The sequence below is a fragment of the Ptiloglossa arizonensis genome, chromosome 2 (genome assembly GCF_051014685.1).
Source record: "Ptiloglossa arizonensis isolate GNS036 chromosome 2, iyPtiAriz1_principal, whole genome shotgun sequence".
Lineage (NCBI taxonomy): Eukaryota > Metazoa > Arthropoda > Insecta > Hymenoptera > Colletidae > Ptiloglossa > Ptiloglossa arizonensis.
The window spans coordinates 26,210,573-26,343,604 of NC_135049.1; the positions used below are offsets into that span (position 1 = coordinate 26,210,573).

The 133,032-nt window shown below is 51.6% G+C and overlaps 2 protein-coding genes and 1 long non-coding RNA gene across 14 annotated transcripts; 2 read left to right on the forward strand and 1 right to left on the reverse strand.

Moving 5' to 3' along the window:
- The first annotated feature begins 27,314 nt into the window (after positions 1-27,314).
- Eph (Eph receptor tyrosine kinase) lies at positions 27,315-114,906 on the forward strand. 10 transcript variants are annotated; one of them, XM_076327703.1, is made up of 15 exons: positions 27,315-27,511; positions 49,685-49,764; positions 96,187-96,472; positions 96,579-97,121; positions 97,415-97,575; positions 97,653-97,917; positions 98,235-98,423; positions 98,502-98,613; positions 98,734-98,804; positions 99,368-99,385; positions 100,111-100,176; positions 101,395-101,571; positions 101,649-102,118; positions 102,232-102,569; positions 109,822-114,906. In XM_076327703.1, exons 1-15 carry the CDS (start codon positions 27,382-27,384, stop codon positions 110,084-110,086), a joined length of 3,171 nt encoding a protein of 1,056 aa, XP_076183818.1. In that variant the 5' UTR covers positions 27,315-27,381; the 3' UTR covers positions 110,087-114,906. The 10 variants fall into 10 exon arrangements, with proteins under 10 accessions (XP_076183818.1, XP_076183816.1, XP_076183817.1 ...); XM_076327701.1 differs by lacking the exon at positions 109,822-114,906 and adding an exon at positions 104,958-106,611; XM_076327702.1 differs by lacking the exon at positions 109,822-114,906 and adding an exon at positions 104,958-106,611 and having other exon boundaries at positions 98,737-98,804.
- Positions 114,907-115,486: 580 nt separating this feature from the next.
- Positions 115,487-117,470, reverse strand: LOC143155235 (uncharacterized). 3 transcript variants are annotated; one of them, XR_012994356.1, is made up of 3 exons: positions 117,388-117,470; positions 116,867-116,949; positions 115,487-116,301 (listed from the first exon to the last, which is right to left on the reverse strand). It is a non-coding gene; the product is annotated as an uncharacterized LOC143155235 (long non-coding RNA). The 3 variants fall into 3 exon arrangements; XR_012994355.1 differs by lacking the exon at positions 116,867-116,949 and adding an exon at positions 116,991-117,267 and having other exon boundaries at positions 117,388-117,407; XR_012994354.1 differs by lacking the exons at positions 116,867-116,949; positions 117,388-117,470 and adding an exon at positions 116,991-117,335.
- A 909-nt stretch (positions 117,471-118,379) lies between these two features.
- On the forward strand, positions 118,380-119,561 carry LOC143155024 (large ribosomal subunit protein eL34). Its single transcript, XM_076327241.1, has 3 exons — positions 118,380-118,451; positions 119,157-119,354; positions 119,429-119,561. The coding sequence occupies exons 1-3, from the start codon at positions 118,387-118,389 to the stop codon at positions 119,517-119,519; spliced, it is 354 nt and encodes a 117-aa protein (XP_076183356.1). The 5' UTR covers positions 118,380-118,386; the 3' UTR covers positions 119,520-119,561.
- Positions 119,562-133,032: the final 13,471 nt, after the last annotated feature.

Genomic DNA, 133,032 nt, shown 5'->3' on the forward strand with positions numbered 1-133,032 from the left:
CGTTCTTCCACCCATAAGTGAGATCCCCGTATTTCGAATCGCGCGATACTCTTACCGACACGGAGTAGCAACGCGCGAGGATCCGCGAGTCGCTAGTTCCCCGGCCGGTTGATCGTCTTCCGCGATCTCTCTTGCTCGGTCGTCGAAGTCTCCGCGAGCGTAGTAGCGGTTCGCGCGAGACCGCGTCCGTTACGGGAGTTTCGTTCGTTTCGGGCGTCGGTTTGGGCGACGCGTTATCGGCTCGCCACGGAACCGGAGAAAAACCATCGGCCCTGGAACCGGAGAAAAGAGGCCGGGGCGCATTGTAGCGTCCGTGCATTAGCGGGACTCCGGCACGCTGGAGTGTATCATTAAATATGAGAGCCGCTGAGTCGGGAGCAGCTCGATCGTTTCTTTTTTCGTTTCCTCGTCCTCCGACCCTCCCCGGTCCACCTTTCTTCTTTATCCCTCCCCTCCCGGCGTTCGTTCTCCGCCTCGTCCCTTTCTTGCTCCCGCTCGCGTATTCTCGCCGACTCGCTCGATCTCTTCCGTGGCCCGGCGTTCCAGCATCTCTCGGAACACCGCTCGGCCCTCTTCGTTCGTCCTCTCTATCTCTCTCTCTCTTTCTCTCTCTCGAGTCCACCTTTTCTCCGTTCCTTTCGTTCTCCCTCGGACCGACTTAGGTGTACCCGAGTCTCCCTCTTTTTTCCTCGTTCCGTCGGGCTCTCCTTGTTCCTCCATCGGCGTCTCTCGTAATTGGCGTGACATGCTCTCTCGGTCCTTCGTTCTACGGTCGGCTCGCAGGAGAAACGGAGCGTGCAGACGATGACTCTCTCGCCGCGTTACGTCCTTCGTCCTCGAGGCCTCCGCGACGCTCCCGCAGCAAGGTTGCCGCTGCTTCTGTCGATCTCGAATTATGGATTTCCGAGCGCTTTTCGCTGCCGACCGTACGCGCTCGCGTGTCGGAATCGCACCGACGCGTACGTCGATAACTTGCGCGCGAACCTTTGCCTCCTCGATCGCGGAACGGAAGCGTCGAAATTAAACGGCTTGGACATTTTTCCACAACGGGTCGTTGCGCGTCGATTACCCCTACAAAGGGGGCGCTGCTACGCGACTCTGAGAAGCCCTAGAGACGTTGGAGCTAGGTCCGCGATCGCGACGGAATCTTCACGGATAAGACGCGTTGATCGATCGAATATTTCGCGCGATACGTATATCGAACGTATACTCGTTCACGGTTGGTAGTTTGTAGAAAAGAGTGGTCTTGGACGAGAATTGGGATGCCGCGTACGCACGAATCGCGCCTCGCGACGAAACACAAATTACGGATTTTACGAGAGAATCGCGACCGATGGAATACCCGTGTCTCGGCGCCCTTCGACCGCAAAAGGGTCGAAAGGGAGCAACCTCGAGGTCGATCCGAGAATCGTACAGCTGCGAGACACCGCGTCTCGGTTGGATAAAAAATTGGCAAACGTATTCCAACGTCGTCGTCCGGTGCGGAAACGCGCGAAACCGTGGACCTTTCTCTCGTCTCTCCTTTCTCTTCCCTCGTTAGAGAAGCTTATTTTTATGTTAATTTCCTAGTTAACCGGAACCGCGCGGGGACTTTTTCATCGTCGTTGTCCCGTTGGATATCTATTTTTAAGCCGTTCGTTAAAACCGGTGGCTACTTCGCGCGGAACTACGTATTTTGCATAGAAACCGCTTATTGCCGATTGTCTCGGGCCCCCAACGACTTCTTCGGCTCGTTATTTTTATCCCCCGGAAGCTGCATTCATTGAATTTAAGGGTTCTCCGGCAACGAGCGAGCCGTCTTAGGCGCAGCGAGAATCCTGGCCGCGATCCCTACCTAAAATCGTCCGGTTCTCTCCTTCGTCCTCGCCGAAGATCTTCCAATTTTCTCGCCAAGAGCCTCGCCGACTTAATCCTTAATCGCTTTCCCGACGTAATTATTTAAATACCGCGGCAGCCTAGGTTTCGCCGATCCAATCAGCCTCGCGGACGTAAAAGGAGTAAAAGGAGCCCCCTTCCCCCTCCCTCTCCCACACCACCACCCTCCCCGTTCCGTGGAAAAAGTTGCGGGGTCGCCGTGCTTCGATTTAGTTTTCAAAGAATCGCTCGTTATTAATGGGACGTACGGAAAAGGGTTTCGAAGGAAACCATCGATTATCGAATGCGCGTGTATTACCGCGCGAACTAGTCGAACCGGACTCGACTGTTGCGACCTCGTTTCCGACTTGTGAATTATAACTCGTTGGTTTGCATTATTTCCGAGCGCCGCGCCGCCATTCTCGGCCGCGTTACGTGCCGCGCGATTCGTCGATTTTAATGGCCGATTCCCACCGCCGCGAGACCGACGCGACAATATCGGAATATTGTCTACGAACGCGTGCTTTCGCATCAGAAACTACGCTCCGTTGGACGCGAACGATCCTCGACGAGAAATCTCGGAGCGTGTTCGGGAACCAGTCCATCTTCGTTCCCGTGGAGTGGTTTCCGTCGTCTTCTCCGCGGCGCGAGTCACGATGTAATCGTTTCCCTCCCAAATCTTCGGTCGCTCGAACTTCCTCGTTCTCGATGCGTAAATTTCCTAGCAGTTCCTCGATCGTACCGAACTCACCGACCAGTTTCGAAATCCCCTTACGATTTCAATCCTCCTCGAAGCGAATCCGACTATTCCACTTCGGACCACGCTCGTTCGAAGTGCGACGATCGAACGAGCGAAGCGGACGATGATCGATCTACCCGCGTCCTCGGACTTTTGTACGAGCGATGGAGAGAAATCGAATCTAGAGGTAATGGTAAAAACGGAGGGGGTAAAGGTGACGGTAAAAACCGGGGACGACTACGAGCGATAAAAAATAATGTCCGCGCGGAAAAACGTACTCCGGTCCGAGTAAGCGGACAGTTTTTTCGAAGGATGTCTCGTTTCCGCGTGGAACACGATGGACGATCCGCGAGCGCGGTATCGTCGAAATCGAATGAAAAAAAAAATTGCAATCCATCCAGGGGGAACCAATTATTCAATTTCCATCCGGAAGAGACTCTCGATTCGTCGACGATTTCTAGCAACGGTGGTAAACACCGAACGAACTGCTTCGATCGAGGTATCGATCGATTTTCAAGTTTCGTCGTTAATTAATCGTGGCGAAACAGCGAAAGATTCCCGTTAGTTATTTTCTTCGAATCGAGGCGACGTAGTTGCACCGATCCTGGTCCAGCGATAGATTCTAATTACGATAAAAGAAACGAGATTCGATTTTCCGCGGAGACCTTCCTTCCAGCTTTGCACGCGGAAGGTTATCGGTGTAAAATTGAATCACCGTATCAGGTACGAGCGCAAAAGTAGGATACATCGAAACGAGGTGTTCCGATCGAACGGTGAGCGTTCTCCTCGTTAAATGCACATTTGGTCGTGGAGAGCGCCGGTCGGTTGAGCGTCGCTTCCCTCGAAGCGGGAAGTGGAAACGAAGCTTAAGGACGCACGGGATCGTAGAGTCGTGTCCGGATAATCCGCGTCTTGTTCCGAAACGCGACGAAGCTCGTCGGCTCGGTGATGCGTTCCGGCTGGTCGTTGAAGCGCCGGCAACGATAGCTGCATTTCCGATAATTGCGTGATCGATCCCCTACGGATTCTCCCCCCTCTTGTACCCTTTCGTTTCGGGACGGTGGTGGTTCCTCGTCCTTTTTTTCGGCTCCTCGACGAGGGAAATATCGGAACCGATAGCTCATCCGACGTGAATTACGCCTCGTCGGTCGCTCGACATTATTTAAGCGGCTGAGTTGCCCGGTTATAACTGCACACGTTTTTTCCCCTCCGTTCCCTCCACCCTCCACCCTACACCCTCCACCCGCCATCCGCCCCCATCGTCTCCGCTCCCTCTCGTTCCTTCAATTTTTCTCCTCTCTTTTTATCGTTCACCGACACCGTACGACCGATGGCTGCGTATATACGGTCTGGAGGCAAATCGATGCCAATCGAGGGAAAAAAAAAAAGGAATCAGACGCCTCGATAAACTCGGGAAAACCACCCCTGCGCCCTACCCCCCCGCGTTGGAAGCGAGATATACTCGCGTTCCCCATCTATTTCCCTCTCTTTCTCTCTCTCTCTTTCTCTCCCCTTGGAATCCTCTCCCTCTTCCTCCGGTTCTCTTTCGCCCTCGGATCGTTTTACCCCGGAAAAATGCTTTCGAAGCTCGCCTAGACCTCTTAAATTGCACGAGAGACGAATAGAGCGAGCACGCGCTGGCACGATCGTTCGTTCGTTCGTTCGTTCGTTCGTTCGTTCGAAATTCGTCGTGAAAAATTTATTACGATATCTGCTCTCCACCGGTCGAGCAGCCTCTCGATGCGCGTGCATTTTTCATCCGGGCGACGAGAAAAGGATTACGTGGGAATTCCGTCGATCTTCATTATCGTCTTAAGTGGGATCGTTCGGGGCCGAAGAACCGGGATATAGCGGTTGAAGGGTTGGAGATCTCGGGGGCCGGGAAGACGCGCGCAAAGTAGACGGTAATCTCTCTTCCGGTCCCGAGATTATAACGAATGTCCTCCGCTCGAATGACAGCTTTATCCCGATAAAATATCGCCCCATTAGAATTAATACGAAGTTTTTCTGGCTTCGAGTTACGAGCGCTCGGGAAACGGGGGCGGAACGAATCGCTCGTTGATCGTTTTCCTCTATTTTCCGTTCGCGCGTTCCGCCGCGCGGGGAGGAGGACCGTTCCTCCTCGGAGATCGAACGCGAATAAAAAAAAAAAAAAAAGAAAAAAAAAACGCTACTCGAAATTGCCCATTTTCGTATCGATCGAAAAAAGCAAATTTTCCTCCGGCGTGTTTCGTTCCGCGCGGAGAAATAAATCGAAAACGCGACGCACGATTCTTTTTCTTTTTTTTTCTTTTTTTGCTTTTGTTTTCCTACGAGTTTCGTTTTCGAGAAAATCGAGTTTAAGGTGCCTCGGGCCGAGCTCGCGTTGCGTTCGTCGATAAGTCTTCGAGCTGGATGCCTGGTCGGAGCGCGTAAAAATCGACGTTCGAGATTCTTCTTCGACGAAACTATCCGACGTATCGCTTTCGATACCGTGTACGGTCGTGCGTTTGCGTTTTGTTATCAACGAAACCTTTTCAGGTACTTTTTACAGCTTACGTTCGTTGGATTGTACACATTTTCGTACAATGCTTTTTCATCGTTCTCGTACCTGAATTGATCTTCGTCGGGGAAAATTATTCGAAATGTTTCGTTTCCGTTCGAAGAAACGATCCAATCGTCGAATGCGCATACACCGTTGCGTTTATAAAAAAAAAAAAGAAATTTCCTATAAACGAAGCACACTTTGTACTCTCTAATTGCACCAATAACTGAGCGACGACCTGGAACGGTTACGCGGACCACCCTGTATACGACGTTAAATAATATTTCGTTCTCTTCCACATCGTTTTTAAAGGCGCGACGTTTAAACACAAGTAACGTTGTCTATAAATCCAACGAGCGTTCGAAAGTACGATCTTCGCGCAAAGAAAGTTTCTTTATTCGGATCGATCGAAGGTACAAATCAGCGAAAAATTCGTAAGCTCGACAATCTACTCGTCGCGTAATTTTCGAAATAAGCGAAGTAAAAGGCAAACTTGACCCTAAACTCGACGAATCGAGGGTTCGGTGGACACAGACGACCGGGTGATCGCGTACGCGCGATAACGGCCGATAACGACTGGTAGGCGAATTCCTGTTTGCGCGATAACGGCTGGCAAAATGTCGTCGCGCGAACCTTTCGCGATTGGGATACGATCGATCGAAATCGAGCGCGCAATAAGGGCCACGGAAGCAACGATTCGTCGTACTAAGAATCGAGTCGAGGAAACGCAACCGACGTTCGCGGGTCGTTTCATTTTACCCCCACAGATGCAACCATCTGCTGCGATCTTACCGAAAAGAGGGAGCAAGCTCGGCCGTAACGAGAACCGTGCAACTCGCCTACTTCCACGCGATCGTGAACCCAAGTGACGTCGATTCGAAACCGATGCCACTCGTTGGCCGATCCTCGTATCTATAATCGTTCGAAAAACGACGATACTCCGTCTCGGTGCTACTTTCTCCGATGACTCGCTTTCGAGAAACGAATTCGCTTCGAAGCGGGATCGGTAGCGATCTCGATCACCGAACGAGCGAGTGGTATGAGAACCGCTTTCGCCGGCGGGCATCGGCTCGCGCGAGTCGATGCGTCGCTCGCGCGTTCCACGGACGTAAACGGTGGTTTGGGATCCGGTTCTTGAATCCGGGGTAAGAGCGACGCTCCGTCACGAAAGCGGGATTCGCGTTGTGTATCGTTGGGAATTTTGTCTCGGTGATGCTCGGTGAATCGCGGTCTCTCGTTCACGAGGAGCCGGTAATCGGTATCGTCGTCGGTACGCGAACGAGAAAGAAGAAAACGACGGCGTATTGGGTGTTGCACTCCTCTCCGTTACTCCCCGAGCCTCTATGGCGCGTCTGGCTCCTCGTCTTCGGCGAGCATCCATCGCGGACCCTCTCCGGGTCATTAAGAATCCATTAAGAGTTTTCCAAACTCGGGAAACTAAATATAAACTAGCTGCCGCGAGGCTGGCAGGTGGCGTCTCGAGCATACGGTCCACGAGCGAAAGGGGAGCGCGCTCGCAACGCTCCGGCTTCGCGATGGCGTCCCGACGCTGATGGAAGGATCGTAATGCGGGGCACGTATGTTCCGTGGGCCGAGCGGGTCCACGCTGTCGGCGTGTTTTTCGAGAAAATTACGTAACGTGCCGCGACGCTGTACTCAAGTACGGAGGTGTGTACGCGGAAACGGTTCGCGAGGAGATTACGCGGCCCCGAATAGAAAAGAGGGAATTGTATCCGTGGTACGTATCGGTGAATTTGAAGGTTGGCTCTGTCGCGACTGGAAAGAGCAACGCGTGGTTCGCGAGTCGATCGACGCGGACTCGAACGAGGATCGTGCGCTCGGATCTCCTCGGAGCTCGGTAACCGAGGAAGCCGTTACACTCGAGTCTACGAGACGATCGGAGCTCTTCGAATCCTTGGACGTGTCGTTCGCGAAGGAGCGGAATCGATGACGAGTGAAAGTTCGGTTCCATCTGGTCGCGATCGACGCGCAACGTAGTCTTATCTAGCGCGAGGTGAAAGTCTTCCTCCGGTCCCCACGGCTGGTTTAATTGAAAACCAAAAGGCCTTCGAAAGCCACCGGCACGCGAGACCCCTCCACGATCGCTTTACCGAGCTCTGGGTATATTCTCGGCACCGCGTATGTCCCTCTTTCTCATTCCCGGAGGATTAATCATCTATTCACGCGCGCCGCGCGCGGCTTTTGTCCTTCAGCGACAAAGTCTCCTCGCTGTATTCTCACAATTCTCGACCTAGAAACATCCCGAGCGTTGTGTACCGTGTCGTCGCGATGAGCGGCTCTCTCGTCTCCCAAGAATTCCAGCTCGCGGTGTTTTTTCCCCCCGCACCACCCTCTTCGCCGTCGACCTGCGATTTTCCACGGTTCGCGTTGCGTTTCGATCGAGCCCGTGAGCGGGTTCGTTGATCCTTGGAGTCGGTCGCCCAGACACCGGAAGCTCCTCGATAAAGCGATCGGCCCTCGACGACAGAGATGGTTATCCGGAATGTAGCGATTCTAGATGGACGATAAAAAAGATATCAGTTCCGAGCGAACGCCTCTTGGCGAAGGTTAACCAGACTTGGCAACGTCGTTGCTCGCGACGAGGTACAATGTCCGTCAAAGTCGAATAAAACTCACAATGCCGGCGTGCAATTACGTTGTCACCGAAGCTGGTGCGAGTTCTCGGTCTCCCGCGTTAAACTCGTTTCAACGGAGTACCTCGCGAACGCCAGACGCGCGTGTCGTTAGATTCCACGGTTGCTGGAAAAAATTCACCGTGAAATTTCCTCCTTTCTTTTTTTTTCCCTTCTATTTTTTTTCTTTTCTTTTCTTTTCTTCGCGGGGTCGATCCACGCGTTTCGCGATATGAAATCGCGACGAGCTCGCGAGGAGTCGTTCAACGGTGTCGCTCCTGTCTACGAGCGATGCGCTGTTTGCGATAGTCTTCTCGCACCGGGGTGATTGTTCGCAAATGTTTCGTGGCAACTTATCGCGATTAATTTTGGCTTTGCAGCTCTGTAATCGAAACGATACGATTACAGAGGTCGAAAACAGGGGAATTTGTAATTCTTTTTGCGAGAAAGAAGCAGAGTTCGGAATAAAAGTATCGATCTCGTTCTTGAATCGTTGTCGCTACATCGAAGCAGATTTTTAAAAAATCGTCTTCTCACTTTTCGAACCGAAAGAAAAAGTATCGAATTCTTTGCTACGAAATCGACCGTTAACAAATCGTCAAACCCATGGATTTTGAACATTCCTGAAAATACTTACCTTTGTGAGTTATTTGTGCGTCGTACAGAGCCCCGTCTGTAACATCGCGACAAGATTCGCGTATTGTTATCTATTGATTTTTACGTTGGTGCGCGTCGAGCGCTTAATCCTCTCCGATATGCACATAATGGGCATTCGGCATTCGCGGTATTCGTAAGCCTCTGCGTCGATTTTACCGCTCGCGATCGTCATAATTCGCAGCAACGAGGTATCGCCACTCGTTAACGGTACACGTGGCAATGCTCCTAACAGTTTCCACGATTTTCACCACGCTCGAAAGAATTCTCTGTGTTATCTTTCGCAACAGAAAGTTACGATATTCCACGGTCGTCTCGATTACAAATACAAGTGCATCGATCGGATCTTTCTTTCTTCGAACGATCGAAAACACCGTACTCTTTCGAAATTTCACGAAATTTGTGTCATCGAAACGACGCTCCTCAATTTTTCCACACACCCCTCGTTTCGTCGAACGAGTCCCCGGTTGCTCCAAAGTTCTCGTCCGGCCTGCTTGCTACACATCGCAACAATAGACCACTCAGACGTTAGAAAACTCGAACGGGAAAGTTTCTCGCGTCGGTTCGACGATGGATAATATTCTTCGAAAGTTTTCCACGCAAGGGGAAAAGATCGATTTTTTCAATCTCCCGTGGCGGTGTAACCCCCTTAAGGCAAACGCTCGTGTGGCAGGGTCCATAATGGGTTTTTGCGGCAGCGTCGTTGCAGCGGTGGGGCGGCAGCCTTAAACTGGACGGGACGGTTTCGAAGCGGAAATGGCAGCAGATTATCGCGTATCTCGAAATTACTCGATTCGAAGTACGCGTTTCATTTCGAGGAACCGTTGCCCGCGTGTAAAGAAAATCAACGTTTCGTTGCCTCGAATTTTCCAACGCAAGTCCGAAACGAGAACAAAAAGTACTCAACGACGTCCGTTCGCAGATATTCAATTCGCAAGACTTTGCACGTGCCACGAGATTGCACTCGAGTTCGATTCTCGAACGATTTCGCGCAAGAGGGATCGATCTTTCGTGGAACCTCTCGATCGACGAACAGTGACCGATGCGTATTTCCGAAATTCTTCTTCGTCGGTTATCTCTTTCGGCGGAAGCGAGATTTCCACGTCTGGGGCTCTTATCGTTGTTCCAATCGAGTTGGAATTCGAGCTTATCGAATCTCGGTACAGATTAGCGGATAGTTTGCTCCGTTGCGAAATCGACAGCGTGCCGCAAAATGAGTGAATTCTACGGGTACGTCGATTTCGCGTTCCCGAACGACCATGGTAAATTCGGATTGATTTTTCCAGAGTTTTCGCGACCGGTGTCCATACGACAGACACGAAACGAAAACCACGGTTGGACCGTTTACGGGGCACCGCGAATTTTCACCGATTTATTTTCCGATAGTGTTAATTTCAAAGATATTACTCGTCTAAAATAAAAAAAAAAACTGCTTCACGTTCAACGACGTTAATTTTGTAATCTTTCGACCGTACTTTACGATTCGTAAACGTTACTCTTTCTCGAAAATTACAGAGGTGTCTAGGAGAAAACGATTCGAAGAAATCGACCAACTACACCGAGAAAGAATATAAAAATCTACGATCGTATCCTTCTTTCGAAACGGTAGTTACTTTCCGTACGACCTTGACGTGTTCTACGACTCGGAGGAAGGTTGATTCGTCCGCCGTGAGCTCCGTTTGCTCCGGTTCAGGTGTCGTGTAACGAAAATCGCGTAATTTAAAGGAAAGAAAGCGAGGTCGGTATCAGGTGCGCGGCACACTAGGAGCAAACGCACGCCAACTTGACCTCGACGCGACCATCGCCGAGCGAGCGTACGACTAATGAACGGTCGGTCGTTAATAGGAGGATTCCCCCATTGTGGATCGGTGGTCGAGCCGTGCATGGGGCTGCGGGCGGAAACCCCATGCTGCCTTTGCTTCCTCTGGGACGCGTTCGACGCTCGGGGATCGTCCGTGGGACCCCTTTACGATTCACCAATCTCCGCGTTCCCTCGTTCGGTTCGTGGACACTTGGGTGTCGTTTGCGGAAAACGTCCTCCGCGCGATCACCGTTGCACTCGTGTCCGTCTGCTCTCATCGGGGAGATCGGAGCTGGTTTAGGGTGGCCGTGTTCGGTCATCTTCTCGTCTGTTCGAAAACGTAGCGCGTCGCTTCGCGTCGTTTCGTCTCGTCCCCGTGGTTCCCCCCCTCCGTCTTCCGTCCTTTGTTCCTCGCGAGTAAGCGGTTCAATTTCGCGGCGCATATTCCGCCCCGAACTCGGAACCATCGAGCCGCGCGGCGGTGGTCCGTTTGAGAAGTTGGATTCGGCTCGGTGGTATTCGAAATGAATTTTTATCGAAAAACCGGGAATTTGCATCGAGCGGGCGCCACCTTGTTAAAATTCAGCGAGTCGAAGCGGTTTCCTTTGTCAATGGAGCCCGGTGGATGGATTTATCGCGCGGAAAATTCATCCGCGACAAATATTCCGGTTTCGTTCGAATTTTAAAGCGAGACGTCCGCGCTCGGCCCGGGCTGCTCGGCTCACCGGTTAGGGTCCAAGGAAACGAAAAAGATTATCCGAACGATCTCGATTTCCAGGAGAAACTCACCCCGAGTCTTTTCACGATTCTTTCGGTTGCGCGGCTGTGGGTCGTCGATCTTCCGGGAGCGGAGTCGAGGGGCCGAGGGATGAAAATATCCGGCCGAGTCCCGAAGCTCGAGCCCTCGACTCCTCGGGAACCGGAGCAAACTATCCGCCGAGATGGGTCTCGAATCCCGGTGGGATTCCGTGGCAAAACGCGCCCGCTTGGTGAGGGACTCGGCTCCTACGTGTGTCGTGGAACGAGGAGCCACCCTTAACGTCGAAACTTTGTCTCACGATACGCGAAAAAATGCCAGGAGAAGAGACAGGGGCGACGCAACCAACGCGAAACTACGAACGGAGAGACGACACGGAAACGGCGACCACGATCCCGCGACGAATCGTTTCCTCCTCCCTGCGGTTCGTCCGCGACGAAAGAAGCCAAAGGACAGCGGGGGGAAGAGGAGAAGGGCAGCGACGACGAATTCGATCGTTTCCGCGGGAAGAAGAAATAATTCGGAGGACGCGCATTGTGCGCGGTTGTTACGGCAGACGAGCCTGATAATGCTCCGGGGTAGAAAACAGAAACGCGGGGTCCTTTGAGGAATAATTTCGTTTCGAGGAACTCCGTGCTCGACGACGAACCGGCCCGACAAAAGCTTCGAACTTTCCAGTCGAGAACTTTCCTTCGCTTGTATTTATTGGATAAAGTAAGTGTACGCGTCGTACACTTCGTTTCGAGAGACAGACGCGCGCGGGAGGAGTAAGGGGAGGGGGAGGGCCGACCCCTGGAACGCTCTTGCCCGATCCTTCGTTAGACGCAATTTAACTTTAAACATTTAATATTCCCGGTAATTAAAAAGCGCGGGCGCTCGCTTCAGCGACGGAACGGGCCACGGTCGAGGCTTCCTTCCGGAGGCCTCGACTGCGACGAGATTCGTGCTCGTCGAGGGATTCCTTCAACGTTTTCGAGGGTTTTCGAGGGTTTTCGAAGAAATCGCTCGAAGAACGAGCGGAACGGTGACAATCGTTGCGTTCGATCCGTGAATCGAGACGGACGAGTCGATTCTTTCGGAAATGCTTTCGTAAAGGACGAATCGGGTCGTACGAGTCGGTACGTAGATATTTTGTTTCGTATTTTCCGGTAAAACAGACCGTAAAAGGTTTAAGGAGAAATCGTCGATGGACCCTATCGATTCGAAAGAGAAAGAGCGAGAAACGCGTCGGCGTTTAAAGCTCCGATGATCCCCGCGCGTACGAGTCGTTGAAAATATTAAGCATACCGGAACGACGAAAACCTTTCCGACGTAACCGGAAATAGTTGCGATTTCGATCGGAATGTTCCGTTCTAAATCGAGTCGAATCGTTTCGACGCGTGGCGTTCGCGCGTTTAATCGCGAGACGATAGATCGAGAGGTATCATTTTCGCCGTGGGCAGGACGAGTCGACTCGTCTTCGCGGATTACGCGCACACTAGGGGCGTTTCCGGTCGAGGAGGAAGACGGTTAACGGATCGACGATTACGTCGCGTGGAAAGAGACGAGTTACTTTTCCTCCTATACCCGCGAGAGGAACGAGGAAGCCGCGATGGAAAACGCGAACGAACGAACGAAGAGAGAATCGGTCGGCGGATACGTCGGTTCGTTGTAAAAAAATCGATCGGCTCGATTTGCATCGCGACGACGCGCGCGGTAGGAACGACGCGCGGAAATACGCGCGGTAAAAGCTCGGTAAGTTATTACAGTGTTATAAATTCAAATCGCGCGCCGTTTAAGATTCTAAGAGGATTAAAACTCGATCTCCCCGGCACGGTGGTGCAGTATCCCGGCCGGTCGGTCGCGGCCGCGGGCACGGGCGCTCGTTCGTTCGTTCGTTCGCTCGCTCGCTCGCTCGCTCGCGCACGCATTATTAATGTCAGTCGTTAAAAAAACATCCGACCGGCAATAAACACTCGTAACGACGTGCTGCGAACTGCTCGGGGTGGTCCGGCTGGCCGGCGCTCGGCTCGGTATTCGAGGAAGTTATCCGCCGGTTCCAAATATAGAGCAAAAGAAGAAGATCCGCGAGGTGAACGCCGCGAGGGGAGAGAAAAAAAGAGAGAAAAAAGGAAGAAAAAGAAAAGGAACCGTGAAAGATAATTCGACCGGGAGGAAACGAAAGCCATATGGCCCCTCTCGACGCGGTGTCTAGAAAGAAACGTAGCTCGGTGCCGCTGGTAGGGGGAGGGGGAGGGGTAGGGAAGTTTGGGCAGCAACCCTCGGTGAAATATAGGGCTGGTAGGCCTCGCGAGTAAAGTTACGAGGCACGCGAGCGAGACTCTCGACGCGGAGCGTTATTGCCGCGAAAGACACGAGAGTATATCACCCACGCACTCTGGTGCTTTCCCGATGGAAAAACGCGTTCCCGGCGTTTAACGCGGCCCCGAGGCGCGAACGACGAGCAGCTTATCGTCCGGATTAGAACCGTGTATAAATTACGAGCGTCGCGACGACCAGCCACGGTCCCACGCTCTCCCTATTTTCCCTCTTTTTCACGGGAAGAAGGAGGCAAGGAGGAGGAGGCGGGCAACCCGGTCGACGAGGGGGGCGAGAAACCTCGATACCGGGGCGCTCGAGACCGCTAATGGTCGAACTATTTTGACGCATGCGATCGGCGTACAAGACGTTTGTCACCGCGGCCGGATAAGCCGAGGAACGTGGATTACCATTAGCCTATCACCTGCAGCGAGGGCCTCCTCTTCCTTCCACGGCCTCCACCTTCCGTGGCTGTTCTCTTCTTTTTCAGCGTCGTTCGATCACCCGGCGTGGTGGCGAAAACCCGATAACGGCTTGTTCCGTTGCACAAGAGACGGTTCGCTCGGTTCGTACCGAGGGCAGAAAACGAACGACACGAGACAGCCCTCGGCAGCCTTCCGCGCGAGCCACAGACGGATCGCGTGACTGATCGCCGATCGACTCCACGGGGGCGGAGAAGGACGCCATTAGCTTTATCGTCGCGACTCGACCAACGGACAATATCCGATACCGGGCCCGGAATTTCGCTTCTTTGAACCATTTGCATCGAAGCGCGGAACAATCCGCGACGAACGACTTTACGCTATCACCGAGCGCGAAATAGTCCGCGAGCCTGCGACTCCCATTTTACCAGTTGCAACTGGTACGTTTAATCATTTCTGAGAACTTTTCGGTTCCATTGATTCGATATACATCAGTGTATTTTAAATATGTTTTACTCTTTTGTGAAAATCTTTCAAACTGTCACTATGAGTCTCGCAGGGCGCAAAAATCCGCGCGGCACGCAAAAAAGCCTATAACAGAATATTTTGCTACACAATATTGTGTACTGATCGTTTTAAACGGTGTATTGTTAATGAACTTCATAAATCATTTTGATGCTCGTTACTGCGCATACGATGAACCGCTCGCGGTGATACGGGTCAGTCGTCGGTTGAACGTCGCTGATGTTTCAACGCGGCAGCCTAAACAGACCGATGATGCAAATGGGTTAGCTTCCACGGTGGTACTCGCCCGCGGAAGCGAGGGAACGCGACCATCGGACCCCGAAATCCGCTATTTATTTCACGAGTCGTTCGTACCTAGCCGACCACGGGACGAACTACTCGATAGGAGAACTGTGTCGCGAGAATCGTACTTTTGAGCAACGATGTACACTCGCGAAACCGTCGCAAATGCACCGAATATTGAATCGTCCTTTACAAGTATCGTAAACACACGGATCGAGGAAACGGACCCAAGGAGCCTTGGCTGAACTATCGCGCTTCTGTTCGGTCCACAGAACGCGTTCCAGAGAGACACGCATCACGTATTGTGAGAATTTTATGTTCGATACCGGGTTAAACGATGAACCAACCGCGCGTTTTTCGTCGTCTCGCGTTGCACGAGTTACGAATAGAGAACACGCTCTGAGAAGCTCGCCACCTCCGAGCTAAATGGCAACAAGTGCAGCAAACAACGTTTGCGGGAAGGTGTTTCAGCGACTCGAAATTTTAATCCGGTGAACGAAACGAGGAGTTCCTCGCTGCGAGAAATTTCGCGAACGATGAACACGAGAACGTTCGAGGAGAAACCAAAGCTGAACGTACGTCAGCTTCGTAGGTGAGATTGAAATATTACACGATCGAGGAATGAACGATACGAACTCGTAGGACGATATAATTTCTCGAAAAAGTGAATTTGTTCTCGTTGTTGAGAAAATATTGCTCGGAAAGAAAATCTGATCGGAACGATCGAACGATACTCTTTTGGAAAGCTTCCGGCACGTATCGAAGTACACGCATCGATACCGTCGTAGAGACATCATCGAGCAAGGATTTCTGTCGTATACCGGATTATCGTTCGCGCTGGTATCGATTCGACCCCTATCGCCTGCCATGGAGCACGCAGATGTTGCGATTTTTTCTACAATAATTCGCACGATCATCCTCGACGCGACGCTTCGAACGGTTATCGCGAAGTGTGCGTAGATTTATCGCGCAACCTGTCGCGCGACTCGCAGTGCGATAAAATCGCGATAAATAAATTTACGTCCACGATCCTCGTTGAAAGAGGAGACGAAGCTCGGGTGTTTCGAAAAGGGGGGAAAGAAAAATGGATCGATAACGAAGGAAAGAAAATCACTCGTAAGGGAAAAGAACGAACACGGTTTGCCGGTCGCGTTAGCGAATAGGTTAAAGATCTCGGTCGACGAACGAGTAGTATACGACGAGGATAGCGCGCGATTGGAAAAAAAGCTGGCGCGCGACTGTGCGCGATACACGTAGACAAAGAGAGACAGCGTGGAGGTCGATCGCTCGATAAGCGACACCGTGGTAAACGTTTTTCCACCCTAACGCGATCCCTGACACTTTCGTTCGAACCTTCGAACTTGGATTCATCCGCAAATAGACGCTACCTTTGACCACTTTTTGCATTTTAACGAAAGCTCGTCCCTTCGAGCCGAACTCGTTCAAAGATCCGACAATACGTCCACGTGGAACGTCGCCTGACGTTTGTCTATCGAGATCTCACTTTTCGAGGAGCACGATCGACCGCTACTCTTAACACGTGCAGCTCGAGGACGAGTCGCGATGGATATGGTCGAATCCTTGGATCTCTTCCTGCACGTTTTTCCAAGCTTGCGAAGCGATTCCACGGTGTTCTCGTACAAATTTTCCTCGCTCGTCGTGGCCACTTGGGACACACTTTCGAGCATTTTGAACGTTCGACGTGCACCGATAAAAGTCGATGGTTCGACTTGGAGCGCTACTGTTGCACACGCGAGTGTAATTGTCCGGTCCGAAAGCCTGAGACAAAGCGCGCGTAAACCTCCCCGAATTCTACGAACGGGGGAAAGTTTTGCGAGCTTTCCAGGAAGCTGCGCGTCGCTCGGAAATTAAAATACGATTCGTGGATAAGTAAACGACCGGCAGTGCGCGTAAATGGTCGTGGAACGGTGTCGTAAAAGTTGGCGCGTTGCAGATTTGACGAACAACGGTTTCGAAGGAGCAGTGGTCGGGAGGATTCTCCGGGCGACGACCTTGAAACGGAAACGTCCAAGTAAAAGTGTTTCTTGTCTCTTTACGGTCGAGTGTACCACTTTTCGGGGAGATTTGTGGGGAAAAACCGAGTTCGACGAGATCGGTGCAACGTTTTCGTTTTCGATCGTGGAAAATCGTCGAACGAGACGAGTACGCGCGATAAAAAACGGCGAACGATACGATATCGTATCCACGAGTCCGTAGCACGTTTCTCTACGGTTAATTAAACGTTTCGCGGCTCCTGCTCGATCCTCTCCGTAATAACGCTACCGGATGGTTCTCCGCGGAAAACGGGAAACGTTCGAGAACACTCGTGGTCGGTTTACCGAGCATTTGCGTTCACGAGTCCGAAGGAATATCGATGCAATGGAAAAAGAAACGAGTCGGTGATGTTTGTTATTGAAATCGCGGTAAAGGACATCGACGAGTACCACTCGAAACTGAAATCGTCCCGGTTTTAGGCTCCTGCGTTTGAAAATAATTCAAAGTTTTCCTTCGTTCTCGATCTTTAACCCGACGTCGAATGGCAACGAGCCGCCATCGCGATACGTTTCCATATCCAAGTACGAACTACTTCGCACTAAATACCCTGTCTTCGTTCGTAGCACGTAAATACTTCAATTCGTTCTTCTCCGTCCACGTAGCGATCCTTGTAACCGAGGTGCGAGAAAAATAGTCAGATGAGCCCGTTATCGCGGAAGCGAACGGGCGATTATCGAGGAACGTAGATACCCCGTTCTGTTCTTTTTATCCGGTACGCGTTCCCTGAGCGTCCACTTCCCTTGCGCGAACCGGGCGATTTTACAGCTTCGTTCGCGATCCCGGTCGCGGAACCGGCGAACACCGATCGTTTACGCGATCCGTGGTAATTTGCGAGCCGAGCGTCGAAAACGAGGGACACGGAACCGGAAATTCGGACACCGTGCAATTTCCCGTGTAATTCGCCCGTACGGTGAAAAATACTCGGAATTCTCTCCTTCTCTCTGTCCGGTTTCCACGTATCTCTTCCACTCGTTCGTTCGCGAGAGAAACACCGTGGATACCGAGGAGTCGTCGTCTCACCGAATCGGCGAAAGCGAGACAAAAGAGATCTCCGAGCGTACGTAGTTAATTATTCCTTTACGGTTCTCGTGATTCGGCCAGTTCCAAGTTATAATTATCGCGCGGCTTCGATATAACGCTCCGTCCGCTCTAATGACTCCGTACGTTCTTAATTAAGCTCGAAGGCGAATCGATCCTTCGTTCGGACTTCGGACTCGCGAGCGTAGCGTAGCGCGCGCGACTTACTTTCACTCGCTGAAAACGACCGCCTTGGTTGTAGCCGGTTGCGAAATCCCCGCGGTTCTCCGCACGGATAGCACACGCGCTCGTGCTCGTGCTCGTGCTCGTGCTCGTGCTCGTGCTCGTGCTCGTGCTCGCGAGCCTCTATTTCCACCGGTGGCGGTGGCAGTGGCTGTGGCGGTGACGACGGCGGTGGTGGCGGTGCTCGAACGAAGAAAGGCGCACGCCGCGACGACGACTAATGCAGAATTATTGCGCGAATAAAACCCCACGGCCAGGTTTCACGGCGTACTTTGCGTTTTCCTTGATTAGTCCGCGTCGGAGACGAGACCACGTTTCGCACCGAGTACCCGGACTACGCAACGAAAACGTCCCGGTTATTTTGTATTCGCGACCTTCGCTCGAGAAATATTTTTCCTCCTCGGGGTTCGAAATTTCGTTCGACGAGCCACCCCGGGTTTCTCGTGGTACCAGGTTTTCGTTCGGATAAGAATTTTTACGTTTCCGGTACACGGGCGTTACCGAGCGCACCGTTTGCGAACGCGTTGAAAATCTCTGCCGGTTAAACGGCAGGTCGCAGGTGCGGCTCACGATCGAAACGGATAGAGGTTTTTACAAGTTTCGTTCTCGCGGAAGGTTGTCGGACGCCTCGCGATGGAAATGAAAATCCCGCGTAAATACTCGTAACGTTGCCCGGGCAACGCTCGCCGAGCCGAGCGTGTAATTGCCGCGCGAAATCGTACGTATAATTTCCCGATAGCCGAGCATCGTCGAATATCCGTGTGTTCGTAGGGACGACGGTTGTTCGCGACGGGGCGGTGTTCGTCCAGGCGGTGGAAAAATAATATTTTTCCGCGGCGAGATCGTAACTCGGTACACCGTGAGCGATAAACAAGACGGTACCACCGCGGAGACGGATCCGCGAAATCGGATCGAACCGGCCGTGTAAAAAAATATTATTCCAGATTCCGGATTTATTTTCCCGTGAGGCGTCACCCGCCACCGGGTCCCGTCGCGTATTTCAGGGCCAAATGTTTGTTCCCGCCGCGACGCGTAAACAGGAATAAACGCAACGAATTCCGAAAGGCGAGGCGCGAGCGAACGATTTACGTTGTTCGTCGATCGAAACGGTAGACGGGAGGGACGCGGCCGAGAGGCCGTGTTTTCGAGAGTTATCGAGCCGTATCCCCTCGCGGAGTTCCCGATATTTTTGTAACGCGAATCCGTTCGTCTGTCCGCCGCGACGACGTGTTTTCGCGAGAGAAACAAAAATACCCCGACGAGGAGGCAGGAGCGCGCGATCGCAGCATGCACCGGGAAGGGTGTACGTACCCGGCCGACATTATTGTTTTTAATTACGAGCGACGGTGGAATGAGAGAGAGAGAGGAAAAAAAAGAAGAAGGGAGAAAAAAAAAGGGAAGCCACGAGGAGCGTACGCGAATTGCAGCTAGCTAGGGCCGAGACGTCGAAAAAATTCTATTATTCCGTTATCCTCCGTCTCGCTCGTTCTTTATTTGCGAGCGGGACGAGTACGCGTGGAAAAGAGCAAACGAGACGAGAACGGAGAAGAGAGGAAGCCCGCGTACGAAATTCAAAGGACCGTTTTTAACCCTTATCCGGATTACGATGACCGCTCTGCGGCTCGGGCGCAACTTTAAACCGGCGATGGTTAAATTTACGTCTACGCGTTTCTTCCAAGATTCGTGTTCGCGCTCGTCGATTCGGTACGGTTCGAACGTCGCGCGGAACAATCGACTCGTTGAATTTTTTCACTACGACTTCCACGACTCGATCGACATTCGCGCGTTCGGTACTCGTCGAACGTGGACGATGCGTCCGCGATAAATATTCGGTGTCCTTTCAACTTTGAATATTTCTCGTGCACGGAAGCACGCACAGATCCTTCGATTTACGAATTTTCGTACCCTCGAACAACGCGACGCGTCGTCGACGAAAGTTTCAAAGAGTGCCGCGCACTTTTCCGCAAACACGGGCGTCTCATTCTTTTTTAAAAGCTCGTACGCGCGTGTAATTTTCACGAAGGTTCGTCCACGCGTGTAATTTCTTGGAAGGTTTGTCCGCGTGTGTAATTTTTCTCGTAGGTTTATCCACGATCCGAAAGTAGGTGCACAGTTAACGTTAATCTACGAATCTACTAGATTTCGTTCGAACGCTTCGATTCGCGTACGAGTTGCGGCCAATTAAGAGCCGTTGCTCCACACAGAGCTGTGGAAAAGGTATCCAATCGTCGTATCCTCGATCTTAACGCTGTTGTCGAGTGGTGCGTTAACGTCGAAGACTCGTAATGCCATTTGCCGTTCCCAACGACTAAATTCTCGACATCGAGTATCGACGAATGTACAAGGTGGTCAGGGAGATTTCACGGCTCGAAATTCTTTGAAAATAACTCGAGTACGAGCGTGTATTAGAATTACCGATCCGAGTAACGCGTTACCGATTCATTATCGACGATCAAAGTGTCTTCCGCAGACTTCGAGAACGCGTTAACTTTCTTCGATCTTCAAACGTATCGTATCGTGAATTACGAATCACCCCGTATAGACGCACGCTGTTTCTTTTGCAAATTTCGTTCGGTCTCGTTCCCCGGAACGGATCCAGCGCGTAAAAAAATAATTTCTGCGAAACACGAGCTCGATCGAGTAACGAAAAAGCGTGCCCTACGGGCTTCGAAGTTAAACGCGTAAAACTATACGCGCGTGGCTCCGTCACCGCTCCAAATGGTGTACGAAAATTGTCCATCTACCTGGCTGTTCCATCTTTTTCTTTTTCTTTTTTTTTTTTTGTCTACCGTTACGTAGACGAGAGAAGGTTCGATTTCGACAAGTTTTTCAACCGTTTAGTCCGAGGCCGCGGTTCGATCTCGAAGATATTCGACGGGACGAAATGAAATCCCGTGCACGATTAAAAATACGATAGAATTTTTCAGACGAAGCGCCTTCCCCGTTCCATGAACGAAAGAAACTACAAAGCTGTATAAACGAACGATCGTTGCGCAGAATTCGAAGAACGCGCGTAAAACTTGCGACAATTCGACACGCTCGGCGAACGATCGAACGCTTGGGGTCTGGTTTTCGAATTTTCCTCGCGGTATAGTTTTTCCGCGTTATCTCGGGCAGTCGTGAACCGGACTCGAATCGTAGCTACGATAACGTAAACCGAACGCGTGACCCACTGGAGCGAAGACGGTCGATCTTGAACCCTCGTGAACCGGCGAGACGTTTCAGCTGCGTTTTAACCTCCGTGACAATTACCGTTGGTGTCGTTCGCTTCGTTTAAAACGTGACTTTCGTTTCAAACGAAACATCGCGTAGACAATCGAAACGGCGTCCTCTGTGGTGTTCGATACACCGAATTGAAACTGTTTCGAAACGGAGGGGAAATTTATCGACTCTCGCGACCTACGAAAATCGACGTTGAGTTATCGACGCAAAACGAACGATAAATTCGATCCGTTTGGATATTTTACCGCGAACGGAGACGTAGAAATTCTCGAGTCGGTTCTCGAGTGCTATCGTTTCGCAAAGTAGACGCGCGAGACCGATTCGCGTTGTTCGAGGGCGTTTCGTCCGGAAACGAGCGATATTCGGTGTACTCGGTTGCAAATGGAAGTATCCGTGTTTCCTTGCTATCGCGCGCGTACAATGAACGATACAACGTTGCACGACCCGAGAATCTCCGATATTTTCGCAGCGTGGTTCGTACTCGTCGCTTCGAAGAGACAAAGAAGCGCGCAGCGACTTTTAACGCGAACGAGACGGTATTGTACCGCGACGCGCAGCTTCGTAGATTCGAGAAATTCATCCGCGGGACCCAAAAGTACGGACAGGGGTTGAATTCGAAGCATCGTGGTCTCGGCGTGCCGGAACACGAGATGGAGAGGACGGTGGCTGGAATCCTTGGAAAATAAATCTAACCACCGACGCGCGTTCCCCGTTTCTCTCTGTTTGGCTGTCTGTCGCGCGCGGGCTGGTTTCTCGTTCGGGGTCTCCGTAAATTCGTCGGAAATAGAATTTGTCCCGCGGATGTCTTTCGCGGTCCGTCTCTCGCGACATCGATGAAGGAAAGAAAGGAAAAAAAGAAGAGAGAAAGAAAGAAAGAAAGAAAGTTGTTCGGTGCCCGGAGAGTTTCGGTAGTAGGAAAATAGAAGAAGAATCGAGTAGCGTCGTCGAGAGTGGCGATCGTCCAAGGTATAATAATTTCGGGTAACTTTTCCTTTTCCTTTTCCTTTTCTCGTTCCCCCGCGCCGTTTTCGCTCTATATATATTTTTTCTCTTCCTCGTCTCCGGGGTATACGTCTTTCCATTGTTACGTTTACGAGCCTCCTCGGATCCGGAGTAAAAACCTCCACCCTCCGCCGCGCTTCTTCTCCATCCCTGCCCTCCCTTCGCCGGCGAGCGCAGCCGTGAAATAAATCCGTATATTCCGGAGGGTCTTAAATTCAACCGGAAATAGAATTTGTCCCGAGGCGGTCACGGAAGCCAATGGCGCGAGGAGAGAACCGAAGAAACTCTCCGCGCGTTTCGGTGAAATCGAGAGAGATCGGGAGAGAAATCTGAGAGCAGGAAAGAGAGGAGAGGACGATTCGCGATGTCGCGGGAAAACGGTACTCGTAGGGAGGAAGAGGAACGGAAAGGAGAGCAGGAAGGAAGCTTTCGACGCGGCGGGGTGGGTTTCCTTTCGGCGAAACATCATCGGCGTAACGTGGAAATACACGGCGGGTGGGTGGGTCGATCGGTGGATCCGGGGTTGGCCGAGGGGGCGGTAGAATTTAATTTTCTCGTAGGAAAACGAAAACAAACCCGGCTGATTTACGATCGGGATCGAGATGTTAAAATATTCGCGTTGTATTTTACGAGGGAGGTAGCGGGCGGGTAGCGCCGGCGGGCTGCCGGCGAAATGTTTTCGAGCCTCGGAAGAGGAACGAGCGACGAGCGACGAGGTTTCGGGTTGGATTAAAATTTTAAATATCGACGTTACATCTCGTCCGTGTTTCGACCCCGTCGAGGTTCAAAGAACGTTTTATAATGCTCTCGCCGTGGACGGGAGAAAGAAGTGCTCGTTAGAGGCAGCGGCGAACGTTCCCGTAGCCTCGGTTGCACCTGTTCGAGTACTATTAGAGACGGCTTAAAATTTTCACGAGGCTCTCGAGGGCCGGGCCGGGCCGGGGCCGGGGCCGGGGCCGGGCCAGCCGCGCGTCCTACCGACGCTGCCGAAATCTGCAATTTGGCGGGATCCATCGTAAGCAGACACTTGGAAAGAAAGTCTACGCCGGAAGAGAATGGAAAAAGAACGAGGCCTTTGCACGCTGAAGAAGGTGGCCAACCACCTTCCGAGTGCCCGACCCGCTTCCAGACGATCCTCATCGTGTTTACATCTGCTTCGAAGGAAGCAAAAGTAACGGAGCTGCGGACGGGGGTAAAAATGAGGGAAAAAATGGGAAATCGTGGCTTATCAAAGGAAGGCTAGATACTCATCATCCCCTCCCTGGCGAGAACCACCCGCTCTCTTCCGTCGGGTTGCGCTCCTCGAGCCATTTCGTCTTCGTCTCTCGTCGTCGTTTCGCCCCTCTCGTTCTCGCGCTCGCGCTCGTTCTCTCTCCCTCTCCGGTTCTCTTTCTCTCGAGAGACGCGAAGCTGTTTTCGGCAATTGCTACCGGGTCTTGTCAAAAAGTTGAAAGAGAGACGCTGGTGAAAAGAGGCACTACGGATTTCTAGCTCGGTCGAGTCACGGAGGATGAGAAAGTCAAGGAGGAAAGAGCGAAGGACCAGAGGAGGAGGCGGGTGAAAAGAGAGAACGGGACGGAGAGAGGAGAGAGGAGAGGGAGGAGGAGGAGGAGGAGGAGGACATCTTAAATTTTTTACGAGGCCACTCGTGAGCAATGGCAACGGAAGAAGGCAAGCACCGTAGACCTAGGAGGCGCTGCACGAGCTACCAGCACCGTTTCACCGAAGTCTGCAATTTCGCGGATGCATCTTGGCCGGTCTGGCTAGAGCAAGAGAACGCGAGGGAAGGAGAGGGAAGGTCTTTGCCCGCTTTAGAAGAACTCCTAAAGCGCGCCTTCCACCACCCCTTTCTCCCTCGGTCCACCTTCCCATTCTACTATATTTTGGTACTCTAGAATTTCGTGCTTCCTTCGGTCCTCTGCCCGTCCCTCCTCTCTCTCTCCGCTTCCCGTCTTCGAACCCTTCGCCTCTCGTGCACCGAGCCCTGTATCTCTTCTCCTCTCTTCGCTTCTCTTCTCCCTTGTTCGTCTCTTTTCGTCGAAGAATGGCGAGACGCCGGCCAGACCCTGCGGCCTACCGGAGCGAAAGAGATCGACCAAAAGCTCGCTCGAAAGAAGACGGCGCTGGATGCTTCTCCGTCTCCCTTCCAGCCTCGCTCGCTCGCTCGCTCGTTCGCTCGCTCGCTCGCTCGTGCGCTCGTTCGTTCGTTCGTTCGTTCGCGCGTTCCGTCTCGCGGTTCTGTGTGTGCTCGCGACCAAAGGGCGAGAGAGACGGATAAACGCGTGGTATTGATCCTAAAACCCCTTGCTCCTCGTCCCATCCCGACGCCCCTTCCACCGTACCGACGAACCCCAAACTCGCGTTCGCGAGTCTCTCTCTCTCTCTCTCTCCGTTTCTCTTCCACCTTCCTCCTTTCTACTCGCTTTTGCCATTTCCCCCTTTTGGACTCTCCGGCTAGATGACTGCTTCGGCGACTAACGCGATCTCAGCGAGGTTAGACGCGTGCACGCCGCGTGTGTGATGCAAGTCGACCTTGAACTTGGAATTAGTCCGGCCGCGGGTATCCGCGCGCGCTTTCGTCGCTCGGCGTTTCTCTCGACTGTGCGCCTCTCTCTCTATCTCTCTTCTTCCGTGTCATCGGAAATTACCTTTCTCTCGTGCACGAACCGAACGAAAGAAACGCCCGGATCGCGAATCGATCGGCGACGAATCGCGACGAGACACGAACCATGCACTTTTTCGCGATGGATCGATCCTCGTTACGGTTCTCGTTCGTAGCTCTCTTTCGACACGCGATGACGTTGATCGCGTATAGGCGAAAACGTTCCAAGGGACGATCCACTTTCGCCAAGCGAAAAGAGACGAGCGTCTCGAAACGCGCGGCAGAGCCATCGGAAATCCATCTACGCGGCGACGGTTCAGCGACGAAGATTGGAGAATTTTCGGACAAACGGTTTCCCGCGGTCCGTTCGAACGGAACGCGTACGTTCCGCGCGATCGACCCTCCGATTACCGCAATTCCGAGTTCCGTGGTCAATTCCGACTCGCAGCGATCTATCATCGTGCGTGCGTACTCGCGAGCGAGCCTTTCGTTTCTATGCTTTTCGTTGCGCGAACGACGACGCGACACCGCTCCACCGACACCGTGAAACCGGTGACACCGACACGTGCGCGCGGAGGGTGGTTACACACGAAAGTTGGAAATTGCAAAAGTTGGTAGCGATTGCTCCGATCGACGAGGAGAAAGGAGATAACGCTCGTTGGAGGGTTTACGGTGTTGGAACGCGTCCGTTTCGCGGCGCGTCGTTTGGCACGCTCGGAGATACAAACGGAGAAACAACGATCTTCGCGGAGTGGTCCGGCCGAACGGTACAGGTGCCAAACGATCGTCCATCGCGGTCGTTGACGGGGGTTGGTCTCGGGTTGACGTTCGGTAGTCGATTTTCACGAGCCGCGTCGGAAAGGTTCGATCGCTCGACCGAACGATATCGGTCGCGTTCGGGCACAAAGGGAGCTCGTTTCCGCTCGATGAATCTCGGTATACGAGGTCCCGCCTCGCTCGGTTCGAGGGGCAGGAGTTTATTCGACTTTATTCGCCGCGGACCGAGGGTGGAAGACTACTTTCAGCGGGCCGATGAAAGTAAACCGCTCGGCAAAGCCGTGCAAAGACGTCTCCAAAGTTTCCCGCTCGGCTCCGGGATTTAACTCGATCGAAGCTGGCTGTCCTCTTAACCTTCGGGACGCGAGTTTACCCGCCGATGGATTTCGAGAGGGTTCCGCCCGTTGCGAAATTCTCTCGGTCGCGCGTGCTCGATTCGTTGCCACGCGCCGATGCGTTCTTTTCGCGTTTTTATTTTATTTTTTTTTCGCGAGAACGAACCAAAAAGCGACGATGCGACCTCGTCGAAATGTCCGAGTCGTGGAAAAACGGTCGCGTTGGCTCGTGGAATCGAGGAACGAGCACGCGGCCGGCGGCGCCCGGTGCTTTCGACTTCGCGCTCTTATCGGCCCGTAAAAAAGAAGTGGAAAAGTACGGAGGCCATTCGGAAACGCGGTTCGTAAATTCCGGAAGTTTCGGCGAACCGCGGACCATTTAACGCGTCCAAAGTTCGGGACAAAGGGTCGCGAACGGGGAGCCCGGAAAACGTATATAACCGGGGGGTGAGTCGCGAGAGTCTCGATCGAGACGAAAACCGCGAACCGGAGCCAAAGACGAGCACAGCCCCCGCGTTGTTTCCATTTAGGGGTGTCATTAGAGTCGCTCGGTGGCTCGCGCGAAAAGGGATGGAAATAGAGTGTCGCCGGTCTATTCGGCTGGCACGGGGACCCGGTGGAGGGAGAGAACGGGGGAAGGATATTTCGCGGATTTTAATTAATGGGGTTCATCTTTGTTTCTTTCAGACGAGGCAGCCCGTGGAGTCGCGCGTCTGCGAGAAATTCAGGCGTCGACGGGTGGAAGCGCGGCCGGTGGAAGAGCGAGAGGCGAAACGAAGAGCCGGGAGAGGAAATGCGACGAATCTCGGCGCGTCGTTAAGAGAGAGCCACCGACCCTTTGTAGGTGAAACCGACGGGGGAAGGAAAAGAGAAAAAAAAAAAGAATCGAACGCGTTTCTGGCAGCGTACGCGGATCGTCGGTCGACTTGTTCCGGTCGCATCCGACGCGCCGTCGCGCCCCGAAATCGAGCCTCGTCGCCGCGATCGCGAGACCAGATCCTGGAAAAAGGAGCGAACCTTTGCGAGAGAGATTTCGACGCTTCGAATCGGCCTAACGCCTCGATCGGCGCTCGTCCACGCGCAAGGCGTTTACCGCGGCCTAATCGTTTTTAATGGCGTAGCCGGGGAACGCGAAGAGGAAAAGTCGGCGCCGCGTTCGAGCGACGAGGAGAACTCCTGCCACCGGCCAGGAGAGACAATAACGTAGGATTCGGCGAGGGGCGCTCGGTCGAGCTTTATTCGAGGAGCGAGGCCACTATTCGGAGGGGTAAGAAGCGCCGGTGGGCTGCACGGCGCATCCGGAAGGGTTGCACGACCTGGAGCAGGAGCAAGAGGAGGAGGAGGTGGCAGGAGACGCGGGAGCCGCGGGTGACGCGGGTGACGCGGGAGACGCGGGAGACGCGGGAGGTGCTGGAGAAGGAGGAAGAGGAGGAGGAGGAGGTGGTGCTGCTGGTAGCGTCGAAGCTGGAGGAGTCGGGAAGCGACGAGGGTGGTTGCGCGTCGTCGTCGCGTGACGTGCGGAAAGAGCAGACGAAGCGTGGAGGAGGCATGAGGAGGAGAGAGTGACGACGCTGCCGGTGCTGCAGCCTCGCACAGATCGTGAGAGGACCGGCGGCCCCACGGTGGGGCTGCGATAAGAATGGCCCCCTTCAATATGGCGGGCGTAGCAGGCCTTCTAGCCACCTGCGCCGCCGCTGCTGCTTCCGCTGCCCACCTTCTGCCGTTGCTGCTGTTGCTGATCTGCCCGCGAGGGACCCACGCGGAACAAGGTAACTCCCCACCCCACACCCACCCCACACCACACCACACCGCAACCGCGCTCCTCCTTTTCTCTCTTTACACGGCGTCGTCTTTCCTCCTCTTTCCAACGCGGCTCGAATCGAAAACCCACCACCGCGCTCGGCTATAGTCGGAGCGAAACCGAGCGCCCGCTCGAGGCCGTTCCCCCGACTGCTCGCTCTTGCTCTTCCCTCGAGCCGAGCACCGACCCGGTTCGCGGCTTCGACTTTTACAACCGAAGGAAAATATTTTTACCACCGATCGTGTACCCACTTGCGCGGACGAGTACCTTCACCGGTCTTTACGCTCTTTGCTCCGCGTTCTTCTATCCGCGATTCGTTCCATCGCACTTGCGTATCGCGACGAACTTTTCGCTACTAATTTTGCAACGCGACTCGAGAGAGAGAGAGAGAGAGAGAGTCTACGCGCGAAATGCAACGTAACGCGCACCGGTCCGATCGTTCGGAACCGTTTTACCCGGGAAACTCCGAAAAGAAACACCGTTCGGATCGTCGAGGTAGAACACGATCTGGAACGATTTCGGGGCGTCCGAAAGTCGCTAAACGTTCGCGTCGAAGATCGAGTTTCTCCGCGGTCTCGATGCTACGATCTCGTTGCAAGGAACGCGTCTCCGTTGGTCGAATCGTCGACCGAGACGACGGTCTACGTCCGACACCTCGGGACACGATATACCCGCGCGATTGCTACTTCCTTCTGTATACTTAGTCAGATGCATCGATTAAGTCGTACGTCCGAGCGACCGGACGCGCCCTCGGTCCGTATCTCGAGCGATTCCGCTGGAAAGTCTCGACGCGTCGTTTCTTCCGCGTAATTGCTAGCCTCGCCGAGAACTAGTTCCTACGCTTCCGAGATACGTTCCGGTGTTTTCCGCGCGCTCCGTCGAGACTCGGTCGCATCGATGGATCCCTCGATAGGAGCGCGTCGATCCCGCGGCCTCGTAAATACCTCGATCAACGTTACGATCGACCACCATTGCCGGGATTACCGCTCGACTCGCGAGGTTACGCCGATCGCGATCGGTCGAATCGAACGCGTTTCGGAAACGCGATCGCCGTCGTCCGGTGACGCAACGATCCCCAGATATCGGTGCGTATCGTCGAGATTGGCCCGAGTTTCCGCGTGTTTACCGACTCGCGCGAATCGATGCGCATCGATATGCGCGCCCGGTTCCCTCGAAGATGCGGGGAATCGAGCTCCTCCGAGGGAACTCGGTCGATGTTGGCCAAGACTATACAGAACCCTCGGGCGTACGCGACTTAATCGGTATTCTCGTAGCCCAGTGCGGCGATATTTGCCGAGAACTCGATCTGTACTCGGTCGAATATTTACTCGTCCCGAGAAAACTCGCCGCGGAGAGAAATCCTCCGCGGTGGTTGGTTCTCGGTCGTTCGGAGGGACGCGAAGAGCGTACCTCGACGACGGCGACGTAGACGACGACGCGACGCGTATTCCGATTTTTTCTCTTTTCCCCTCTCTCGCTCTTTCCCTCTCCGTTCGTGTCTTATTTTCTTTTTTTTTTTTTTCTCCTCTCCACCGTCGAGGATTCAACGGCTTCCTCGTTCGCGTTGTCTCCGTGATCGCTTTTTAACGATCCGGCCGCGTGGACGATGGATGTGTCACGGGTCTATAACCGCGGGAGTGATTTATTCGAGCGACGAGAACGCGCGGGGCTTTGGGAAGCCCGGTTTCTCGGAGATGCTCCGAGTCTCGAGCTACCCGGAACGTTTTCCATATTTATGCCGAAAAAAAGCCACCGCCCCGGGCTTCTCTCGGCACCCCTGCGCAGCGTTCCTCCCCGTTTCGAGAATGAACAACCGTAATCTTTCGAATCGCGGGATCGTTCCAGGCGACTCTCGAAATCGACCGTGAAACTCCGCGCGATCCGATTTCTAGAGCTCTCGAGATCCTTGGAGATCTTTCGAGGAGCCGGTCGATCCCTCCCGGTGGCGTTCAGCGATCTCGCTTTGGAAATCCCGCGCAGCGTAGTTCCGTTCGTTGGTAACGCGTTTAACGAAAGTTGGGAAGGATAGGCGGTCCCGGTGGACCGTGTCCGCGGAACGGAGACGGCTAACTCGGTTTCCTCGGAGCCGCGCGAAACCCGAGCTTCTCGTTACCCTCGCCTATTGGATATCTCGGCTCGCGGCTCGCTCTCCTCGAGTTCTCCCGTTATATCTCTGAATTTCGTTCTTCGACCGGATCCCCGAGAGGTCGACTACTCGTATTACCGTATCCGCCGGTGGACTCGTAAACACCGATCCTCCGCGGCGATAAACTCGCGCCGCGAGCCGAGCGCGTTCGTCGCGAGCCGACGGTTTTTCCCGGTGTCGTTTGAAAATTTAAACGTCCGCGCTCGAACGAACGGACGAGAGGGTAGAACGGACGGGAGCTTCTCTCGGTCCGAGTGGATCGGTTCGATGCGCAAAATCAATTTCCGTCGGCGGTCTGGACGAACGGGGAACGTCTCTTTGGTTCCTTCGATCGGATCCGGCGAGCTCCTTAGAGGGTTCGACCGAACGCAATAACGCGCTGCCCGAAACTCGATTACTTTCCAGAGCGAGCGAGCGAGCGAGCGAGCGAGCGCGCGCGCGCGCGGACCGCCACGGTTCGTTCGGTACGTGGACTCGCTTAGGGCTCGATTACCCTGCGCGCCGCCTCCTCTTTCGAATCTCCCCTTTCGACGAATTCCCTTTAACCGTGAACCGTAACGATACTCGACGAGACGACCGCCGGATCGTCTAATACGATTTCCACGGAACTCGGCGAAACGGGAGCGGAGAGTACAGAGGTAGCCGTAACCGTGTACGCGTATTCCAACGAATCGAATGCCCGAGCAACGGGGTAAGAACTCTTCGCGTCCGAAATCCTCCGGTTGCGATCTCCGTTAGTTTCGGCTATCCGCGATGGATCGACTTTTCTAATCTCGGTCACGAAACGAGCCACGCGCGTACCGTTCGAAGCGAGAGAGAGAGAGAGAGGGTGGGGATACACACCGAGGTCGAGTCGCGACGAACGCGTCTCGAATTACCCGCGTTTAGCGGCTCGTAACCGAGAGCGAAAACTTCCACCGATGGACAATTAACCGGTACCTAGAATTCCCTCGCGTCTGTCGTCGACGGATACCGATTCGATGTTTTTGATGATTCTTGGCGACGCACTTTACGAATACGCGATAGTGCACCTCGTTTGTTAAAATTCGATCTTTCGATGAACGCGTTACCGCCCTGGTTCCCGTGCGCTCGATAATGGACGCCAGGTGTCGTCTCTCGTTGTTCTCCGTCTGGTCGGTCGCCTACCGCGCGAGTCGCCGGACGAAAACTCGCGCGACGCGGTCTACGGCGTCGGTTAGGTCCACGCGTCGAGTAAGCGGAAGTTCCCTGGAACGGTGGCGAGAACTGGGGGGTGGGGTACGGTTCTAAATTTCGGTGGTCGCGTCGGAGCGGTTCGCGATCAGGAAGGAGCGTTCGCGGCGATCAGGAGGGAATCGAAGGGAACGTGTCGCGGTCAGGGTTCCGTCGAGGCGCGCTAAGGCCGCGAGATCGCGGCGAGCGGGAGCCGAAGCGGGAGCGGGAGCGGGAGCGGGTCGAGCCTGGCCAGGGAGGCAGTCCTCTCTCGAGCAAACTCGATTGCCTCCACGAAAAGGCAGAAAGACTCGTTCGAGCTCCGGTGGGTCGGAGCCTCGCTGCCTTCCTCTTTCGGCTCCCCCCCCGTTGACCGTCGGTCCCCTCGGCCCGGTCGGTTCTTTTCTTCGTTCGTCCCTGCCGGCCGTATCCTCGTTTCTCTCTTATTCTCGCTCGACGGGGCCGCGGTGAGTAAGAGACGCGGCAACGCCGCAGGAATGCCCGGCCAGCCCACCGCGTGCATACCTGTACAGCCTACTACTCCGGGTCCAGGGCCCGGTCGTACGAAGCCTGGCAGCATCCTATCGAGCCGACAAGGACGGACTGAAACTTGCCCCCTGCCGGCCGGAGAGACGGAGACCCGAACGGAACGCCGGAAAGAGAAACCAACACGGACGAGGACGAGCACCACGGGCCCTCTGGTGCGTGCTGCCACCGCCACCGCCACCGCCACCGCCACCGCCACCGCCACCGCCGACGACGCGTTTGCGTGCGCTGTCTCTTCTCACGGCGGAACGACCGTACGTGTGCCCGTTCGTGAGTCCGTATCCTTTTGTACGCGCCTATGGGCGCGCGAACCCGTCCGCGCGCGCGCGCCAGGTGTGTGCGTACGCGCTCTCTCTCTCTCTCGCGGACCCTGCACCGAGGAAAAGATCGCACGGACGAATGTAGGCTACTCTCATTGACCGAGCTCCGAGAGAACCACCGAACGAGACGCGGAATCCTGCCGATCGAGGAGACGATCCACCGCGCGGTGGAAACCGTCGCGAGGCGACCCGATCCTTCTCGATCGGGCTCCAACTCCGGTAGGAATTTTCGAGCGGTACCGCGCCGGGTATCCAGGTACAGTTACCTCGATCTCGCCGCGACCGATTCTATTTTATTCGCGAGCGTTTTCTCGCTTCCTCGCCGTCTCTGACGCGTTCCCTCGTTTCCGGGAGCCTCGTCGGTTTCGAAGCGACTGGATCGGGATCGAAAAATTCTCGATACGGCCGCGCGATATCCGTCCCGCGTCGGTCACTCGTCGGAGCTGCGGTACGATTAAAAATCGATATCTCCCGTTTTGAAATCCGTCCGGCTGGTCCGGACGTAACCGCGTGCTTCGCTTTTAACGTCAATCTCGTTCGGTTTCGGGGCAATAGCCGTCGGTTTCCGCCGCGAATCGCGCTCCGGCGACAAAAGGGCGGGACGAGCGGATTCCTTTGGCCCCGTCGAAAAAAGAACCGATGCCGCGTTCGCGAGCCGTCAACCTCGTCCTCGCGACCACGGGAAATCCGATTCGACCACCGCGGGTCTTCTTCCGCGGTTCCCTCCGCGCGGAACGCGGCGAGGATTCCCGCGGTTCGGAATTCTTACGGTCGATTTCGGCGAGGGGACGCGCGATATGCGTTCGCGGGCCGATTTCGGTCGGTGTCTCGCGGCCGAGAGGGACGAGGCGGACCCCGCGACGCGTAGAAAAAGACGCGCTATGCTGGGCGTGTGCGTAACCCGGCGCAAAACGAGCATCGCGCGACGACGAAACGCGATACGCACGCACCGGGAACACGAGTGAGCATAAATTTTAATCGCCGAGAAAAATCTCGAGCCGGAGGAACGGAGAGGGCGGCCGCCGCTGGATAAGGAAAGGAGGAGACGGGTATAGAGATATATAGAGAGGTTAGGTATGCCGACGAGTAAAACGCCTCTCGAATAGCGGGGCTCCAAGTACGAGCCAGCGACGAGCCTCGAGGAGAGCCCGTATTACGTGTCTCTCGGTTTCTCGAGCTCTCTCGTAACCGACAGAATTCGCGCCGACTTGCCGCGATCGGACCACCGCTCTTGCGCCAGGAGACTCTCCTCTTTAACTCGCGTTTCGTACCACGCGAACGGACTACACCTCTGCGCGACCGGCGTCGCTCTCGGTGGCGTTCGCCAGCCGAATTCTGCGCGAACGTCTCGTCTGCGTACGAGGAGATCGATACCTCGCGGAACGATCGAAACGCGAACCCGAACGTTCCACGGATCTACGGGGTGTCCGGTAATTCGCGCCGAGTGCGAAACGGAGTCGAGAATGTTTACAATTTTCATCGAGCGACAGCAACGTTCCGTCGCGAACGGTGGAGTATGTTCACGGTCCAACTGGTTTCGAAGCGAGACTCGCGCGCTCGGAAAATTGGACTCCTCTTCGCGTAAAATCTGGTGGAAAGAACGCGAGTTGTCCTCGCGTTCGTAAACGTCGACGACGCGTTCCAGCGTCGAGATACAAACTCGCGCGAATACTTTGCGAATGTTTAATATCGGTTTCCTTTCGGTGAGAAGCATCCATCGTTCCCTTTGCGGATCGAAAAATTTCAATTCTCTTGGACGTAGGACGCGCGAAAACGTGGAACGTTCGAATTTCACTCGAACGTTTCGGAAACGAACGAGTTGGTCGATCGGATGGAAAACGGAGGCTCGCGGCGCTTTTCGATTCGCTTTGTTTTTTCTCGCTCTCTCTAGAGAGAGAGAGAGGCGAACCATCGCGCCTCGTATTACGGAACACCGTGTACGGTCGGCGCGCAGATATCGGCGCAACATTTTACGCCGCGTATTCTTTGCCGGTTCGCACCCCGTTTTCCGGTCCCCGTTCCGCCCCTCTTTATCCAGTTTTGTCTCTCGCCCGCTTTTCTTCGATCCCTTCCCCGCCCGTAAAGTCTCTCGAGGCGTCGCGACGAGGGCGTGAGCGTCGGCTGGTTACATTTCCTAGCGGACCATTATTTCTCTCTTACACCCACGCGGTGGCACGGGCACACGGACGCGAACACACGGCCACGGGGACGGGCAGACTGCATTTTCTCCCTTTTTACCCCTGCTACTACATTACCTTTCCCGAGCAAGGGAGTTAGGAGGGTGTCTCGCTGCATATTAATGAAAAAATTTGTGACTTCCCTCCGTCATCCGGCAGCCGCGTCCGCGTCCGCGTCCGCGTGTTCGCGTGTTCGCGTGTTCGCGTCCGCGCGCGCGAGAACGAGAAGGAGAAGGGATTCTTTCTTTCTCTGGCAGGGCCGCGTGTCTCTATCGGTCTCCGCTTCTCCCACGGCTCTTTCGTTCGCGATAAACGAACACAGCGAGCCGAGCGAGTCGAGTCGAGTCGAGTCGAGTCGAGTCGAGTCGAGTCGGGTCGGGTCGGGTCGGGTCGAGTCGAGTCGAGTCGGGCCGAGCCGAGCCGTCTCGCCGTCTCGTGTACTCCAAAAAATAAATTTCAACCGGAGACGCGACTCGGGGTTTTTTGCTTTCTCTTTCCCTTGTACGGCCCGTGTCGGTCCGCGTCGAGTCCGCTCCGTTATCGGAGCACGGAAGATCGTATCGATCCTTTTTCCGCCGACGAGAGTCTCGTTGCTCGCGTCGAAACCGGGGGAATTATCGCGCGGATAACGCCTCTCGAGGACGCCTCGCGTCGCCTCGCGTCGCCTCGCGTCGGTCCCGCGTCGCTCGGTCGTTTCGGGCGCGCGTTATCGAGTCCCGAAGGTCTCCCCGTAAGGTTCGCGCGTATTCCGATCGGGGTACACGTGTCCTTGGATAACGAGAAGCTCCGTGGCGGCGTCCCGGTTCCCTTGTATTTTCGCCGCGAGGCTACCGCGTACGGAGACCGGTTTAAAGGCCACGGGAAATTCGGATACCGGAGGGACACCGAACGCTCGAGGAAACCAGATAAGAAAATACCGCGGAAGAAACCGAGAGAGGGAACCACCGGGGTACCGTGTTTCCCGGTACGCGTCGCGGCCAATAGAATTTTACGAGGCGAGATAACCCAAGGCTGTTTTTCGTCCCATTGTACCCGGAGGCCACCGTTAATAATACAGGTAGTTCGAGGCCGGTGATAATATGGCAGACTGCCGCTCAGGAGGAATACACCGAGAGGAGAGAAGCGGTAAAAGGGACCCCTAAATTTTCCCTTTTCCGAGATAAAGCGTTTCCTTTCTTTCGCTTCTCGCCTCCTCTCCCTCTTTCTCTCTCTCTCTCTTGCGCGCACACTCTCGGCGAGTTTCGTGGCCAGGATAGGTCTATTAGCTCTCTGCCGGTGGCTTTTACGACCAGCCGACTACCGTTACTTTTGCTTTTCGTTCGCGATCGCGTCCACACCGTCCACGCGGAATCCCCGACTTTCTCGTTGCCCCTCGAGTCGACCGTCTCGCCGAATCGCGAGACGAATTCGTTCCTCTTTACACCGTACTCCGTACGCGTCTTAAAAATCGAAAGCTGGAGCACACCGTTCTTCGTCCTCCGTTTTGAAAATCGTCGAACGATCGAGAATCTCGAAAGGAAACGAAGGAGTTGAAAAGCGACGCGCAGAGTTCTTTCCGCTTACCGACGATTCTCCGCGAGCCGCGACCGATCCGTGGAACAAAGGCCGCGCGACGTCGGTGAAAAATCCACGAGTTTCCCAGGAGGAGAGGCGCGGGCACTCGAGCGGAGCGTCCGGATCTGGCGCGTCGAAGGTCTCCTCTCCGCTTCGGAACGAGTTCGATATCCGAGCGCAGGTGCGCGTCGACGCGATTCCAAGGCGACGCGACGGATCCGCGTTAAAATGGAAAGAAACGGCTCCGTTTACGGCCGCGCTAGCCCGTAGAAGCGAAACCGGCGAATTTCCGCGACGAACCTCGAACTTTCCGCTCGTGCGAAACTTTTAACCTTTCCCGCTCGAGGATCCGAACGAGATTCCACGCCCGTGAGTCGCGTGTCGTCTTTCGACCTATCCGCCTCGTTCGACGTATCGAGACACCTTGCTTTTCGTGATTTCGAGCCGTCGAATGTTCCAGGGAACGTAAATCCTCACCGTGGTTGTTTTCGGTCGACGAGATGTCGCGAGCATTGGAACGAACGCGAGGTCGACGTTCATTTCGAGGACTGCCTTTGCATCGGTGCCAAAGTGTCGTCGCACGGTGAAACGTTGGCGAGTTGTACGCGTTTGTACACCTTCGACTTTGTATTCTCGCGTTTACGCTCGATCGTGTCGTTTTCTCGCGAATCGATTCGAAGTTCGCTCAGAGAAAAGCAGGAGGATTCGGTTCGACGTCGATCTTGTTTTCCGAGCGGTTGTAAACGCTCGAAAATCGTAATTCTCGATCCTCGCGAGACGGTAACGTCGTTGGTCTCTCGATTCGCGTTCCGTTCCCGGTAATTATTTTTAATTCGGTCGTCCAGGCCGAAACGGAGGAAAAAGTGAGGGAGCGGGGGACGATCGAGAATATCTGGGGCGCGTCGCGTCACCTCGCGTCGCCTCGCGTCGCCTCGCGTCCCCTCTACCCCGTTGGGATTACGATGGTGAGTTTTCTCCGGGGGTCGCGCAAACGGAATCCCGAACGGTAACTCGAACGTGAAACGAAACGAGATAAGTTATGCGCGCGCGGATGACTCGGGTTTCTCGTTATTTCGGATCGTGTCGTAAAATCTCCGGCTTAACAACGCGCGCGGTGAATATACCCCGCCCCTCGGGCACGGAATTAAAAGATTCCTGCCGGCGGCCGGCGGAGCTCGGCCGAGACAAAGCGGGGAAAAGACTCGAGAAGAATCGGCCGGGGCCGCAAATATTTTCTTCGAACGGTTCGCTAATGAACTCTCGGAGTCACCCTCGTCGCGATGATTAACGACTCCTCCGAGGCATCGAGGAGCCTTCCGCGTTTCGAATCGATACCGCGGCTACGGGAAAATCGTGGCCCCTCGGACGCGAAACTCCCCGACTCTCCACCGCTTCGAAGAAATCGCTTTATCGCCGGGTCCTCGGATACCAGGACTCGGGAACCGTGCGTCGTGGACGTATTTTATCGAGACGAGACGGGCGCAGGGTCGTTCGCGGACAAGACGCGCGCTGTCTCGCGCGAGGAGCACCGAACCCGATCGCGGCGAGCAGAAAAGACGCTTTTGATTCCGCACGGTCGGGACGCATGCAAATGCGAGAGAAAAAGTGAAAAAATTGCTAACCGGGGTCGGGGAGAGGAAAATAATCGTAATCGCTCCGGGCGGTCGTAAAAAGGAGAATAACGAGTGACCCGCTAATAAAATAATTATAATATTGGGAGGCCAGTAATAGATTCTCGGAACGCATTAACCGGTCGAGATAAATCGCGGTCGCGCAGGGTGTACGGCGCGCGTATATCCGAGCCGAGACCGACCGACCGAGCGAGAAAGAGAGAGAGAGAGAGAAAGAAAGAGGTACACGAACGAACGCGTACGAGCTCTTTGGCGCGCGAGAGCGCACGGGTTCTCTTCGAGCGAGCGAACGCTGGTAGCGGAGGAACGCGTCGATGTCTAATATTCTCGGTACGCGAAATTGCCGAGCGGCATAAATTACCGATCGGACAGGTGGCCGAGAAACGGACCCGAGGAAACGGGCGCACGCTCCCGCGGATTCGTCGCGAGCGCGGTGAGCAGCGCGGTGAGCAGCGCGAGCGGGCCTTCTTCGCGGCTACCGGCAATCGGAACGGTATTCTTTTTTTCTTTTTTTTTTCTCTTTTTTCTTTACTTTTTTCCTCTCCTCGCCGCCGTCCTCCCGGTCATTTTATTAATTAACTCGCGCGCTCGCGTCCCGTATAATCCGCGGAACGATATCGACGAAGCGGTAACGATCCTCGAATACCTGACGGTATCGCCGCTGGTAGAATTACTGATCCGCATAAATTTCCAATAAAGGTTTCGTGCGCCGAGCGACGCCGGTCTATCAATTTTCCAGCGATTTCCGCCGCGATCGCTTCGACGAATCGATGTACCGGCCCACGGGGGAGGGGAACGAAAAAAACCCGACCGAGGGTATAACGAGGAATTTATAGCCGGTTGACGAGTTGGGAAGACACGGATCGAATGGAACGGGGAAAAAAAAACCAACGGGGAAAAATAAAAAAACGAGAGAGGACGAGCCGAGGATCATCCCCGGGTGCTCGCGTCTCGTAGACCCGGTTGATAACGACGACGGGGTCGGTCGTTCGTGGACGATTGATTCGATCATCGCGCGGTCGAGGCCCGCTAATTTCCATGCTAATGCCCCCGATCGAAGACGAGGGCCCGCGAAAACGGCCGAGAAAAGACAAAAGGAAAAACGTCCGGTTGTTTTCGGCCGCCGGGTATACGTATATGTTGCAAATTGGCCGAGAAAGGGGGTCGAGACCTCTTTTTGCGGCCGGCGAGTTTCTGGCCTTTGAACGACCCTTTCGGGGTAACGAATTCGATCGGCGTTGTTTCATCGCGGACGATTCTTTCGCAAACTCCTCTCTCGCGCCCGGTGATTTAGATGCTAATGCCGTGGAACGGTGGTGACGCGCGGCTCGCGAACGGCCTGAAAAGACGACCACGACCACGACCACGACCACGACCACGATGACTCCGTAGGCGAAGGGCGCGGGATAAATTAAAAGTCGGCCGTCGCCTGATAGTCGCGTTGAACACCGCCCAGGATATTTACGAGCCGGAGAGAGAGTCGTCACAGGAGAGTTATTTATCCGACCGGCCGAACGTACATCGGCGCCGCGCGCGGAAACAAATAAGTATCTCGATGACTTGGCCGCGAGCCAGACAACGATCGACGCCGCGACGCGTCGCAACGACGCTGTTTTCACCTTCGTCGCGCCTCCGACGCGTTTATCGCCGTTCGAAAGAACATCACCGACGCTCTCGAATCGGTTCGCGATCGGACCGACGCGCTCGTGCGTCGTCGTTCGTGGAATTTGAGGGCGGATACAAGATCGACGACGATACCGACACTTTGTCGAATCGAGCATTGTACGACGAACTCGGATCGCTGGGAAAAGAAGAAGAATTCTTTTCCAGGGGAAAGAAGAGTGAATTTTATTTCCCATTTACCGATTTCGAACGATAACGAACTCCCATCGATGCGAGAGAAACGTCAACGAAAACGGTAGACCCTCGAATAATGCAAATTATTTTTCCCGGTGATTTCTTTTCCGTTTATCTAAACATCGTCTGTAACCCTTCGATACCGATACTCTATTGTACCGAGCATCGACAACGAACTTGGATCGCTGGGAAAGAAGCGCGAACGAATACCGTGGAGAAGAGTGATTTTTTTTCCTATTTACCGATTTCGAACGAAAACGAACTCCGATCGCTACGAGAGAAACACCAACGAAAACCCCTCGAGAAAGACCCTCGGATAAGGCGAATTATTTCCCTCGACGATTTCTTTTCCGTTTACCGAAAGATCGTCTTTCACCCTTCGATACCGATACTCTGTCGTACCGAGTATCGACGACGAAAAAACCGAAACGAATACTGGAGTAATCGAAATTCGACGATTTCTTTTCCGTTTATCGAGAAACATCGTCCTCAACCCCTCGATACCGATTTCGAACGGTAACGAACACCGAAAGAAGCGCGACCGAGTACAATGGACGACCCAGATATTTTCCCGTCCCGTTTATTTCGCACCGATCCTTTCTTATTTACCGTCCACGTCGAGAGTCGATACCGTTCGATACTTTCCAACGAGCACGCGTCGTCGAGTATCGTTAACGAACGGTACTCGTCGCGAGAGCCTCGTTATCGAAAATCGACCTCGAACGCGGTATCGGTAGCTCTCGCGCGGATATCGCAACAGGTCGACGCGAATCGACGCCTCCTCGCGTTACCCGCGGTATCGATACGTCATTAATCGTATCATCGGCGTCGCGAATTCTTCTTCGAAATCCCAGAGCCTCGGAGAGTCCGGTCGACGCGCCGGAAGTAGGTTGAAAAGTCGTGGAAGAAATTCCAAAATCTTTGAAAAAGTTCGCGCGCCGGAAATGAGCTGAAAAGTCGGGAAAGAAATTCCAAAATTTCTGAAAAAGCTTGCGAGCCGGAAATGGGCTGAAATATCGCGAAAGAAAATTCCAAAATCTCTGAAATCGTTCGCGCGCCGGAAGTGGGTTTAAGAGTCGCAAATAAATTTCAAAATCTTTGAAAAAGTTCGCGCCCCGGAAGTGGGCTGATAAGTTGCAAAAGATATTTCAAAATCTCTGAAGTCGTTGGCGCGCCGGAAGTGAGCTGAAAATTCGCGAAAGAAATTCCAAAATCTCTGAAATCGTTTGCGCGCGTAGATCGAGTCCTCGACAACGTTAAACTCCATTTTCCTTTCGTTTGGAAAACAACCCTCGAAGATTCCACGGTCGGTTCGTTGGTCGTAAGTTTGCAACGGTGCGAGTCGGAGCAAAAGAAATTGAAAATTGTTTAGTTTTGTCCGCTGTAACGAGCTTTGGACGCGTTTCGTTTCGTCGGTGTTTCTCGATTCGAGCGATGGCGACCGTCTCTCTTTTTTTCCTCGTGAGTTTTCGGTTGCACGTGACAACGGTGATGTTCCGGCGCGTCGACGATCGAGATCGGTCGAGATCGTCAACGTCCACGGGTCGTTACGCGTACGCGTTTCGTCGTCGGTGTTGGTCGCGCGGGGGTAAAAGAGTTCGAAAGGGAAAGAAGAGACGGGGGAAGAAAGGTTAGGGCGAAGGCAGTTCGGCCGAGATGGACGGGGGAAACAAAAGGGAGACGAGGGAGGGAGGGGTAGAGGCTGCGCTTGAAAAGCACAATTGAAATTCAAGATCCATATGCAAAGAGCCTCGCGAGAACCGGCGAGCGACGGAGCGAGGAGGGGAGAAGGATAGATGGAGGGGAGGGGATGAGCGCGAGAGGGAAAAAGAGGGAACGAGCGAAAGAGGCGAACCGGGTAATCTAACATCTCGCGGACACGCGGTGTCCGGAGTCTCTTTTTCCCCCCTTTCTCCCGTATCTCTCGGTTTCGTTCCGCGCCCCTCGCGGCGTCACCATCGGGGACCCATATTGTTTAAATAATTGATTTAACACGTGTACATACATTATGCGCAAACATAATAACGCTATGTAAATGGTAATTCCGGCGATGGCTGCGCGGCGGCCGTGCGGCTGGCTTCGGCGTGGGCCGTCTTCGAAACTCCCTTCCACCCTTCTCCCTCGGGGTCCCCGCGCCGCCCAGTCGGACCCAAAGATCGTGCACGGTGCCCACGGAGTCCCACGGAGTCCCGCGGAGAACGGGGACCGGGGACCGGGGAACCGGGGTTAAAGTTTCCGAGCACCTCGTATTTTTTCCTTGGGCAGCGTGGCCGCGCGTTTCCACCGGTTACGATCCGAGACGAGGGCGATTCCTCCCACGATCCTTCGGGGATCCTCGGTGATCCACTCCGTGGTCGGACGTCTCTCCGTTGGCTCGCGAGGACGCGATCGAGAAACGATCTCGAGACTCGTCGTCGGGAAAATCTCGAGAGAGAGAAGAAAAGAGGGTACGGAGGGAGGGAACGGAGGGGATGGAGGGCTCTCGAGCCGGATTTTGTCCATCGAGGCGCGAATTCGGCGGACCGAGCGAACGATATCGATGCACCGGCGTGGTGGTACGATGGGTCAACGACACCCTGGCGAACGGTTCGTGGCGCGATAGGAGGACGCGGCGCCGCTGCGGAGGAGAACGAGACCCTCCAGCGGAACGAGGAAGAGAAGCGGAAAGAAGGGTGCCGAGGAAAGGACCGAACGACGGAACGACGGACCAACGGTCCATAGGACCGTAGGACCAACCAACGGACGGACGGAGAAAGCCCGAAGCGGGAAGAGAGATCCTGACAAATTGGAAGGCCGTCGAGCCGAAGGCACGGAGGCGTCGCGTTCGTTCCGAAGAGAAAAGAGGTTCGATGTTCGAGAGAGAAACGAGCCGAGCGACCGTCTCGGGAAAAAGACGAGCGAGCCGCGCGCGATCCTCGTCCCGGGGATTTTTAGGGCCGAAATAAACTCGAGGAACGTACGTACGCACCGTCGGGCATTTCGCCGATCGTAGGTGGTCCTCTCTCCCGGAGGATCGAACGCGCGTGCACGCGTGCACGCGTCCCTCCCTTGGACCGTTCTCTCGCTCCTCGACGAAGACATCGATCGATCCTGGATCTTCCAATCGGGAATATTTTCTTCCCGTTCGTTCTCTGTCTCTCTCTCTGTCTTTCTTCTTCGTTCGGGCGTTCCTGGCTCGAGAGATCGAATCGTTCGAGATTTACGCGGACCGAGGAGCGATCGCGGAAAGACGAGCCTCGGGGGAGCCGATAGTTCGAACGACGGGGAAGCACGCAACGCGAGTATTTCGACGAGTTCGTCTTTACGGACGAGAGATAAGATCCGAATCGGGGACGACGCCGGGTTTGCTCGACTTATACGCGAAACGTAAATTTCGCGGGGAGATAAGATCGGCTATAACCTATTTCCGGCGAGGCCGATCGAACCGTTCCTCCTCCTCCTCTTCCTCCTCTTTCGCTCTTGGCTCGGACCCCGTACGAAAACGGTCCGTGTTCCCCCGAATCGTCGAAACACCGTAAATTCGCGAGGTTTAAAAACGTCGAGAGCGAGCGTCCCGGTGAATGGCAGCCGTGGGGACAACGACGATATCGCGCGCGTTCTCGGAGAGACGGTCTCCTCGGGTCGGTTGCCGCGCAGGTGTGCGTGCGTGCGCGCAGGAGGCGAAATCGTAATCTTAATCGGCTCCGAGTAGCCGCTCGTCCTCTCTCGGATCGGGCAACAGGTTCCCCCCGCGTTCGCGCGAACGCCAGAGCGAGCGAGCGGGAGCGCGCGCGATTCGATCGGCTCGTTCGGGTTGTATACGCGCGAGAGAGCCGACCTCTCTTACGAGCGTACGGTAAGAACAGGCTCGTTACGTCACTCATCCATCTACTTCGGCGACCTCGGCTATCGATTTATCGTCCGAGCGGGCGCTTCTCGTTTCTTTCACCCCGTCGCGTCGCCGGGACGCGTGTGCGTGCGCGATCGTCTCCGATTAGACCACGAGCGTCTCGACGCGACTCGACGCGACTCGACGCGTACCGACGCGAACCGACCGACCCCGTCGGAGAAAGCGGAGAGAAGGCTCTCCTCGTTGCGCAACGATAATTGGAAATCGAGCTCGGCTTTTTACGGATAAGCCGGCGTCTAGCGCGACGCGATCCTCCCGGAATTTCCTGCCGATTCGTATCCGCGAGTCCCTCGGAATTTCCCGGGAAATTTTCCCCGGATCGGCGCTCTCCGACGCGGTAAGACGCCGGATACGAGTTCGCGGGATACGACTTTCCGATTTTCTTCTCCCCTCCGTTGGATATCGAGGTTTCTCTCGCGGCCGGTTTCTCGTCCGATACGACCGAACGAAGACGGATGGAAGGATAAACGGTGCACCGGGGGTGTGGAACTCGAAGAGACGGACGGATATATAGTACGCCGAGCGAGAGGAACGAACGGCGAGGGAAGAAAGACGCGCGATCGAGCGGAGCGAGTTAGGGCCGGCAGGCAACGCTATGCATACCGTCACACCCAGCGACACGCTCCAAATTTGAAATTTAAATTCGGTACGTCTCGCGGGACCGCGTCGTACACCGGTTACTCGCACGCTCCTCTCGGTCTCCCTCTCGCTCTCCCGCGCGCTTCTACGTACTCGCGAGAGTGGTGCGTGGCAAAGGGAGAAAGGGGATCGAAGGAGGAGCGGTACGGAACACACGGCGGAACGACGGACCCGTCGTCGTTTTCACGACGACCCGACGAGACCCGTTCGCTCGTTTCCGCTTCACCGTAAACACCCTCGGGAATAGTAATTCGACGCTGACCCTACGACTCGTCCTTTCCTCGCCGATACCGGCAATCTTCCCGTTCCTCGCCCCGCTCGCGGCCAACGAACCGCCCGCAACACCTCCTCGATCTTACCGCGCCGATACAACGCCTCGGAAAAACCACCGATTCCATCCGAGATCGTCCTCCTCGAGGATAACGTTTCGCTTCAGCGCGCAACTAGCGATCGATTCGTGTCGAAAGCCAATCTGCGACTCGAAAACGAAAGAGAACGAATCGAAAAACACGTACAACGCCACTCGAAACGATCTTCGTTCTCGAGAATCTTCCTTCTTCGAAAAATTGAACTCCGAATCGTCCTCGTCCCGTTGCGAGACGCTCGACGCTGTAGCAGAGATACGTTTTCACGATCAAAGAGACGATCGGTCGACGAAACGGTCAAAGTTCCCTCGTTAATTGTTTCTCCCACGGACTGTTCGTAACGCGACGGGGCAACGCGATTCCTGTCGAACGTTTGCTCGTTCGAAGCGGATCGCGACCACGACGAAACACGGAGCACGATCTCGCGCGGAAATTCGCCCCGTGGTTCGATTTTTACGGCGAGACGTTCCTCGGCGACGTTCGTAAACGTTCGATCCAAGTTTACGGGGAATTTGACCCCCATTCTGCCCTCGTTTTTAGTTACATCCCCGTTTTACGAGAAACAAACGAACGCGAGTCTACCGTTCAATTCTTCTACCGTATTATCCTCTCGAGTGATCGGAAACTGTACCGAGAAGCAAACTATGCTTTCTCGAAAGTATAGATTTTTTTCGAGCACGAAATCGAATCGTCGTATCCATTGGAACGAGAACCGCGATACCTGTATAAAAGATTTTCGGAGAACGTTACTATTGGTCGTTCGAGAAGGAATCTTCGAGTGGGTGAGTCTTCTCGAGGATCGCGCGGAAAAGTAACGTTCGGTGTAAGGTTCGCGGTACAGGTGCACGAGTTGCGTTTAAAAAGTAACGGGACTGGTTTTGCAAAAACGTTTGCACTTCACTCGGTGAAGAATTTACCTCTACCTCGAAAAGGAGCTTCAGTTCCCTCGTAGAGCTACGCAGAGACTTAGTCCGCTCCTGGCGAAGGTCCTGTGTCGTTTCCATCGAAATTGCCTTCGATCGGTCGCCTCCTCGCGGACATCGTTCTCGAAACAACGACCTTTCGCGCGGTTTTCGACATTTGGGAGACGAGAGTCGCGCAGACTCGAACACCGAGAACGTGGAACTACAGGAACTCGTTTACGACTATCGTTCTCGATTTTCGGAGGACCGCGCGATGGCAAATTTGCTTCACCTCGAAGGAAATTCTTCGTTTCTTTCCAAAAAAAAACCAACATCGATCTCAACGTCGCTCTTCCGCGTTCTGTTTCCTTTCCGCTCGACTTCGCTCGATCGCGTCATCTCGAAACCGATACCGAAGAACGGAAGATATCGTCTCGTACGACTCGACCACCGAGATCGCGTTACTTTTCAAACTTTGCACGGACGGAAGAGTTCTTCCGAACCGAGGAACCTCTTTCGGTGAAAGAACGATCGGTATCGGACGCCTGGTGTCGCGATATCCGCGTCGCGAGTCGAGCCGAGTCTTCGAACGCGTGCACCGCGCTTTGGATGCACCGCGGTTGCATCTCGCGGTCGCATCACGCGTCACTTTCTCTTTCCTCGCGTCGTGTGATTTTCCGTCCGTGGTATCGCGCGGTACGCGACGCCATCGTCGACGAAGTAAGGAATATACGTTTCGAGTGTACGATTCGCGGTGAATCCTCTCGACTCGGTCGTAAGTTTTCGGTGTTCCGGTTGGTTTATCGTCGAAACTGGGATCTTGGTCGGGTAAATTCGTAGCGGCGCGTTCTTAGATAGATCCGAAGTGGTTCTGGAGGGTGCTCGAATTAGGCCGGCGCGCTGCAAAGCCCATTACGCACAATGAGACGACTTAGAGGAGGACCGGCTCGAGTGGCGTTCGGGTCGAGGGTCCGTTCGCGAGAATTCGCGAACGTGTTCCTTCAGGAGAGACGTATCCGTTGGCATTCGAGCCGATAGCTGGGAGATTTTCGCGTTCGGTTGGTAACTGGCGCCGCGTAAATTCCGCGCCGGGAGTCCGAAAGAAACGGCAGAGGCAGGTGCCGGCGGGACAATTATTTTCACCGGCACCCCTGTATTTCGACGGTGTCTCGATGAGGTCGGATAATCGCGGTACGCGCGAGAGCCCCTGGGATTCTGCGTGGCTCGTCGAAGCGGAGTCGGTCGGTGGTGGTAGATAGGGGGTAGCGACGATGACGAAGAGTCGAGCGGGGGGGAGAGGGGAGGGATGACGGGGGTGTCGGGGGTGGGCGGTGAAGGGACTCGGAGGCTCGGTACGGATTTTGCAGCGCGCAGTTTTCACCTTTGAGATTCCATCCGGCGCGGTGGCAGGGGTGGGCCGGTGCACCCGCCGCGTCGGCTGGGGTACTTTGGTCTAGGAATTCAAGGACCCGGAGTCTGGGGAGGGATCGACGACGACGACGACGACGACGACGACGACCACGACCACGACCACGACCACGACGACGACGACGACCACGACGACGACGACGACGACGAAGCTCGCGCGTCGGGGGCGGTGCGACCGATAGCTGCGTCGCACTGCTGAACACCGTGCGACGAGGACGCGGCTACGGTTACCGAGAAAAACGGAAAAGGACGAGGAGATCGACGCGGAAGAGCGAGCGAGTCGCGCGAAACGAAGGAAGACCGACGCGTAGAAAAGCAGAGAGGTCATTGAAGTCGCGAAAGAAGGACGGAGACCGGGCTACGGAACCGAGAGAGAAAAGAGAGCGAAGAGGGTTGGACCGATAGCGCCGCGGCGGTGATGAACACCGTGGAACAAGGACGGACGACCCACCCGCTACGGGGTACGAGGAGAGGGACAACGCGCGGGACGAAGAGGAGAAGATGGACGGAGGGAGCGAGAGAAGCACCGAAACGGGGTGAAAACCCGGGATCGGAGAGAGACGTCGCCAGAACTAGAAAGAGAGAGAGAGGAAGCGGTAAAGAGGAAAAGGGCGGGAGAGGGCGAGAGAGCCCGAGAGAGGGTGGGTTGTAGCAGCAGCCGAGAGCCGGTCGATACGACCACCACTACAAACGTGTCGCAGGACACGACGCACAACCTGCCGGGTGTGCTGTGTGTGCAACGATACGCGCGACCGAGCCTTCTTCTCCCTCTTTCGGACGAGTCTCTCTCGCCCCTGTTCCCCGCGCCGACGGGGCTTTCTCACCCTTCTCGTATAGGACGAGAACGAGAGCTGCCGAGAAGCAAGGTGTTTTAGCACGGTCTCGAGGATCCGCCATTTTGAGAGGGAGTCGTTTCCCTCATCCCCCTCGAAACGTTGACTTTTTACGGTAAAATCTTTGCCAGGGCTCTCCCGCGCGTTTCAATACACCGACGAGGATTTCGCCGCGCTGAAAGATCACCTTGACCGACCATTTCCACCGTGTTCAACGTTGTCGCGTTCCTTTCCTTTTTCCCTTTCTCCTTCTTCTTTTTTTTTTTTTTTTTTTTTTCTTTCCCTCGCTCTTTTCCCATCTCGTCGCTTCGCTCGTCGGATAATTACGGAATCGATTCGTAACCCGCGGATAACACCGTCCCGACGCCACGTTTCGGGAAGGATCGTCCTTTGGTCGACGAACGTTTCAAAGGGCCCGCTCTCACCACCCCCGCTCCGCTCCAACGCGGTAAACGCGAGGTTCTCAGCTTTTACTTTTCCAGTGTATCGTCCGGGACGCGTTTCTACGGCCGTTGGAAGCGTTGCGCGCGAAAATCGAAAGCCGATAGCGCGGATAAAGTCGGAGCGCTCGCTCGACCGTTCGAAAAACCCGATTAAATCGATCGACGAGTTTCGACGGGGAACGTCGTTAACGTGTACACGGTGTCCAGTTTCGATTCGTCTCGAAACTATACCCCCTATCGAAAACTCCGACGCCGATGAACCCATCTTGGATGGATTCGAAAGACGCGCTGCGCTTTCTTGCTCGAGCTTTAATTATTTTTCTACAGCGACGACGTTCAAAAAATTCTCGACGATCCTTTCCAGCAACAATTACACTCCGAATGAGAAACAATTCCGATCTCTCGTTTCGGATTGCTTTTTCGTTCGACCGAGACGCTTCGGACAAAGTATTTTTTCGATGAACGAACATCTCTACGGAAAGTAATGCACCTTTCCTGGAAAAAAGGTTGTCGACGATGTGAAAATTTACGAACAAACATTTTCTTTGTCAACGTTCCGAAGCGGTAGATCGACGCGCGTTTTCGATCGTCGAATTATTATCCTCGATCGTAAACTACGATCGCCTCGAACGAAAGATCCGTAAATCTTCGCATGGTTGCATCAACCGCGAGATATTAGCCAACGCCGCGTTTGTAGTAACATTTTAACGCAGTACACGCTTTTAACGTTAAGTGTACAACCGAAACGTATCAAATAGGTCGGGCAATGTTTTGCATAATGTACTACAGGTAACGCGACACCGGTCCAGAGTTCGTACTTTGATTCGCGCGAACGTGAAAACAGAGATCGGGGAAGCGTCGTTTTTGGAAATATTGGGTTGTTTGGAAAAGTCGTTTCGTTTTCCAAAATGGAGAATATATAATTTAATCAAATGTTTAAAAGAAACAAAATGACTTTCCGAATAACCCAATAATTACGAAGAAACGATTCAAGTGTGCGTTGTTTCTCGCAACGTTGACGAAGCAATAGGAGTAATTTTTCGAGACGACTCTTTGGCAACGAGGGGCCATCGAAAATCGAATTCGAAAAACACGATTCGAAGTTACTTTCGAGACGAAAAACCCGTTTGAGAAAAATGAAACAAAAATGATCGAAAATAACGGAAACGGATACGAGCGACGAGAGTACAAAGCGATCGAAAGGTAACAACGGCTGTAACTTAAAGTCGACGATCGACGAGACGCGCGAACGCGTAAAATAAATTCACGATAACGATCGCGGTGCAACGCCAAACGCGATTTACAATCGTTTACGTTCCCTGCGGATGATACATCCCTTAACCGAATTTGGATACTCCGTTCCCTATTGCGCAAAGTATCGTTTAATTGCTCAAAGCGAAGGTCGAACCGTCAAAATTATCGGGGCGCGCGAGTTGCGTTCAATCGAAGGTAATTTTGCAATTAGAAACGTGGGAAACGATTTCGAAACATTGGCGATTCATTTACGCAGAAACGAAGTTTGGTAAAATTGTTCGAGTTTCTTGGAAACGCGCAACGATCCGCGTGGTAAATTTCTACCAACGTCGACGATTAGGGGATCGAACGATACCGTCTTTCGATTTTCGAGCGCGGTAATTATTTTTGTATCGAATAAGGGAAATATAATGGCGTTCGAAGCACAGTGATCCGTCGTCGCCGAAGAGATCGTTTCGCGATTCGAAGCGACCGTCGGAAAAGTTGGAAAGGAAACTGGCCGCCGATCGAAATCGAAAAATGGGAACAAGTCGCGTAACGTAAAAGTTGTACGATTTCGAGAGATCTCGACAACCGGTTCTAGGAAGACGCGGTAAAGGGGAAACGTACCACGGCGACGTTGTTTTCGTCGAGTTTGCCAAGAATATTCAAAGATCGTGTTTTCGAGTGCGGAGAGTAGAGTTTTTGGAAACGTACTCGGCAGCACGGTCGTCGTAGCTCTGTACGCGTTTCTCGTTCGCGAGGTTGCCGACGAGAAACGTACGGAATCGTGCACCGGTTCGAGCGCCTTACCTACATACCTAATTGGTTACAGTAGTCGGTGATCGAACGATCTCGGGTTCAGCGAACCGATCGCTCGATTCTTCTCGTTTACTCACGGAGAGAACGCGTACGCGTGCGCGTGCGCGTACACTCTCCGCGAATGTCGCGTATCGAGCTAACCGAGCGCTCTCTTTTTGATTGCAGTCGTTCTCTTGGACACAACACAGGAGGAGAAGCTCGAGTGGACCAAGTATCCGTTCGGTCCGGCGACCGTCACCCCAGGGGTAAGTTCGTAGTTTAAGCGAGTCGCGTCGGAAGTGGGCCGCCCGCGCTCGCCCGGTGAATTCGACGCGTTGGGAAGCGCCGAGTCGAGAAGGAAGCTGCCTCGAGCGGCCCGAGAACGCTCGAAAATATTCGAAAACTACCCGACACCTTCTCGCTGGAGGGAAAAATCGTTTCGGGGCCCGGACGGTGTCCGAGGGGACAGAATGGACACGGTGGAGCAGGAACAGCGGGTTCCGGGGGTACCAGAAGCACTTTATGGTCTCGGTGCGCGCGGCATACGTGGGCTCCCGCTGGCCGGTGCGCTCTCTCGGCGCCATGTTTGTTTTTCAGTTGTTAAGCGCGCAGCGGGCCGCCAGACAGGTTTAAATCAGCCACTACCTCCTCCTCCACCTCCTCCACCTCCTCCTCCTCTTCCTCCTTCTACCCCTCGTCCTCCTCCTCTTCCTCCTCCTCCGCCTCCGCCGCCGCCACCACCACCACCATCGTCGCCACTGCCACTACCACCACTACCACCGGTACCACCACTACCACCGCCTCCACCTCCGCCACACCGAGTTCTCTCGCTCTCCCGCTCCGTCTCCACGTTCTCTCTCTCTTGCTCTCTCCGATGCACGGTCTTTCTCTGGTTTCGTCTCGCTCTCGGTCGCTCTTTACGGGGTCTCTCCGCTCGTCTCGCGCGGGACGTGCACCGACGGACCAAGAGTCGGTCCGCTGGGTAACAAATTGCTTTTTGTTTGAACGGACAAATTAGAGAGACGGCCGCCGGATAGGGAGGAGAGGAGCGTACCGAGCGAGAGAGAGGATGCGTTTATTTAAACGTCGTAGAACGTATAGTTTCCTGCGTGCGCCGCGTATAATATAATACGGGCGCGCGTAGCCAGCGCCGCTGAAAATTTCACTCGGAGCAGCGCCGCGAGCTCCTCCCGCGACCCCTACGTGGGTGTCGAACAGCTTGGATATCGACGCGCGATATGCGCCGCTGAGAAACACTCCGAATCGCACGGTCTTCGACCGCTGGGATCCCGTACACGGGATTACACGCGATACTCTCACGGACCGCGTAATCGCGGGACGAAGCGTTCGAGAAATTTCGCGATCGCGGCGACGATCGATACACGATCGCGACCGAATCGAGACCCCGAAGCGAGAACACTCGATCGGCGATCGTTTCTCGATACACGGAGCCGCGAACCAGTCGGTGCTCGGTCCGACTTAAAAAAAAAAAAAAAAAAGAAGAAGAAAAGAAAAACCGAGAACGAAATTGGAACAACCGAACGAAAGAACGAACGGATCGGTCGCGGTCGGTTCGCGTCTACTTTTCCCTGGGTTGGTTTCCAGGGTCGATCGTTAGTGCCGTACCGCTAATCGAGCATCGTAACAGCACCGTTTCAAAAGATTCTTTGAGCCCGCTGTTGATTTTTCCAGCCGCTAAACGTCCACCGTTTCCCTTAGGAGGAAAGGGACGAGCGACGCGGTCTCGCGCACGGAAGCTCGATGATTTCTTTTTCTCTTTTTTTTTTTTCCTCGGAACGAGCCGAGGAAACCGGCCCCGTTGCTCTCTCATCGTCCTCGAGCACTCGAGTTCGCTTCGCGCCTGCTTTCGTCCTCGTTCGTCCTCGTTCGTCCTCGTTCGTCCTCCGTCGTTACGGTTCGTTCTCGCACGCGCGGGGAAACGGAAGCGGAACGTCCAAATACGCGCTCCTGGTTTCCCTTGGCGGTGTTACGCGCCAACGAGGAGGTATCTCCGTGAGATTTTTTTCGTTGGCTCTCGCCAACGCGAGGATGCTATACGCATTTTTCGCGGCGTTGCGGTGCGTTTCTCGATGGAGAGAGTCGTTACTCGTGTCTCGATTCGCGTTGTCGGACGTTTCGAGCGAGTTCGGGTCGAAAACCGAGAAGGATCGATCCGGGCGGCGGTCGAGAGGCCGCGGTCTCGGCGATAAAGAGGCAGCCGGTCCGGCTACCCCTGAAATTCTTCGAGGTCTTAGCTCATCGCGATCGGGCCGCGTGACTGGAGCCGAACGTCATCGCGATCGCGAGCTCGCCCGACTCGGAGCGGCCCGTATCGCGTAAATAATCGAGGGCCGTTCTCTCGAACGATTTCCCGGCCCGGCGTATTCGTTTCGATGTTTACGAAGTCGTCTACGAGCCCGCTTAATCGCCCAACGTATTATTATTCGCGATTATCGGCCAGTTTCCAGTGTTCGCGATTACGCGCGTAAACGAGAACGCGCGGTGTTTCTGGGAACGGCTCTCACCACGGATTCCACGGATCCTCGCGGTTCGTCGGTATCGATCGAGCGAGCGACCGAGCGACCGAGCGAGCGAAAGAGAGAGACCTCGCGACAGGTTTATCCTCTCGCGGTCCTCGGGACGACGAATCGCGTCGCGCGCGCCTTCCATCTCACGGAATCCTCTTCGACCCGAAACGTCGACCCGCCTCGCCTCGCCTCGCCTCGCCTAGCCTCGGTTCCGCGTTTTCTCCAAGAGAAATCCATAGGAGGGCGAGAGAGGAATCCTCTTAGAGTCGGCCAGCTTCTTGATCCGCTTCCGACCGATGGTTTTTCCCAGGGAGAACGCGCGAACGGAACGCGAGATGGATCGAACGCGACCCACCCGCCCCGAAAGAGGGTCCTAAGTCGGCCTAATCAGTTTTCTCGGACGGGGATTAACGAGACTCGCGCGTATACTCGCTCCCTTGGTCCCGGGATACACGGTGTCGCGGTACGTTGCGCGAGATTACGGGATCCTCGCGCCGAGGAAATTTTTTAGCACGCGGATAGTTACGGAGTCTCGATTTCCTTCGAGGATTCGAAACGTTCGGAACTGGAGTCGTTCGATTCGGAGGGAAACGTACTAGGTTGTTCGGTAAGTTTTGTCGTTTTTTCCGTTGTAAAAAAATAGTATGACGCTTGAACTTTGAACTAGTGTCAATACACGAACGAGTCGACGGATCTACGCAAACGATAGGACCATCTTTGGAAAAATGAAACGAAGAACCCAATAGCTCCATTTCTTATCAAAGGACATTTATCGTGCAACTTAGTATTATTTTTGCAAAATCGACCACGACTAAGTTGTCCGTATTCGCGATCTTCCGAATAATCGTCACTCGAACGTAGTTAGTCGATGATCGACGTCGCTTTCAAGGGCTACCCTTGCATCGATACCGAACAGTCCGTTGCAACGAACGCACAATACTAATCGTTCTTACTCGGTCTCGTTTCCATACGTTTCTTCGTATTTTTTCCGTTGTAAAGTTCAGATTATAATATCTACTTTATTATAATACGCAGGGATCCCGCGTATCTAATAGTCTAGTTATTGTACATATAAGAATACAAAGTTCCAACAAATGCGTATACAGTGATATGTCTTGACGCGAACGACGACAATGTCGCGTGGTCTTCCTGACTCTGGACTTGGAACTCGACTAGAAAGAAAAACCAAAAGGAAAACGGTCAAACCGACACAAATATAAACAGAAAAGTCTTTTCACTCGCGCACTACAACGCACGGGATCGCGAACAGAAATACTTAAGTGAAAACGGCTTAGCTTATTCTTCGCTCCGTAGAATAATGAAACAAGTACCGAAAATCACTGCTTTGGTAAATACCTCCGTAGAGAATATATCGATTTAGCGAAGTTACCGTTTTTAACGAAATACTTCCGTAGAGAGTATATCGACGAATCGGTGTAATAATCAAAAATGGGTGACAGACGGAGCTTCGCACTTGAATATGTTGGAACAATCGATGAATTTTTATTCAAAGGGCAGCGACTTACATACATGAATTTCGTTTATCGGTGATCCCGGTGTTTAGACTTCGCGCTGGTCTTATCGGTGTGCTCGGTGGTCCTCAGACAACCCTTCCGCGCCAATACGAAGACAGTTCTTAAAACTGACATCGACATTTGGCACCCTTAAGATCGTTGTTGCATCAATCCAAAACTTTCGTTCACGAATACGCGAGATCCCCGTGATAAACTTTGCATCGCGTACCGAATCGATCGTTTCTTCGCCCGTAGAGGAAACAAACTGCCCCGATAGATTTCGAAATATTTCCTAATCCACGTAAAAATGTGAACAATGGAAACAATCGGAGGGGTGCGAATAAATACGATAAACGTCCCGCGCGAACAACGTCGTTTCGAACAACGATCCATCGTTCCTCGCTGGAAACACGCGCGCTCCGTGTGGCAAGTGGCGCTCGCTCGAAAAGAATCACTTCGAGCGTGGAAAAATACAGAATTCGGTCGGCACGGCGCCAATTTGCGCTCGATTCCGCGCGAACGTTGTACTTTTCGGCTTCGAGAACGCGAATCGATCCTTCGAAAGAGAACGCGCGCTCTCGAAGCGTACGTAGGTACCTTCGAGGAAACGCGCGAAAATTATCAGTGAACAATATCCGTCTGGTGTACAATACCTGCGAAAATGTATCGTTAGTGGTTCGATGACGAAACGGGGAGCAACTGATTCCTCTTTGAACGTAATCGTCCTTCTAGAAATTGTCGCGAGGTTTGAGTTCAAAAACGTTGCAATCCATCGAAGAGCAAGATCGTATCGGAATTTACCGGTTATGGTTGCAAATTAAATCGAGCTTTAATACTTCGTTTCAGTTAAACCCTTGCCAGTTCTGCAATTTCCATGAAATCGCTCCACGAAATTCTTAGCTGTCTTTTATTTTCATAAATCGATTGGTTACGTTATTCTAGTGGTAAATATGTGTTTCTTTCGTTGCAAAGAATGAGGAAAATTGTATATAAGTACGCACGGAATATTTTATTTTAATGCAAATTATAAACGCGACTAAAAATTTGACTTACCGGGACAACGGGACAGTTTTTACGTAAAAATAAACTAGCGCGACTGGCAAGGGTAATACTTGGTCTTCGTTCGATTCGGGAAGGTGTATCTTTGCGGTCGGTTCTATACGGGATCGGCCATTGGACAAACTCTTATCTTTGTACAATAAACACCAAGGGTTCGTAGAAACGATGATTCGAACGAAACAGAGACCGTATATACGGTTACAGATGATTTTCGCATCGTCGGGAGACGGTATGGAAATTCAACGCTTCGCGACGTCTTCGGGGACGATTTACGAATGAGAATTAAGTCTCCTTGGAAGAGAGTCGTTTACCAAATTTTATCTCGCGGGACGAGCAAAGTTTTTCTCGAGTAGGCGACGGTTGTAGTTCGTCGGTGAGTTCTGTGCAATATCGCGTGTAAATGTTCTTCAACCGGAGGGAAAATCCAAGGCATCGTGGACATTGTTGACCGATCTCCGCGCACGATCTGTCGTTTCCAGCGGTCGTTGGGCGCGACGTCGAAGAAAAGAAATCTCTCGATCGTCCTGGCTGGAAAATTTCGATGGACGGTCGAGAGAGAACCGTGGAAATATTTGTCGATCGAGTACGACCAAATGGAAGAATCGAAATAACACCGAGTGTCTCGAAACTACGCTCTTTGCTCGATTCTTGGCTACTCATGGATAACGATAATTGGAAGTGACATCGATGCAACGCGACGACGACGAACGGTCTGGGTTAAATTTTTGGGGATTATGTTCATTTTGCCAAAAGTTTGTTCTGTTCTTTACAGTCAATGACAAGCAAACGTTCATCGTTCGCCATCATAAATAACATAAAGTTCCATCACTGTATTACCAGATACGCGCTATCCTGCGCAGTGTAACGAACCAAATACTATTGGGATGTTCGAAAAGTCAATTCGTTCTTTTTTGGTGGAAATGAAACACGATTATTTAGAGCGTATAAACACGTTATCAAATTATACATTCTCCATTTTGAAAAACGAAATGACTTTCCGAACAACCAAGTGCAATCCGAATTTCTTCAATCCGAATAATTATTGTCACTTCGGTGATATTTCTCGTCGAAAGTTCGAAATCCGCGGATCGCGGTCGACGATTCTTGGAAAGTCGTCGGGAGGGTCGAAGAAACGGTTAATCGAGCGAGAAAATCAAAGTCCTCTCGTAGGAGGAGGAGGAGAGGGTTCGGTGGTTGATGTTTAGAGCGTATAAACACTTCATCGAATTATCCATTCTCCTTTTTAAAAAACAAAATCACTTTCCGAACAACCGAATGCAATGCGAATAATTATTGTCACTTTGGTGATATTTCTCGTCGAAAGTTCGAAATCCGCGGATCGCGGTCGACGATTCTTGGAAAGTCGTCGGGAGGGTCGAAGAAACGGTTAATCGAGCGAGAAAATCAAAGTCCTCTCGTAGAAGGAGGAGAAGGAGGAAGGGGTTCGGTGGTCGGTGTTTGTCGGTGTTCTTACGGCGTTCTAATCACTTTGCTTTCCCGGATCGTAGGCCAAAGTCCCCGCGTAATAAGTACGGGCAGCGTGGGGGTTATTAATATACAGGACCGTAGGGCGAACAGCGTCGGAACAAACAAGCCAAACAGAATTAGCTCGGAGTATTTGAACAACCCGATGGGGAGAAGGGTTGGCGTGCGTGGCGAAGCGAGACGCCGCTTTGATGGCGTTGCTGGCGAACCTCGAAACTCGCGCATAAAGGGATCCCCGAAGAAGATGGTCCCCCTTTCTCCCCGTTCCACGGAGCGTACCGCTAATCTCGCTCGCAGGACCTCGCGAAGGGCCTCTCTCCCTCGTCCTCGAGAGATCGAGAACTCCGAGTCTCGGAACGAAGAAGGAAAAACTCGAGTTACCGAACGAGCGAGCGAGCGGCGGTCCCTCTGGTTCGTTTCGGCTGGTTTCCATCTCGACTCGTTATTAGCGCGCTCGCGTACCCCGTTACCACCGACGAACGCGTTTCGTGTACCTTTCGATTCGACGATTTTGTCAGAAACGTCCACCGGCCCGAACACCGTATTCTCTAGCATCGTTCGGTTCGTAAACTCGTGGACGAAAGATCTTCGATCCGTTCTCCCTGGAAAAAAAATTTATCGTCGGTTCACAACGGTGCGCCACGCTCGCGGGTAGACGCCTCGTTTACCCGTGGCCGTGTAATCCAACGCGCGTAGGAGAGGGCCGAGAACCGTTTAGAAAGTCCAATAAACAATGACCGGACAATTTTGGGAAACACCGATGATCCTACGATCCGTGTACTTTATGCTCGATGCCTCGTTGAGCGTAAATTATCGAAGGTATGCGCCGGACGTGTACCGCTCGAGGAGTCCCGATCTTCGGGATACACGTAGGAAAACTTCACGGTTACGATCGCGAGCTATTTATCTAGAATGGTGGACACGAGCTCGTCGGTCGCGTGAATATTTCGTTCGATTACGACGAAAGATCGACGACAAGGTTCGTCCGCGCGAAGATCGTCTCGAGAGAAAAAGATCGCAGCGCGGGCGAATTCTCGGGAAAACGCGAACGAGAAAGCACACCGGCGGAGCGGTTAACGGTACTGGCTCGTCGCTGATAAACCGGCCGAGGAGCCTGGAAAAAAGGAACGAGTCCGTGAAGTTTGGCTTCCGAAAGAGGATCCTCCGTATCGCTGATCGTTCATCGCCCAAAAGAGAGAGAAAGAGGGAGAGAAGCCAGCAGCCAAGTTCATCTTCGAGCCGATGAAACGCGGCGATCGTGTCTGCGGTTCCGGCGAAAAGGTCCGCTCGGCTCGCACGTGGCACTCGAGGTTCTATCTGACCGTTTCATCTCGCGTTTCCATCGTCTCGGTCCTCTCCTCGTCCGTCGAGCTCGCGCCGGAACGTCTCCTCCCGTTTCCTTTTTCTTTCTCTACTCTTTTTTCCGTACCGGGCGTTCCCCACCACCCCCGCGAACGTTCCCCCCCGTTCCCCCGTAGCGAGACGCGGCTCGTCGTCGGTTCTCTCCAGAGGCCTGGTCTTTTTAACCGCGTCCGCGGGCGTATCTGCATCTAAATGCGCTCCTCGGATGCGAAATTCTGAGGACGTCACGCGGTGATATGCGACTCGGGTAACCGCGTCTTCGGGGGCTCTCGCTCGTCAAGGATCGTCTTCCCGGAATGCGAGCCGATGCGACGCGCGAGAAAACACTTCGCCCAACCGACGCGCGCCCTCTCCGCCCGGCCGCGCGCGTTCGCGCTTTGCATACCGGTAGCGGCCCTCGCTCGACGGCCTTTCTCGCCAATTTTCAAACCGACGACGACTCATCGCCTCCGTCCCCACCCGCTCGCCCGCGGAAACCTTGCACGGGTTTTTTATTTCTTTTTTTTTTTGCGCCCGAGGATCGTACCGCGAAATTATTCCACTCGACGACGCGACGCGACCGCTCGTCTCGCGAGAACGTCTCTCGCCGATGTCACCAGCACCGATCGCGAACTTTCCCGGTATCTTGGAACACGCGATTCCTCTCTCGCGATCCACTCTTTTCGCGAGTTTTCCAACCGATCGAGTAATCGAGATTATTTTCCCGAACGAGAAACGCGCGCGTTTTAGATCTTCGATTCTCGACGAATCTTTACGAATTTCCAGCGTCGGCTCCGCGGCACACGGTGACTCCTTGTTTTGGAAAATTTTACGACCACTTTTTTTTTCCTCTTTCACAATTTTCGTTTTCCAGCGTTCCAAGGTATTCGAGACCGAGTCGGGGAAAAGACGGTGAAAATATTTCACGAACCGAAACCCGCTTACTCGACGCTTCTGTACGTGCTCGTTGCAACGGACGGAAGAAAGGTGGCTACGGTTTTAAGAATTCCAAATCCTTCGAGCTCCGGTTTAAACGCGATCAAAGGTCGGGAAGACGTCGAAGTTACCGAAAATGTTTGAAACGCGTCCGCGAAGAGCGTTCGATCGACACGAGACGACACGAGAGGAAGATACCTAGACGATTTCGTAACGCGATTGCGTACGTTCGTTCAAGCGGACCGTATTCGAGGAAAAATACGCACGCGTGCGTAGAATGTATCGATCGTTCGCGTAATCCTCTCGCGCGATCTTTTCCCGCGATCGAGTTAACGCGTCGATGTTCCTTTTGTAAAAATCGGTGAGTTTATTTCTGGAAACTCGACACCGGTCATCGAAGAATTACCGCGACTCTCGAGTAAACGCACCGATGTACCTTTGTAAAAATCGGTGAGTTTATATTTCTAGAAACTCGACGACCGGTCATCGAAGAGTTACCGCGACTCTCGAGTAAACGCTGTTCGTAAAAATATTCTCGACTTTGACAAATTCGAGGCGCAGAGTGTACCCGATGCGACGTTTCCTTTAAGTTCGTATTTAAACGATAAACGTCGAGCGTCTTGTTCGAACTCGTTTCAACGTCCGAGGCAAGACCGAGTACAAAAGCGTCGAGGAAAGTGCGCTTACGAATTTTTAAATTGGGCCAAAAGTTCGCGCACTCGGATACGCGAAGAATTACGAAACGACCCAATATTTTCCCCCCGTATCTCACCGGAACGCTCGTTTTGTAAAATAAGGCGTTCCACGAGTTGGCGTAAGGAGGTAATCGTTCGGAGAGTACAGAAGTCGAGATAAGAGTTCCCGCTCGTAACGCGTTCATTTTTTCCGGAGTTTCTTTCCGAAAGGTTGGGTCGAGCGTTATCTCCGCGAGGAATAACGTTTCGACGGATTGCTAAAACTGGGAACGTCCGCGACGAAGATTCAAAGACACGAAACCGGATACCGAAACGAAAATATTTTCAACGTGGACGTTCATCGGACCTCCTTTTATTCTCGGCGAGAGATCTCGCGAACGTTGGTACAGAGCGCAACGAATTCTGGTCAACGACTTGGGAAACGCCGCGCTCCATCGTTCTGCTTACTCCGCGGCAGATCGTAAAGATTATTTTCCAGCAACGGAGGGTCGAAAGTGTTTGGATCCTCGAAACTGGATCTTCAAACTCGACGATCGCGAATTATTTTTCTTCTTTTTCTTCTTCTTCTTGCGATTGCGCGACGCTCTGAAAATGATCCGTTACGAAAAGCAATCCGCAAATCGGGACCGTTTTTTCCATTTTCCTATTCCTTCCGATCGAAAACAACGAAGACGGAAGAGTAGGGGAATTCGAGCGAAACTTTGAAAGAAACGTAATTTTCGACGATTCCATTCCGCCGTAAACTCTCGATGAAACTCGTCGTTTTCCATAAATATTCCTTAAGATTCCTCCCGTGAACGATAACGCGACACAACTCCGTCAGTGTTCGTAGTCGCGAATAATCGAACGTCTACTTCGCATCGCTAATTTAATATCACCCGTGGTATACTTTACGACTTACTTTCCGCTTTCAAAATCTTAAACGGTTTCTTCACCTGTCCCGATATTTTATCCGAGTTCTTTTCAAATACATCTGGGACCTCCGAGACGCCGTTCAACACCACGACCAGAAGTCCAGCGAACGGTTTACGGTCGGTTTAACGGTCTCGATGGAATATTTATCGACGTTGATAGATTTTCCAGACCTTTGCCATTTTTCTCCCGTTGCTTCGACAGATTTTTCGAAAGTGTTCGGATCCTCGAAACTGGATCTTCGCACTCGAGGATCGCGAATTATTCTTCTCCTTCTCGCGAGACGCTCCGATAGAGAAGATAATCCTTTCGTGACTCGTTACGCGACAGTTGACCCCCTTCCGTGCACTCTTTCCGCGTGTTTGCCGCCAGAGGTATCGAACGAACAAACATTAAGTAAACGCATAAACGAGGAACTCGCGCGAGCGGAGAATACGATCGACGAAGTATCGAGACGCGTTGGAAACGAGTCTCGCGCGGTCCGAGAGTTACGATCGGCAGTGTTTCCGCTCGAGAGGCAAGGTTTCGAGGGATACGCGGGTCGTCGTCGCGGGAAAATTGATATCGTTCGTTGGTTGGTTGGTTGGTTCGTTCGTTCGAGACTCCACGGAGATATCCCGGGCGCCTAAGTAATTACCCGTAGCTAATAAAAAGGCGAACGTAAATAGGAGGGTGGAGACGGGCGCGTGCGTCTTTCGGGCCGGACGCGTACCGGGTGGAGCGCAATAATCGTACAGCTGTGAACGTTTCGGGGCGCCGCGGCGAACGGGAATAATAAATATCGGGTTACCTTCTGGGGGTGTGTCTAGAATAACTAGCTGGCTATTAGCTAAATATTTATTAGCCAGATAAGTGGATGATTTATTTTCGCCGTTTGCTTACGTAATGGGACTCTCGACGTGGTACCCGCGTGACCTCCCAGCCGCTAAAAAAGCAACTAATTCGTCGTTGGTGGCGCGTCGGGGACCGAGGTCTCCGGGATCGATCGGTCCGGGGCTCGTTATCGAGGCGAGCAACGGATCCGCGGTCCTGAATTATCGGCGGCTCGCGACGATTACGGGAACGCGGGACCGACCAAGAGGGGTTCGTTTCTTCTTTCTTTTTTTTTCTCTCTGTCTCTCTCTCTCTGTGTCTCTTTTTTCACCACGGACAAGATTTATCGGTTCCCCGAGACGGAAATTCGAGAACAGCTCGTCCCCGACGCTTCGTCGCTGACCCCCTTTATCGTTGCTCCCTTTATCACCGGAGTAGAATACACCGATTTTGCCAATAGAGAAACCGATCGGGTTCTCGGTACCGTAATCGTGTTTCCGTTTCTTCCAGGTACGCGTGAGTCAGAGCCCGCTCCGTCCCTCCTCCTCCTCCTCCTCCTCCTCCTCCTACTTCTCTTCCTCCATCTCCTTCGGCATCCTCGAGGCTCGCGAGTCGTCCGGTTGTCCTCCGTTTTCTTTATCGCGCGCCACGAACGCATTATGCAAAATCGCGGGTAATCGTACTCCGCGGAGGGCCCCTCGCGATCCTCGGGCGTTCTCCGGGTTACAGAAAAACGTAAACGTCTGGTACCACGTAGCGAAACTAAGCGAGCGAGTTATCGGCGCTCGCCGGAATTAATCGAGACGGGGACCCGACCCCCGTGTCCAGGAAACGGTAAAACTCGGCGAGGCCGAGTTCTCCAATTGCGGAACACGTACACGTGTTTTCGGCTCGTAAAATGTCGCGGCGCCGGACCACCCCCGTGCAACGCGAACCACCGCACGTCGAACCGTGGGTATCGATTACGGATTTCTCCGAGAAGAGACGCCGAACCGAAAGAAATCGCGGGCCCTGGATCGGCGAACTCTACCCCCGACCCCCTCGTCGATTTAAAACTACGACGCGACGCTTCGTGAATCGCGTTCGAGCGAAAAACGAACACCGTTCGCTGCGCGTTCGAGCTCGATTTACGATCAAATTCGAATCCGTTCGTTACGAAGCGGAAGGATTCTTCGCTCGCGTTACTTTTCCCGCGCGAGCTTTCGAGATCGCCGCTCGACTTTTTTTTCCACCGGGTTGGAAATTTTCCAACGCTCGTTCTTCTCTCGATTTAAAAAAAAAAAAAAGAAAATCTACTGCGCGGCTTCGAGAACGCCACGAAATCGTCCACGATCGATGGAAAGAGAGTTTTCGGAAGGTTACTCGCGCGAATTCCTTGCGTTCGGCGCGTTCTCTTTCCTCGAACTCGAGGAGCCGCGCACGCGTGCGAATTTTCCACGCGTTCCCGTTTCGCCGTGAAATATCAACGATCTCGCTCGAACGAACCGCGCAGGACCGAATACAAAGCATCGATGGACGTGTTTCGGTTCGATTCGGTACGTTCGAGCCGAAGGTACACGAATACGCGGAGAAACGACGCCGATATTGGTCCGAGAGGAGCGAATCTACGATAACCGGGAACGCTTTCGGAGAGAAATCTACGATTCGCCGATGGGATCCAAGGGGAACGAACGTTATCCACGGAGAACAATTTCGAACAATTTCGTACAATTTGGAAGAAATCGCGAGTGAAGACCGATCGGAATAATCTCGTCACGTTCGATAATTTACCCCTGACCCGATTATTAAACGGATCGGTGTGGCTCTAATCGCGCGCAGACCTCGTGCTTCTCGGGGTTCCTTCGGAGAACCGGTAGCCCTTGAGGGACAATTAACGAGTAAACGGTTACGTAAAAACCCTTCCCTTCTAACGTTATCTCGTAGCGAATTCGGGAAAGTTGTACGTACGACGCGGGCCGAGTTTTCTCGAAACGTTTCCTCGAAACGTCTCCTCGATCCTGAACAGGATCCCGAGAACGTTTAGAACCGGGTGGATCGTTCGTTGGTCGAAAATTCGAGGCGAAAGTGTCTCGAGGAGCGAGGCGGTTGAACGAAATCGAGGTAAAACGGTACGCGTGTACGTTATCGCTCAGGGCCGCGAAATAATCGTGTCCAGGGTCGAGGAGAAGGGAAAAACGGGACCGGACGAGATTGTTCGCGGCGAGGAGGACACGATTCCTGGAAAGACGCGAGATAATTAGAGACGCGGGTAAACATCGTGTTTCCCCGGCTTTTAATGCAAACGCACGGTGATTAAAGGCTGGCTTAGCGTCTCGGCTCGTACAAATACGATTACGCGGCGGAGAGAACGGGCAGCTAAGACGATTAAAAGGAGACGGTGAAAAGAAACGAGGGAAGTAGGAGGGAAGAAAGAAAAGAAAAGAGAGCGAAAGAAACGGAGAGGGAAGAATATCGTGGAAGAAAGCGGAACGAGCGGCGGGTCCTCTCCGTCGCTCTTTGCTCGCGGATGGGTTATACGCAATTACGAGCGTGTCCTGGGACGCGAAACTCGTCCCAAATCGTCGACAAGCGCGGTCGTTACCGGAGCTGGATCGATGCTCGTAACCAGGCCTGACCCAGGAGTCGCGCTTACGCATCTGTTTGCTGATTTGTGGCCCGGCGTCGTTTCGCCGAGGGATTTTTATCACGGCGGAGCTATCCGGTGATTGCGTCGTTAAGGTCTTCCGCGCGGCAGCAGGTAGAGAGTCCCGAGCGGGCCGCTCTTCTTTTTCTCTTCCCTCTCGTCCGCCTCGCTCCCGCCTACCCCTTCGAACGAACGATCCGCTCGCCGCGACACAGACCGAGCAGAGAACACGATCGTCTTTTCCGCCTACCCTCCTCCCCTCCTACCCTCGCCACGCTGGATTTTTACGCGTTTCTTGTACTCGTCGCTCGATTTACGCGCGACTCGCTCCGGTCGCGTGGGTTCGTGACGCGGTGGCGTTAATCGCGATGCATCGGAGATCGATTCTTTTCTTTTTTTCTTTTCAACCGCCCTCGAAGGACGACCACGACCACGACGAGGACGAGGACGAGGACGACGCGCGGTCTCTGGAAAAAAGGAAACGGATTCAATGAATACGAGAGAGAGAGAGAGTTCCATCGAGTCGTTCGACGAGCCACGAGACGGTTTATCGAGACGCTCGACGGACGTACGATCGTTCGATACTCGAGGACGAGTCGGGATCGTATCGTTGTCGCGTGATCCGCGTCCTTTATTTCATCCTGTCCCTCGCGAGCAACCGAGCGTGTACCACCGCTCGTCGCGCGATGGAAAGAGGAGAAACGGGGCCCTAGCCAGCGCTCACCGGGCTCCGCGACGGAAAGTTACGCTATCGCGTCCCGGTATGGACGGGAGCTTGAAAAATCGATACCTTTTCCAGCGGGGCCCGATCCAACGCGGAATATTTTAAACCCCCCCACCATTTTTCGAACGTCCACTCTTAGAACGAGATCCATAAACAGCGTCACCTATTTGCCGATGTACCGTTTCGTCGTAAAGACTCGCTCTCGGTTCGACTCTCCTTCCTGAAACGCGACCACGGACCCATCCTCGGCGGCGCGAGTTACTCGCCGAAGCGAGTCACTCGCCGGAGCGTTGACGAGCGCGAGGTCACTTGGCAACGAGCTAACGCGCCGGGAACAGGTAGCGAGACGTCGCCCGAACCGCTTCGCGTTCGATCGGTTGCTCACGGCGGTGCAATTTATTTATTTATTCGCGGGACGAACCCGTTGGAACGAACGCAACGGTGTCGGGCGTGTCGTACGTCGTTGGCCAATCCCTGATGCCGATTTTAAGGATCGTTTGGTTCGATAGGGACCGAAGGGTCCAAGGTTCGTTTGCGTCTGAGATACGACGCGAGTTTCTCGAGTTGATCGAAATTCGATAAAATCGCGATCGTAGGCGCATGAAAAATCTACACGACGCGCGCGAAAATCGATTCGCGTATTTGAAAATCGATTCGCGTACTTCTAAATCGATCTACGGAATACTCTTTTCTCGAGAAAATTCTCGCGAACGTTCTCTTCTCGGTGACGAACACGCGTAACGGATAAGCGTGGCAATCTCGGTCACCCGAGCGAGGAACGTAAAATTTCAACGCGTTAAACGCTTAATTAACTTTTACACGATAGCTTCCAGCGTTCGGTTTGCATCGTTGCGTTCGAGACCAGAATTTGACCCTTACAACCTAAGAAGTTCTACCTGGAATTTTCCCATGTTTCGATCGGTATCGAGCCAAACGTCGCGAATCGAATCGAAGTATCGCCGAGAACGAAACGCGGGTTTAAAATTAATTTTAATCCGATCGGTACAGATTCCGAGTAGCAATTTACCGTACCCGAAAATCGATTCTCGTCGATTTTCGTCCGTGTGCGCGGAAGTACCCACGGTGTCCCCGTACGCGGAAAAGCAACGTTTCCGTACGATTAGGTTCGCGATCGTAACTCGGGACAATTTTCCGGGGGGTAAAATTTCGAGTCGAGCGAGAAAAGGGTAGGCCCTCCTCTCGTTAATTTCCCCGGTTAACCGTCCAGGCTCGGTTGGCTCTTTCCGTTGGCCCGTTCGTTCTCTTCTTCGTTTTATCGTTTTCGCGCGGAGCGTCGTAAATTCGTGGAATTTGCAGCGCCGTAAATTTCCTGGCCCCCGAAGAAGCAACGCGCCCCGTGAAAACTCCCGGCGATAATTAGTCCGAGGCGAGGAATACGCGGCCGGTTCAACGACACGTAGCCAGCCCTTGGCGAGCAGCTAGAAACCGATTCGTTCGATCGCCTAACGGGTTTCCCAGCGGGGGGCGACGCTCGTGACGAGTCCCCCTCGCGATCGAGGGTCAAATTTTTCGATCCTCCTCCTCCTCCTCCACCTCGTCGTCGTTACCCGTCTCGTCCTCCGTCCAGCAGGAAATCTCACGAATTCCGTTTTCGCTTTCGTCGATGGCCCCCAGGACGCGGCCACGCCGCCGGGAGACACCCGACTGACCTCGGACCGAACGAAATTAATGCTAATCCAGGGGAATTAATCCCACGGGCCGAACGAGAGAACAGAGGTGGATTACTACGGGACGCGGCATCGGTCGCACAAGCGTCGGCCCGTTTCCACGGGATTAATCGCGCCGCGCGCCTACTTTTTCCCACCGCGCCTCGGTCTTTCTTCGTTCTTCGAGCGTACGATCGCTCGAAACTGTTACGACTTTGCGGTGGCCCGGCCCCCATTTTTCAAACTCCCTACCCGCGGCTCGATCGAAACGACGCCACGAGGCAGCCTCGTTTCTCGCGTCGAAACGATACTCGAACGCGGGGGTAGTTTCGCGGAACGAGAGTGCACCGTGAGCGTAATCGAAAATGTTCCTCGATAGATCGGAAGAAGTCATTTGGCGCGAAACTCGCGAATTTTTGCGTCGAACGTGCAACGACTCGATCGAAAGTGCGACACGATGATCGTTCGAGAAACGAAAAGTTCAAGGGGGATAGAGCGTTAAAATTGTCGATTTTAACGCTCTTTCGAAGAGAACGATTTCCGCGTTGTCTGCTCGGAGAATTTCACGGGAGGATAGGTTTCCTCCCGCGTCGAAGGTAGCGACTACGGGCGCACGAGGGACGCTCGAATCGTTCGAAATCCCGAAAACAAAGCGTTGGCGTTGCGTTTCCGCGAAAAGGAACGCGAGGGTGCAACGAACGCGCGAACGAACTCTCTGGCCGCGCATTGTTCCCTGCCCGATTCTTTGAACTTCCACGACCTAGTTTCGTTCGAGTGTACTTTCGAAAGCCTAAACTCGAAGGAAATGGAAAAAATCGATCGTTTCGAGCTCGAGCGTGCCACGATCCAACGGGTGGGACACCGATGAATCGGTGTACTTTCGCGAATGAAGGGACAGTCGATTCGCGCGAGATGCACGTTGCGGAGTAGATTCGATCGTATATCTATAATTCCACCCGCGTCGAAATTTCCCAAGTCCGCGCGTTCCACGGGTGAAACGAGAGTTACGCGCGAGTGTACGCCGCTTGTTTTCCGCGTCTCGAGAGGGAGCACTTTTCGCAAGGTTGAAAAAGGAAGAACGGACGGGAATTTTTCGCGATTTTCCTCCAAGGATCCCCTAAGAGTTTACGGGGGACAGACGCGCAAAGTGGGCGCGGAGTGCGACGTCTCGAAGCGTTTCCGTCTCGGTCGAGGGATATTCGGAGCGGCGCGGCGCGGTGTTGCGCGGTGTTGCGCGGTGTTGGAGAGGGAGGGGTTCGACGCGTTATCTTTTATTGAAAGTGACATCGAATCGGGGCATCGTCATCGCGGCCCCTAGAGTATCTCGGTCGATCTCGACATCTGGATCGGTGGTGTCGATCCCTTTCGTGTACCGCGTGACTGTGCAGGTTAAAAAAGAAAAAGGAAAAGAAGAAAAAAGAAAGCAGGGGTGGGGGTCCCCCCGTCTTTCTCTCCGGGCGTCTCTCTGTTGCTCGCGCACCGCCTTTTCCCCCGTGTCCTCACCTCCGGCGTGTTGTTCGGGTTTAACGATACACCGGGGAGGACGAAACGGACGAACGATCGTTTATTAGAACTGATAGCGTTTTAACTGGCCGAGATATTTCAGGCGGTCGAGTCAGGAAGACGGAGACGCGAACAAGAAGAAGAAGAAGAAGAAGAAAAACGGTACGATCTACGGCCTATCCGGACTAATCCACGCGCGCGTCCGTTTATTACGCCGTTGGACGGCGCGCGGTCCGCTCGCTCGGCCAAGATCGTCCTCGTTACCGAGCGTGTGGGCCGAATTCCACTCGATTAAGATTTAATTTTTAAATCACGGCCGCTGCTCGCCGCGACGAATTTACATCGTTCGGTTGGCGCGCGTTCTCTCTCTCTCGATTTGCCTCGCTTCGTCTTCTCGTCCTCTCGTCTTTCTCCACGAGTTTCCCTTCGACGTAGAATCGAGAGGATTTCGCGACGCTCGATCGTTCCTCGATCGTTGCTCGATCGTTGCTCGATAACCGCCTCGGCGAGGATCGCGGCCCCGCGAGTCGTCGACCTCGGCTCGACGCGCCGGCGAGCGTCTCTTTGACACAGTTTTAAGTGACGTGCGATCGCGGCGTCGCGGAGCTTCGCTCGGTCGTTCGACGATAACGATTAGGCGCCGAAAGGGAGGTATCGGGACGTTCTCGTAGACGGCCGCGAGTTTCGGCGATCGATCGGGCCGAAATCGACGCGCGCCGTCCTCGACGAAACGACGTTTCCCTTTTTTTCTCCCTTTTCTTTTTTCGTTAGCTCGCGGATCCCCGCGAACCGGCGCGGATGCGTTAATTAAAGGAGAAAAGGCACGGTCGGTCGCTCGTCGCGGTTTTCCGCATCGATCGTCCGACCGTGGTTCGCAATGAAAGCGCAAAGGGCCTCTAAAAGACTTCCACCGAGAGAATCGAGCGGAATATACTGCGAGCGTACGTCGTATACAACGAGACAAGGGATTACCGCTCGGAGGCTGCTCTCTCGCGTCTTCGAGCACCGAGAGATCGGGCTTGTCTCCGCGGCGAATGCGACCAACGAGCCGCGCTCCTCGTGGATTTTCCCCTCGTCTTTTATTCCCCGGGCAGCGTGCATCCTCGACGAAAACTCCGCTGCCGATTCAAAGAGTCGATGACGCTCCGCGTCGACGATCTCTCGCGGACGATTTCGCGCCAACGAAACCGCGGTGAATCGAAACGAAACGAGCCATCAATCTCGTACCAGAGACTCGGTTTCCGCGTATCGAAAACCTAACCGATCGGCGCGAACCCGAGATACGTAGGAGCGACCGATTACTCGCCAAGAGATACCAAAATAACGGAGGAATGACTTTTTCTAGGCTTCGTTCTCGAGAAACTCGAGTTTAGAAATTCGCTTTACGGCTACGACGCGCGCGCAACGCTAACGAGTCGGTGGACTAGAGAATATTTCATTATTATTTACCACAGACTGGGACAAGTTTCATTAGTGTACCCCAGACGTAGTAATAATCTAAAGTACACGAAAGAATATGTTCGTAATTGCGAGTAATTTGCGTAGAAGGATCGTTTTCTACGGTGACGAAAGGGTTAAGCACGAGACAGATCGCACGAAAGGCAACGATTTCTTTCGCGACGAAAAATCCAAAGCCCTCGAGGCGTGGATTCGGGCTGTGTTGCTCGTACAACGTATCGGGGTACGCTCGAAGTGACACCGTCTGTCCGCTTCGCGTTCGCCGCCCCGCGGTATTCCCTTTGCGTCGCGGTTATCTTTCGCGGTCCGAGTAAATATTTCTCCGTAGAATCGGAGACGGACAGGCCCGATTCGCGCACGCGTCCTCTTTGAGGGACTCGTCCATCCGTCCGTCCGTCGCGCGATGTTTTCGATACACGACGTATCGAAAAAAAACCAGGCGAGTTGGATTTTTCCGCTTTCGTCGCAAAGTTCCCTTCGGCGGCGAAATATCAAACTCCACGCGGCGAAGGGGGCAAGAGGCGGGGGCGGAGCAGAGAGAGAGAGACACGACCCGCTCGTCGCGTATCCCGTTCTTTGCCAGACCGAGCCAGACCTCAAAAGTAATTTCCAGGAATTAAAATCATAAAAACGACAACCAGCGTGAATACTAAAATCCGCGTCTTCTCTCTTTCCCGCGGAGACAAAGGGAAAGAGGGCATCCCGACAAGTACAAAGCATACAAACGCTCCGGATGGGTCCGAGCCGTGCCACCGCCGGCATAAATTCAACCTTTTCTGAACCTTCTCTCGTTCCTCCCGTTTTCGTTTCTCGGGGCCTGGTCTCTTTCCTTCCGAGTGGATCTCGCGGATTCACCGCGAATCGAGGAGCCGCCTCGCTGCGAAGCTACGATGACAGAGAGACCGTAGATTGCGGTTTTCGGTGGAAAACGTTCGCGATTCTACCGCGGAACCCCTCGACCACGATTTCAAGCTGGAAAACATTTCACCAGCGACTACCAACCGTGACCCGCGCAAAACGAGTAAATTGGACGAGTTTCTTCGATTTTTGATACAGGGGATCCGGGCCTTTGGAACCGTGACGGATCAAGGGAAACGTTCGAATTTTATTATAGAATCTACATTGGTCTCTCGAACTCGGAATATCCTCGCGATTCGATAAGTTTTGTCGCTTTTTCGACTGTAGAAGAATACTACGGCGCTTCAACTTTAAATTACTGTAAATATACGAACGAGTCGACGGATATACACGAAACTTCGCACATGTTCGTTAAATGACGAATATTTTTAGAAAAATAAAACGAGGAACCTAATAGCTCTATTTTTTATCAGACGACAACACTTATCGAGCAACGCCCTCGCGAGTTTTTGCTCGCAGAACCATTTGTCCGATTTCCAATCGAGGGATAGGATTAAAGACGAATCTTTGGGATAAAGAAGGATTGGAACGTTGGTAGCTACCTTCGAAATCAAACGACTCGTATTTTTAAATTACAAACTCTTCACTGTGACGCATCAATCGCGTCGTTTGATTTACGACGCGAGTTCAAAGTATGAAACTCTCCTTAGAATATTAACCGCCTTAAAAACCATTTCTTTTTCCAATCGATCTCCCAATTGATCGTTACGCGTCTCTACGTAACAAACGCGAAAAGAAACACACTCGGTCGAGAGTGCAAAACGCGATTAAACTTCGAATACTTCCGAAAATACGCGTTGTTTCGCGATTCACCCATACTCGGCTATTCCTGCTTCAGAGATGGGCTCGTTCCACGGAGTCGGGGCAAGATTTGCGTATTTTGTTCGTTGATTTTGCGCGTCCATGCGCGTAACGCGCGTTCCTTCCCCTTCGATGTGCCCACGGTGGTCATCTTGGTCGTCGCGGTATCTATGTATAAGCCTTTGAGCCTCGCCCGAGAGCCAATTCTGGTCGTGGTAATATTTGAAATTAATTTCACAATTTCTACGTCACTCGAAAGCGTTTACCGAGCTGATATTCCAGGCGAGAGACGTCTCGATCGTGGACCACCCGTGCGTTCGCTCTAGCGACACGTTTTTCGAAAATTGTCCAAAACGAGCTCGATTCGAAAAATCTTTCGCGCGCGCATTCGTGCAATATTCCACGGACACCTCGTCGAGTCCACAGTGAAACTCTGGAAATTGTTTGGGAAAAGCCCAGCCAAAACAACGCTTCTCGTTTCATCTGGAAACTCGCGATTCCGAAGCACTCGTAAGTTCGAACCACTCGAGGAGCTAACACGTTCGAAATTCGCGCTCGCCTGATGTACCGAAACGCGTCGTAAATCTTCGAGATTAAAATTTCTCGAACGAACGAGATCTCTTCGTTCGACGAGGAAAAGGAAAGAAAAGTCGCGTCTCGAACCGGGCGAGTGATATCGTTGAAAGTTTCTACTTAAGAGCGTTTTAAAAAATCAATTTTTCCGGCCTCCTACGGCGATGTAACCCCTTAATAGGATCGCGACCAACAGCCGACTTTGACCAGATTAGAGCTCGCGTTTCGCGGATTAACCCTTCGGCGGCTTAACCTGCCAGGAACGCGGCCAAGGCGTCGAGAACGCGAAACGATAAATAATTTGTAATTTGTCGCGACTGTGCGATACTCTAGTCGCGACGACGAACGTTTATGCGAGTATTTTTTTACGGAATTAATCTATCGCGCACTTCGATTCGACTAGCGTGATTTTTGACGAATTTCACGGGATTCTGCGCAAAGATTCTATCGTGTTTCTTTGTAAACGATCATGGACCGATTGGTGACGAAGAAACGTTCTTTTATACGTTCTTAGCTGTTGAAACTAGGATAATTAACGACACGAAAGATTGCAAGTACCGATCTCTTTGGAATCTCTGTACATATTTTTCCACGCGCATCTTCTAACAAACCGAGACCTGTTGAACTCTCCGGAGTGCAACACGGTTACGATGCAAATGTCCGCCGATTTATCGAGGATCGTTCAATCTTTAATTTCCAAACGACAAAATCCACGATCGAACGAAGATACTTTCGTGCAAATGTCGAGTCGTAGAATCTTGTCGAAGCTGTATCGAAATCAATGAAACGGAACTCGAATTCACCCGAACTCGCCGAAGGAAGCAACAATCGCCGAAAGAAGTCGAGCAAACGCTTTGTCTTTCAACGAGACACCGATCCTTAAGACGAAGACGCTTGAGAAGTGTTTCCAAGAGAGAGCAATCAACGTTTTGAAACGAGCTCCGCGAAACCTCGATCTTTCGTCGATAGAAAATACCGGTGGTTATTTTTAAATTACGCATTGCGAGAAAAAGGATCGCGCGATATAAAAGAGTCGCGGGGGTGTTAACGGTGAAAACGCGACAGTCTCGCGGTTTTGTAACGCGCATTCAACGTCTACTCTGCGTTCTTATTTTCGTCGTCAAAAAGCTTCTCAATTAACGGATACTCGGTTGCGTATCCGAGTATCTTCGTACGATGTAAATTTTCACCGAATTGTATAAAATGTTACGTTGGTGCGTCGAATGGTGCTCAACGATGATAAAACGCGGGAATTCGAGGGTGTTCGAACGCGTTGCTCGATCTCGAGTACCAAAGACATCGAGTCCTCGATTTGTAGCTCAGTTTCGGTGTTTGATTAGCGAACGAGGCACCGAACGACGACAAACGAATCGAAGTTCCTCGAGAGCTTCGAACGCCTCGAGGTTGTCGCCCACTTGGATCGGTCGTCCACGCGTTAACATTGTTCGCCGCACACCGGATCGGCATACCGTTGTTACAACATACCGTAAACAAGAATATGTCAGAGTTCGACGAAGCGGCGATAATGTATTCTTTCTCGATAGTTTGCGTGAAACGCAATAATGGGTCTTTTCAGACCCTGGGAGAGTCACATCGTTCGATCGCGTCGTTACGACTTTCCTCGGGAATTAAGAACGGTGTGGAATTTTTCTCCGAAATATTTGTAGGTCGAGTTATGGGTCCACTCGGACCCAAGCGTGGTCTTTCTCGTGGTAGTCGGGTAGACCGTATCCCGAGGGTTAAAATTGGACATCGAACGTGAAAGCATGATGCGTTACGAGCCTAACCGCCTCGTACGAACAACGCGCGATCCGCGCGGGATCATCTCGATGCTGTGTCGTTACGAATAGGTGGACGCGCCTAGATTTCAACGATATGGTTTTGGATTTCACTAACGGAAACTTGGAATTTCTCGCAGAAATATAAATGTCGAGTTTCGCTGCAACTGTGCGTAATTATCGATGCAGCTGTAAGAGAACGCACAGTTAGCGAGCAATCTCTCGTTGGTGTTAAATATCTCGATCAAAGGACCTTCGATACGAACCCTGTGGAACAAAATCTAATTTTCCTCGACGAAGGTACAACTGAGCTTCAAATTGGTGATTCAAAGTGTACCGAATCTGTCGGATTTCTGCGCGTATATATTTTCGTTGAAAGTGTCTCGAACAAGTTGGCTCGTTGTCTTCGAATCGCGTCGTTAAACGAACGCCAGTGGTAACTCGCGAGACGATACGAGAACGAGAAGAACTCGCGCGAATATTATCGCCGCGAAACTAATCCAGGAGCGACGGTCCCCGGGTCGAAGACCTCGATAAGTCGAGGAGGTGTTTTCGATTCGTTGGCGATTTCCGCGTTGCTCGTATTATTCTCGAAGCTCCGATTTTTCACGTCTCCGGTTCGATCGGGAAACGTCGAGATCGCGAGAGGTATTCTTCCTCGGCCGCTTGATATTCCTCGTACGGAACGATACCCGAGGCTACGTTAAACTCCCGAGTCCTTTGGTCCGGAGGATAGGTCGAATGCGTTTGGAAAGTTAAAGAGCCGGCCTACCCGCGGTCTCTCTGATGTCTCGGCCCCACCGCCACGGGAACCACGAATTTTATGTACATCACGGAATAGATCGGATCGAGATTTAATTTCGCCCGAAAGCGGAGTCGATGCTGCGCTCGGTTTACCGAGCTCTCGATATTCCCGGCACGAGGGTCGCGTTAACCCGAACAGTGGACGTGCCCTTTTGACGATTTATACGGTGAACTGGTCGACGCTCGAGTCCACGTAACGTTCGCGACGTAAGAATCCGATCGACGGAGCCGACCGAACGATTAACGATCCGATTCTCGAAGGGGGTAACGCAAAAGTCGAGAAGAGTGCCGGATGTCGTCAACCGAACGCTCGATGTTCGTTTTAAGAATGGTCTTCGCACCCGCGGCGAACGCTTTGGTTATTTTCTATCCGAGTTTCCCTATTGAGCTCCGAGAATCGCGATCTTTGTCCCGATTTTGCATTCTCGTACGTAAAATCGCCGTATCGCTCGAGACCCCTGCGTATTGCGAAGACCTTTACAATCCAAACTTTGCGACAACGTTCTTTCGAAACTGTTTCCCCGGAAGCGTTCTCGCGAAACGATCCAACGTCGAACACCCGTGCATCGTCTTTCCCGTTCGGTTCTCGAACTATGTTCGTGGAGGAACGCGTAAACGGAGAACGGTCTTGGTCGTCGAAGATCGATCGGTGGAAATCCCGGTGCTCGGTCGTTGGCGCGAAAAATTCGTTGGAAATTGTCGAATCCGAGGCGGCGATGCGAACCGCTCCGTAGTAGGTACGAAACGATCCCCGAACGTAAAGCGAGGACGAAGGACGCGTGGTTGGAAAAGGTGCGCGAGAAGATAAAGGGGGCGGAAGCGCTCGAGCGGGTGCGGAGCCCGGGTGGTGGGAATTGGAAGAACGAGGGAGAGGCGGCGGCGGTGGTGGCGGCGGTGGCGGCGATACCTTTGAACGCGGGAGCCGGGCTGCCATCGGGGTATCTAGGATGGCAAAGCCTCTCCTAATGCATCTGTACGTTTCCCATTACGATTCGGTGCGCGTGGGTTAAACTAACGAGACCGGGCGACTGGAAGCGAGAGGGTGAGAAGAGATCGGAACCAGAAGGGAAGGACACCGCGGGCCGGGCGGAAGACGGGAACCGTGTTGCCGGCGTGGATCGAAGAAAGACGGAATCGCGCCCGCGGACTCGAGAGGGACGAAGAGACGGAGACAACCGGAGAAGAGAGGGTGAGTTTCCATCTCGATTCGGCCCGGTTTCCATAGCGACCGGGACGTGACCACGTTGCCCCGTAGGGAAGACGAGCGAAAGAAAGACGAACGCGGACAAGGGGATCGAACCAGGAGGAAGACCAGCGATACCGACCAACGGCCCCGCGTAAACGGATATAGACCCGGACCCGGAGAAGAACAGAGCGGTTAAATCAACCGCGAGGGCCTTGGAAAAAGTACTCGGTGCCGGCCGCGACCGAGGGGAAACCCACCGACTCGGAATCGAATTCGCGGAGACGGAGTACTCGTTTCGGGGATGGAAACGCGCCCTCGCTACCGGCAACGAGGGGTAATAAAATTTTCGTTCGTCGAGAGGCGCGCGCGTGGCGCCCTCGTGCCCCGTTGGTAATCTCGAACGACGTCGATGATCGATAAACCGGTCTTGGGAAATTTCGAAGCGCTGCTGCTGCTTCTGCTGCTTCTGCTGCTACGAGAGCACAAAAGAAACGATCCGCGGTGGCACGATCGAGGACACTCGAGGCGGCGCGGCGCGGTGCAGCGCGTATCCCGTGAGAGAGGATTGCCAATTTGTCGAAGGGTCGAGCCACCGACGGTCGGTCGGTCGGTCGGTCGTTCGTTCGTTCGGATCGGCACCCGCGGTACCGTTCAACCCCTCAAAGGACCTCGCGCCAGCCACCACGAGAAAGAACCAACCCCCGCTAGCTATCGCAGCCATTGCCCGCGCGAACGCACACCTAGAACCGCGCCGTATCCGCGTACGGCACGTACGCTCGGATCGATGATTCATCCCTGGCCATTGTCGCCCCGAAATAAGGACCGTTCCCCGAGTTTTCCTTCGGAACGAGACGCGCATACCGAAGTCTCCGCGCGAACCAGCAGGAAAGGAAAAGAGGAGGGGACGTGGACGATGCTCGGGACGAAAGTCAATTTGGAAAACCTCGGCGCGTTCCGACTCGTCGAACCCCGGCCGAAGGGGGAAACGCGGCGAGGGACGCGTGTCGGACGGACGCCAGGAACGCAATCAACGACACCCGCGAACCTCGCCGCTCATCCGAACGAGAAACGACCTCTCTGTATCTTACCGTCTCGGGGAGAAGGACGGAGAGAGGGAAGATCGAGTGGGATCGCGGACGATCGAGGAAACGGGTCAAATGTGACCCCTCGTAGGACGCGCTCTCCTCCGACGTTTGTTTACATCGTTAACCTACTCTGCTATCGACTCTGGAATCGTACACGTACCTTCGAAATGAGACTGAGACGAGGTGAATCGATTCACGAGTATCGTTACCCGTCCAGTTTGATAATTGTCCACGAACATCGTAGGCGAGACACCGTTGACGAGTAATTTAAAAAAAGAAAGAGTGTTCGAAACCCTTGGTAGTTCCAGTGTCAAGGACCCGTGAGGGGAGAATAACGGATCTGGTTCTCGGCTCGTTCGGTCGAATGGAGATAAATTTACCATAAAAGGGAAAGAACCGATTCAGATGCCACGCGTTTAACGTCTTTGCTTCTTCCTTTACGACTTGACTGAACTACTCGACGTGCGTGCTTGCGTTGATCCGCGCGGGTTGAAAATACGCAAAGTGTCGCGAGTACCGGTTGCAAGAACGCAAGATTCGTTCGATCGGGAAAATTCCTGGAAGCTCGAATCGTCGACGTTTCGCAAAAGTCGCTCGCGACGAAACGCGGCGCCGTTAACGGACGGAGTTAAACGACGGGGAACAACCCGGTCGAGGAACCCGAGGCGGATTCGACGCGGAAACTTTCGAGCCGAAAGTCCTTGGGAAAGAAAACTGCCACCGAGGGAGGAAAGTTTCAGGAGAGAAGAGCAACGGTATCGAGAGCCTTGTGGAAATTTGTACAAATATCGTTGACTCGCTGGTCGAGCGTAGATATCTTCGAGGTTCTCGGGATACGGGTGTTTCGGGTCGTTCTCGGTTTCGACGCTCTTCTTTGGCGCGTTATCGGACGAAATCGGAGGAGTCGGTCCTCGAGAATCTCGCGTTACCGCGGTCGGTCGAGGAAGCGCCGAAAATCTCGATGGCCGCGATAAGAGACGAGAGAAACCGTCGGAATCGGCGCGCGAGGCATCGACGATCGCGGGGAGGAATTAATTCCACGATTCGGAGTAAAGGCGCTCGCTCGCTCGCGCTCGCGCGTACATCGCCGGGTAATAAATTGTTCTCTCCCGAGCGAGAGTGATTTATCCGCTCGGGTGTATTCCCGTAGGTTCGGACGACGCGTTGTTTCGAGCCCGGACAAAAGAAGAGGACGAGAAGAAGCAGCGGGAGCCGGTGGTCGCTAAAAGAGCTCGAAAGTACCCTCTGCGAGCGATCGTCGCGTCCACCCTGCCGCTGTTTCTCTCTCTCTCTGTCCTCTCTCCGTTTCTCGTTCTCTCTTTCTCTCTTTCTCTGTTCCCCGGCAACTCCTAATCCGCGAAGGGGTCATTTCCCAGAGAAAAATGTAGCGCTCGTTAAAATTATCTACGGGATACGGGACCGGGGAGAAAAGGGACCCGGGTCGGAGAAATCGGGCGAAAAATAAAAAGTCGAGCTCGATAAGGCCGCCGGCTGGCGTACGAAACCAGAGAGAGAGAGAGAGAGAGAGAAAGCGAAGAGGAGCCGCGAACCGACAACCGAATTAACTTCTCTAGGTATTTCGACCTTTGCTCGTTTTGTCATTGTCCCCGCGGATAAGGATCTACCGTGCTCGCGCACACCCTACGTACATATATTTTTAGTCCTGTGGAAGCGGGGGAAGAGGACGGCACGCACACCGCGAGAGAGAGAGAGAGAGAGAGAGAGAGAGAGAGAGAGAGAGAGAGAGAGAGAGAGAGGACGGCGTGCCCCGCGAGTGGTTCTATAAAATATGAGGGACATTAATATTCCGAGCCTCCCGAGAGGAGGCGGCGGATGGAAAGTGGGTAGAGTGGAACCGGGAACGAGAGAGAATCCGGCGAGGCGGAGTGGAAACTACCGTCCGCTCGGTATTTCGAGGAACCGTGTCCCGCTTTCGCCGGTCCGTAATTGCCCTCTTTTCCTCGTAGCGCGGTCGACCGTTCTCGAGTAGCGATTTTCCCGTCGAATCTCGAACACCGAATTCCGCGACGCGGTTCGCAACGTCCTGGAGGCGAATCGGTCCTCGCGGCCGGCTCGTAGGAGACACGCGCTCGCCTCGTATCTCGCGGTGGTCCACGATCGCGATTGGACGAGGGCCGAGCGAGATCGGATCTACGAGTATCGATCGTGCATCGGCCGGGGCTTCTCCGTTCGAGTACTAATGGAAAGACTGGTATTCGTGCGAACGGCCTTCGGGGCTTCTGCAGGCCGTTGGCTGCTCGTCCGTTCTCCTCGTCCGATCCTGCCTCTTCCCTCCTCTTTCGTCCTTCTGCTCCCCTCCTGCTCCTCGTCCTTTTCTTCTGCAACCTTCTTCGGCTCTCCACTCCCCCCCGTGCTTTTTCTTCTCGGCTTCTCCGTCCTCTTTGTCCCTCGGTCGTTCGTTTTCTCTTTCCGTTTCGCGTGCCTCCGGATCCCCGTATATCTGTCATCCGGTCGCGTCGTTAGAAGAGACTCTGTTTATCGACGCGAGTCGTCGAGCGCCGGGGCTCGCGTTCCCTCTTCCATCGGCCGTGGACGCCCGCGTATCGCCCGACGAGCTTCCGGTCGAAAGCTCCCTCCGCGACTACGATTTCCCATCGAATTCCGCGAAAGAACTCGAATCGAAGATCTCGAGAGAGCTCTTTCCTTTCGAGCGGAGTTCGTCTCGAAAGCGGAAAGTTTCGAGCCGAGTGAGTCCGTTCGCCCGAAGAGAACCATCGAGAGACGTTTCTCGATCGAACGGCCGTAAACGCGGACCGCGACCGGAAGTGGAAACGTCGACGAGGAACGTTTCGACGGAATGGTCGACTTCCTCCGAGGCCTCGCGCGGAGAATCGAAAGTTTCTTCGTCTCGATTTCGACCGCGAGCCACCGTCACCGGGCGCGATCGATTTTCGAATTAATCTCCTCGAAAAGTTGCCCGGAACTTTCGCGTCCGTTCCGGAGGACGGAAATTGCAGCTCCCGAGGGAAACCGCCGCGGGAGAGCAACGATGCTCGAGGAATCCGTAACGCGCTCCGGGGACCGGAAGCCGTGGGTGGAACGGGGCCTTTCGCGGAGTACACCTCGCCCGATCGAGAAATTTCTTCGATCCTGTCCGTCTTCTTCCCGGCAAAAACTCGCCGCGTCTCGTCCGTTGTCCGGTGTGCTCTCTACGGCCGCGACGAACGAGCTTCAACCCCCTTAACCCCTCCGTTCGTGGAAGCAGCCGCCGTGACGAAAATGCGTACGCGTTCCTCGAGAACGGTGTTTGCCTCTCGATGTTCGAATCACCGATCGATTACGGTACACCGAGAATGTGGTGGTACACCTCGTGCGTATCTCGAGGGAACCGATGAACGTGGAAACGGAAAAGTTCGCGAAATCGATCGCGTACGTGCGCGTGGAACGGAAAGAAACGACGCTGGCCACGGATAACGCGCGCCACGGAATTCGAAACGCGTTTCTTCGCGAACGCAGCTGGAATCTCGCGTCAATCCTTGAGAAATTACCCTCCCGATGTTTCCCTCGAACGAAGACTCTTCCTCGCAGCGAGATATCCACAATTTCTCGAACTAGGGGCACGCGACGTTTTCCGCGTCGAGTCGCGCAACGATGTTTTCCTCCGCGAACTTTTTCCACGGCAATTCGGTAAACGGTCCCCCCGTTCGCGGAATCGTCCCGCGGATCCGCGAACCACCCTGGCCACGGAGGGGTACCGAGTAATTTAACGATCTCGTTTCTCCGAACGATCTTCCTCGAGTTTTCTATAGAGTCGAAGAACGGGTCTTCCGTTCGCGGGCACGCCGGAGGAACGTTGGTAGAAAAAAGAGGAACGGCGGGTGGAACCCTTTCTCGTTTCCCCCGCTGCGATCGCGCTATCTCCAAAGAGCTTATCCGCGCAACGATCGGACAGGGGTGCCGAGACGACGTCTTCTCTTTTCATTTTTTTTTTCCTTCTTCTTCTTCTTCTTCTTCTTCTTTTTTTTTCTTTTTCGGTTTTCTTTTTCTGCTTTTTCTTTTTCGACGGTGGTACCCTCTTCCGTTTCCTCGGATCGAGGACGCGGCGCGGGACCGGCGCTCGAGCCCTCGTGAAATTCCTAATTAAGATTCGGAAGCCGAAACCCGAAGGAGAGACGAGACCCTCCGAGCCACCTTCTCTCCTCTCCTCTCGTTGGCTTTCTTCCTAGGTGAGAGCGCATAGCCGCGGGCCATTGTGACCGAAGCGTACCCTCGGTCGTTACCCGCATTGTTCCATTGTTGGATTATCATAAGCACAGTTTCATTACGACGATAAAGGTGGTAGCCCGTCGCGTCGAACGGGCCACGGGACCGCCACCCCCGGGGAAAAGCGAACTCGGAAACTCAATTTCTCCGGGGCCGAGAAAACGGGGAAAGGGACGAACCGGTGGTTCTTCTCGCGTCGTCGGTGTCGATCTTTCCCAACTTCGTTCGGTTTTCTTTTCTTCCCCTTCCGCGGGATTTTTTACCGCGCCGGCGATATCTTCCAAGAGGACAACGTTCGTCGAGCGGTGCTCCTGGATAAACGTTCGAGCTCGGTGAACGTTCGGTGAACGTTCGGTGAACGCTCGGCTGGCCGAGAAATTGTATTTTTAATTCGATAATCCGGGAGACGGTGGTCTCGCGTTGATATTTCGCCGAATCGAAAGGCAATCTCGGAGAAATAACTCGGGGCGTCAAAGGTCGCGACGATGGAGGGGGAACGGGGCCCGAACAATGGTCGTAGGAAAGCCGTTCGCCGGCAGGTGAAGATCGTTGTTGCGCCGCGTACCATCTGGACGGCCATTATACGGCTCGTGTACCGACCCGAGGACTCGATTATTATCCAAATATCGCGTCTACCGGAGCGACCGCGCGCAACGAACGCCGCCGTTAACCGGTTCGAACGGTTAACGAGGTTCGATCGAGGGTTCCGACTCGCTGCGCGCAACCTGCCGCGCAGCCTCGTCGCGAAAATTACGCGACTCTTCGAGAGTCGTCGAAATCCATCGAGACGTTCCGTCGAGACGTTCCTCGAACGCATTCGGTGCGAAGCGCAGAGATTTCGTGTGCCAGTGACGCGCGAGACGTTGCGTCGGTAACGTCAGTTGCACCGGTTGCCCGGTGACCTGCGAGCTGAAGCGTCACAGAGTAAAGGGAGATCGTCGTCGGCTCGCATCGGTCGCGATGCCGCGCCCTTGCGCGGATACCGTGTCGCTCTCGACGCGTTTAAAAGTCCACCGTCTCGCTCGGTCGCGTTCCGTTTCGTTCTTCCTCGTGGAAATTTCTGCGCTCGCCCGATTTAGCCGATCGCGACTCGGTCTCACCGAACGGAAAGTTTCGGCGCGGCGCGTCTTCGTACGAAGTCGAGCGCGAGCCGCGAGGCTTTGCGTCGCGATCGAACCGTGGTGTCGCGCGGACGCGTCGATGACTCGCGGAGCGCACCGGAGGGCGTCGGTCGAACGCCTCGTCCGTGTGCGCGTTCCCTGTCACGACGAGTAATTGACTGTATAATGGATTCCTGCGACTGCGATGCGTCAAACTGACAGCTCCAGGGGCGTGCGTCGAGGGCCCCGAGCGCACGGGTCCTTCGATATTAAAGCCAACCCCCGACGGTGGTCCCGATTCCCCCCGAGCTCGGCTAATTCGCGACGATCGCGGCAAGCGGTGTTTCTCTTTTGCTCGTAGGTCGCGACAGGGAGAACGGAACGCGAGCGTTTTCCTCTCCCTTTGGAATTAGCATAAAATCGGTTCCGGGAGCGCGCATCCCCTAACCCCTCGTCGTCGTCGGCGATGGCATCGACGAGAAGGGGGAGGGCGTCGAACGAGAGGAGAAAAATTGACGATCGAGGACGCCGATCCACGATTCGATCACCGAGGCCGTAAACGACGCGCCGGCCCGTCTGCTCCGCGATCATTGCCTGGCTACGCCCCTTACGCGCCGACACTCGCCGCCCGACTCGAAATAGCACCGGGATATCGCTCGGTGTATCTTTGGACCAGACTCCATTCACACTCCCGAACTCCACGCTACTCGCGCGCCGCTGGATCTCGCCGAGTCTCGTTCTTGTTGCCGGCCGGCTCCTTTTATTGGCTCGGGCTGTCCGTCCGGAGCGCGTTGCCTCCTTCGTTTCCGACGTCGGAGTAAATCGCGTTCCGAAACGGTCCGCGCGCGTTTTCGAGAATCAACGGACGGACGGACGGACGGACGGATTCCTCGTTGGAAAAGGAACCCGAGAAAGATAGTTCGCTCCGGTATTCGCGGCTTCCTCGCCGGTTCGATACAGTTTCGAGCTTCCGGGTGCGAGCAACTCCGATTCGCGAACACTCCGCGTAAATACGAACACGCGACACGCGGCTCGCACCTGGCGCGGAGTGAGCCGAGCGTCTCGAGGAAAACGATCGTTAAGCTCGCGCTAAGAAACTCGGTCTCCGGTTCCCTCGGATTCCCAACCAGGCGTTTTCGAAACTCGAAAACATCGCCTATTGAGATTCTTCGCCACCGGCTCGTCGAGCACGGAATCCTCGACCAGATCGTATCGCGACGTTTTCGAGAAAGCGCGAGGTAAATTTCCAAGATTCGTCTCTATCCATCTCTCGATAAGCGTCACCGAATCTACGACCGTCGTTTCGAGTATCTTTCTCGACGAGCACGATCAATCGGGAATAAAACAATCGTACCATCGAACTTGCGCTTGGTTTGCCTACCCGGTGCACAAGGTTGTTGCGATTCGTTGCGCGAGACCCGGTTGGATCGCGACCTACGAATGAAATTTATAGATTAGCAAAAATACGGAATGAAATTGCCCGTAGAAGCTTTCTCTGGCTTTCTTGACACGGAAGAAGGCGGTATCTATGGGCTACCAGTAAAGTATTCGAGGTAAAACGAGATCGTCCGGGCGAGAGATCGCACCGTTTGAACCGAACCTCGTTTGGATTGTTTTTAATTACAATTTATTCCCATTGATTCTGAACCACGTGCAATACTCTTGCATCGGTTGATTTCCTCGATAATTCGCATAAACGTTCGCGGATGGTCTGCCCTTTTCGTCCCTCCTCCACGGTCCCCACCGTCCCTCGTTCTCCGTACTCGGTTAACAACGAGTAAACAAACGACCGAAAACGGAGCGTGCTCGGACTCGGAGGAAACCACGCCGCCGAGACACGAGGAGAAATAGAAATTTGGATCTCGTTGGTAGCCAGCGACACCGGTTCGACCGGTTTTACGAATCTTTGGTTGGTTGGTGGACGAAACGTAAACGACGGGCACGGTCGGTGTCCCCCGGCGGCTCGATCCATCCGTGCGCTCGGGTCTCGGTTCGCGTCGTTTTGGACGCGCGTTCCGATAACGCGGCTTACAGACCCGGAAGCCTCAGACGGTATCAACCGTAAGAACGAGTAAGGGTTCGTCGAAAAGTCGAAGCTTGCGAGGAAAGTCTGGCGCGGTCGAGTTTTCAGCCCCCGCGTCGCCGAGCAGCCCTCCTCGTTACGACGTGACGTGCCGTCTCGTCAGGGGCGACGGTCATTGGCGCGTTCAGCCCTTCCGACACGCGACACTGACGACACGCCGAGCTAACTCGAAATATTACGACGCCGGTTGGGGCTCGTTACGGCTATCGATGGACGCGAGCGCGAGTCCTCGTCGCGATCCTCGAGCGAATTCCATCGCAGACGAATCCCTTTCCGATCGCGGTGCAACTCATCGCTTACTGTGGATAATTAAATCGAACTTTGATATTTCCTTTATCTTGAGAAAGTTACTCTTTCGTCCCAAAGAGATACATTTCTTTCATTCTGATACTATTCTCTGTATTTGCGTTTCGATGAATACTCGGTCTCTCGACGTTTTCGATGTGTCTTTAGCTAAATTTACCAGTCGAACGATCCTTCGTTATCTTTTTTCTTCAATTCTGCTTTGCACAATGACAGATAAATTCTCTTTCGATTCTTTTAAGGTATCTTTAGCTAAATTTACCAGCAGAACGATCCTTCGTAATCTTTCTTCTTCAATTCTGCTTTGCACAATGACAGATAAACACTCTCTCTCTCTCTCTCGATTCTTTTAACGTATCTTTAGCTAAATTTACCAGCGGAACGATCTTTCGTAATCTTTCTTCGTCAATTTATACGCGCAACGTTTACTTTTCTCCGGAAATCGATGAGTCTTCACTGGTAAATCGACGAACAGATGAAACTTTATTCAATGAGAGTATATTCCTGCGTTCTACGCGTGATCCTCGAACCAACCGATTCGTCCACCGAGACAAACGTAAATCGTAGTTTGCGAACGAACGAATCTTCGCGCGCAGCGGACAACGCCACTGGTCTGGATGAAACGGAGATTGTTACACGCGCGGTCACCGGAGACGATTTTTGTTTCGTTCAAAGTTCGTCGACGCGATTATCTACGATTTTTGTTTGCACGCGCCACGGTATCGAAACGGCAACGAGAGGGGGCGTAGACGCTCGTGATCGAATTTTTCGCCGAGGATCCCGTTTGGCCGTGAGTCGATCTCCCGATCGTAAATCCGACGGTTGGAAATTGCCTCGCAACGTTTCGATCCGTAGAAAGAGAACGATTTGTCCTATCCGGGTAGAACGCGGGAGATCCCCCGGCGAGGAATAATCCGGGAATAAATTCTCACCCGATCGCGCGCGATTCCTCCCTCGTTCGCTCGGGCCCGGTGTTTCCTCCCTTTCCTCGTACGCGACGTATCCCGATCGAGAGAAAAATCTCGGTTAACGCCCGAGACCCGTGAAAATGTTCCTTAAATGGTCTTTCCGTCCGTTTTAGCCCCGCGCGGGTGTGGGGACGGGAGTAGGGGGTAGAGGGTGGAGGGTAGAGGGGGGCGTTACCGTATCGGGCCGAGGGTGCCGAATAAAACGGTTGCATCGAGTTCGCGATTGGCGACCGACGCGAACCACCCTCGTACCGAAGGGTGCTCCCGCGTCGGTACGCACATATGCGCCCTTCTTCGTCCACGCGCACCGACTACCACCTACCTACCTCTTCCATCGACTTCCTCCAAGGAATCGACTCGTCTCTCCCTCTGTTCTTTCGCCATCTAATATTTCGGGACTAATCCGCTGGATATACAGACCGCACCGTATAACTTTATCGGATGAAACGTTTCCTACGGTTTCGAGACAGACCGGGGGCGTATTCGCGACGGACCGTGAACGTAGTTTCGTCGCGAACGAAGACGTTAACGTTCCCATTGCGTTCTTTCGCCTTGGAGATTCACCGAGCGGTCGTTCAACGACCAAACGTGACCGTAACGACCGTTCTACGACCGCGGAGAACCGAACAATACTCACCGCCCAAGTATCGAAACAACCGTCTGTGTTTTATTTGGTTATTTATTACACGGGGTAGTAATCCGAGGAACGAGGTATTCGTTGGCACACGAGGAGAAACGGAGGATATTACCGACTCGATTTTAACGGAGTACGACGCGTGAGTCACGAAAGAATCAACCGGTCGAAGAAATCGATAAACGGGTGAGCAATGTTAGAATTAATTACCATACGATTACGGAGCGATGTGATACGCAAATACGAATTCGTGCAATTGTACATTCTTCGAGTCTCGGTTCCGCGGTAGGAGCATTCGAACGGAACTTTTTCGTTTTTAAACGACATTGAACACTTCGAGTAGGAAGTGCACAAATTTTTCTTCTGTTCTCCAAAGTTGATTCGGAAGAGATCGATTGTACTAGGAGATTGGACGCAAAAATCGATACTTTTACAAAATGCGACGTTCAACCCGGATCGATAGTTTCTACTCGTTTTCAAGTTTTTAGCGAGACGCGGGTTCGTTTACGCGCGATTCGTAAATTGGTTACATTTTACTCGCGGAACCTTTCACGTTGGATTGCCGTACGGACAAAGGGCGAACGTTTCCGTTTCGAATATTCCTTCGAGCTGGACTCGCTGAAATATTTTTTATTCGCCAGAATGGAGGGAAAGATCCGTGTCTCCGAGGTCGTTCGTTGGAATTTAGTTTCGTTCGATCACCGTGGCGAACAAAGCGAAAGAATTATCGGTGAAAGAAGAAGGTTCGAGGATCGGCGCGTCATTGGAAGAAGGCTATTCGATGGGAGAAATAGCGGAAAAAATTGGAATTTCCGTGTCTTCCGTCGGAAGTCTTCGCTCGTGGAAGACCGTTATCGAGGTAGATCGTTTTCCACGAACCAACGGAACGAACGAATATCTCTTCTGGAATTGGCACGCGAAATCAACGATAGTCGAGACGCACCGATTTCTTTAACTACGGCGAAGAAGCCACTTCGGAGATTGCGTTAAAAAATCGTTTCCAAGGAAACGAAACGAGGAAAAGTTACCGGAATAATGGGATCGAACGCGACGAAATTGAACGGTAGAACGAAAGAACGTATTGCGAACCGATGAGTCGAAATTTAAAAAAATTCTCAAAGAACTTCGTTTCTTTACTTCGGTGAACTCGTAAAACACGGAGAAGCTTTCACGATGATACAAAGTTATACCAGTGGCGATAAAACCGGCGATTCGATCAAAATTGACGGTACTTGTAAAAGAGAACCGTACATTGGAATAATATACTAGAAAATTGCGTGGTGTCCAGTGGCGAAACTTTGATCGGTAAAAATTTCGTATCTCTACGCGATAACGACGCCCCGGATGCGACGAATATTTGCGAAACTGTTTACAAGAGTTGGGAAATAATAACGAACGAAAAGTTGCGCACCGCTGCGATCGCGCGACCTTAATCCCATAGAGAAAATATGGGACAAACTCTGAACGCGGAGTGCGAGGAATGGGAGAAAAGTCGAAAGCAGACCCGTGAAAACGTTTACAAAGCGTTTCGAACGAAATTTCAGAAAATACCGACCGACACCCGGAATACCGAACTCGTCGTCGCGAAACGATGGCGGTCGTATCGATGAGAATAACCTTATACGTAGGTACGGGTGAAATAAAAATTCGATTTTTATCATAAATCCGTCGTTTCGTTCGATTCGTGCCCGCTTTACGTCGTGAAATACCGAGTGAAATGAAATTGGTCGGAGTCCCTCGTTAAATTTGCGACGTTTCTTTTTTCTTTTTTCTTTTTTCTTTTTTTTCGGAATTTTCCCATGCGGAATAAACATCTCGATACTCGCGTACGGGCAACGGTGCGGGTACACGTTCACGGTGTAACGACAAGGTACGGAGACGTAGGTTGTTATCAATTCAGCATCGAGAACAACGCAACGAGAATACGATAAGAGAGGATCTACGACAGGGTGGTTCTTCGTCGTTGACCTCGTAATTTTTTCCGTCTCGTAGCGTGGAACACCGCGTCGGGAAATAATCCCGTGGAAATACGAGCTCGATCGGATAACGACAAAACGCGTTTCACGAGCATCGAAGTTTCACGCGTAAAACAATGCGTGTAACGTAAATGGCACGGCCGTTGCTCCGAATGACGTACTAAAAAATTTCTATGGTCCTCTCTTTACCGGCTGCTACGTAAACAGTCCTTTAATGCCCCCTTGGTTCGTTGGTTCGATTAAAACGGTCGAAAGAACCGTTACGATCGAACGCGGCCTTCCTTCGAAGGGTCGTATCGGTCGATCGTCTACATATCGGTGGATAAACAAAAAAAATATAACCACCGAACAATTTCAGCGACGCAATTTCGTGTCGGGATGCCCACGAGGCGAGTTCGCCGATTATACGATCGTGCTCGTATTTTACTCGAATTATTTTTTTACCGCGCCTGGGCGAGACAACGAAACAAGAACCGCCCTGATACAATATACAGAGCGTTCCAGAGTTAAATGACCGGACTGGAGACACGAGAGATCGTAAAAGAAAGAAATCGTTGCTACGGAAACGTGCTCGCTTCGAGAGACACCGACTTTTCGAGTTACAGGACTTGGAACGGTATAAGAAAATTGTTCTTGCGATCTGTGAATCGTTGCTCTTTGGAATCTATTCTACGAGGTGTTCCAGAGTCGATCCACGACCAGATTCGACGTACGAATTTTGGCCCGCGAAACGAACAAATTTTTCCACCGGAAATTTCCACTCGACCGCGCAAGTTGTTCGGTTAGACAAGGATAACGAGCGGTATCGGCACGGTCCAACGCGAAGATTATCGTCGGAGGAACAACGAGAAGCTCTCGATACCGGGGTTGAACCCGAACAGAAGAACCTGGAGCTTAGGAAAACGCAAAGTCCGAAATTCTGATCTCGTTAACGAGGCCAAGGGTTTTGAATCGGTTTCGCAGGGAAATAACCGCGATAAAGAAGTTCACACCGGGACCAGAGGGTGTCGAATCGAACGCGAACCTGTGAGTTTTCACAGGGTGGAGATTTCGATCGTAATGGCGTACGGAACGCAGACCGGCCAGCAAAACCAGATAGATCGTATTCAATTTCGCGTTTAAGCAGAAGAGGCGACGGATGGGTTGTAAATGTTAATCATTTACATATTGTCGGCGTACATACGCGAAGAAGAGTAACGACTGACAGTAAGTAATTCGGCTACGTAGGCACTGAATAATAAGAGAGCCAGGATGGAGTCTTATGGAACTCGGTGCGAGCCAGAACGAATGGCGGGGAAAGAAGGATACATATCGAAAGTCATGACCCGCCGGGTTCTATGGGATAGGTAGGACGAGATCCGTGATAATGCTGCGCCATTGTTGTCAAGTTTTGCAATTAATAGGCCGTGATCTAAGGTATCGAACTGACAGCGTGACGTGTATCACACGCGCGAAGGACGTTATTGGATACCGCGAAACGGAACCGGTATACGCTCCACCGTGATCTAAAACTGGATGGAAATTCGAGAATCGACGTCGCGCGGTTGAAATATTTAGTCGATCGGAGCGGTGCTTTGAGAATACTTTTAATTGAAAATGGCGGTGGTACGAGGCGCGACGATTACGGGGAAGTGGAGAGAATCGACCATTCGGAAATCGGAGCGAGAACGCATCGAAATTAATCGGTGAAAAGTGGTCGAGAAATCGGAGCTATTTAACGGAGAATCGAAACAGGGAGGATCGTAGCAAATTCGATGCCCGATCGGGCAGTTTTCAGGACCACGGGCCTTTCTTCGGGCACGAAACACAATTTCGGGGCACGAGTGTCGTTCGAAGAAGGTGTACCGCGAATACGCGTGAACAATACTCAAAGGAACGCGCAAAACGTGGTGAAAGCTCGAACGTTTTTTTTTTAAAAAACGCGTTTCACAATTTTTTCGAAAATTTTCCAACGCGTTCGTCGAGCGAATACCATGGTAATAAAAGATTCGGTCGCGTACAACAGCGAGTCTCTCGCTCGGCGCGTTCACCGCGATGACTTTTTTCGAAATTTTTCATCGTCGACACGAACCAATTGGAACGAAATCGGTGGGAAAATTACAAAGATTTTCCTTTAGAGCGTAATCGCGTTTCGGTGAACAATTACTTCGTTTGCACAATTACTGCTTTTCGCGAAAACTCTTACTGCTCCAGATTCGCGTACGATGTTGTTACAAGTCGTGGATAAACTGTTTACAATTGCAGGCTGCAAAGTGTACGTAACGCGAGTCGATCTCGTCGATGGAATCGAATGAAATTCGACACCGATCGCGAGACGAGCGTCGATTTATTATTCTCGAAATTGAAACGTTCGATCGACCGGTTGATTTTACTCGAAAACGGCTGTGCAGCGGGTAGAATTTAACTTTTGCGCGTAAATATCGAATTCGAAAGAATAAACGTTACCAGTCGCGGAAATCGTTCGGAATTTTGATACAGAGATCGAGATCGTTGTTGCGAGAATTCATCCGTGATTCTCGAGAACGATCATCGATCCCGCGTGGAACGATTCGCACGACTCTCGTGTCTCGACACATGGACTTCCGTCGTCGATATTTATTCAATATCTTCGTCTCGCTCGCTACTACGGAACGCTCGAAATTGAAGCGTGCAAAGTTGCTTGGAATATTATTCGAAAGGAATACATCTAAGTAAATACGATCTAAGACCCAGTGCCGCGCAAGAGTAACATAAATTGAGCAACGAATAACGACGTAACGGCCGGAAAGGTAAAATAAAGTACGACACTGTTTCCCTCCTAAAGTAGCGTTCCGTTCGAAGATCGAGTTTGCGTTAGGGATTCGCGAACAGGAGTCGTTTCCGCTTGATTTTTTTTCAGCCCGAGCGACCGTGGATTTAAAACTCGATCGAGCGAACTTCGAAGCGACGTACCGGGTACAAAAACTTTCCTATTTCGCGTCGTATCTATCGCGAAGGTGTCCTCGACGCGTGGGCGGGGTTTCCCCGATGACGATAACTTCAAACGCGACCGTATCCGAACAATTTTCACCGCGCACGCGGTCGAGAGATTTTCAAAAACGGTTACGATTAAAAATACTCGGAACGAGGTCGTGTTTGGATTCATTCTCATCGGGAATAATTGGCGAGTCGATAGACATAGCTCTCGTAAAAATACGGTAAAAAATAGCGGGAACGTCGATGTTTCGATTCGATTTATTAACGCGCGGAAAATCATGCGGATGGTACAAGATGGTAACGAAGAGTGATAAAACGTAAGATTAATGAAATATGAAGGAAATTCACTGCGCGAGTTCCTCGTGGGAGGTTAAAATTTTCCAGAGATCCCGCCCGAATGTTGCGGGAGTACGAAAAAGTTTAAAAAATCTCCAAGGTTGTTCACATTAGTAAAGATTCGATCGAGACAATTGAATCGGCCGTGAAGAGTTCCACGACGTTCTTCGTGTAACAGAGTACAGCATCTTGGAAGCATTTGAGCGGAAATGAGATAAAATTACAAAACAAGCGACAACAACGTTCAAGACTTTACGTGCAAATAGAATTTTCGAAGAAAATGGTATATCGAGACGAAACGAGGAAAGTTAACTCTCATTGGCGTTCCGTTAATTTGTAAATCGGCCCCTGGATGTTTCACCTTGGACCAGTTGCCAGGCCAATGTCGATCCTCGCCGATTCTTCGCCGGGGGCATCGGCGGGCGCCCGTGCCCGCGAAACGACCATTCCCGCCAACTGAGGATCGTGTACGTACCCCGTGAACGCGAAGAATCTTCTAAAAATGGAGCTCGTCGTAATTATCGATCGGCTGGAACGATCTAATGGAAAGTGGAGCTTCGTAATACCGGATACGGAATTAAAAAGACTCGATTACGCGATCGTCTCGAGTAAACACAGACGGGCCGTGTAACGATGATCGCGTAAGTAATATCGACTGCAAAGTGGCTCCGTAGTCGTTGGCGGTAGAAAAAAAGGAAAAGAAATAGAAAAGAAAAGGAAAAGAAAAGGAAAAGAAAAGAGAAGAAAGAAGCGGTCTTCCCTAAGGTCGAACGAGACGCGGTGGTGCGCGGCTCTCGATCGAATCCCCAACCTCGTTCGTGCAACTTGCCCCCGGAGTTAATTTAACTTTCGCGATTCTGCCAATCGCGTACTCGCGCGCTAGCTAGCGCCCGAGGTGGTAGGTTCCTGTGAAACGGCCGGTAGAACGCGATGCGCGCGTACCTAGAAGGAAGAGGCTACGTGCAGCTAACCCCAAGCCCGTGGGGGTGCGAGAGGGCACGAGAGCTCGATATATATTAAGATCCGCGAACCCTCCGCTAGACTGAAAGTTCGTCCACCCTGCGCAACCCCCTAAGTCTTCCCACGAACGTCCCTCCACACCCTCCACGTTCGAGGCTACACCATCGGAATTGCGATTATGGTGGCGATATAACGCCGAGAGACGGAGAGAGAGCTCGAGAACTCGAGATTGAGAGAGAGAGAGAGAGAGAGAGAGCTTCGTCGCTAGGACTACACAGTCACGGAATAAGAACGAGGAAGAGAGAGAGAGAGCTCGCGTAACCTCTCCTTCGCGTCTTCTCGACCATCCTCGCCCATCTTCGCCAATCCTCGCTCGGTCGCGGAGCTTATTGGCTTTATTTCGAAACCAGCGGTTCATATCTATTTACCGGCGCGGCTGATCCGCGAGGAAATAGAAAACGGCGAACCGACGAGACCGGTCGTCCGTCTACCCAGGCTGCGGCCAGGGATGCTCGTGTTCCCGACAAATCGATACCTCGATGCCTCTTTCAGCGTAACGCGTTACAATTTATCGCCGGGCGACTGAATTTCATCGTTTTCCGGGAACAAGACCGCGGAATCCATCGCGGACGGGATAACCACCATTTTTTCCCCCCTTCTTCCTTCTCTTACCACCGATCGCCGGTTTCTTTCGATCGGGTCGACGTTCCGCGCGGTATTCCCGTTGCTGGTTCTCGAGTTTCCGGCCAGCTGAGAATAATCTTTTCGTCGGGAGCTTTTCATCGGGAATCGGTAAGAGGAACGTTTCGACGATCGTCGAGAACCATCGCGCGAATTTTGAGCGAACGCCGCGAAATATTTCTCGCGATCGTTTGAGCGAGCGCCGCGCTCTCTATTATCCCGGTCGATTTCGTAAACAGGATCCTCGAAGCGGACGGGTCGCGTCGCGTCCCGTTGATCGATCGATCGATCGATCGTGGCTAATTGGTGGACAGAACCACCGAAATGCTGCGAATTCGGCCCTCCGCGCGATAAAAAGCGAAATTGGCCGGCGCCGGTGCTAATCTCACATGCGGCGCGCTAACGAACCCGAGGCGCGAAACGCGTTAACCGATGTAATTAATTTCATTAAAAATCTCCATGCGACGCTCGAAAGCGCGCCCGGAACTCGGACACCGATAGGCGAATCGCCCGAAAGAAATTCCCCTCGGTTTTTTTTTTTTTTTTTTTTTTTTTCCCTCCTACCATCGATCGGGCGATTCGTTCGCGCGCGAAAAATACATTAATCGCGCGCGGAATACGTCCTCGTTGCGTAAACGACGCGACAATGGTTCGTTTCCGCTCGTCGCGATCGATGACGGCTCCTCGCGGTCGGGAGTAACGCTCGGTTCCGTTTTTATTCGTGGAAACAACGGGGAAATTTGCCTCCGCAACGATTGTAATTTCTTTATCAATGGACGAGAAACACCCGCCCTCGTTGCACGGAACGCTGTTGCGATTCGTTGCTCGAGACCTCGTTCAAACGCGACGAAACGCGATGAAATGTCTTTTGAAGTTTGCCACGCGACGAAAGAAATCCAAGGAATCGTACTCATCGATATTAATGAAAGCGCAGAGAATAAAATTGCCGGTGAAGCGTTCTATGGCTTTCTTGGACAAGGAATTACACCATTTGCCAGGCAAAAATTAGCCTTCGTAGAACAGACGTTGAACTCTTTAAACTCGATATGCTCCGTTCGCGTTAAAACGACCGGAGAAGTAACCACACTTGACTTCGAACGAACTTGGAATTTCACTTTGCTCGCATAAATATTTCGAACAAAAATTCTGCCATTTTATCCGCACCTTTCTTAATTTCTAAGAAAAATTACGCCAACTCGAACGCTACGAAAGTCTCTCGGTCTTGCAGAGATCGTTCTCCGTCGCCTGCGAGAAATTCGAAAAATCGTTCGTATTCTTGAACGCCTTGATCCTTTCGTTCAACAATTTTATTCTCGTCGAAACGTAACGAAACCTCTCCCCTTTCTTTGGACAATTTTCCATCGAGTTACGTTCGCGGAATAAAAATATACGCGAAAGGTTTCCGGTACGATGGTTGCGAACTTATTATACGTTTCCTCGATACCTGTGTACGTACACAACGAAAGCTATAGTCGAGCGAACTATAGACAGAAGTATAGGAATATTTAATGGATAAATTCTTCGGAATACTCGATCGGGATATATTTATTAGTTTATTTACGACTCCGCGACCCGTTCTCCTTGATTTTTCTCTCGCGTTCGACCACAACTTTCCCAACGTAAATTTCATCAGACGGCGGATAATAATTATTGCAATCGCGTATACGCCACAATTTCGTGCCATATTTAGCCGGCATCGAAGGAACGCGCCGCGTAAATTTTGTCCTGGCCCTGTAAGGGAAAAGCTGCCCGTCTATTGTTAGATTCGCAGAAGACTCGTGTACACGGTTTCGGTAAACTAGAATTTAACACGGTCCATACGCTGCGTATGGGAGCTCGTTTATCGTTTGTTGGTCGCTGCTCGCGCGTGTTCCTACCGTCGAAACGAATAAACCTTAAAACGTTCCAGAATCCATTCAAATCCGTACCAAATTGCTACAAAAGCGTGAAATTCCATTGTGGCAAGGGTTCGGCGATTTTGTAATCGAGCGTTATTTTTCGCTCGAACTTTTTATACCGATCGATCGTGAAAGGGCGAAAAGATAATCGCGGAAACTGAAATTGTTGCTACGCGTTCGATTCGTTCGAGCAGGAATTCGCGGGTACTCGGTTATGGACGCAAGGGTTAAAGAGAAACGTTCTTATCGCGTAAAAATGGTGGTGTATACAGAGTGTTCCAAAACGCGTGAACAGAGCATAAGGAATTAAAATTACGCGCGCACGTTTCTTCGTTTCCCCGAGACGCGAGTCAGAAACGAAACGGACGCGACTCTTGACGCGATGTTCGAGCGGAAAAATTCAATCTCGTTTCCCAGTTTTCCTCGCGCGTTAAGAAGAAAAGTAGCAGGTAGTGCGGGTTACGTTTGTACGTCGCGTTGCGAGGGAAATCGTCGCCGACTCGGATCAATTGCTACGGTTGTACACCGGAGGGCCGAGTCTCTTTTTCTTTTTCGCTACCGATGAGTAATTTCACGGGAGGGTCGCGCCGTTGGGAAATCCGGCTCGCCGAAAAATTGACGCGGCGCGTTAAAAGAGGACGTCTCGGCGGGATCCAATTAAATTCCGTGGCGTTAACGACGCGCGTACTCTGTCTTTTTTCGCTTCGCGGCAGCTCGGAAGGCCCCGGCGAAAGAACGACGGTGGACGAACGCGGCGAAAGGGACCACGAGAGAGAGAATGAGAAACGGGGGCGGAATTTATCGTCCTAACGCAATTTCCCAGACGATAAAGCTACGGTCGAGGCGTCGAAATAACATCTCCGTGAGTTTTCTTCGTTCGTTCGACGGTCTGGTTCGCGCTCCACTTCGACTCGCGATGCGCGAAAGGGTCTAATTAACGTCGCGCGAATTTCGCCCGAGTTTTTCCGATCGTCGAGCCCTTCGTCTCTTCGAGACGACTCGTTTCACCTGTTTCTTTTCTTTTTTTTTTTTTTTCGTCCACGAGGCCCGCTCGTTCCCGTAATAATCTCTTTGCGCTACCGAGTAACCGTACGGTTGAATTTATCGCGGCCTCCCTGCCGGAAACACGTCCGCAAGAAAATCTTCTGGGTAAGAAGCCCGGTCTTCTCCGTCCGGCGGGTTTTTGTCCTTAGCTACGCGGGTCCTTCGCGAGTATCGAAGGAGAAAGAGAATAGAGACGAGAACGAGAGAAGTCTGTCGACGAGGACGAGGACGAGGACGAGGACGAGGACGAGGACGACGAGGAGGACGACGACGACGGCGACGAGGAGGACGACGACGGGTCCTTCTTGCTCGGTCGGAACTTTTTGCGGTTTCTCTCGGGACGAGCCCGAGCCGAGGGGGGCAATAAAACTAATGGTAACGCGCGCCGGTAATTCCTTGCGGTCTGTTTGTCGCAAGTCGACGACCTGACCACTCCGCCTCGTCATTTGCCGAGGGAGGATACCGCGTCCAACGTCGACGGACAAGTGGTTCCTCGGATCGGACACGGACCACGACGCCGAACCCTCCGTTTCTTTCCTTCTCTTTCTAGCTGCTGGACCGACGATCGATCCGATAGAGATCGAAAAGCGTCTCTATCCGGTCCGAGCCCTCCCCCCCGTTGGAATAAATCTTCACGGCGAGCCGGGCTGCGTGGACCCTTCGCGTCGTCCGTCTCGGATTCTTCGGACGCTCGAAATCCGGAGACGGTAATCCGTCTTCGTTGTTTCTGTAAATATCGTCGCGTTACCGGGGGGTTGGAGCGGTGAGATCGATAGAAAGACCTTGAAGCGCCGAGCGGAAGAACTCTCCTCCTTCGGCGCGGAAACTCGCCGCCCGCGGAGTCGAGGGGTTCGAGAAAAGCTGATTTCGTAGATGCTGACTCGGTGGAATCTCGCGTAATCCGAAGGCAAACAGCCGAGTCTCCTAGCCGTGTCCCGAAAGGGGATCCCCGGCCTCGTTTAAACCGCGTTTATCTTATCGCGGTCGATTCGGAGCCGCGGGCGGGCGGACGGTTGGACAGCCGCGTACCACGAACGCGACGCTCGCGGCGTTTCTTTTTCCGCGGTCAACGAGCGAATCGCACGAAATTAAGATCGTCCCGTGTTCTCTCGTTTGATTGCAGTGGGTGGAAGAGTCGTTCACGAACTTCGACAAGGGCATCAATTGGCGGAGCTACGTCGTCTGCGACGTCGCGTACAGCAACGTGAACAATTGGCTGTGGACGCCGTTCATCGACAGGGGACCGGCGAACCGCGTGTACATAGAAATCAAATTCACGACCCGTGACTGCTCGTTGTTCCCGGGACACGCGCTCAGCTGCAAGGAAACTTTCAGTCTGCTCTACTACGAGTTCGACGCGGCGACCAAGGAACCGCCGCCATGGGAGACCGACAGTTACAAGTTGATCGGTAAGCTCCCCGAAACTCCCGAAACTCTTTAACCCCCGACCGTCTTCCCTCCTTATCCGTGTACCGTGTAACTGACCGCGACAACGCTCGCGCGTTCGATTCCCAGGTCGTATCGCTGCCGGCGAGGGAAGGTTCAACACGAACACCGAGGTGATGATAAACACGGAGGTGAAGTCGATCCCGGTGACGAAGAAGGGCGTGTACTTCGCGTTCCGCGACCAGGGCGCCTGCATATCCATCCTGGCGATCAAGGTCTACTACATCAGCTGCCCGGAGATCTCGGTGAACTTTGCCCATTTCCCGGCCACGCCGACGGGCCGCGAGGTCGCGTTGATCGAGCAAACCATCGGCACCTGCGTGGACAACGCCGTGGTGAACGATTTCGTGGAGCCCACCTTCCTCTGCAAGGGTGACGGAAAATGGTACCTACCGAACGGCGGTTGCCACTGCAAACCGGGATACCAGGCCGACGTCGAGAAACAAGCCTGCATCGAGTGCCCGATCGGTAAATTCAAACACGAGGCCGGATCGCACGGCTGCGAACCGTGCCCGGCGCACAGCAAGTCCTCCGATTACGGATTCACGGAATGCCGATGCAACCCCGGTTACTTCAGAGCGGAGAAGGACCCGAAGAAGATGCCTTGCACGCGTGAGTAACGGGGAGAGACTCTCTAGTGTACCGCTGACGCGCCGAGAGTCGCGTCGATAACGTCAGTTGCGCCAGTCGCGCCAGTTGCGCCAGTTGCCCGCTGTCCGACGAGCTGAAAAGTTACGATCGAAAAGGGAATCGTCCGCTCGCGTCGGTCGCGATGCTGCGCCCTTGCTCGGACGCGTTGTTGCTATCGGTCGAGTTGAAGTCAAACAGCATTTTTAGCTCGAAAGACAGCAGCCGACTCGTGACGCCTCGACGATACCGTTTAACGGTTTCTTCTCGAATTACAGAACCCCCGTCGGCGCCGCAGAATTTAACGGTGAACTTCGTGGACCAGTCCACCGTGATTCTCTCTTGGAACGCACCGCACATGTTGGGTGGCAGAACCGACACCACCTACAGGGTGGTCTGCGACGCCTGCAGCATGGGCGTAAAATACATTCCCAACGCCGTAAGTCGTCCAACCGGTCCACTTTTCCTCGTTTCCACGTTGACGAAAAAGGTCTCATCGATTCTTGTCCCGAGCAGGATATCTTCAACGACACGAAGATCACGATAACGGGCCTAAACGCGGTTACGACCTATCGATTTCAAGTGTTCGCCGAGAACGGGGTGTCGACGCTGGCCGGCAAGTCCGAGTACGTGGACATCACCGTCACCACGGAGGCCAGCGTACCGAGCTTGGTGAGCAACGTGAGAATCACCAGCGTCAAGAGTTCCGAGCTGAGCATCAGTTGGGATGCCCCCGTGACCGAGATCGGCGGAGACAGCGATCTGGTGGAGAGATACGAAGGTGAGACGAAACGTGACAATCGCACCTGGAACACCTTTCGAAACGTCGCGAAGATAAAAAAAAACAACTACCTTTTCTTATATTTTACGATACTAACTGTGCACGCCAACATCGTCGAGATCGATTGGATCTTTCTCTCTTCGAGTACTCTGACCGATATCGTTCTACGTTTGCATCGAACGACTTTCGTACGGGGGACGCAGATGTGTTCCTTTTCATGCTAGTAGAAACGAAAGGATCGATTTCGGTTGTATCGCGTAAACGATCGTTGGTGTATTTATCGAAATCGAAAGACCGAGCGAAAGATTCGTTTTCAGTGAGGTGTTATCCGCGCTACGACGACGCTACCAACGCCACCGTGATCCAGACCTCGGAACTCTCGGCGACGTTCAAGGGCCTAAAACCATCGACGGACTACGCGATACAGGTGCGGGCGAAGACGACGCGCGGTTGGGGCGAGTACACGCCGGTGGTGTTCAAAAAGACGCCCCACGCCATGGGTCTAGGTGATTATCGGCGTCGAATAGTCGCGATCGTCTTGTCCTCGATCAGTTGAACGGGACGCGTCTCGTTTTCGTTTGCAGACTACGTAGGAGAGGACGACAACATGCAAGTGAGAATCATAGCCGGGGCTATCGTGGCCGTGGTCGTTCTCCTGGTGATCATCATCATCATGACCGTTCTGATTCTCAGAAGGTAAACGAATTGCTCTCGACGTTACAATCCGCGCGCGCGAATTGAACGTTCGAGCTACCGATCTTTATTTCTCTGTTCCTGATTTGACTCTATTGATGTGATGCGATCGTTTCGATGCAGCAGGGCCTCGGACGAGTGCAACAAGAAACAGCCGAGCGACTGCGACACCCTGGAGTACAGGAACGGCGAAGGTACGTTTGTCCGATGCCGACAGGCTTTCGTTCTTTTTTTCTTTACAAATTTATTATCGCTACTACCCCCTGTCACTTTCATAGTTGTCTCACTGCGCCCTCGTGTCTTGCGACTAATATTTTTGGACCACCAAAACCCCGTTAGACCCAGCAAGTATCGACCCCAGCCCACAGCCACCCCCCCCTTCTCTTCTCTCTCATGTATATACAGTACCCCACGATAATGTCTTGTCGCCGAACACCCACCACTTGGGAGGTTTCTCTCTTTAACGAAAGAAAGATCGCCGAAAAGTGGTTCGAGTTTGTAGAAAAATGAAACAAAACGAGAAGAGAAATGCGAAAAGAAAGTCGTCGAAGTCTAAACGACTCGGCCAGGAACTAACCGACGAGAGACGATCGCTTTATCGAGCAAAATTCAGTCACCGAAAGTGCCATTATTCTAACCGTATTCTTTCGATTCTTTCTTTTCATGTGCGATTCCCCTAATCTATCGAACCTGCCTCCATGAACAAATCCATGAAAAAACCCACTGAAACAATGTACACAATCGCCTGCTACTACAGGACTAGTTGTGACCTACAGTAAGTCTTCTCCAACACCTCAAGTTTTATTTTCTAGGAACTCGGTTTTGCGTAGATTACTTCGTGCACCCCCTTGTACATGCATCTCTTTCGACGCGTTCCAGATTCTAAAAGCGCGGGCACGCACACGGCACTCTTCCGTTCGCTTTCCGTTCGTCAAACGGACGCGGGTTTCCGCCGCGCTGCGGCGAGCCGGAGCGAGTCAAACGCCGCGTGCTCGTGCTCGTGCCCGTGCTCGTGCTCGTGCTCGTGCTCGTGCTCGTGCTCGTGCTTCGCGCTTGCCTGAGTCGTGCTGTGTCTCTCTACCGTTGTGCATGCGTATTGTTGTTAGTGTGTTGTCGTTGATACTGCGCTCGTTTGATTTTCCGCGCGTCGTTTCGTTTTCTCTTTCTTCCTTTCTTTCTTTCTTTCTTTTCGTTTCTTGTGTTTCTTTTTTTTCTTCTTTCTACTTCATTTTTTCGTTGGTAATCTCGATCGACGCAAAAGACGAGTACGACGACCGCGAGACGATCGAGTCGAACGCGTACCCCTCGATCACGAGGAGTCTTCGAACTCGCGTCTCGTCGTCGCGGGCTCGATAGTTTGCGCGTTCCTTTTCACCGTTACTTTTCCAATTCACCGGCAGCATCTCGCTTCGCGTCATTAAACTCATCATCGAACACGCCCACCGCTTCTTTTTGTTTGCTGTTTGTCAATTAGTGTGTTGGTTGTTGTGTTGTTCACAGTGCACTGCAAAATGGACAGTTCACCGATTGTGACAACCCACACCAACAACAAGAGCAAGTCCTCGCGTAAGTCCTCAGTCAGTCCCAGTAAAAACGAACAAAAAAAAAGAAAACAATAATTAAAAAATTAAAAAAAAAAGTAAACCGTACACGCGCGTTCGAAATTGTCTAGTTCAGAGGAACCGCGACGACACTCTCGACACACCCTCTCGACACCCTCTCGACACACCCTCGATACTCTCTCGTTCGACGAGAAACAACACCCGTGCACTCTTTCGAACTCGGACACCGACACGTTGCTAGAACCCTTTTCTCGCTTTTCATTCGTACCACGATCCGCTCTTTTTTTTCTTCCGTATCTCTCTCGACCGTTTTGGATGTTACGTAGACGAGGAGCACGAACGAAAGCATGCCCGAATTCCTATTGTTTTCCGACTTTGTTGTTTGCATCGTGTTCTTCTCGTGTCTCTTCTTGCATCGTTCTCTCTTTTCAGCCAGTCTCGCCGATCTTTCCGTAACGGAAACTATGCCGGACGTTTCGGTGGAACTCGAATCGACCCTTTCGCTACGACGAATCGTCCTCTCTCGCGCCCTAAAGAAAATCGCTCTCTCGATCGGTCCCTCGATCGCACTTCTCGATCGCTCCTCACGGGGCAGAGACGTAGAACTTTTCCCCGAGAGACTCGCGATCCGTTGGATCGAAACGAGCGATCGTGGTCGCCAGTCCGAGCGAAAGGGTCAACGAGCGACCAAAGGATTCGATTCGACCGGAGCATCCTCTCCGGGATCGAGATCGTTCGGCGTATCAGGCATGCGAGAACTTCCACGCTGGCATGAGAATTGGTTATGCGCGACGTTTTCGTTTTTTTTTTTTCTTTTTTAAATACAGCCAAGATTGGACGAAATCCTTGCGTCGATTTACGAACGACACGACGGACTCGTTGTTTACGCGTACGGAGATCCGAGACGAGAACTCCGAGACGGATTTTGTCGCGCGCGAAAGCGAGCTTCGAGCGAGTCGTTGTTTTTGTTCTTTATTTTTTTTTTTTTTTCTTCCCCCATTCTTAATTTTTCTTTCGCTTTCTCGATTCGTAACCCGAGTCTCGATTATATATCGTAAGAGGAAGGGTGTGTGCGAGTGTTATTTCACGGGACGAAACGGGACGAAATTTCTCGTCGGGCACGGAGCGAGTGGTTGCGCTCTCGCGGTCCGGGGATTCCGTCAAAATTTAACACACCGGCCCTCGTGTTAATATAATGAACTCTGTTTTGGTGACGTTGCAGTGACCACGCCGCTGTTCACACCTGCAGTGGGGGTCGCCGCCGCAGGTGCAGGAGGCGCTGGTGGCGCAGGTGCGAGGAGTTACGTGGATCCTCACACCTACGAGGACCCGAATCAAGCGGTGAGGGAGTTCGCCCGCGAGATCGACGCGGGATACATCACGATAGAAGCCATCATAGGTAGGTGGACGTCGAGCATCGCCGCGTTACCTGATCGTTCTTTTCATCCTAAACACCCGGCGTTCTCGATCCGACAGGTGGCGGAGAATTCGGCGACGTTTGTCGCGGTAAATTGAAGCTGCCCCCGGACGGCCGTACGGAGATCGACGTGGCCATCAAGACCCTGAAACCGGGATCCGCGGACAAGGCGCGCAACGACTTCCTGACCGAGGCCTCGATCATGGGTCAGTTCGAGCATCCGAACGTGATATTCCTTCAAGGCGTCGTGACCAAGAGCAACCCGGTGATGATCATCACGGAGTTCATGGAGAACGGTAGCCTGGACACTTTCCTCCGCGCGAACGACGGAAAGTTCCAGGTGCTCCAGCTGGTGGGTATGCTACGCGGTATCGCGAGCGGTATGCAGTATCTAGCGGAGATGAACTACGTTCACCGGGACCTCGCGGCGAGGAACGTGCTCGTGAACGCCGCCCTCGTTTGCAAGATCGCCGACTTCGGGCTCAGCAGGGAGATCGAGAGCGCCACGGAAGGAGCGTACACGACCAGGGTGAGCAGGGACGCGTTTACGATCCAGATCGGATCGCGAAAAGACTCGCTTTCTCTCTTTCTCTCTCTACGTATCTATCTGTCTCTATCTATCCGTTCTCTCGGTTCGAAAAGGGTGGAAAGATCCCGGTACGATGGACGGCTCCGGAAGCGATAGCGTTCCGAAAGTTCACCAGCGCCTCCGACGTGTGGAGCATGGGCATCGTCTGCTGGGAGGTGATGTCCTACGGCGAGAGACCGTACTGGAACTGGTCGAATCAGGACGTGATCAAGTCGATCGAGAAAGGATACAGGCTTCCAGCGCCGATGGACTGCCCGGAGGCCATCTACCAACTGATGCTCGACTGTTGGCAGAAGGAACGCACCCATCGTCCAACGTTCGCGAATCTCACCCAAACCCTGGACAAGCTCATACGGAGCCCGGAGACGCTGAGGAAAATCGCCCAGAACAGGTAAACGTCTCTGTCCTTCATCGCTGTGAGAAACAATCTACGCGGCTCGCGTACCGTCGTCCGATTCGCGCGCAAACGCGTCCGCGTGTATCTATCGAGAACATTGCTCGCGGCGGAGAAGCGCCACGTGGGAACGTTTCCGTTCGCGGAACGGGTGCGGAACCCACGACGTCGTTGCCTTCATCGCGCGAACGATTCGACGAATAACGGACAGGGAGACCGAAACCCACGACCGACGGCGATACCGTGCAACCGCTTAACTCCTCGTCGAATCGTTCGTTGATCATCTCTTAACACGAATCATGCCGCATGCCACGCGAATCACACTTCGTGTCCATAAATTAATTTCTCTCGACAGCCAAAGGTTTTTTCCGTTCTCTCGCTGAATACTAAGAAGCTCACACGCTCTGCGCTCTCCACGTACGCTGTTAGACTGGGCTTTGATATTGTTGTTTGCTCGTTCGTACAATAGGATGTCACGCATACAAACGACGAATCTAACGACCGTCCAGGATAATATCGATCACGAGATACGTGTGTGTGCGCCCACCCGACACAGAGAGAGAGAGAGAGAGAGAGAGAGAGATTTCCGTGTGCACGTCTTACGCTCGAGGCGTCGTAAAAATACCTCGACCTGATTGGCATTACTGGAACCGGGCACATGTATAATATATGTTTTATATATATATATACATATGTGTATATATATACATATATATATACGTGTGTGTGTATATATATACGTACGATACTGGACTGATTTCTCATTTTTATTCGCACCTTTCGTAACATTTTCTTTCGATGCTACTGTGATTGGTTTTTCTTGGACACTGTTGCGTACATATACATATATATATACATATATATATATATATGTATTTTTTTTTTCTCTATAATTTTTTTTTTCTTTCTTTTTTTTTCATTATCAATCTTTTCTCTTTGTATTCTCACGTCTCCCGTAGCTCGAAGTCGTCAAAATTCATTCGTACAGCGCCTCCGCTTTCTCGCTTCTCGTTCTCTTTGAAATTCAAACGACGCCGGACGAATACGCGAAACGCGAGTCGACCCGCGACCGACACGAAAATGTTTCTGTTCGATTTTTTCTTGTTTGCAGCACATATTTTCGATGAATCTCGACGGGAGCGATCCGGTTACCGAAAAAAAAAAAAAATAAAAAAAAAAAAAAATAAAAAACACAGAGAAAACGTACGGTCGCTCGAAAGAGTTGCGCACCGATCACAAACGGGGAGTGGCTTTGCGCGCGTATACGTTCTGCGCTTTGAACGGCTTAACTTCCTTTGGGACGCGCGAAAAAAAAAAAAATAATAAAGAAAAAAAGTGGAAAAAAAAAAAAGAAAAGATATATCCGCTGCGTGCCTGCCCTTCCGTCTCCGTTTTCCGTCTATCTCGCTGGAAGGAAAATTAATTTATGGACGAAAGTCTCCGGCGCGATCGTTCTTCGCGGGATAATTTCTACGTTCGCGTTTCAAGAGAACGATGAAAAAAAAAAACAAGTGCGCATCGTACTGCGGTGGCTTTCAGAGAGCTTTTATCGCTTTAGCGCTTATCGTTTCTGTAATCCTCGAACCCCGTCCGTCCGTCCGTCCGTCCGTCCGTCCGTCCATCCGACCGTTCGACCGTTCGTCCGTCCGTTTCTCGTGCCTCCGCTTATTTCTACCGCGAACAACGGAAAAAAAAAGGCGAACAAAGGCCGAGATCGAACGATACTCGAGAGAGTCGGGACGTCTCGTTCCGCTTTATCGCCGGCCGATCGTTAATAAAGAATACGAGAAAGACGTCTGTGTTACGAGCGACCTCGGACCGCGGGAAAAAAGTATCGAGAGGGGACAAGAAAAAAAAAAAAAGAAACGAAAGAAAAGAAAGAGAGAGAAAAAAAACACGAAAAGGAAAAGGAAAGGCCCGATTTTTCTCCCGAAGCTCGAGAAAAACGATCGTAACGGGATCGTCCGGCACGAAACGAATCGATCGGTCGCGTCGCGTCGCGGGACCGATCGATTATCGTTCGATTCGAACGGGTCCCAAAGCGTTTTCGGGCGAAACGGAACGAAACGGATCGCGTCGCGGTTTCCCTGTTCCCTCTTCCAGTTCTCGGACGACGATTCGTCGATTCACCGATGGGATCGTTCGACCGACGACGAAACTTCCTCCAGGAAACTTTTGTTCTTCTCCTCCCGATCAACCAACCAACCAACCAACCAACCAACCAACCATCGACATCGTCCTTTTTTTTCTGGGCTAATTCTTTGTGGTTTTGGTTTTGTGGTGTCTTTGGTACCCGACTACGAACTGCAACCGAACGCAACTGCGACAACTACCGTCTACCACCAATCTACAACTCTCCAACAACAACTACAACAACAACAACAGCGTGAGGCCACCTGCACACAATCCATACTATGTCACAAGCCACGCGGCTGCCGCACAGGCCGCGGCAGCGGTCGCTGCGATTCCAGCCGCGGCCACGGGCCAGTTCGTAGACGTAGTCGGCCATCAGGCCCATCAAGCCCAGTCGACGATTGCCGTTCCAGTAATGCCACCAGGAGCCGGCCGTAGCTTACACTATCACACACACGCAGCGACACACGCATTGCCACAGCAACCACCGCTTACCTACCCCAATTGGGTCCCGTTCACGCACTTCGGTTAACGGCGAGAAACGATCGGTGGTCCCCGTTTCCGTTATCGAGACAAGTGCTTCTTGCTTGTTCTTCTTCTTCTTCCTCCTCCTCCTCTTGGTTGGCCCGCGAGAGATCCTCGGAAGGCGAGCAACGGTGAAATTCGTCGCGTGGACGCAGCAACACCGAGCGCGTTCCACGCTCGGGAGGATCTCTTTCTCGAGGGATCGATTTTTGATCGCGCGTACCTTTCGCTCGCCTTCTCGATCCTCCCGCGTCGGTGTTGGTTCGAGGCCAAAGCCGCGCGCGATTCACGAATATTGTTCGGTAAGGTCGAGGACGAGCCACGCTCTTCGCTCCGCGTTCCGTTCGCGGTAACGAACGCCGCGAACGGGACAGACGACACGCGTCTGTCGTTTTCCCACGAGTCTTCGACCGAGTTTCGACGACGGTCCGTCGACGGACCGGATCAACAGGTTCGAGAAACGAATCGTCCGACCTCGCGTATTTTTCCGCAACGTCGACGCGTTTCGTGGAGATTCGCGCGGCTTCGATCCGACGCCGGACGATCCCGAGGTGGAAAAAAAAAAGAAAAAAGAGAACATCGCGTCGAAGGAATCGATCTCGACGAGCGACACTTCTCTCTCGGCGACGGGGAGGAGGGAGGATGGTTTCGCGAAACTTAGAAACGTTCGATGCGCGCGTATCTTTTAGAGAGTACGCGCGTTAGGTAAAAAATTCGTAGTTGGTCTCGGTCGAGATTTCCGTTTTCAAAGCGTGTTATCGATATTAGGTGTGCGTAAAATGGTAGCGGACTAGCCGTCGTAGACGATGAATTTTCTCTCGATTATATCCCGGTGGTCGCGTCCGATCCTTCGGATCGCGATCCGTGGAATACTTGCGCGCGTACGCGTATATATATATTTAAAACGAAAAAAAAAAAAACAAAATATATATATATATAATATTATTTATCGGAAAGAGCAGAGTTTTTTATCGCGATGTTCGAGCGAGCGCCAACCGCGATAGATTTTATCGGTTTTAGCCGCCGCGCGAAAATCGTATAGAGAGTATTTATGGTTCTAGTTAGCGAGATTTAAATGGAAAAATTTTAAGAGAACAGTTTTTTCGTAGAGGTAACGAGAATTTATAGAGGACGAATCGAACCAACGAATAGCAATATAGGAGAGAGAACTCGGGCTGGAAGCTCGGGACGAGATAAGGGGAAAGAGATACGAAGAGAGAGAGAGAGAGAGAGAGAGGATTTTATCCGCGAGACGCGTTGCACGCGAGAAATACGGTCATAGTCTTTCAGATGTTTTTCTAATTCTCGATATACGTAATACATATATCTACGAATATGCATCTCGCACGAGTATACGTAAATACATATATATATATATTATTATTATTATTATTATTATTATGATTATTATTATTAAAAAGCGGACATATATTTATCGATATATATATATATATATATAGTATTTATCGACATCATCGACTTTACGGCGAACAAAACTGCAAAGACTTATTAGCATTTAATCGCGCGAGAGCTACCGTTCGAGACCAGATTAGAATAGTATTTTTCTACTTGATCCCGAGGAAAGTCGGAAAAACCGTACAGAGAAACCGCTCGCGACGCGCCCAGGCTGTGTTTCCACGCCGAGCGATCGATCGCGGCGTCGTATTCGCGCTTACTTACCTTTTAGGAAGAAAACTTCGGAAAGTCGATCGTAGCGGTTCACGCATACGTTGCGCAACACCATTGCAGGAAAAATGCAATCGATCGAAGGGAAATACAACGGAGGGATGGGAGGGAGGGGGCTGGTTTCGAAGGGGCGGCGTATTCTCGAACGATTTTCTCGTTCCGATCGAACCGCCCTCACGACCCAGTGAAACGAGAGGAAATCTCCCCGAACGGACAATCAGCGTAGACGCGCGTTAACCCCCGTGGAAATCGAATCGAGTTTAGCGCGCGCGCTAATTACCTCCGAGTTCGCGTCGACAATCGCGATAAACGAGCTTCGCGCGATCCACGTACACACACACACACACACACACACCGAGAGAGAGAGAGAAAGAAAGAGACAGACACACCCGCGCGTACACATCCGCGACAATTCGCTCGAGAGAAATCGTCGAAAAGGAGGAAAAGAAACACAAAGATTGGGTAAAGATCGCGTGCACACACACACGTACACACACGTACACGCGCATACACGCACACGCGCAATACAAATACACAAGCACACGGAAAAGTGTGTGACCTCCATCGCACTAACAAATGCTAACAATTGTCAGAATCAGGGAAAGGGGTGCTCCACCCCCACCCCCACCCGCCTCGTCGACATCCTCCAACGTGCATTTGAGGAAAAGGTAACAAAATCAAGAACAGCTTTCAGCCGACCAAAAAGTAAACAAAGTACGAAACGAGCGAGGAGCAGCGACGAGCCGCGCGTGAACGAGAACACGCGTTCCTCGCGAGGAACGCGCCACGGACGACGAACGCGCGAACTCGCTCGGTAGCTCGCACCGCGCGCGCGGTGGCGAATCTCACCTCGCGGCTGGTCGCTCTCGCCGCTTCGTTGGTTTCACCCCCCAAAACCCCCGAACCCCCCCACCGAGTATTGCTGCCACGTAGACAGCATTTGCTCTGCTTGTACCCTCTTAGTTACGTATCGCACTGCTTGCTTCGTACGCACCATTATCCATTCACGTATCTCTACGTAAAACGTCCAGCTATGATTATCTCCGAACTCCGTGTGTGTACAACCGTCGACGTAATCGCATCGGCATTAGTACTCTCATTACCGCCATTAGCGACTCTTGTCACCGTCATCGCCATCGACTCGCACCATCTCACCAGCAACGATCCACGAGCGGCCACGACTTTTCGCGACCTCGCCCAACCGCCCGACACCGAAAACGAATCCGCTCGCGTCCCGCTCAATCTCCTCGTTGCACTCGCGGCCGATCGCGGACCAACGGTACGGGCGCGGTCGTGGAAAGTTCATCGCGCCACCCACCCACAACCCCCGGTCCAAATGTACATAAAGATACGCATTATCGACTCCCCGTTGGGCCAAGTTCCGTCTCACCCCGTAATAAGTCCGTCGAGCGAACGAACACCGAGCAACGACTCTCGAATCGGTAGCGGTCACTCGAAACTCGACTCGCACCTCTTCGACACCCTAACCAGCAACCCCTACTTTCGCCCCGAGCTCGAACTCCAATCGCGAAACGTCTTCCTCGTTCGACGATCGTTCGAGTTCGCGCATCGGTGGAGACATAAATCGTTTCGAAATGTAAATCGAAGGAGCGTTCCGAGGAAATCGGTCGCGGAGATTCCAGCTTCTCGTTTTGGAACCGGCGAAACGATACCGTGTTCGAGATGAATTTCCTCGAGAACGAATCGTCGCGAGAGAATTCTCCCAAAGGGGAGGAATCTTTGGGATCGGTTTTCTCGAAATGTGTAAATTCGATACGCGAGGAATCGTCTTCCTGGTCGTAACGCGAGTACCGTCCACGTCGGCCGAAGATCGTAAGGAAGAGTACGTAAGTGGGATCGTAACGGACGATTTACGAACGTTTTCGGTCGATCGTACGATTTAACGGCGGGACAACGTCTTCGATGTTTCGTCCTTTCTCGCGACAGAACCGTGAACCCGGAAACGTTCGTTCGCCGAGCGTGGTTGTTCTTTTCTCGTTCCTAACTCCGCGCCGAAACGATAAACGCGCGCGTTGTACGACAACGGTGATCGTACCGCGAACACGAGTGTCGTTGGTGTATAAATCGAAAAGGAACGTACCAGAAGAGCACGCACGCGTTGCGCTCGAGCTTCTTCTCGGGTACAAAGTAATCGCGTTTCGTATCGTCGAATTTTCGAACCGCCTACGCTACGTTGAATGCTATTTCTTCGACTCTTAACTCGAAAGTAACTCGAAACTTTGTACACTTTATCTTTACGTCGACAATCGCGTAACTCGTTGCTCGCTAAATGGTTCTCGGATGTGGAAAACAAATTAAAATCATCCGGTCGCGTTTCGCGCTCGATCGCGAGGTACAACGGTGGTGGTACTTCGATCTCGTCCTCTCGCGAGGAAGACGTTCCGCGACCGTTCGGGGCTACTGTGTGTGTGTATTTAATCGTTTCCCCGACCGTAAAGTTAACCCCCGTGTACATATATGCTCACGTATCTTGACACCCAGCTCCTTTTCACGCGAACCGATCCGAGACGATCGGCTCTCGCTGTAGAAGCAATTCCACGGTAATTGAACGCGTAGCGAGTATCGGGGCGACGAGGTCCCCGTGCGAACTCGAAACAACCCTTTACGGTTCCCGCGCCACCAGCCCTGCGGAGGCGAAAAAACGAAAGGCGTGCGAATCTCGCGCGGCGAGAGTAACGCCTGCGTCGTTTCGCTCCGGAATCCTTAGACGTCTCTCGAGACGAGCCCGGCGTAGATCCTCGAACGAACCGATTCCGAGTCTCTCGGTTCGTCTAGTGTCCCCCCACATCCCCTCTTGACCCTCTACCCAAGGCCTGTCGTCGATCCCGAGAAAGAAACGGCCGAAATACCGATCGAAATTCGTCTAACGCCGTATTCTCGACAGGGGCACCAATCCACTGGCGCCGGACGCGGTGGACTTGACGCAGTTGACGTCGGTCGGCGAGTGGCTGGCCTCCATAAAGATGTCGCGGTACGCGGACAGCTTCGAGAGGTCCGGCGTGACCACCCTGGAGGCGGCCGCCCGTGTCACCGTTCAGGAGCTGACGGCGCTCGGCGTCACGCTGGTGGGCCACCAGAAGAAGATCATGAACAGCGTGACGGCGCTCAGAGCGCAGTTGTCCGCCTCCTCGCAGGGCTTTCTCGTCTAACCGCGCGCCGCCCGGTCGGTGCGCTTCTCGGAGGATCTCTCGCGTCGATCGCCGTCCGGCCACGGTAACCTAACGGCATCCTAGTCAGGACGATGGACGCGCGTCCTCGGACGGGGTACCTCGAGCGGGCCGAGAAACCGTAAACGAAAGCGTCGTAGCGAGCGACGCGAGCGACACAAGCGACGCGATCGGGTCCGAAATCGAGCTCGTCTATTTCTCCGATCGGAAATCGCCTCCCACTCGCGAATCCTCCGCGAGGATCGTCGCCGAGCGGGACGCGGAGAAGGTCACACTGCCACCGGGAGTGCGCGCGTCGCCGCGCAGGATTCGCCCTCGAGTTCGGGATCTCGTCGGCGACCAACGGTAAACAATTTCGCTATCACTGCCACCGTAAGAGCCGTTTGTCCGCGCGATCATCGACGAGACCGTCCCCGTTCGACGCGTTTCATTCTCTCCGCGCGTCACCGGTCCGCCACCCGATCGTAAACGCGCCACGAGCGAGCGCGCGAACCTACTCGCGAACGAGAGCTCGCTCACCCTCGAAAACTGTCCAACGCACTGAATCTTTGCTCATCGCGCGGCCACGCGCGTACGTAACGCTTCCGTTTACCGATATCCGAGGACGTACGATCGCGCCGCGCCGCGACCCGATCGCTCGCGCGCCGCGAAACGAGCACGCAACCGCCATCGGGCGGAGAACCATTGTACGACGAACAGACACGGCCTAAAGCGTCGGACGAAAACGACGAACCGCGCCCGGACGTCTCGCTTCTCTCGGACGATACCCGGGTCCGTCGATCTCGGACGCGAGCCGAGCACGAGAGAAGCCGAGGAGACCCGAGGGGGCCCGAACGGCGGCGCGCGACGTCGGACGCTCGCGGAAACGAGCCCCTAACGCCGCGTTTTGTCGTCGCTACCGTACAACGAATATTTTCTAGCCCCTATCCGACACACGCGCAAACGAGAGAAGAGTTCCTCGCGTCGCCGTCGCGCAACGCGAGCTGGACACCGGCCTAGATTTTCCCCCCCCCCCCCCCCTACGGCGACGAAACGAGGCGACCGACCACCGCGAACGACGAGTGATTCCTCTCGCCTTGTTCGCGTCACGATCGCGAGAACCCCGTGCGTGTAAAGCAGGTACCTGTCGATCGAGCGGTAAACGACCACGAGATCGCGCGCGCGAACGAGAGGAGGAACGGAACATGTGCCAATGATGCGCGAGAAACGAGAGTAAACGAAATCCGTGTAAGCGATTCTCGCGACCGGGAGAGGAGAGACGATCGCGAAACCGAGGGGGATGGTATAGAAGAGGTAGCGAAACATTGGCGTCGAACGAGCGTCCCTCGGTAACATATCAAGACGCCCCCTCGTTAGAGGGAACAGAGAGAGAGAGAGAGAGAGAGAGAGAGAGAGAGAGAGAGAGAGAGAGAGAAGAGATGTTTCCGCGGCACGAGCGAGCGACGTATTTTAGCGATCTCGGCTGCCAGCTAGTAGATTTTTCCTTTCGACGCGACGGTTGCTCGAACAGTATCATCGGGAACGCGACACGTCCATGGAGCTCCGGAGCGCGCGATTCGTTCGCGACGATCTCCGAATACGTGGATCTCGTCGCGGCGAATGGCTGCCGTATCTTGTTACGCGTTCGCCGATTTTAAAGACTGCTCCCCCGGCCACTGGGCCCACCCGTGTCCAAGCGCTTCCGGACGCTTCCCCGAGCGTGTCCGGCGAGCCACGGGACATTTTTTATTCTTAATTTAACGAATTACGCTCGTAGGAATATAGTTGGCGGGCACGACGCCGACGACGGACGAGCGGAACCGAAACGATCGTAGCACCGATCGCGAGAGGAAAACGACCCAAGGAGAAGATCATCGTGGTCGTTATCGGTTCTCTGTTCTCGATCCGTCCACGGCGTCGAGCCCTCGATCGGGAGATTCGTACTCGAGGTCGTTCCGTTCGCGTTCGAATAACGCGACGGAAGGTCCCGGTGAGGTCCCGGGCGAGTCGCGCGGCGCGAAGCGAAGCGGAGCGGAGCGGAACGCCCCGCGCGACCCCTCGGTCTCCGAGTTCAGGGGAGAAAGAGAAAACCCGAAAAGCTACTGGAAGTATAATAAAAAAAAAAAAAAAAAAAAAAACGGCGACGATTTAAGAAGCAATAAGCGAATACACGCAAATGCAGATTTTTATATAGAGAATGTTAACAAATTTCAGAAAGATATTAATTATCGATAGCGCTATCTTCCTAAATGTTCGTATTAAAGAAAAAAAATGAAAGAAAAGTTAACGAGAGGGCTAAGGTTAAAAGCGTGGTCAAGGGTGACCGTGTCACGCTTTACGGGGGAACAACGACCGAACGAGATCGTCCTCGGCGTCCCGATTTCGCGGGATTCCGGAAGTAACGAACGAAAGCGTTTAACGACCGTCGAACGGGAGTGAGAATTAACGGGAGGGGGGGCGGGGACGTTTCTCGATCGGCCGTGGTACCGCCACGGAAGAAGAAACGCGAGAAAAGGTTTTAAGAACTCTTTCGGCTGTAACTATTTGTGTCTAGCGACGAACCTGCGAGTGCGACCTGAAGTTTTGAGAATGTCGATAGTTTCAGCGGATTTAATATTTAGATTTCATAGATCTCTATCGATATTACACACGATCGTAGGCACGAAACGAGCAGATGATAATTAGTTAGAGCGTAAAGGATATCTTATTAGAGAGACCTTTTCGATTTTCACCTTTTTGTGTCTTTCGAGTATTCGAACCGCCTCGGGAAGGGGCTCTCTCCCTCTTTTTTCCCTACCTAAGTCCATCCCGACCCTTCCGAGTAATCAATTCTCATTTCTTCCGCCGCTTATTTGTACCCGTCGACGCGACCAGCGACGAAAATCCGAAACGAGACCGTTTTTTTTCACGAATCGTGGACCTACGCGGAACCTCGAGCCTCGCGAAACCCTCGATGTGCTTCGAGACGAAAGACGCATTCGAGAACTGTGAATCCTCGACGTTGAACGAGAACTCGACGCGTCGAGAGGTAGATATCGCGAGTAGAATGGACGGTCGGGTAACTTTTGATACGATTGGAAACTTGGTCCAGGTTCGATCTTTCGTGTCGTTCCTGGAACGTGCGTGGCGAAGTTTCGTTGTCGAGAGTTTCGAAATGTATCGAGAGTTTCGAGAAACGGTCGAGGTTTCGTTGATCCACGAGCACGTTGTTTCGGTTTCGAGACACATTCCCCTCAACGACTCGAAATTCGAAGCGTCGCCATCTTCGGGACGCGCGAGCTTCTCTTTCTATTGGTACCCGCCTGCCCACCCCCACCCCCCGCGCGCTTTCAAAGCTTTCGATCGTACTTGGCGTCGATGTATTTACGTTGTCTCCGACCGACACTCTCCCCCTCCCAATCCGGTACAGGACGCGCGGAGAGCTTTTATGATTTTCGAGAGACAGAGTCCGAGAGCAGGAACGAGCGTTAGGAAAAATTTGTAAGCGTAGAGAAATCGCGTAACGTAAATCAAAATTCCTCCTCGATTCTCGCGCGAACGAACTTCGGTTGCTTCTCCACACCTTCGTCGTCACCGCCACCCCTACCCGCCCCCTGATCTCCTTTGCCTAATGGTTTACCCTTCGTGTTCGCCATCGACCACATCCTCTTCTTCTTATTATTATTAGTTACGGCTTTTGATTCTTTTTTTGTTTTTTTTTTCCCTTCAAATAATCGATTACTCCGTCGAGGAAACGCAACGGACGAGTAAACGAACGAGAAATCGTCGGAGAACCTCCCCCAAACGCCACCCCTGTTTTTTTTTCTTTTTTTTTTTCTTTTTTCTCTCTCCTCTCTTCTTAACACCTTCTTACTCGATTAATACCCTTTCTGTACTACTATTTATTAAAAAGCAAAGAAAGCCTTATTTATTGTTTAGAGATCTGACTAAATTAAAGCGAACGTTCTAATTGTCGTAGGTTTATCTATTTACCCTTGCTAGAATCGTGCGAAAGGGGACGAGAGAAAGATGAAGAATAAACGCAGTTTGTTTCCTTGTCACGAAGTTTCCCCGAAAGAACTCCGCCGTTGTAAAACGAACGAAAAAAGAAAAAGAAGAAAAAAAAAAAAAAAAGAGAGAGAGAAAGAATGAGCGAAACGAAAGGAAAGAAAAACCAGAGCACCACAGCATCATAGATACGATCGTCGAGTCTCTAAGCAGCTATATTATCGATTAGTTAAGCGTTTTCTTTTTGCTCTTTTCTTTAAGCGACCCACGTGCGCGCGTTTTTTTTCTTTTAATTCTGTTCCATTTTTTTTTTTCTTTTTTTTTTCCAATTACCGTACCCTTCTTGTCTTACCGATCTGTTTACAGCGAACTTTGTCAATGTACCTGCTTCGAAAACGAAAAGCAAACAAAAAACGAAACGGAGAAAAAGTAAACGTAAAAAGAAACGTATAAGAAAATTCGCGAGAAGACAAAGCACACAGGTACCGTCCCGTATATATTATAAATAGCTCACATCATAACTATCACGTACTCGCATCATAATTTATGTATACTCGTTGAACTGAGTTTTCACAAGAATTGGTTCAGCGAATCGCCACCGTGTGTCCTCGATTCATTGTATAAAACTACAAAAAAGAAAAAAAATGGAAAAAAAAGCAAAGCGACAAAGCGCAACAGATGCAATAAGAGAGTTAAATGTCGACAAATTTTGGAATGTGTCTAAAAACATTTTTCCTATGGTGTTGTCAAGACGATGTTGAATGTAAATAAGATATAATAAATAATATACCTTATACGATGTAAAAAAAAAAAAAAAAAAAAAAAAAAAAAACAAACAGAGGAAATTGTACTTTGATCTTCCTGTCTCCGCGTATCCGTTGCAAATGTATCGATTCGGAATGCACCTTTCTTTGAAATCGGTGAATCAAGACTGTCACGAGGCGTGTGTAATTCTCGAAACAATTTTGCTTTGTACCGTTCCACCTTGCTCGTAATCTCTGAAACCGTAACCATCGTTTTCGATGGAACTGTTTTCAACTTTCGACCAATCGTTTTTGCTCTTGACGCGTTCGAACGCCTTGGATATGATTTTGTACGATCGAGTGAACGATTATTGCACTCTCTTGAAGGTAAGTAGTGAATCCAATACTTTGAGTCTGACTACGCTTTTGTGTAAACACAATCGTCGTTGAAACATCAAAGTCGCGTTACAAACGTATTTACGATATAATTGTACTCTCGACTAGAACCAAGGATCGCAGACACAGCGAAGACTCGCAGTTTATGATATTTTATCTTCGTTTGCGTCTATGAAAATGTTTAAACGAATAAATGAATAAACGAATTTAGCCGGACCACGGCCGATCATTCAAGATTTCGGCGAACTGCGTTATTGGAGTAATATTATAATTTTATTCGAACGTTAAAACTATGTAATCGATTGTACAACTATAGTTGTTATACTAAAAAAAATACATATCTACTATATTCGTTGTTAGAATAGGTTTAGAACAATAAATGGTAGCTATCTTTTAAACTGGCTATAAGCGGAAATTTTGTATTAAAGCGAAACAAATATCGTCGATCTTTCTTTTACCAGTAATTTTTGTTACATCGAAGCAGATTTAAATCGATTCTGGTCCGTGATCGGAATAAGTAGATTAATAGCGGTAAAGATAAAACAAAAACAGCGATAGAAGATATTAACGATATTGGCATTATATGTAGATACGAAATAATTGATCGATTTTATTAAAAACAAACTTTGAACCGGTACCGATCCGCGAATCAAGGTTTACGTGTTCTTTTTACATTACGCTCATTATTGTGCGCTGTACTTAAAAAGATGTAAATGTTTCTTCAACGTCTCCGAGAAAAAACGAATTACCGATCGTTAAATGTATTTCGTCAAATTTCCGGAATTAATTTTCAGCTACGAACGATGCTCTGGAAAAAAAATTCGTGATACGTAAAGTACAAAAGTGAGTTATTAATTTATAAAGTAAAATATTATTTGTTAAATATATTTCGTTGCATTTTCAGAACTTTGATACACGTCGCTGTACTGAATCGCATTAGAGTAATAATAAGAACTTCTTCGAAGTGCACGAATGGTAACGGGTAATTTTGTACAAAGAATCCACAACCATCGACCAAGCCTGCTTGTACTCTTTTCCAAAATCCAAATATCATTGTTGTTGTTGCTTTTATAAATCGACTAATTTTTAGACCTGCAAAACGTTCGAATAAATCCGAGCAACGTGCAATACGTATGCAAAACATAGAATGTACATTACGTTGCTTTAAAATGTAAAGAACGTGTGTTAGAATACATCGAAATATGTATAATGCGCAGTGTATACAACATAATGACTTAGTTAGTTGTTCTTTACCCTCTACGTTGTTTATATTCTTAAGTATCGTATCGAACGCTATATAATCTTTGTATTTTTAAAAATTGTAACATACGCTGTAGATTCTTTATATGTTAAAGTTTCGTTCTCTTCACTGACACTCTCTCTATTTTAGATTATCGTTTGTACACTATACCGTCTCTCTTTATGCCAGAATCGTAAATGTGAAAATGTTCACTTTTTAAATAAAAATGCACATTGAATATCTTTCTTTTGTTCCTAACTTTATGCCAAAACGATAAATATGTACACTGAATAACAAAGGAATTGAAAAGTTGAGAATAACAAATATTTTGCGTCTAATTGTAAGTTTCCAGAATTTATGAAATCATATATTCGTAGTTCTGGCATAAAGGGAAAGATTCTTTATATTTTCGATTACCATACCAAGTACTGCATTGTACATGCGATTATATATTCAAATGCATTTTCCAAGTCCTGATATGTTATGTGTACATCGTGTAACTAAAATAAACAAAATATTAATTACGTACATAGAAACTAACCTCAAAACATAATGAAATATATTTAATAAATAAAAGTATAATCCATGAATTGATGACCAGTTTTAAGCTTTACGTATCATGAACATTGTTAATTCGTAACGACGTATACGACTTGTCACACATGAATTAGTCATGTCGAGGTTAACTGTTTAAGAAGGTTAAAGCCTTCTCCGCATTTACTCGCTCTCGTTTTCGACGAAAACGAAGAGATACGGCCACTCGAGAATTGCGTATCTTTTACTTCATACAGTACACGCCGATTCAAAGCAGCTCGTTACTGTTGACGAGAAAATACCGTTTTTTACATTGGGCTGCCGCCAAACATTTTGGCGCGCAAAATCAAGATACGGAAAAGTCACGATGAACGGTACAACTAGTAAAAACTGTATATACGTACTTCGTAAAGGCGGGAAGACTACCGATCGGCAGAACAACATTAGTAACTCAGACTGTAAACAATGTCTACACGGCATTTAAAAGCTATGGATTTAAAAATAATTTGTAATCGAGAAAGTTTTACTTTATCGATTACAGAATTGTTGAAACTGTTGTCCTCGTTGTCGAATGCATAGCTGTGCGTATCTAATTACCGATGCACAAACTCTCGGTAACGTGTTTCGAGTTTTCAATTCCTCGAATGCATGATTAATTGCTTGTACTAATTGATCCCGACTTTCGATACCTTCACTTTACCACACTTTTAGTATACCGTAATTTAGGTATAACTCGATTTTCTCGAAAACAGCCTTGAATGAAATTGTACTCTATATTTTTTGCTTATATTTATGTAAGGAATCATCGTAATGCTTGTGCTTATTATTTGACTGGACTCTGTATCCATACGATATCGTCAATTTTATTATTATATATCTTCCCTAAGTTAAATTTATGATCGTGTTTAGTTAATAATTTGTTTAGATTGTAATTAATTAAATTCAATGCCTTTGAGTAATTATATTACGTCATATGTAGAGTACAATATAAGCATTAAATCTGCTTGAAAACAGAGTTGGTGTTGTCATCTAGCGGTGAGAGGCTTGAATCATTTTTAATACATTTGAGGCGCTTTTTTACTGGTAGCGACATCTGTTTGTAAATTTAGTTATAAAAGTACTTCGAACCGTTCACCGCTAGATGGTTGTACCATTTCAATGTCCGATCACGCTTGCGTAGAATATACTTTTTTCGCTTTAGCCGCTTCCTTTTCCGTTTAGCTCTGAAAAAGGTTCGTGTAATTTTGATCCAATTTTATGTTATCCATATTATTTATAACAATCGTCGTAAATAAAATTGTCTTTATAATTGTTTCAAGATCTGTACTCCTCCACTATGTTATTTATCATAATATACACGAATTTTTTTCTCTAATGAAAACATTTATAATTACAGAACCAAAATGGTACAGCGACTAACCTATCGTCGACGTTTGTCATACAACACAAAAAGCAACAGGAGACGCGTGTAAGTAATTTGTTATCACTTGTACGACAACAAAGTGATTTATGTATTGTTTGTGTCTCTTTTCCGCCATTCCGCGACATGTAAATTTTCCCTGAAACTTGCGAAATTGCTATTTTTTTAATGGATAGAGGTTATGTTTTGTTTTATTTCTTGAATGTATGGAGTCCACGTGTACCCGACAATTGAAGCAAATCCGTGCTAATTTAACGAAATTGAGAACAACATTGTCGTTAGTCATTCGTCTGCTTATCAATTTATTAAAATTTTACGCGTCAGAGACATAAACAGTAAGTAAATCTTTCGTTTGCTTTTTGCAAGTTGCGTATGCCATTGAATTCTCACATTTGTTTATTTGAGTATAACTCGATAAATTTGTTCATTGTCTGACCGTATTTATTTGCTTCTTCGCTATGCTTACTCTTGAAAACTTTTCTATCGTGTCCCTTCAAACGAGACAGTTGCAATAATTCTTTTTCCAATTAAAGCGATAAGTGGTGTTTTAATTTGTTACGACTCATAATTTACAAGTATTTGTGTCAAATTTTATCAGAGTACGTATCGAGATTAATTTTTGCAAGTATATATTGACCCACTAATGCGTTACTTTACTAGTTACGTATATAGAGTCAAATAATATTAGCGCTGAATGGAAATCCGATGCGAACAAAATGCACGACAGTGATAATAACAGCTGTATTTTTTCAGGGTACGCACTCCTGGTGGAAAATTAGTGTATCAGTACCTTAAGAAACCGAAAAAGATCCCCAGATGCGGTCAGTGCAAAGACAAGCTCAGAGGTATCCAACCCGCCAGGCCTATGGAAAGATCGAGAATGTGCAGGCGTAAGAAGACGGTAAAACGCGTATACGGTGGAGTTTTATGTCACAAATGTGTGAAAGAAAGGTGCACCTTCGTTTCCTTCGCGTTAATAACGTTCACGCTTATAAATACTCACGTCTGTTCGGTTATATTTTCAGAATCGTCCGTGCGTTCCTGATCGAGGAACAAAAAATCGTTGCTAAGGTGATGAAAGCCCAAGCTATTGCAAAAACGAAGGCGGAGAAGTAATCGTTTGCTTTAATAAAATAAAATATATATAAAACCGAAAAACAGCTGAATTATCTTTGCGATTGAAAATTGTCTCCAAAACTTTTGTCCTTAACGATCTACAGTACGTCCTAGAGAAGCACCGAAGAACCGTTGCTCCAGGGAATCGCTTATGCATACAGATCCCTTAACATGGACTTTGGAATCTCGGTAAACTTCTTTCTTCGTCGAAACACTGGGTCTGTATCCATGGATCATAATTCATCCGTATCGTACAAAATTTCATCCCTGTATCGCTGCATCTCCTCTGTTATAGGAAAACGCGTTGTAATGTTTATAGTTACGTGTAGCTCAAAATCTGCGTAAATAACGACTCCTGCAAATCTCAGCCTCAGACTCCCACCTCCAAACACGGCCAATTCCCGTCAAAACGTTAAAACGGTCGTCAGATTTAAAATTAAGACACATTCGAGCAAATAGAGGTCGCGCGATTGGCACAGAGCATTCGCTTTCCCGGTACAGTTGAAGCCAGCAGCGAGAACACGGTGCAGGGATAAGAGGCGAGTATTGTATTCCGCTTATGGTCAAGGAGTGTGCGAAACCAGTCTCGGGACAGCGTGACTCGCCAGCCTCGGTGCACTTAACAAGTGCCTTATTTGCTGAGCGGCGAGTGTACATATATGTAGCGATATCGCGCGCTATAGTTTCCACGGTGGCGCAGAAATGCTCCAGCCGGGCCCAGGTGAGTGCCGTAAAGGCTTGTCACCTGAGAATGCGGACGGCGAGTTGGCTATTAAATACTTTCGTTTCGCCAAACTGCCTCGTGTCTACGATCCCCTATTACCGTACGAGACTGTTGATCTTATCGACCGGAGGAGCCTTCTCAAACGTTCGATCGCGACGCGCGTTCGTAAATCTCCGAAACGATTAATTTCGAAATAGTTATACAGGTAATCCCGTTCCCAACGAGCTGGCTTCGTTATTACAATTTCAAGACAGGAAAATCGTTCAGATCTGGACGAGAAAAAAAAAAAGAAAACTTCGCGCGAGAAGGTTTTGCACATATTTTATCGATACGATTAAACGGTTACATAAATTTTTTTTCAACTCGAAGTAACACGGTTACGAAAATATTGTCATCGGCGAGGGACGTACTAGTATATCGTTTTCGATTTCTCGAAATTGTTGACGGTCGGAATCCGCAATCACCGAAAAGAAAAAAAAAAAACGAAACAGAATTTCAATAACTATCAATGTATCTTTTAATTGTTGTTATTTTTGAGGAATTATACGAACGAAGCGTTTTATAATGTGTTGTAATTGCAAGTCACTCTGTTGAATCTTTTTTCTTTAGATTGTCGACAAATTTGAAGCGTTACGGTCCGAGAAAAACACGTTTCAAGTTTTCGCTAACGTTATTTTATGTTACGTAATTGGTTACCTGTAGATACATTTTGCGGTCAACTATTCTTACCCTTTTGGTGTCTATGGTTCGTTCGAAACAGTGTTACTCGCAAATATTATTCGTAACACTTTTGAACAAGGATTTTACATAAACTGCGTCCAAGATTTTAGGACCGCGCGATAAATTTTTATAACTTCGCGTACACGCACGAAACTAGTAATCGCATAACAAATACAATTTGATCAGAATTTATTGCAGCTATCCGTAAGAATTATTGCGCAGGTCGATACACCGAAATATAAATAAGTATATAAACTGGCAGGTATACACAAGAGCCGTTTGATTTTCAAAGGACTGAAATATATTTTATTCTGTAAGATAGGGACGGGTCGTTCCGTATGTTCGGCTGTTTACGACGGGATTGCAGAGCCTTCGTGGGGGAAAGTCCTGTCACAGGAGGATTCGAAATGTATCGGAGGACCATCTGGTAATTGTTGCGCTGGCGAGGATAACGGAAGAGGTCCGTGGTGAAAGAGGGATGCACCGTGTAGCTCAAGAAAGTAGTTCTAGGACAATCTTGGCAACGAGTAGATCAATTGTATCGATAATCCACAAACGTATCGTATAACTGTCTAAAAATAGTTTCTAAAAATTCGTAAAATGGAACCTTTGTATCTGCAGATTATAACGGACAAAGAGTTACAGCTCGAGCAATTTTTGAGAAGCTGTTACAACCCTTTGGGATAATATTCTTGAATACCGATACTCTCGAAATATTAAAAAAAAAAGAAGAAAGAAATAAGTATGACTCGCCCCTTTTCTCGTCATCGCTCGTGAAGTATTATCGACCGATTGTACTAATAAATCGATCGTATTCGTACGTAACGATTCGTATCGCAAGACAATATTCGTCTAAAAAAAAGTAATACATATTACAAAAATCTACTACGCCTTTTGTGCGCGATACGTACGTACATACGTACACAAGATGGTCAATTCTACTACAAACGTCTCGGTAAAAAATCAAAGTTGACTTTCGAATCTCCCCTACTATTTCCACAGATAAGATTCGTCTCCAGTGGGGCACCCTATATTCTCCGGCAGAGAATATTTCCAGCACTCGATGATCCTTTCGCGAGAGATGCTTTATCGGCGATTAACGGCTATCGGTCATTTGCGTTAACGGCGACGCGATTTCGATATTTATTTTCTCCACGCGACTATCGAACACGACTCTTTCTTCGTACGATCGCCACCAACGGATCGCAATAACGCTGCGATCGCAATATCGTTGATCGTTTATGGTAGAGTTTCCGAAACTTTTACACACCGAGACCAATTTACGGAAGACAATAATTTTCTGCGTCTCAATGGTCGATTGCTACCACCATTTAATCATCCAAGTACTCAAACGTCGTACTTCTTTCGTTACTGATTCGAATACCCTGTCGCGAGTTTCTCTGTACGATCTTCACACGTACGAAAGTTCTTTTCGTCCACACCGATCCCTGGAAGTTGCGCGCAACCGTGTTGGCTCTCTCGCGTGAAAAGAAATCCAATTCGATAGGGGCGATGGAACACTGTCGCGCGATTTCGTTCCAAAAGAGTCCTAATTTGTTTCGTTTCCTGCCAGGAATCCAGGTTTCACTCAGGATTCCACAAGGGTGAAACCCGTCTCATCGAAGATGGTTCTCGTTGCTCGTGGACAGTGTTCGAGCTAGTATCGTCGAACTAGAATTCGCAAACGGTTCGAAAAGTCCGCAAAAGGAACGTACGGAATGGTAGAAAGCTGAGTATACGTCTGCGTACGAATCGTGTACCAGATCTTCGTAAAACGATACTCTTCGAAGAATCGGATCGCGTGCGGTGAGCCTCTCGATAATTAACGTGCTATAAATCCCGTGTATTGTACACGTTTATTAACGACAGAGGAGAACGAATCTAGTTTCACGGCCGGTGGAAGTTCTAGGCAACTAACGCGGATAAATTATTATCGAACGTCCAACACGCGCAGCACTGTCGAGGAGCTCTCGAGAGAGTCGTTCGTGCAGGAGAGCATCCACTTACTTCGCTTAATGTATCTTATTGGAAACGAATTAAATTTCCCAGCCAATGCTCCCCTCTACCCTCTCATCTCCGGTCCGATAAAACGATCGGGCCAACGGTTTGATTAATTTCTATCGCGAACCTTGCAACGGAAGACAAATGGCGAGTAATCGGAGATCGAAGTCGCTCGCCGCGAAAACAGGTTTACCGCGCTTAGAGAAGCGTCGGAGATAAGGCGAGGCGCGATCAATTCTAATTACGAAACGGATACAATTTCGCTAGAGAGTTTCGTTTTCCCGCCGCGAAATTACACGACGAACCAATTTGCCCGGGGTCGCGTCGCGTTCCACGGGCAGATCGCCGGTAGCGAAAGGTAGCGATCCGGTGTCGCGTTTAATCACCGGTTATAAAATGTAACCGTGCGATCGACAACGATTCGGGTGGTTCCAGGTGGAACACGGTTAACGCCGATTTACGAAAGCAGGCGTAACCACGGGAACTTGACGATTATCGCGCAACGCGTCCTACGGTGCTCAATCTCGGTTCGACACAGATTCGAGATCGAGTTGTGACATCGAGAGACGGAAGACCGGAGGATGTTATTCAAAATCGAACGAAACAACCCACTGGATTTTTTACAAATTTTCAAACACTCGTAGATTCGTACGATCGTTCTCGAAAGTAGGTTGAAGAAGTTGCAGGTGAGATAATTTTTACTTTTACGTTTCGCTGCAACGATTAATACGAATTTACTTTTTCTTCCAGTGAAAGTCCCGTCCGGAGATCTTCGATCGAAAGTTGCTTCGTTTTGATTTGAATCGGGTAGTATTTTTACTTCCTCGTGATACAGCTTGTGGATGGACGAAGATTAGGCAGATCTACGAATGGACAATATTTGAAGAAAATTCATAGGATTTGTAAATTTTGGACAGGGTGCTTCGTTGTCCCTTTAAGCGCGAGACGGTTAACCGTTGGATAACTGTCGTTGGTCCAAGCGACAGCTTGGAAGACGGTAGCGCGATTTGGTGTTCGAGGAAGATTGGAACGTTCGAGGTGGCGTTTCCGTCTCGTCGATCTCGCGAGAGAAATGTCGAGAGTTCGCGAGATTCGTGAATTTCAACCGAGCAATCGAGGAATCAATTTCCTCGAACGAAGAACGAAAGAAAAAGCAACGAGTCGGTTTCTTATCGTGTTCGATATCGTTGGACGCGAGGAACACGAATTGCCGTGGGGTAGACACGCCGGTAGGAGAAAAAGGCGAAAGAAGCGGACATCTTGGAAGCGACAAGGAAACGCGGTGTACCGGTAGCAGGGCACGATCGGGTCGAGCGTCGCGTTTAATTGACGGTTATAAAATACATCGAGAATAATTTGAAGCGAGCGGATACCACGAGAGGGCAGCGATACCGCATGATTCCTATAATTTTCAGGGCTCGTGTTTGACAAAATAACAAGTGGATGGGTGTCGGTTTTCACACCCGCGGCTCGGCAGGGCCTCTTCGGGGAATGTAAAAAAGGGCAGAACACGAAACCGGTCCCGATGGATCTTTGTTATACCGTGGCCCCCACGTCCTCTCTCGCGTCTCGCGTCTCTGAATAAGGACCAACTGTGCCAGGATCGTAGCTAGCGTACGACACACCCCATCCGTTGGGAATTTAGTCAATTTTCACGATCTGTTGCGCGTGCTTTACGATCGTTCGTAGATTTTGTAATCGTTGCTAGGTTTATCGTACAGAACGGTTCGATAATATTGTCCATCTGGGCTACGTTTGCTTCGAACGATTGAAAATAGCGGTGCTTGTAACAGTGTGAAACAACACGGTGGTTAGACTTTTAAAGCGAATGAAGATGTAACGATTCGCGGGCTAATTTGTTTCTTTCCGAGGGGAAGATTGTTTTTTTTTTTTTTTTTTTTTTTTTCTTTTCTTTCGGAGAAACGAGTTTCGAGAATGAAAGAGATAAGGTATATCTATCCTAAAGCTAACAGCGTGCCGGTATTATGCGATTCCTTGCGCATAATACGTTCGTGGACTTCTTTATCGCTCAATGACTTCGGTAGATTATCCGCCAACATCCCTCTCTTGTTTTCTTACTCGTTTCTACTTATCCGATGACAGAGGTAACCGAGGAATCTTCCCCTACTTTACGAATCAAATGACCAATCGATCGTTCGACGATCTCGTTTTGGAACACGAATCGTCGAATGTTGGTGCGCGCTCAAGAAGAACAAATTGCGCGAATTTGTTCACGATCGTTTGAAATTGTTTGCAAACCGCGTTACGATTAAAATTGTACCAATTATAAAACGTAATCTGTAATTGCGATTGAAACAATTGATCGGAATCGACTCGGGCACACGGTGCGTTAGACGCGCGTGCGCGGAGTAACGGATTTTCTCAATTAACGCGCGAAACGAAGAAATATCGGCGAGATCCTAGCACGTTGAAGAGTTTCGCGAAACTTTACGATCGCTGTAAACAACTCCGAGCAATTGTCCGGATAAATCGTGCGAACGCGTTCCGTTCGAGAAGCAGATCCGAAGATTCGTGTCGAAATTGTTGCGCGTAATTTCCACCTACGTTCCGTATCGATGGAAGCGGGAAAAGAGATTTCGTTCGCGAAGAACGTGAAAGAAAATTTGCTACAATTCTGATAAATATATATGTATATATATTCACTCGTCGCGACTCCCGTGCACGATACTATTTTTGCGTATCGCGTGTAACCGTGTATGTTAAAACGAACGTGGAAGAAAATTTGCGACGATTCTGATATATATATATATTTTTTTTCACTCGTTGTAATTCCCGTACACGATACGATTTTCGCGTATCGCGTGTAACCGTGTATGTTAAAACGAACGTGTAAGAAAATTTGCGACGATTCTGATATATATATTCACTCGTCACGATTCCCTTACACGATACGATTTTCCCGTATCGCGTGTAATCGTGTATGTTAAAACGAACGTGAAAGAAAATTTGCGACGATTCTGATATATATATATATATATTCACTCGTCACGACTCCTGTACACGATACGATTTTCGCGTATCGCGTGTAACCGTGTATGTTAAAACGAACGTGGAAGAAAATTTGCGACGATTCTGATATATATATATATATATATATATACATATTCACTGGTCGCGATTCCCTTACACGATACGATTTTCCCGTATCGCGTGTAACCGTGTACGTTAAAACGCGTACAAGATCGGGGTCCCCGTGCTTCGCGTCGGCTTATTAAGCTCGAGCGATTGCATGACGCGCGATTAAAATCGGATGTAAATCGAGTTTCTCGGCGGTGTCGAAGACATCGGGACGCTGTCCGGTACGCGCGTAACGGGTTAGCGTGTCGGTGACAACGCGTGGGACGACGTCCCGCGTTAATTTCCGAGCGATACCGATGCCCACGAGGGCCGCGACCGATTTCGTGGAACAGAAACGGAGCGAGCGAGACGAACAGGAAAGAAGAAGGTGGACAGCGCCGACTTAAAGTTCAATATATTCCAATTTGTCGTTAGGCAGATAGGAGGGACATCGGTCTCCCGGCTGGTTTCCTTCTCCGTTCACGAGCTCCCTTCCTCGCCGCTTTTGAATCGCAGCTCGAGAGCCAAGAGTCGGCGAGCTCGCTTTGATCGGGCAACGGTGGCCCCAATTCACACCTGACTTTTAGCGATAAAGGCCGGCTCTAAAGATATCGTTATCCCGGTCGAGCACACGAGCCTCGCTCCGCCGAAAGGAAAGGAAACTGTTATCGCGGCAGGTAGTCCTCTCTTACGCGCTTAATCGAGCGAATTCATTTCGCCCCGTGTCCTTGCCTCCTCTTTTTTCGCGCGGGGGAAAAAAACAAATCTTACCCAGTCACCGGCCCGAACTCCCGGTCGCTTCGCTCGCTCGTCGACGCGATTAATTATTCGATCAATAACGTACGGCGTACGGTTAATTGCCCATCGATACACCGGGGAAATAAATCCAAACGACGAGATCGGAACGCAGAACCGTCACCGCTCGGTTCGAGTCGCGACGAGTTTCACCCGATAACCATCTCGGCCGATGGTATTTTCATTTGCACGATTCTCGTGACTCTCCGCGGATAGAATCGAGTTTGGAGATTCTCGAGAAAATCGGAGAAAATTCTACGCAAGTTTTCGCACGATGGAAACGATTCGATAATGATTCTGGAAACGTGTACGAGAGTACGGATCGCTGGCGGCTCCGCGGAGGGTCAAACGCGTTTAAAATGTTCGCGTTGAATCGAGAATCGTTTTGCGTAAGTCGCGTTCCTTTCGCGTTCTGGTATCCGGGCGGTGGATACGGTGAGGCGCAGGGCGCGAATAAATATGCAGGACGAACGCGGCAGGACTCGGGCCTGAAAAGGCAATTATAAAGAGGCGCCACTTAGAGGCATCGTGGAAAGATCAGGGGTCAAAGAAGAGAGAAGTTACCGAGAACTCGCTGCGAAATCCTTGAAGGGAGACGAGACGGGACGTCGCGTAATGGAATCTTAAATTTGCATAAGCAAACCGACGTAATCGTTCATGCTGGATTGCAGCCAGAGAGGGAGAGAAGAAGGAGGGGAAGGGGTCGTTGTTTTGGAAATCAACGAGCACACCGTGATTTATCGGCGTAATTTCGTGACGCGGTGTTTCCGTTCGTTCGCCCGTGGAGACGTGCGACAGCCTCTGGATCGAACACGAGGAACGGACCAGCACCGGTCCCACTGCTAAATAGACACAATTACGATCGATTATCCAATGTGCCGTCCTACCGACTAATCTCGACTAAGAAACGCCGGCTGTTAAGAACGACGTACCACTTGTCCGGGTACAACGTATTCTCCGAGTAGAAATATTCTTCCGTGCCCTGTACGACGACCAACCGTCCAACTGCGTTAAATCTATAATTTTCTAACCGTTCGACGATAACGGTAGACAAACAGAACGCTCTCGGAGTTTTTGTCACGTTTGTTGTTTCTTTTTTCGAAAGTTTCGAAACTGCCAAAACGTACACTCTCGTATTACAGTTCCCCGTGTCCGTGAACGGCCTTAGAACATCTACCGAGTGCTGGTAGCATTGTCCGTAAGCGACGTGTGTCCAGGTCTGGTAAACAGATGTGTCTCGAGACTGCAAACTTTCCTTGCAGATGTTTGGAACTGTTCCGTGGAAGGACGAAACAACGGTTGATGTCTCCGACGCGTGGTTCGTATGTTCTGGTCGTTGGTAGACGCAACGACCAATAGCGGGTACCGTTTTAATCGTTTATCTAACGGATAACCCGTTTTCAGGCGCAGGCACGGAGGTAGGAGCAGGGTGTCGAAAGTGGATATGCACGAGCCTGGAGCTGATCTTGCGGTTGAATAGACCCGGGGGTGATGCGGTCGGAGAGGCATGGACTGACCCAAAGCTCCGGACGCCACGGCACGTTAAGGCCCAGACATGGATTTCGCTCTTTTGTGGCTCCGTACGACGTCGGTCTGCCGAATGAAATATACTTCCAGCTCGTACGGCCCTCGTAACTGGCGCCGAACGGATCGAGATTTTCGGCCCAGCCAGGGTCATCCATACACACGCTCGTCTCTCTCTCTCTCTCTTTCTCTCTTTCTCCGTCTTCTCCAGCTTCCTTCGTCGCTTTGTTGCCCGTTGTGTCGCGTTTATTTTCTCGCTGGTCCGTGCTGCGAAGCCGAGCCGGCCGAGGCGAGAACGCGTTAAACGATATTCGAGACGGACCTACGACCGGCTTACCGTTTCCCTAATCCGGTGATCCGACTTCGAAAGGCTTCTCGATTTCTCGGACGGGCTCTACGCGGGTACTTCGACGGGACATTCGACCGATCCGTGGATCCCAATAATCCCCTCACCGGGAAATTTCCGACGCGTACCTGAAACGTTCACCGTACGATATTGCTTCTTGGTAGAATGCGATACGTTCTCTCAGCGATGACCATTTTTCATCCGTTCTACTGTCGAATAAAAATAAAAAGAACCGACCCACGGAGGCGATCGTGGTAACGATGTTTCGCGTCAGGATACGAGGACTCGCGGCGCGGGACCTCGTTCTTTTGTCAGTTCGCTCGCTGTCTCCCAATGATATATATTTCCTCCCCCTTCGAGGCGAAACGAATGGATCGTGATTTCGGGCCCAACGGACGGCCCTCTCTGATCCTACCTCCTCCATTGTTACCCATTGTCGCGGTTCCTCGAGGCCAGCCTCGTCGAGACGTGACGAGGCGAGGCGAGATCTCCGTCGCCCTCCGCTGCATAAACGAATAAGGGTTCGCAGAAGAACCGACCGATTCTAATCACGAAATCCGGTTTCAAGCACCGGATTGTCCCGCGCGCTCCTCCTTTTTCATTAACACAGGATTCAAGAGTCTCGAACACGAGCCTCCACGGGACCGTCCGCGTCGACCGCGGATTAAACGGCCAACCCTGGACACCTAGCCGAATTCCCTTGACAATCTTCGTCGTCGATCGTTCGACGCCAACCGTAGGCGTTGCCAACGAAGACGCTGAGCGACGACCAACTGATCGACCGTTTCCCAGTTCTCCTATCGGAAAACCATGGAAGAGAAACCTTTCGCGCGTGAAGCTTATCATCTCGTCACCGCGCAGCTCTCGAATCGTTTCGATTTAAGGTGTCGATCGGAGAAAAGAGACGCAGATCCTAAGGAAAGTACCCGAGCGTTATCGAAACGAGAGATTCGGTACGCAATGGTAAATTGATAAGTCGGTCAGTGAGTGGACACGATGGTTCCTGTGCCCGGTCACAACCGACGACGCATTTCACGATATACGGTATTACGATAATTATGCAGCCTCTTTATCTTATCCCCATAGTTCTCCTTGAGTAAGCACATTTATGGCGCCTCCGGCCGGCCAACCGACCTCGGTCAGCTCTGCTCGCGCGAGCGATAATGCCGCTCGCTCGCTCGCACGCCTCTAATTACACGTATGCACACACTGCGCGGGCGATAACGGGGCGAACGCGTGGTGATGAGAGACCACGACCACGACCACGACCACGACGACAACGACGACGACGAAGAAGACGTCGACGACGACGACGACTTTCTACTTTCGTCCGAAGCGCAATTTTTTATCGAAATAAGGGGGACTGTCGCGGCCGATAGCCACTCTCGCGCTGATAGAAGACATTAGACGATCGAAAAAAAATACCGAGCTCCTCGTTCCGTGTTGCGCGCGTAACTTACTTTGGTCGCGGAAAGAGTCGTCGTTCTGTTTTCTTTACTCGCGAGGTTTCGATTCGTTAACAATTTCGCTGTGATCTTCTCGCCCGGTTTCCTCTTTTCGCGGTTTAACCCTCGCGGCATCGTGCCTCGCCGCACTGTCCACGTACGTTGGCTTCCCGCCAAAACGATCGCCTGGAACAATACACCGCTACCAGAGGCTTTCCGCCGCCAGATTGTGTACCGCTTACACGTTCTTTTTTTCTTTCTTTTTTTATCACTGTTCCATTTGTTTCAAGTTTACCGTGGATTTAAAGAAACGAGAATACCGTAAATTTATCGATCGTCGTTTCGTGGCGAGACAGATACAACGAATGATGTAATATGGAGCAGCACGCGCTGTTCCCGCGGCTGATATCCACTATGTTCGTATCGGCGGTATAGCCGCGCGGCCAGCTCGATCGTAGCGAAAGGGTTAACTGTATCCAACACCTGTCTTTGTTATTTTTCCGTTTACCTGTTCTCGCGCGCGAGAGGTTACCGCGCGAAGGAAACCAGACAGGTAAACTGGAAAATCGAACCGAGCAACGAACAAAGGTAAGACTTTATTTTTCTTTTCTTTTTTTTTTCTTAGAAGAAAAAAAAATAAAGTACCCGTTTAAAAGTACTCGGACAATTTTCGGTGGAAATTGTCCGGGTTGTTCCTCGACCGTTTAAATGGAATTGTACGCGATTAATTAAATAACGCACCGACGAGAAACGAACGATGACGAATGTCTCGTCGGAATAAACAAGCCTAGCGGAGAGATAGGATAATACAAACAAATCTAGAAGAAAATTAAGATACGCGAGCGAGCACTCGTATTGCACATAAGATTTCAGCGAGCGGTGGTTCGCGACGCGCGAGCGAATGACGCCTCCGGTCGTCGGAGGGCAGTTGCGGAAGACATAGTTATGCGTCTCCGACATCGCGTAATGCGTTAACAAGGGGCGGCGGTGTACAGTGGGAAAACGGTTCGGTTACTTCCCTTTACTTGCCCTCTATCGAGTGCATCGATCATCGATGAACAAATGCTTCCGCGGGCATTCCAGTCGCGATAATCGCGAGACGCGCAACTGGATCGTATCCGGTGGAAGGAAGAATCGCGTTAATTAATGTTAATTGCAACGATCAACGCGTTACCGTTGCGTATCGCTGATTGCCGTCTCTGCGATCATCTGCGTATACGGAGCGCATAAGTTTACCCGACTCGGAGGCAATTAACGAGACGATGCTGCAACTATTTCTAGCAATTAGCAATCGGCCGTTACTCAGCGAGAAAAACGAGCAGTCCTTTGTCTACCTCGCCTCCGCTCATCTGTATTCTTATCCGGCGATCAACGCGGAGACAGATTGAGCGTTCTAGAAAAGCGAATCCTGCCGTCCGTGACCGTAGTTAAAAAAATGAACGCTCGATCGTTCGAATTTATCAACGGGTTCGTCTCCGCTTCGTTGAAAGCGTATTTGACCCGAAACGGTTCTCTATCGGCTGTCCCAGGATTTAATTAACCCCACGGAGACCTCTCTCTTAGAAGCAGAATCACGAGTGTGCCACGGCCGACGTTTACACTCGTTTAAAGGTGTAAGTTCAATTAATTACGGCGTAACCAGCGAGCATGCGAACGCACGACGTTAAATGGACAGCCGATGGTCAGCGCGGCGGTTTCTACGTGAACGTTTCGAACACACCGAGCGGTTACCCGTGACGCGAAATTACGGGATTCCGGATACAGGGACAGATCGTGGAGGAAATCGGGACCGGTGCCTCCGCGAATATCGAGACGCGTTCCAGGACCCGGTTTCGATCGACGATTCAGCGCAACGACGATAGATTCGTAGAAAGTCGAGCAACGTAACTCGCCGGGGGGATTCGACCGAGCAGGCACACGGCTCGATGAACAGGAGAGATCGCTCACACGTTCCGCATATAGAGAAGTAGACGTTGAACGACGACGTGATTCCATAAAAGCGTCGAAGATCATCTCTAAAAATATAATGATTGACGTCTTTAAACGCGAGGCGACTAGCACCGCAAATTAATCTGGATCGGTGATCCTACGATGGAAAGACGCGCGCAACAGGTTTTCCGAGAAGATTTATGCCGAGTGCGTCTCGAAATCATTGCCTCGCTGGACGATTCGACAAACCGGGAATCGGTCGAAGCCTCGCGCGATTCTCTCGTGGACAATATGCCTTTGTCGATGGTAGGGAACTGGCTCCGTAATGGGCATTCGATTACGATCCACAGTGGCCGCACTGTGGCTGTTACTTATAACATTCCGTGAGCAACGTTTACTCGCATCGTTTCACAGATATCTTTTTACGATTTCTGAAAAACCAGATGGTTTAGATAGACGGATTGATTTATCGAGCCGGGACGGTGTCCCTTAAGGATATCGGGCGATGTCAATTGTGAGAGACGATCGCAAAAAAAAAAGAGATAACAATCGCCGTAGATTCTCGAACGGAACGATATCTGAACGGGTTCGGGCAACCAGGGATTTTAATCCGATGCTGTTGTATTTCTGGAAAAAACTTTGAGAGCTGCACGTTTTTGTCGGGTCAGTCGCGTCGAAAGAATCTCCGATAAAATTATTTTTCTAGGAGAGCGAACCGGCGTTAAAAAAAAAAAAAAATAAAGGATCGCGCGATCGGAAGCACAGGAGCCGATTCGAATATTACGGCGTCGAGTTTGTGGAACGCGGGAGCAGTTGGAAGTGAGCGCGAACGTTTCGTGGCGCAAAGTCGGGTGCAGCGATCTCCCCGGGCGAGAACACGCTACGTTAGCAATTAACCGGTAATCCGATATCGATAGCAGCACTGGCGGAGAATGTAACGAAGCGCGGCGT

Coding starts and splice junctions, on each gene's coding strand:
- LOC143155024 (XM_076327241.1), top strand. CDS start 118,387: ATGGTACAGCGACTAACCTATCGTCGACGTTTGTCATACAACACAAAA. Junction 118,452..119,156: donor AAAAGCAACAGGAGACGCGT/GTAAGTAATTTG, acceptor GTATTTTTTCAG/GGTACGCACTCCTGGTGGAA. Junction 119,355..119,428: donor CACAAATGTGTGAAAGAAAG/GTGCACCTTCGT, acceptor TTATATTTTCAG/AATCGTCCGTGCGTTCCTGA.
- Eph (XM_076327701.1), top strand. CDS start 27,382: ATGGCCCCCTTCAATATGGCGGGCGTAGCAGGCCTTCTAGCCACCTGC. Junction 27,512..49,684: donor AGGGACCCACGCGGAACAAG/GTAACTCCCCAC, acceptor TTTTGATTGCAG/TCGTTCTCTTGGACACAACA. Junction 97,576..97,652: donor TAAAATACATTCCCAACGCC/GTAAGTCGTCCA, acceptor TGTCCCGAGCAG/GATATCTTCAACGACACGAA.